This window comes from Echiichthys vipera (genome assembly GCF_963691815.1).
Source record: "Echiichthys vipera genome assembly, chromosome: X".
NCBI classification, from domain to species: Eukaryota; Metazoa; Chordata; class Actinopteri; order Perciformes; family Trachinidae; genus Echiichthys; species Echiichthys vipera.
The window spans coordinates 40,190,329-40,334,507 of NC_139825.1; the positions used below are offsets into that span (position 1 = coordinate 40,190,329).

The 144,179-nt window shown below is 41.0% G+C and overlaps 1 protein-coding gene across 5 annotated transcripts; it reads right to left on the reverse strand.

Annotated features, from left to right (window-relative positions):
- Positions 1–12,353: 12,353 nt before the first annotated feature.
- On the reverse strand, positions 12,354–79,588 carry LOC310965578 (semaphorin-3F-like). 5 transcript variants are annotated; one of them, XR_014593785.1, is made up of 20 exons: positions 79,193–79,588; positions 77,169–77,328; positions 37,208–37,368; positions 36,786–36,848; positions 36,165–36,284; positions 34,119–34,208; positions 32,357–32,450; positions 29,584–29,703; positions 29,188–29,327; positions 27,956–28,070; positions 22,177–22,246; positions 21,890–22,034; positions 21,427–21,649; positions 20,230–20,318; positions 19,993–20,034; positions 18,570–18,729; positions 18,097–18,177; positions 17,167–17,300; positions 14,767–15,388; positions 12,354–13,649 (listed from the first exon to the last, which is right to left on the reverse strand). XR_014593785.1 is itself a non-coding variant. In XM_083939261.1 (19 exons), the coding sequence occupies exons 2-19, from the start codon at positions 77,284–77,286 to the stop codon at positions 14,936–14,938; spliced, it is 2,403 nt and encodes an 800-aa protein (XP_083795387.1). In that variant the 5' UTR covers positions 77,287–77,328; positions 79,193–79,588; the 3' UTR covers positions 12,354–14,935. The 5 variants fall into 5 exon arrangements, 4 of the variants coding, with proteins under 4 accessions (XP_083795387.1, XP_083795386.1, XP_083795389.1 ...); XM_083939261.1 differs by having other exon boundaries at positions 12,354–15,388; positions 18,097–18,164; positions 18,572–18,729; XM_083939260.1 differs by having other exon boundaries at positions 12,354–15,388.
- Positions 79,589–144,179: the final 64,591 nt, after the last annotated feature.

Below are 144,179 nucleotides of genomic sequence, written 5' to 3' on the forward strand. Positions count from 1 at the left end.
ATTGGTCCCCTCGAGCATTAATAATGAGCTACAGAAGAAATTCTCTGTAATCACTCTAGAGCAATATTCGAATGGCTGCAGAAACTGTGATTCCTGGTGTCCTTTCAATATAGTCCATGTACCTGTAAGTAGAAGTCTATAGTCCAGCTGTCAGGCCCTTTAGGACCATTTAACTTGAACTAAGTTCCCTCTACCAAACTTTCAAAGTCGTCAGTTTGCTGTGCTATTCTCACTACGTAACTTGCTGTCTTGTTACCTTGTTTTCACACTATCTGACTGACCGGTGACAGGGGGTTACACACTACTAACTGCAACCCATTCTCATCCCAACTCGTCACATAGGCCTGTAGCTGTTTTGTGAGGACCCTTTGGTGTCACTTGTCACACTGGGTAGCTCAACGGTGACGCTCCACTATGGTGGCTGTTATAAACAGGGGAAACACATGGCTAATGGGAATTCAAACCAAACTGGAGCACTTGCTCTGATATCCAATAGTGTATGTAATATGATGGGTTGACCTTTGAAACTGACGCTGGAGGGTGCCTTGCGCATCGGTATAAAACACAGAGGGCTGTGAAAACACAGCTGGAGGCAGCAGCTCCACCTCTGGCCAGGAGCTAAGTCTTGTCTTGCTGCTCTACCGGTCCCCGGGGTGTTGGGCTGCGGCGAAAAGTTGAAACAGATTCAACTTTTGGAGAAACTCAACCTCACAGCCAGACTTTGTCAATCTGTTTCGAGTCAGTTAACATACCTGCCTGTTTGGCTACAAGGGTCAAAAACAACGTTAGTAAAGGAAAGTTTAAAAAAAGGATGAGGGTAAAAAAACTAACCGAACGACTGTTTCCTGCAACAAGCTCTAACACAAAGAACAGTCCGTCCATCCTTTCTTTCTTTCTCTCTCTGTCTAGCTGATGTGAAATGAAGCTGCCTTGCATACGTCGATGAAAAATGCTGTGAGAGAAAACAGAAATATAGAGTCTACCTGTGCTACATTGGAGGATTAAAATTCACAATAGGGCGTTGCAAAAATAGCCATTTAAGTGACGAACTGCTGCACAATTTTGGGGTCCCCCGCTAAAGCTGCTGCCCCCGCGACCCGACCCCGAATAAGCGGTTGAAGATGGGATGAGATGAGACTGCTGCACAATTCTGCGTAAATTGCCGCAACACCTGTCAAAGTCATAGTCACAGTGTCAAAATCTGAATACAATTATTAATGTTGATTTCTTAATTAAAGTATAATATTAGTGTAGTATAAATATTAGGGCTTGGGCACAGCCACTTTGTCTGACTCCATCAAATCTGTTGTCAAAATGTGAACACCTATGAATTTATATGAAAATGTGAATTCCAGATAAAAAAGGGGTTTTGGAGAAAATCACATTTTGAATCTGTAGAATCTTGATTTTCTGATTTTCTTGTTGCAGAGTCTTATATTCATACATGTATCTCCTTTTTAAATTGGTAAACACACTCATCACTCAGATTATACCACTATATAATTTCTTACATTGTTTAAGATAATATTTAGATTTTAAGAGAGAGGCTTGAACAGAAGGATGTCAGAGATTTTAATGTGAAAAGATTATTTCATGTAGTCTGTTCTCTTTGTTTAGATGGCAAATAATTACTGTTTGAACACTGTTACACAGTTTAAAGCAATGCTTTTTTCCAATACATTTCTCACCGTAGTTAGTAGTCCGTGTCTGTTCATTTTGCCATGCACTTACAGGTGTATTTGTAGATGTGATGTTAGCCAGGACCAGTGGTCAAATGTAGGTCCTGTCTTGCATTTGTGAGCTCTGTACCGTACTCCTTGACTGAGTTGATGACTTTGATGGTAATAAAATTCTAACTCATCTGTTTATTGATCTGCAATCCTCATCATTTCTCTTCTTAGACAGTCAGTGGACAGAGGCTACAAAGCATCTTTCGAATATGATGGCTCAATTGAGGATCTGCAGAATTATTTAGAGGAAATGTGGGAAACAGTATGCGTCATAACCCTCTGCTTTCCCCCTAACCCGGTGGAGAGCATCTGTGTTACGCACTCTCAATTAGCACAAGCTTTGCAGCCATCCTGGTGGGGGTGTGAACTTGTGTTCAAAAAATCCCAGCAGTGCCATTTGGTGACACTTTCCAAGATACTTGAATTGCATCTTGTTGGAATAATGATGCAGAGAGCTCACTCTCTAGGCCCTGTGGGGTTTCAACAGGCTTCCTCTTGGGAGACTTTCTCTTTTCCATGCCCATTGTACAATAGTATGCAGCCATCCACACACTCATCACGGCTCGGGGGGATTCTAACTCTGTCTCTGTGTCGTTGGATGACTTCATTAAGAATGGAAGTGTCAGTTTCCTGTTTCTCTCAACCAGCACTCTAGAGATGAAAGGCTACTGATCAGTCTGTCCTTGCCTGGAGTAAAAGAGAATTTTACAGAACATCACATCCTCCTGGCAAAACTAAACTAAACTAGTAGCTAAGATAGTTACTGCACATTGTGGATTGACGTATTCAGTATAATCGATACAGAGACAACTAATTGGTTGTGACATAAACATAATAAGTCAACATGTGCTCATACCTAAATGACAGATCAGGCTGATTGCCAATTACTCCCAAAGCGCCACATATGACTGTTTTATTTAACGTTGTAAAACAGTCACACAGTGACAGTTCAAGTGACCCCAACACAGAGAAAGAAGGCGTATAGGATAAGGCGACACAACTTCTTGGTTAGGGTTAGGATAAGATCATGGATTGACTTAAAATTCGTCATAGACTGAACTACCTCACTGATGTAAGTACATCAAGGACAAAAGTTGGTTTACTTAAAAACACAACTGACTTTTGGTGACATACAGGACGTGAATGTCAGTCTCCTGGGTGAAAGTCCTGTGCTTGTTTGACCAAAACATCACAACTTCCTCCAAATGCAGCATTTGGAGCTCTTATACTACGTAACCGTACTTCCTCCTTTGCTCCTGTGATAATTGCTATTGATTAATCTTTACAGACTTTTTTGGGGGATGGTCTTAATAAATGTATCCATACACTTCTGTTGATGTTGATGACAATATTCCAAGAGAAGAATGATGACAGTGATGAATGGATGTGATGTCTCACATTGATTCATGTATGTAGAGGTTAAAAACGATCAATCACAACACCACCCCTCATTAGTTTACTGCCTCAGCTTTCTGCATGCCACTGAAGTCCTGCAGAAAACACATAACTATAATGTTGCAGCTTCTTCAGTAATTACCTGTAATCAATACAGATGTCAGCGGCTGTGTAGAACAGAGCTTCACCAAAAAACCCAAAAGCATCAATAGCAAAATCAACCTACATTAATTAGGTTAGGTCAGGTTGGTTAAATTAGTTCTGTGGCAAAAGACAGTGTAGAAGACACAATATGCATTAGGGTGCTGGAAAACAGGTTTAAATACAGTGTCATTATAGTAAATTGTGTTAATGAACCTTTTCCCAAACCAATGACCTGCTTAACAATTTCTGAGCCCATCGCCTCTCAGTCTGACAACAATTTAGTGTCTGGGGTCAACTGGCAATATTTCCGAGGTTCTGGTTTAGTGAATATCTGGATATCCAGTCCCAGACCTCTTCTGTGGGCTGGGTCTGATTGACAACTTAACAGAATGGAGATGAGAGATGACGTCTCTATAAACACATATCTGCATATGAACACGGATAAATAAAAACATTAGGAAGCTAATAAAAAAGCTAAACATTTGAGATGGTTTCCAAAATAGTATTTCAGCCAATGCCTTTCGCCTCTTTTGCGCTCCACATTGATTTTTTACCTGCGTGTAACCTGCTCAAGTGTGATTGGTCCATACATTGGTCAATACTACTCGGACTATAAACGCTCTAGAAAGCAAAGTCATGTCCCATTGCCTACAGTTTCTACATTAATAACTGCTCAATATAAAAGCAAAAAACAACAGAACCTATTATTACTGTTTGATAGCGGAAATGATGCAGTTAATAACCAATTTTACTTGATCATATCGGTTTTATGCAATTTTATCTTCCATTACACTATTATTCAAAGCTAAATACTCATTATTAAATACTAATATATATATATATATATATAGTATAATGCTATTAACGCATTGTTGCATCAGCATAAATCTAATAATTTACTAATTGATTTATTTACTTATTTTGAACATCTAAAAAACTAAACCTATCTATCTATCTATCTATCTATCTATCTATCTATCTATCTATCTATCTATCTATCTATCTATCTATCTATCTATCTATCTATCTATCTATCTATCTATCTATCTATCTATCTATCTATCTATCTATCTATATAAAAAGATAAAGATAAAGCTCTTATACTACATAACCGTACTTCCTCCTTTGCTCCTGTGACAATTGCTATTGATTGATGCTTGCAGACTTTTTTTGGGATGGTCTTAATACATGTATCCATACACTTCTGTTGATCTTTCCATCTTTTAGGTAACTCTATCGGACATCAAATGCAAACTGATTACAATGTTACAAGAGAAGAATGATGACAGTGATACATGGATGTGATATATATATATATATATATATATATATATATATATATATATATATCATACATCTCTACATAATCCAATCACAGGAGTACTTCTACTTTAAAAACGTTTGTACATTTTGCTAATACTACTTAGAAGATTAACAATACAATGTTTTTACAATGTTGTATTTGTAGTTCTACTTCTGTAAAATATCTAAATACTCAGCACTAACTTTTTCCACAATTTATTCAGCAAAAATGTTGCAACCAATATAACATCATACAAACACAATATCATACTTATATGGGCCTGTGTTTTGTGCACATTTGTAAATGGAGATGTTGTATGCTTCGGGTTTATTCTCACAGACAAAGGCTGACTTTTCCATATGAACAGTGTAGTAGACACTGTTACATCCTGCCATCTGCTGTTTGACAATATGTAATGCAGCTGTAAGCAGCACTCATGTTGTGAGTTCATAGAGGCAACAGAGAGCAGTGTTGCTCCGTCTTCCCTCTGCTTTACTTTAGGATGCATCGGTGGTCAACAATGGCTGGACACTTTCTCCAGAGTCTCATCTGCATTTGGTTACTGCATGAGAAAATCTCATAATATGACAACTGGGAGTACATTAAGGCCAGAATATGATGTGATGCAGCTAATAAAACAACCAGACATTTTAAGAACTCAACTCTGTAACCCAGTTTGTGACAAATCCCAGGTTGAGGCATTATATCAATGTCAGCTCATCATGAGTTTAGTATTTAACAGTCGCCAAGTCTGTCATTCTTCAGAAGGATGCCTGGAACCAGTTTCAAGGCATACCAAACTCCTGCCTCTCACTATTCAACTTCTGAGTCTCTCTGCTCCAACAATGCAGTAAGTGTCCGGCAGCTCTCGCTGTGAGAGAGACGAAGCAGATAACCACAGAATGTCACGACTGCCTCTAAGCCACAGAGCACCAGATCGGACTCAACGATAAGACGGAGCCAGATTTCACATCTAAAAAGTCAATTGAATGATGTCAGTGATGTTGTCGCTTAGCTTTTTGTCATGTGATAGGCCATTGTGGAGATAATGTTGTGAAGAATGGTGCAAGGAGATGTCCGATCAGATTCTGTCGGGTCAACCTTTGTTGTGGGTTGTTTTGAATTTCCAAAATGTGGCTCAGCCTCTTGGTTTTAAGCCAGTTTCTGACTCAGAGGCGGAGGTGGCTGGACTTAAAGTGATGCGGTGATGATGCAGATATCATTTTAACGGCCGCTGTGGGGGTTGACTGACCCTGAGTATTTGTGTCTATTCAGAACTGACTCTTCTCATCTGCTCTGCTGCTCCTTGGGAGGAATCAGATAAGCAAAGGGAACAGAGCTCCGTCTATGGGGAGAAATGAAAAGGGGACAACAGAGTTCTCTAAAGCCCAGATGTCATCTGATGCCTGGAATGCCCTGTGATGGTTTTCCAAACTCCATCTCCTCTTTGCCTTGTCCTGACACAAAGCCATGCGAGGGTGAGAAGGTGTCTCCAGACGTGTTCTCATCTCCGCTTTTTACAAAAAATCATCGGGAGTAAATTGAGCTGTTGTCTTTTTGAGATAAACTTTGTGACAGACACATTACATGAAGAGCATTCAGATCTCCAAACAGGGATCTACATGTTTCTATGTAGTGAACATATTTGTGAAGTCATAGTCAAACACAAGAAAAGAACAAATCCAAACAGGAGACTAATGTCATCTACACTCTGATCTGTTTTTATTCATCAATTAATGTAAGCAGAACAACAATGCAAAATGTTTTGCATCATTGCTCCTTCAGGTTTTCTCATTATTTTATAACTTGCAAAAATAAACAAATAGTCTTTCTATTGAATTAAGAGAGAGCACCAATCCCCTAACTGTTAAACATAAACTTAAAGTGAAATTCTGGCATAAAATCATCCAAGGGTCTTTTTCGGCAAATACACTCATCAAATAAGCGTCAAGACATTTTTTTTGTGTAACAACTATTAACAGAGAAATCCGGTACAGTCCCTGACAGCCGAATATGGCTAACACAGATTAGCTCGGGGCAGCACGGTGTACGCATTAAAATGGCTTTTTTAACCACTAATACTGCTCAAGACAACAGCAAACCTCTGCAGTAGCATGAGAAGAGTCTCTACACATTAACCGAAGCACCAATGGGCTCCTTCCTTTTTGATTGCATTTGGTAATTGACTTGAATGGACTTTACTATGAGAGAAGCTGCTACCGGAGCCAGTAGGTCAAAACAGTCTTTTAATAAACTCCAGGTTCACTAACTACGTTGTTGGTGCTTCCGTTAATGTGTAGGGACTCTTATCATGCTACTGCGGAGGTTTGGTGTTATTTTTAGCAGTATTAGTGGTTAAAAAAGCCGTTTTAATGTGTTCACCGTGCTGCCCCGAGCTAATCTATGTTAACCGCTTTACATTACATTAATTACTGTTAGCGACTGTTAGGGTTGGGCACCGAAAAGCGGCTCTAAATAGGAACCGGTTCCTGAACCGTTAAGAAGCGGTTTGAATTTTGATCCTTTTTTTCATTTCTTAAACGTCCGCACTACACTGCACTCAAACGATGAACGTCACTCACTCAACATGGATGGCAGAAAACGCCTCTCGAAAGTCTGGCTTGAAAAAAGATGGAGTAGCACAGTGCAACATATGTGGAAAACTATTAACTGCCAAAAAAGGGTGCACGGCAAACATGGCAAAACACCTTCGCCTGCATGGTATCATAATGAAGGAGGAGTGTACTGTGTTTGAGTTGTTGCGTCGATCTCCTGCTCCAGCCATTTCCTCTACTTCGGACAAGGGGTAAGCTGTCTGAAGAACAAATCCAGGAATACCACAGAAAAGTGACAGCCTATGTGAAGAAAAGACTTCCTCCTCTCTCAGAGATGGAGACGGCTTGCCAAGAAGTATCAGTTTTTAGTTGCAGTTAGGGACCCTCCCTTTTAATTGAATGCCATAGTTGGCTAAATCTATTTTTGGAGGTCTTACGTACATACACAGAAAGACATCAAACGTACAGCTTGTAACATATGTAAAAATGGCTTGTGTGAAGAGTTGTGAAATAAAAAAATTATCTTGTGAAATAAGTTGTGACCTGTTGACCTGCACCTCAAAGAATCGGAATCGAGAATTGTTTAGAACAGGAATCGGAAACGAGAATCGGAATCGGAACTGGAATAGTTAAAATCCAAACGATGCCCAACTCTAGCGACTGTTAGCAACAGTCCGGGTTAATAGTTACACTAAAAAATTGTCTCGATGGCTTATTTGATGAGTTGATTTTACGCCAGGATTTCACTTTAAAAGAACACAAACTTGCAATCATGATTATTAGTATTACCTCATCTCTGGCACTGCCTTTATATACTTCCATTATTTGTATATACCTATATATACATATATATATATATATATATATATATATATATATATATATATATATATATATATGCTACTTTTGTAATGTATTTGTGTATTGTGTTTTATTATTTCATACTGCAGTGCTTGAGGAATCATGTATTGATAACATTAGGCCACTAACTCCCAATAACCTACCCAAGGACAACAGATGAAAATTAGCCAAACCAAAGACTGGCTTTAAAGAGGGCCTCTCGCACTTTTACGTTACCTGACAGCTATTACCATCTGTAACCTCAATGCTAGATCCCCCTAAACCCTACACATTTTAAGGTATCAGCACACGTCAAACAAAGTGCTTGTCAGATAAACTAAAAGCATCTGAACCCCCTCCCAACACAACCTGTCCAACATCAGAAGTTGGGGGAATGCGTCAAACTATTTTTGTATTTTTACAGACAATTCTACAAGCATACCCACAACTGTCTGCATGATGTGAGCCTACAGCTCTCTCTTTTTCATTATTTACATAATTACCTCTCAACTACTACCATGTGTATACAGTTATGTAATCACCTGGATTACTTTTGTTATTAGTAAAATTTCATTAAAATTAATTTGAATCTGAAGCCAGGTTTTAATATATGAGTTCTAAATCAATGTATTGATTTATTTATTAAGGCTGGGCCACACAGTCCGCATGAGCAGCAGCAGCAGCACGGCTCGGCTAAGGAACACCGAGCGATTTGTGGTTTTGCCTGTTTTTTTATGTATGACACGCAAGGTAGCAAAATGCGACATTAAAATGTTCTTTGGACAGTCATATTAATATTATACAAGCGCTTTCACTACAGAGTCAATGGGTATATATGTAAATTAAAAATCCCTCTGGTGTTTTCGTGAACAAAATCTTAACCTTTTCTGTCTAAAATGAAATTAAACATTCTATTATTTATGGCTATTATCATTGGCAAACTCAATGTAGAAAGGCCGGCAGGCAGGCAGGGTAGCCGTCACAAACTGCTAATGCAGGCTATTTTGTCGGATGTTAGGAGAGAGCAAGGAGTGTATTGTGTCGATTGGATTTGGATGCTGGGTGATCAGAGCACATTGTCTGCACATACACTTGTGTAACAACATCCCTTAATGCAGTATCACAAACGCCTTCAAAAACACACTGACCAAAAATGTGTGCCATATCCCCACTGGTGTGATTCATTGCATTTCACCTCTCTTTGTGATGGCAGGACATTAACATAAACTCCATGGCCTTTACATTCTCCTGATGACCCCTAGTTGGGGTCCAAACCTCAAGTTGGAAACCACTCCTATAAAGGATAACAGTGTCTTACATATTCTAGCGTTTCTCTGATATGTTAATTCCATCAAGGTATTACAGTGAATGCTGCATATAAATACCTTTAGTTCGGTATCTACATTGTATGTAGCAACATAAAGATGTCTTATGTCTTAAACCCTTTAGTGATAGATACCGTGCTGACATGAGGTTATCTTCTCACATACTTGTAGTCTATGTACCCTCCTGTGCTCTTCCCCTGTGGCTTTTTCCCCTTCTCTTCATCTCTTTCTAACTGCTATACTTGACCTAGATTGTTGTGGGAGAATGAGTCACTTTCTGATCAGGGGTCAGCTCTATCAAGGCTTTTATGAGATGCAGAAACCCTGATGGGATTGATTGAAGCACACTACTCTGGCCAGTCTGTTCCCTTGGGTGCTGTAAACCAGACTTGCCTTCACATGCTCCTAACACACATCATTTGTGGTTCATTATGGGTTGGAAACAACACTGCTGACTAAGGAATCTTGAAGTCGGATAAAGGGCGATTAATGAAATATTGGTCAATAGATGAACAAAAAATAACAATGCTAGGCCATAATGCCCTCATTAAGGCACACAATGACTGTAATAGACTGGTTTTGGAGTTTAAAGGGGCAAAACAGAATTCCTAACAATGAATAAAAAGTCTAACAATGAATAAACATTAAAAGGTCCCATATTATCAGGTTCATTATTTTATTTTGCTTTTCTACTAGAACATGTGCAGTTGCTTACATGTTCAAAAACGTATATTTCTCAGACTGTCTGTCTGTGTTCACCCTCTGTGCTCATTGCAGCTGGGAAATGGCTGTAACAGCACTGTAGTGGCATTTAGTACACTTTCCATATATAGTACAGTTGCGACACCACAACTGTACAGAAGTCCTGATGGCTCGTTTGAAGGCACAGTTACTGAATACAGGCTGTGTGCTTTATAATAATAAAAAAAGGCATGGAGATTTCTCTTTTTACAATATGGGACAAAGTGAAATTAGTTAACCTGAGATACTTATAGCAGAAAGGCAGACAACACAGAGATGTATAAACAATATCAACTCCAGTGCACAAACACCCCACCACCCCAAACACACACACACACAGGTGTTGCCTAGCAACATTGATGTTCTCCTCTGTAGAGAGTTACAACTATGACAACTTTACAACTATAATAAATATTGTACTCACCTGTCTGAATGCAAGTCTTGTGCACCATCAAGTCTTTCTCAATCTGCTCCAGGTTCAGCTTCTCTGCTCTTTCATTATCAACACATAATGTGCCCACTGTGTCAGGCCTCTCTGCCTGGGTAAAGCCAGTCTCTCTGTCACACTGTTCTCCTCAAAGTTTTCAAACATTTTGACCTGCATGGCTCTGCAGTCACTGTGACCACAAACAACAGAACGACCATCATGATGCACAGTGGATGCAAAAGTCACAGGCGGGAGGCTTCACCATGATGAAGATCCACATTTTAGCATTTAGCATGTTAGCCAGACCAGATTCCACCTGTTTGGTGTGTTTGATTTGGATCACTTAGCTTGCTGGCTGGTTCCCTGTTCTTCAAATGTGGACGAACTAAGAAGCTAACTAAGAAGCAGATATCAGCAAAAACTAATCCTGTTTATTCTCATTTAGTTAATTAGGCTCTCTTAAACAAGTTTGAGGATTGATTTGTAAATCCTTGGTGAAGTTATCTTGGTTAACAGTGTGCTCTTATTTTGAAATGAAGGCAAAATTAGTGGAGGATTGAACCATGATCAGCATTGATATGATTGACTGAGTTCTTGTCATGTGATTATGGTTACATGAGGTAAGTATGTTGAGAACCCTCCCAGCATGCACTGGTGCAGTAGATACATTCATTATTTCATTGTGTGTCTGTGTGTTGCTGCATTGTTTCAGGTGTCATTTTGTTCTACATTGTATTCCACATGTTTTTACTCTTCAGCCAGTGTTAAACAGTCTATTTATTGCACTATGTGACAAGCCACTTCTTAAGTGATTATCACAAACCTGTTATGAAAATGAAACCTCATTACTATATCTCGCTTTTATTGCATAAACAATTTTGTAAATGAGTTCTGCAATTAATCATTTAATCAATGTAATGATTTGGGCCCACTGTTATTACAGTTAGAATATTTCTATTTCATCTTCTGTATAACTGTTGAAGGCAGTGTGAGTTTAGGCACATGCAATTCACTAAAGTCAAACAGTGACACGGAAAACAAAAGAGAGATAAATGATAAATAGATATAAACATAAATGTGAGCTTCTGTAACTGCACAGTTACCAGTTGTCAACTAAGTAGAATTTGGTTATATAAGTTAGGATAGTATTTCTTGATTTCATGAACACCTGACACACAACAAGAACGAATATCAAGCTGTTTGCTACCTGACAAACCGTGTTTATGGTACTTACATTCCTGAGCAGAGAAACAATAGAAATATAATTAGAATAGAATGGACATTGAACACTACGATGGTCAGAGCGGAGGCCACTTTTACATGTAGTACATTGCAAAGAACTGTGACTGTTGTAGCGGGCTAAGTGATGCTATTACTATGGTTAATGCAGTGCGGAGTGATTGTAAAGGACACATTTAAATAAGCTTTTCAAAAAAGTATGAAAAGTAGTATTTTTAAAAAACATTATTAAGGTGAAAATGCGAGATGGTGTGTTTTAAGTGACTGCAGATTGTGTAGCTATGCTCATCTTGTTGAGAAATTAGTATTGATTTACAACCATATCAATCTCCCAAAGGTATATTCTGATTATCTAGCACTTTTAAACACTTAGTATGTGAGTTAATGAACCTTTAAGTACTGATCAACCTTCATCTGAACATATTAACTGATGGGGATTAGGAACTTGCAAAATCAATACTTATTAGGCCCAGAGGTAGAGACGCTGATAGAAACAGAGAGAAAATCCCAAGCGTCCTTCGATTGGAGGTGTTTTAGCTTCCAATAGTTTCATTACGAACACAAATGTAATGTGTATATACTTTTTTTTACAAATGTGCATACATATCTCTTTTAACAGGTACAACTTTATTCCAAGTATCCAGATGGTTCTGGGCAGAACATGGAAAACATCCAGTATCAAGCCAATCACAATGAAGGGGGGGAGCATTCCATTCTTATAAAATATAGAGCTTTAATTTATTAGTCAGCAACAACAATGGAAAGGGAAGATAGAGTAATTTACACAAGTCATTACAAGAACATCACCTTTGTGCATTTAGTTTTTTTTTCCTTTTTTCCATAAAGTCTGATGATGCAAGAATACAGTACAAAACAAACAAAAAACACTGAAAAACTACAGACACGTTTTTAAAAATACCAACAAATTGTACAACCTTTCTTTGCTTTTTTTTTTTTTTTTTTTTTTTCCTTTCTTGCTGTATAACTCCTGGTCTCATTTGGAGGAGACAATCAGGAGCTGTGATTGATTCTGGGAATGCAGACAGACATCCCAAATAGAGGAGCAGATACAGATACCTCTGTATGAATTATGGATGCATCTTCCCAGAGGCATTCAAGACAGCCTGCATACAAGCTAGAAAAGGTGTATTAAAAGCCTTGAATGCCAGAACAATATCAAAATACATATACACCTTGTTAGATGTTTTTTTCCCCTGCCATATATTCTTATATATAAAAATGCCATTAATTTTACCTGCTGGAGAACTGCTGTACTGTTTTCAATTGAGCAGAAAAATTCTTATCAATAGAACTATCACTCATGCCTTTTTTAAATAGCATTCTCATCATATTCAAATCAGCCTTTGTCTTCATAATTACTGTGCCATTGTATGATACTACCCTCATTATGTGCTACCCAAATACATACACAAGATAATATCCCTGAAAACTAAATCTACATTTATTAGGGCTGTGTATTTGTAGAGAAGAATCTGGCAATACGATACGTATCATGATGCAGGGGTTTTGATTCTATGACGATATATATTGCGATACTGTAATCAAGGAGATATATTGTGATTTTTTACGGAAAACTATGAAAGAAGTTTTCGATACACCACCATACAATGTTGCATTGGAGTGAAAGAGATACAACATTGCTATCTAGCGGTTAAGGGTTTAAACAACACCGAATGAACCACTGTATTCCACAAATCTTTTCACGTAAACTATTAATTAAAAATGTATACTGTGTTTTTGAGAATCTATACAGTATCATGAAACATAATATCCCCATACTCAAGTGTATTGATATTTTCTTATAATATTAAGGTCAATGAAAAGATGCATCATGCTTTATACAGGGTATATTTGAGGGCATCATTAAAGCATTTCTTTATCCCCATTTTCCTCTACTGAGACGTCCCTCAGAGACCATACTGTACACCCCTAGAGATGAAAAACAGAAAAAAAACGATCACACAGTATCTTATCAGAATTACAGTACAAATACAGGTTCATGCACACAATGAAAGCCAGCTTCCCAATATTTTGGTTAGTGTCACAACATTGTTACAATGCTCTGTTGTGTATATGGGCAATTCTTTTTTTTCACATATGAATGTCAAAGGAAGAAAGAACAAAAGATTTCTTGAGTACTCAAAGCTAACAAATGCTGCCTCATCTGGGCCCCTATTTTATCTTCAATTGGATTTGTTTTTCTACAGAAGTAAACGATAACTTTCCCGTGTGTGCTTGTTGCATTTGGCCCCAGCCAATGTCCCTCGAAAGTAAAAGAATAATGCCCTTTGTGCAAAACCTTGACCCTTTATTGCACCTCAATCACAGTTCAAAGGATGTTTGTAGTTGAAAAGAACCCAACCATTATATTTCCTAATAAAACTGTTCCGATGCTTGCCTCTTTTATGTATCTTTTTTAAAACTTCAGTTCAAGGCCAGAAGAAGCTGCAGGTTACTCAAAGTAGAGTACATTTGAGATTCAGATAATCCAAATTAGTATGTGCACCAGTTTCCTATTAAAAGGCCCAATTACACAAGTGATAATATTTAAACAGTCATATGTATGTCTGGGTTCCCATGGAAAAGGATTGTTTCCCCACAATAACTGGGACCATGTGTCGATGGTCCCCTTGCAATATTAAGTCTCTGTCCACATGCAGCCACGAGGGGGTTGCATCGCAGGCGTTCCTGGAGTGTCCAGAAATAAAAGAGTCCTGGCATCGAGTCAAAGCAAGCAAGAAACCACAGAGATCCCATCACCTCTTATCAACAACTCATTTCCCTGTTAGAGCTTCTCATAGCTCGCTCCCAACAGCTTACATGTCTGATAACACATTCCAAACAGTCGTCAAGGTCATATGATGCTGACAGATGAGTTTTGTAATGACAGTAACAGCAACAATAAAATTAACAACATCAATAATAACAATAGTATTTGCCCAAAGGTACCTATACACAAAGAGCATGTTTTTTTCTAAGTACAAAGAAATCCACAGAATGATACTATATACAACCTACAATAAATACTGTGTATCATATATCTTACTGTTTGAGAGGATGTATGTGGGATTTTGTTTGTAAGCCTCTTTTTTCTCAGTTTTTTTTTCTCCGGTTTGTGGATTTTTTCATGTTGCTACTCTCAAAGAGTCTCTCCCAGTTTTCACAGGGTGGGGGGAAGGGTGGTTAAAGGTGTTTCAGACACAAAGCTGGGCTCCTCATGTCTCTACCTCCTCCTGCTCCTCTATCTCCTCCCCCTCCCCGTGATGCCGGCGGTTGCGGGGCTTCTTCTGCTCCTTGAGCTCCTTCAGGTCTTTGGCCTTGAGGGCGCCCAGCAGCGGGTCTCCAAACTGCCAGTAGTCCTGGCAGTACTGATTGATCAGGCTCATCTCTGGCTGGCTCAGGATGGTCAGCAGGTCCTTATATTGGCCTGCACTAGGGGTCCACTGGGTGCTGCTGGAGTGGAGAGAGGACGGCACCAGCCCTCCTCCGCCCTCAACCAGCACATTGTTGACAGCCCGGCTTGACAGCACCACCAACTGCAGCTTGACCAGCATGTGTTTGAAGTTCTTCTCTGTGGCTGTACATTGGTACATGCCAGAGTCAGAGGGCTGCAGAGACCGCAGAAGTAGACCCTGCTCTGTCTTCATAATCCGACCATCAGAACGCATCTGCAGAGAAAAAACAGCTCATGAACGACTATGATATGACATCCTGAACATTATGGGTAAAAATATAAAGCTACTACCTGTATCTTTTTAATTCACAAAATATCTGTATTTATATATTTGCATCTGTATCACTGACATGTGGATGTGCATTGGAAAAAAAATTGTGTGTGCCACATCTAATTATCTCTAAATGTATCTAAATATTTTGGCAGAAGACTAGGCTACTGTAAGCTGAACAACTAAGCAAGTGGGTGTTAAAATGGTTAAATGAGTATGGCTAAATTAGGGGGTGCATGTGTAGAAGTAGCGCTGTCCATCTTACTGAAACAGACAGAACGACATAACACGTGTTTTCTTAGCCAGTAATATCTAATACTTTCAATACTTTCTTTCATTACATTTTGTTCCCAGACAGAAGGGATGCGATAGGGAAGTGAAGGGACATTCAATGAGAAAGAGAGAGAGAGAGAGAGAGAGAGAGAGAGAGAGAGAGAGAGAGAGAGAGAGAGAGAGAGAGAGAGAGAGAGAGAGAGAGAGAGAGAGAGAGAGAGAGAGAGAGAGAGAGAGAGAGAGAGAGAGAGAGAGAGAGAGAGAGAGAGAGAGAGAGAGAGACCTCTACCTTTAACATCGATCATGAGGTAAAAATAATAGCTGTGCAACATCAGGTGAAAACCACTGAAACGTTATTGTTGATGGTAGTGGCTAAATGAATATCTAACTCAGCACCGATTCTATGTTAACATTTTGGCAAACATGTATATTGGAAAGTTCTGCTGCTTTAACTGGATAACTCTGATACTGAAGACAAAGTTTCCCCTCTGACTTGTAAACAGGAAACATCTGAGATCTTCAAACCACTGTACAGAGTGAGTAAGCAGTTTGTGTATGTCTCTGGGTTTAAATTTGACAAACTTATGAGTCTGAGTAGTCTGACTGTTCATATCAAATTGTGTCTATTAAGTGAGAGGGGAGTGGGGGGAGGAGGAGGGAAAAGAATATTCCTACACAAATCTGGAACTGTTCATATTTAATAATCTATTGTTTACATCCCTGCTGTATCGGCATATATGGTGGAAGAATACATAATACAAAAAAATGAATTGATTAAAATGTAATCAAATTGTAACTCTAAGTGTAACTCTATCATCTCTATCTGTACATCCACGCCCAGGAATCTGATTTGGTGATGGCAGCTTTTTTTTTTTAGCTCACAATCAGAAATATGAGGAAGTAGCCAAGCTGCATTTGGGAACAAAGACCTTCCAATAGAATATTCAATACAAGAGAGGCAGCACTACAGGCACTACATAGCTCCACAATAAAACTTTAACTAGTGTCTCATAGCACAGGTTTTTTTTCACTGCTCTCCTTTATATGTCCTTCCCGTAGCACAGTCGGATCTGAGTGAGAAGTCAGGTTCCTTTAATTAGAGCCTGAATCACTTAATGGTGTTAACAGAGAATTGTAAAAGGGTTACACTGGAGTCATTTTTCACATGTGTTATAGTGCATATATATCCCCATCTCTCCATAACAACATAGTAACAAACTGAAATAAAAATACTGGCCGTCGCAACCACATGGATATGTCCAAAATACATTTTTAGTGTTCATCTGTGGAAATGCTCATCCGCTACTAATCTATGTCAGTAAAGTTCAAGTCCTTTCAGTACTTCAGGGAAAGTCATATTGTGCTTTATTTTGGATAAACATGACAAACAACACAATATGCATAAATAACCAGAATCTCTGAGAAATACACACTGTGTGTTGGTTCACCTCTTTCCTGCGGTCGCTGTTATCTCTCTGCAGATGCCATTTGATGACAGCATGTGGAGAGCGGGCCTGACACTCTAGGAAGGTACTGCTTCCCTCCACCCCATACTGCACCATCTCCAGAGTGTTCTTATTGGCTGCGGGGCAAAGAGAGAGGGGGGTTTCCATGACAACCAAACACTCATTACCATGAACTTCTCAAGACCAAAATCTCAGTTGTGGCAAATCAAAGTCCTTATAGCAATACGGCTGTCAGAGATTACCATAAAGCTGTCATTAGTAGGAGCCCTAATAATGGCATGTTTCATTATTTTCAACCTCCTGAGTTAATTTAAGGGATAGTTAGATAATTAAATTTTCGAAGTGGGACTGTATGAGGTACTTATCCATAGTCAGTGTATTACTTACAGTAGATGGAGGTCGGCCTGCCCCTAGTTCGAAAAGCAGGCATGAGGAAAGGCATGGAAAAAACTGCTGTGGATGGGGGTAAAAGGCACTCCTAAAGTGCATGCTATATTAAGAATAATTTCACAGCTTTACACTGCCATCATATAATGTTGTTTAAGTTTATGCAGGGGGGAACTGAAGCCATTATCTCTGCTCTCATCAAAGCCACCAGACTGACAAAAAGAACACAGAACACAGGAATTGAGGCTGATGGTTTTGACAAGAGCGTATAATGGCTTCAATTCCCCCAGAGCAAACTTAAACTGTCTGACGGCAAGGTAAAGCTGTAGAAACATTATATATATATATATATAGCGTACACTAGACAGACTTTTTTTAGGTGGTAAAATGTTTAGCTGCTGCCTCCATCCAAATACATTACCTCATACAACCCCACTTTAAACACATAAAATCTGAACTTTCCTTTTAATAAACAAATAGAAGCAATAGAAAGAAACTCAGGAGCTTTAAGACCAGGCGTCTTACCGTTAGAGTTGAAGCCTCGGCATTGGCGGATGGGGTTCCCGTACTTAACATCCTGCCTTCGGCTACGTCTAAAGGGGTCAGACCAGTATTGCCGAATAAGGAGAGAAAAAAATCATAAAGCAACTGCAAGCCATTCAAAGCCATTCATCAACACATAAAGCCATTAAAGTATCAAATTTAAATGGCTCTAACCACAAACCACCACCCCATTGTGTTATTACAAGTATGTGAATTTAAATCAATTACTGGTTATACTTATAAAATCACAAGTATTTGATTTATTAGTGGAGCGCTAACCACAATTTACCCAATGACCTGATATACTTTATATCATTAAAACATATTACGATGCTATTAAAACAGCCAATCAGCCATCTAGGCAGTCTACTTTGAGCATCATTCAACACACCAATTAAGTCAGTCAATTAGTTATGAAGTTATTGTAGCTCATGTTAACACTGCTTTTGGTGCTCACCTCTTCTGCGAGGCGGAGTAACGGGAGCAGGACTTGCCATCCCAGGCACAGTAAGGGTCTCTAGCCAGACAGCAGTCAGCACAGGCTTCACCATACACGTCACACCGGTGAAGAGCCAACTGGGTGAGCCCTATCGCAGATGATACATACAGCTGTTGCTGTTGAGAGAAAAGAGGAGGTAAAATGGTGTTATACGTCATTCTAGAGAACACTTATATATTGAAATTGAAATAAGGAAGGGAAAACATCCTGGGATTCTTTAGGATGGCTGCACTGAGCAGAGTGGATGGATATGGATATTGAGCATGTCTAAAAGCTTTATCTCAAGTATACGTATATATTTGAGTACTAACAAATTCAAGTGCCCAATATAATGTAAATGTGAATGTTATCTAAGAAATCTAATATAAACTAAGAAGCTCAATTTGGATCACAATATGCAAGTAAGGTAAAAAAAAAAAGGGTTGCTCAAACTGAGTTATTAAAATACAGACACTCAAGCCACGCGGCCACTGTATGGTTGGTTCTGCTCGATTCAGTTCACTTTTTTGGTACCAGGACTTTTCTTTTCTAATTTTTCCATGGCGAATAGGACCCTCTCCTGTCCCTTGTCGTACTGACGATTCTTTCTGACAAATCAGTGGTCTGTAGTGTTTTAACTCCACCTTCTCATATTGGCTCAACTCACTTGGAACCTTGACTGAGGTGTTACTAAATAAGTACTTTATCAAATGAAAAACCGAAAAAGAACCAGTCGACTTGAGTCATGTCATGTCAAGTCAAGTCATGTTATACTATGCAGTGGAAAAACTGCATAATATTCAAGATACGAGGTGCAGACCTGAACATCTGGGATACCAGGGATGGGCAATTAAGCCTGGGTAGTCTGAATTTGTGAACCCTATAGCTTATTAGATTCAAAGATTTTTTGCAAATATTTGCTTCCATACAAAGACTTTCTAAACACAGATGGATGTAATGAGATTTAAAAAGAAAAAATCAAATCCTGCACTGTGCAGAAGCAGCAGCAGGCTCTGGGTCATGTGGGAGAATACTGACCTCATATCTATAAGGCTGCCATCATAATTTTATGATCAGCTGTTTGAGATGTGTCAGTCTGGCAGGCTTTGTGTAAAACAAACTCTCTGTCTGTGAAATGATGTCATAGCATGTTGAAGAGGCCAAGTATTGTAATCACAGACTGAAAGACAACACTACACCTTAAGTGTCTTTTCCATATTTCTCTCTCCCTCAGACTTTTCTATGAATTATGAAAGGAAGCAACAGTGAAGCACAGCTGTATGTATGTGGTTTGTGACCTTTCCGAATTGCATTTATTTCATTCCCTTTCTTTGAACGATGGTTTCATTTTTCTCTATCTGAGCAAAGGTTAAGAAAATCTGTTGAGCAGGCCTGCTTACTCTTTTGGATGAGATCTTCATTGTTGTAATTGGAGTAGGGACCTAAATAGAGAAAATAATACATTGTTAATACAGTGTGTTAGCAGGTGGAAATGTATGTACAGAGGAATGCCGAGAATGGAAAAAGAAGTTCAGAAAGGACAAGGAACTGTGGACAAAGGAGCAAGGTGTGGGTGTGAGAACAAAGATGGAAATGCAAAAGTAAGGTATGGTAAGATAAAAAGAGTAAAAGCTCACCTTGAAAACCTCTACCTCTTCAAGGACCAGCTCCTCAGTCTGCAGGTCATCTCTGGGCAGAACGATGACTTTCTGAACTGTTCCCTTGTCTGTGGACCACAACACACACCTGTCAGCTACATACCTGCAACCTCACACCCCTCTGCCTGTCAACAGTCCCTTGGGTTCCCATTTTATTCTCTCAGCAGCCTCCAACAAGGGATAATCCTCCTATCAACAGGCTCCACTGTACCCTTCACCTCTGTTACGTGGTTCCCGTCGCTTTAACCTTTCCTCAATGACGTAAAGCTCCGTTCCACTTAGTGTACTTTCTGCCGCCACCATGAAAAACCCCTTCTGTCATCCTCAGCTCCCTTCTTGCCTTGACCTATTCATCAGGATTCCATAAGACCCTGGCATGTTTGATTTCTGCACAGAGTTAGGCATTCCTATGAGCAGGATACCTGAGATTTATTATGACTTTTGCATTGAGCTCCAGTGCGAGGCTTAATGGCTGCCTCTGACAGCAGCTGAAAGGACACACATTCCTCCACAGTGGCCCACTATTGCACACAAACCCATTAGTCCCCTCCCCGTAATGCACAGATGAACAAAAAAGCAAGTTAAAAGGCATCATACACAATATGTGAGGGCTGCATCCTGTGTGGTGGCTGTTGCTGTCATACTGGGGCTTATTAAAGGTTCAAGGCATGCAGACAGACAGATAATCTCTCTTACACCAGTGGCCGAGATTAAGGTGATGGATGTCCTAACTGAACCCCCCCCCATTCCTTCTCTTCTTCTTACCCCCTGTTTCTTTTCTATCCCTCCCGCTGTCAATCCACCCCTGCCCTCCAGGTACAAATCACTTGTTGTTTACTTCATGTGAATAGAGCGTAGTACAAACCCTTTGATTGGTTAAATTTCCACTCGAGCACAAAAGGCAAGAATGCTTTTCTCTTAATGATAAATGATTGCAGTGGAGACAAGCCCTCCACTTACATGGGATTTATTTCCATGGGGGATTTTTTTTTAACCATTATTCAGCTTCTCACTAACACTGTCATTCACCATTCTGACTCTGATCAAAGGGTTCATGGGTTCAGACTGACTTCATGTAAAAAACCTAAACAAAGCTGTGATGATTTTATAAACAGACAAAAAGGCAGCTACCCTCATTTCTATCAAACCAAATCAAATGTGTTACAAAACACTCACCAGTTCCCAAGAAGAGCACTTCATAGTTGCCATCTGCAGCTGTCACCTGGTCCACAGTGATGGTGGTGAACTCATAGTCCACATTGGTCCGAACCACTAGGGGGCGCTTGTGTATCGGGTACACGGCATTGTACATGGCAGGGTGATTCCTCATGAAGTTAATCACTTCATCTGGATAGTCTTTAGTGGACTTCATATTGGGGGTGAATGTACCTCCAGGGCACTGAAAGAAAAACAGAAGCAATAACATTCTTGAGCTTGGGTCAAACCTCATGAAAAATAATTGGCAAAATCACATTAAAAAAAGTATATTTGACAGCCTGTCTTACAGTAACATTCTTGGTTATGCTGATGCCTGCATCTTGTTCAGATGGTTTCTATTTGAGGTCTGAGTTAGAGAGAAGCTGTTATGCCGGCTTGCTGTTGGATTCATGTGTGGGGTCATTGTGGATTTGAAACTCACCGTGCCGGGCCGAGGGTAGGGGATCTTCCCAGTGTAGGCCACCCACTGGTAATTGGGACCCTCCTTGTGGGCGAAGGGTCCATTAAAGACCATGCGGATGTCAGCCATGGAGTAGACACAAACTGCTGAGCCTTTGAAGACAGAGCTGTGAACAGAAAGTGAAAGAAGAGAAAGGTCAGCAACGTGTATCTGGAATAATTATCAGAAACGTAAAAAATCTATCTTAAAACATAGAATATTACAGGTGTTGTCCATATACAGTATACTGTATGTTATAGCACACTCACCCAGAGACAGAGAAGACGCCATATATGACAGGATTTTTTGTGTCCTGTGTTGGCTGTATGTAAACATCTCCTGAAAGAGAATAGAGAGAAATCATGTCAGTGCAAACAGACGAGTGAAGCAAACATCACGCTCCAAAGCACAAGCACTCTTCTTTACTAATATTTACACAACTTTCAGCAAATCCAACCTCTCTCAGCCAGACAGACCTTAAGGTTACACTTCCCCAAAATAGATGATGCACAACAAAGAAGCTGAAACTTCATCTTTGTTGAAAAGTGTGATCTTGTGTTGTGTCTTTATGATTCAGTGAGAATCACTAAAACCCATAATTGCATCAGAAGAGTAAAGGTCAAGGGCAAATAGTAATAGAGTATTTTTATACATCTTGTTAAATGTGAATGTGGATGACTAATTTCCCTTCAGCTTGGCCACAATAGTTTCTAACAAGACTAAGGGTGTCCATACGATCGAAAAACAACCTTTTTTTCCCCTCTGTCATTCTTAGAAAGTTTTCCCTCCACACGGACTTAGCTCAAGAAATATCTGTGTCCACACGAAACCAGTGAAACCGGCTAAAACGCTGTAATACACATGCCAGGCCTGGATGTGGCGCTGTAACTGCCACAGAAATACACCAATAAAGGAGAAGAAGAGACGGAGAACCGCCATTGTGTATAATCATAATACGAACACCGGAGAGTTTCTCGCCAAATCTGGTGACTTCCCAAATCTGTCGACTTCTTCCGGTTGAAGACTTTTGTGGTGTTTCTGATGCACGAATCACTCTGTAGTCACTCCTCAGCGAGCAGCGGGTGCTGCTGTGAGCCCTTCCCCGACCCAAAGCACCCTCAGGCGGACACTGTCTTGCTACTTGTTGCGACTTTCTTTGCAACTTTATTTATAAAAAGCTACTGGCGACCAATTTAGCGAATTATTCAGAGCATCAGGGAAAGGGAGAAATATGTGGTCAGCCTAATTCATTCCCATGCATGTCACTCAGAGTACAGTTCAGTCTATGTGTCCGTGTCTCTCTCCACGCAGCAGCACTGTTGTTGTTCTGTGACGCATTAGAGGTTAGAGGTCCGAGGTGGGGCGATGACAACATCATTAACAAAGTATGCGGTTTTACCGTCCAGACAAAAACGCCACAGGCGTTCTCAAATCTTCCCATTCTGGGACCTGGTTACAAAAAATACACTTTTCAGGCTCCGGTAACGCCAGCTGCGTGTGGATGGTCGGCCAAAGGATACTAAAGTTGTGTGGTTACAGGAATACGCGTCTTTGTGTGGATGGACCCTAAGAGTCAGTTTAGAGTTTTAGCCATGCTAATGACTCTGTAAGGCTGTGCTTTGAGATACATGCTAACGTCAGCATGCTACCATGCTCTTACAGCAATGCTAATATGCTGTTTAGAAAGTATAATTTTTACCATGTTAAAGATCTTAATTTAGCGTGTTAGCAGTGTTGCTAAGAATCATAAACCCAAGCTGGGCTATAGGAATCTTATTCATTTTGCATGTATTTGGTCACAACATACGAAACATTTGACCCATTGATGGCACAACATATTTACAATACATCCTGAGGGGGGGCCTGGATTTGTGTGCAACGTTTCATTCAATAGGTATCAACACATTTCACAAAAAATAAATGGAACAACCCACAGACCAACATTGACATACCCATAGTCAAATAAGCTAAAATGACTTGAAACATTAGCTTGCAACCTAATAAAAATAAGATGAGAAAAAATAAAAGTGAGTCTCTTCCATCCAGACAGCACTCCCGACATTCTTATATCCTGCCGCCGGAAACAGTAGGTGTGAAAGCACAGCAATCAACTTTGTGCAACAGGAGACTGAACAATGACCTCAGGAAGGACACATAAAGGGAAGTTTTTTTGACACGATAACACATGAAAAACTGAATCCTGAGAGGCTTTATCCCCTTACCTAAACTTAGCAGTCCAATCCAAGCATCAGACCCAGAGCAATGCTATTTAACAGCAGAATGGTGAAATCAGTCAGGACTGAAACAACATGATTGCTGAACCATCTGAGATTGCTCGTGAGGAGAAAATTTAAACACAATGTGTCTCAACTTCCTGCATCCATGTCTTCGATGGAAAGGAAATATCCCTTCTCTCCCCAAAGAGAACTGCCTAATATACTCCTAAGCCAATTCTGGAGGTCTCTAAATCATGTACGCTCACATACTCTGTCCTACAGAGCTCTGATATTGGACACTCCCTGATTTAGATTATCCCTTTGTTGATACTGAGGAAAGGTTCACAGCAACAAATAGAGGAGCTAAACATGTGATAGGTGATAAGTCTTTCTCCTGTTCGGTACCTGACCTAAATACAAGTCTCAGGAGGCACGCTCATTGCCAACAATAGGACAATTGCTCCCAACCTAGTTCTGCAGGGAAAATGACCGTGGATGAAAGACGTGATTGGTGAGAGAGTGAACAAGCGAGAGATTGAGGAATTAAGCTAAGAAATATGACTATTGAGCTTGCGTGAAGAGTGGAAGCAGAAGGAGAACTTATTCACGCAAACAGAAAAAAAGTATACTCATACAGATTTATGCACTTGCAGTCCCATATAGACCAGCATGAGAAATTAGCTGTCAGGCTGCTATGCAGATAGAATGATAGATAGAGGGGTGAGCATTGTCTTTGAATCTGAAGTACTGGGTTCTGGTCCTGTCCACATAAGTGAGTCTGTACAGTCAAGCCTCCTTCTGGGGATTGTCTACAGCCTTCAGCTCATTCCTGGAGAAAAGGATAAAGCTCAGCGATATCCGGCACATTGTCCTTATTTCTCAGTAGCTACCAAATTCCCCAAAGTCCCACCCATACACACATACACACACACCACACCACACGCCATCTTCCACAGCTGTCACAGCCAGAGCAGTGGAACGGTCATGGGTTAGCATGGACGAAGCACGACGGGCCATGGGTGTCACACAACATATGATCCTTGTCATGACATACAGCTGTTGTTCTGCAGAAATGAGCAATTTGCACGCAAGAAGAAGTGTGCGTATCTACAGACAAGAAACTGCTAAGGTAAAGATAGAGACACTATCATGGAGGGTATACAGTCGCTAAAAACGGATCAAGCCTTCAGGATCACATGTGCCATGTTAATTGCAATAAAATATATACTGACAGGGCAGTGATGCCATAGCTCAAGGGTATCTCGTGTGTTGAATACATTCATCCCATTTCCCTGAAAAATATCTAATTTACTACTTTGCACTCTCTTCTTTATCCATTTGTCTCTTTTCTCTCTGATTATAGACTTTTCCACATCTAAAACAAAGAAGCGCCTTTCTATTTTTATGTTATTGAGTAAAACATTTTTTTATAATTTTAACACTGTTTTAAATCACTGTGGATCATTTAGGTACAAGTTGTCAGGTAGAGCTCGTAAGTGCTATGAATTCCAACTGTAAAAACTCCCCAGGTCCCAGGTGTGCTTTGCTAATGCCACAGCAGGAATACAGCTGGTCTGGATATTTCAACAAATGTCTCAGTAATTACCTTTAGTCATTTTATTAAAACTCTTAAAGAAAGGGGGAAGTTTTTTTTTATCTCACTCAAGCATTGCAAACTTTTTCTCTTCCTGAACTTGTCCTGGCTTGAAACAATCTTCAGCTGTGCAGTGTAATTCATCTACACTGTCTACTTTCTATGTGGCATATATGCAGACTCTTAAAGAACGAGTTCAACATTTAGGCAATAGAAATGTCCAACTATTCCTTTAATGATATAAATTCACGTAATAGTATGTAATAGTTTAAGACAAATTTGCCCTTGAAATGTTAGAATCTCCACTTTCTCCTATAAACACAAACTCTCCATTGAGACATGTAGGTCATTAGCATTAAACTCAATCATATCAAATTTACTGTCCCCTCTAGGAGCCCTTGGCAGGATAGCTGCTCTGCAAACTGACATGTGCAGTCTTCTCTATGGGCGTGTCCTCCCTGTCAGGCTGGTCCTTGGTCATTCTCCACCCTGCTCCACTACACAGCCTTATTCAAGCAATATCCATAAAACCATCACCAGAGCAAAACACTGACGACTCTCCAACTCTCTCACAGAACCCCTCTGCGCGGCACGCCCATGTCAACACTGACCTAACCAGCAAAGACAGTACCCTCATTTGTAAAAGCAAAGTGAGCCCATTCACACTCAGAACCACTCTCACATCAATTAACTGAAGTGGCTGCACGCACGAAAAAGGCCACATAGTGTGCAAGTGTGTCACTTTTTCAGTTGTTCAAACTGGGATAAAATAAATGTCACCTGTAAAAACAAAGCAGTGCTTTTAGAACTACAGGCAGGTTGGTTGAATGCAAGGAATGTATCAGCAAGATACAGAGACAAAAAACTATCATCAGATTCAACAGGCATGGCACTTCCATTCTTGAGATTAGTTCAAGAGCAACTGTTGGCTCACGCATCAGTCCCTTATCACAATTTGACTCTATTTTAAAGCAGTGAGACAGAAAGGGAAAGCGCTTCCCCTGGAGAGGCTAATAGTCTCACTCTCAGACATTCCTCCTTGATGATCTGGTGTGTCCGCCATCAGGCTACCCCCTTTACACACAAAAAACAGACACTTTTGTTTAAGACATCTTGAAAGACAACTACAGTGGTGGGATCATGTGTGTAATTTTCATTACAGTACACTGTACGCCATGTGAAGGGAGTGGGCTGCCATATGGGCCAAGGACGGAGCTCTGGTGAGTGTGTGTTTGCACAAGCACGCTCTTGGCAGGTGCTGCAGTAGAAACAGACCCTGAGGTAGACTTTTCTCTACTTAATATTTCAGATGTGATCATACATGACAGGAACCTGAAAATGAATATGTCTGAAACAAATCCAGTCACGTCATTTTTGCCTTTTTTCTTTGCCTTTCGATACTGTCAAAATGATTAACTGCACAAAGAAGAGATTGAGTTTCTTTCAAAAAAATAGGGTGTAACAACTGTTCTTGACTTTGCCAAAAAGTGGTATTTCTATGTTTTGCTATTCCATGTCACAGATTGAAACAATGATTTTGTATCTCAAATATATTATAAGCTGTTACATTTGTGGTTCTTAACACCTGATCATTCTCAGAAAACATACACTAGATCTTCCTCAGCTGCACGGGATATGATATGTTTAGATCTGACAATTGACGAGTATCAAAAAATGCAAACTTCTCTGGATTTAGCTTAACTCTAAGCGTCAGAGGACTAATTGAGAAGTCATCATTGGAAAACTTTTTCAGAAAAGAGGCAGGCACTCCTCAAAAAATACCTCGCAACACCTTCAACAAGAAAAGCCTTCAGTGGTGTTTTTTGCTTTTGTTCTGAGAAATACAAGAAATACTTGCACCATCTACGCTAACCTCTTAAAATAGGTCCATAGTTGACATGCCTTCTGAAATACCTTTGGTTTTTGGACTGTTGAAGAAGTGAGCTACAGTATTTAACATTTTACATAACTTATGATTGCTCAATTACCCAAAAGAGGAAATAATATGTCAGTAATAACCACAATTAGCTTTAGGGCTTGATGTGTAGGATGTAATCTGGCAAAAGAGCAGTGAAGCTGGAGGGAAAGCATCACAGGAAATTCAGCATGTTTGATTGACAACAGAGAGTAAACACCCCCACCCACGCCAAGTAACCTACAGATCACCACTTCAACTGAAAAAAGTGAAAGGACCACAGCATAACCTCAATTTGCAGGTGTGAAGGTCTTTGTACTCACGCAGTTCGTCAAAGTGCGTCTCCATGCCATCGGCCCCTGGCACTGAGCAGATGAGCCTGGCCTTCAGGAAGGTGCTCCACTTGTTTACCAGACAGCAGTGGCCCCCATCATCATTCTGCATTTGAAAGGGTGGAGGAGACACAGAACAGTTTTTCCATCACTCATTCAAACTCACATCTTTATCTGTCTTCCTACTGAAAACAAACCCAGGTGGAGCCTCCCACACACACACTATACAGTACAGTTGGTTTGCAAAGCCAGGAAGCTAAAAGGGGGGTGGGGGGGAGAGATGGTAAACACTGTCTCCTCCTATTTAGACTCTTCCATCTGTGGTGGAGCAGGGCCAGCATTTATCCCAGTAAGAAAGAGTTGAGTACTCCTCCATAATCAGTATCTTCAGAGAAAGCATTCATATTGTAATATTTCATTTTAAAGGGTGGCTATAGGCTTCACATTCTTCATGCACTGCTGATAAATCCCATTTTGGAAGTTTAAATGTTTTCATAATTTCCAGTGTAATTACAGTACACGGCAGAGTGTATTTCTGGTGGTGTGCAGTGTGCAGAGAGTGGCAGTAAGAGTATCCAGATGTGTGGCGAGGTAAGAATGACAGGACTGGGTCTCCAGTGGCCGGGGCAGAGCACGCTGAGAGGGGGATGAGTGTTTGTGTGCCGGGTCAGCACCTGACCCCGTTACAACGTGAACAGCTGAGGCGACGAACACACGTACGCCACATTTTCTCACTTAAACCCGTGCTCATACAACCACCTTAACACTCACAAATGCACGCAAGTCCATAAGGGAACACATGCGCTCACACTTAAACCGTATAAACAGTACATGAGTTTTCCAGAGAGTTTTGTTGTTGTGTTGCTCAGCTTACTGTATTTGTAGGGCGCACATGCTGAAAGTGAAAGTTAGCTGAAAATGACTCTAAAAGAGAGATTTTCTTAAAGGCAGTGGGTTATTCGCTGCCATGTACACTAAGAGCTTCAAGTGTTTTGGACTACCAGCGAGAAGAGGTCAAAAGAACACAGGGTCAGAGGTCAGAGGCCACCCTCCCAGACAGAGGGATGCATTGTAGACAGGAAGGTTAAAGACACATGTGGATTCCAGCACGTCAGCGTTGTCCAAATACTAGTTTGCCTCTAGCCTGTTTTTCATATCAATGCAGGTTTTCTTTCCATTATGTTTACACCCCAAAACAAACACGCTTCTCACTGTGTACACACCAGGCAGATGCGTCCTATCCGGGACTGGGTCACAGGACTTTGGCCCATCTCAGAGGACTTCTCCCGGAAGAAGAAATACAGCTTGTCGTCATTTCTCTCTGCGCTGTCGGGGATGAGATGTACGTGGATGAAAGTGGGGTCTGTGGGGAGAAAAGGTGGTGAGCTGTTGAGGAGTAAGATAAATTTGGTAAAACATCTGGCTGAAATTTTATGGACCGTCAACATTTCCTGTTTATCACTTCTTAAGGATTTCTAAACATTTGCAAACACCACATTTCTTTTTCATCTTAGCATTATATTTGCATCCGTGTTTGGATATTGAAAAATCATGCAGGAAAGCTTCACTAGCTGGATGAAAGCCTGAACTATAATTTATGGGCTAAATAGAACAGTTACCATTTAACCATCTGGAGTTATACTGATCTGTTCGCATGGCAGTCTTTGTTCCCAAAGTACGGAAAATAGCAGAGTCTGTTCCCATAAAGTCAACATAGACCCCAGCATACAGTTCACCATCTGAGAAAGAGAGGAAACAGTTCTGTTTAGTGCAATTCCTTGACCCTGACTCTGATTCCAGCACCACCCTTGGCACAAAACACCAAGGCTTTTATTCAAAAATATATATTTAGAACCCAACATGTCAGGAATCTTACAGAAGCCACAGTCATCATCTACACATCTTCATTTAAACACAAAGCAGTTGATAGCCTAATGTAACTCAAGATACAAGTGATCAATCCTTCAAATAGTTTCATAACATTCCCAAGAAAGGAACTGATAATGCAAAGAACAGTTTCTGGAAAGGACTTTGTCATTTCTTTTTAATTACAGGGAAAAGGGAAACAGCCTTCAACTGACTATTCACCAAGCTTCCCTTTAGTTACCACCGCCTGTCAGGCTTACATTCTAGCATGGCTTATGACACAGCAAAATGCGTACATTTACCACTAGTTAATTGTAGTACTTTTGAAAACAATTTCTCTTTGATTTCGCACAAAAGTTAACAAAGCAGTGCTATACTGCAGTACTATGGGTTTCGTCAGTTAAATGATGACTGTCACCACCAGATTTTACTTTTTGTAGCTGGCTATTGTAAGCTGTAATGCTTAGCCAAGTTGGCTGAAATGTCTTCTCCAGACAGTTTCCATCTAATTCATTTTAAAACAAGATGCCAATAAAAGAAAGACCTAAATTTGTGCAAGATAGCAGCCTATATATAGTATAGAGCTAACGCTTAAAGACTAAAGACATGCAAGTTCTCTCGGCTCGCACAAGGTGGATGTTCCAGTGTCTAGCTGTGACCCCCTTATATGATGTAGTTACCTGATGACATGGCTCTTGCCTTTGGAAATAATGCTACTGTCAGTTAAGCTAGTTGCCCAGACATGCTAAGTTTTTTCATCTTACGTTACAGCAAATAAACACACTGTTTAATCGATTCCCATTCCTAGTTGCCCACCACTTGTAAACTCCTCCAAACTGTTGAAGCACAATAACATTTTTGGGTTCTTTAAAAGCTAATGTAAATGTATCTGTATTTTCTTATATTGGTAGCCTATTGTTCTTTCCAGGAGACTTCCGAGAACACCTCTAAGGGATATGTAAACATCCTGAAACAGCTTTCACACGCACTCTGTAAAATATGAGCACATCCATGTGTGCAGACTGACAAATGTATACAACAGCCTTGTTAAGCCACAAGAAATCAAGGTGTTGGTCCTCCAGCTGCTGTAAGGGCCCCACTGGTGAGCAGGTGGGACTGTGAGAGCTCTCATAGATGGAGTAAGCAGACAGCAGAAGGTAGAGCAGAGGAAACAAAAACACTGTCCTACCACCATTATATTCAATGTCATGATCCTCATCAGCAATATATGAAGATTGATGATATATCATTAAATCTTCTTCAGATGAAGGGATATCTAATGTAGTGGAGAGCTGAGCAGTCAATGGTCAATGCTAAATCTATTGTTGTGGTACAGGGTTCTTAATCCTTATCATCACTAACTATAGTGCATGATGCTAACTGGTGGAAGTGGGAGATAAATCAATCTTGGATGACAGTGCCGGTTCCATACTGGTCAGCTGTCACTGCGCTAATGTGGGAAAACAGTGCCAGTGATTTACACCCGCTGTCTCACCCCTACAGAGAGAAGATCAACTTTCACTGGTGGTGGCAACTGTGTGGTTGTGTGACTATTACTACTATGTGGATATGACTATGCGACCTTGGGTCAAGGGACAGAGGACACTGCCATCATGAATGCTACAACAGAGGATAAGCTAAGTCGTGTTACATGTACATTTACAATAACGGATAGATAGTTAATAAAAGGGGAAATGCACTTCCTCACTAAAATAAAGCACATGACCAAGAGATGTGGTTTATTTTCTATATGTTGGTCCAATGACTTTACACCCACATTATGACACTGAGTGTGTTTGTAAGTTTTTGGGCCACCGTAAGCCTCCAGAACAGGCTTCGATGCTCCTTGGCATTGGTCCTCCACCTGGAGGTATGAACACTGTTCTTCCAAATAAATATTTCCTCAGTGAAAGAGTTTTCCATATTATTTTAATATCCAAACCATTCAGTAAGTCTGCATTCATTATGTTTCTCCACTCATTTATTCTGTTTTATCCTGTCAATCGTCGCCTCTCATGTAAATATAATGGTATGTAAGTATATGCTTTTTTTGACTGTATGAGCTCTTAATAAAGATCATATTACTTTTCAAATGGTAATAAAAAGCACTAAAAAGCTTTCCCATCATGTCCTAAGTATTTTGATTTGAAGCTACTAAATCCCCAGTGAGGGGTTCACATACATTAATAGGCTGTGCCTATACACCCTAACAAGGAAATATTTCTTAGGAATAACGATTATGCTTGATTAGACTAAGCAGCTCACTGTGGGGGACATATGCACAGACTGAAAAGGACAGTTGACCTGACCTTCTTGACTTCTTCTTCAATTGCAGACAATAAATATCTTCTGTTTATAAAGTCGACCTAAAATACAACGTGTAAGAAGAGAATTGGCCATATAAAGACACAGGGGATAAAAGATGAACAATTCATATGGGGGTGACACTGCAGTAGCTATAAAGACTGCTGGGCCCCACTGTACCCGAGCTACATCCTTATGTGACCAAACCCAGATGATACTCACTGATCAAAGCTGACACGCTGTTAAGATTCGGGTCGTAGGAGCACTTTCCCTTCCCAGATTCCACTTTGCCCGGCTCCAAATGGAATATTTCTTCCTGAAATGGGAAAATCATATGGAGACGGCCATAAATTCAGTACTCTTCATCTTGTCACTGTGATCCCCTTGTGCAGGGAAAATAAGGCAGCGGATGTGCTCCCTCTGACTCCTGTGGGACCTACATGGTCTGAGGGGAGATGAAGTATTAGAATAATGAGCGTGTGTTCATACAGAAAAATATATGCAGGGAAAGCATGGAAATTCTAATCCATCTCTATGCCACTCCACTGTGGAAAACAATATGTCATGGGCTGCTTCTCTTGGCGTAACAAGCTGCATGCCAAATTTCTCTCAGCTTCTTGCCTATGGCTGTGCAGGCCCACTGCTGACACCTGTAATCCAGCACAGTGAAAACAAACCTTGGATGGAGGCTGGATGATTGATGCTCACTGCTTGTGGCATCCCAGCATGCACACACTGAGAGGTGATTGGCATGAATTTGCATATGAAAGTGGGGGAATATGAATCAGTGGCATGTGATGACATGTCCTGTAGCCCCACCTTACAGACCAGAGTAAGTCCAGTCCCCATTTTACACTCCCAACGGGTACAGACATGGAGACATCTCTGTCATTGTCCATCAGCACTAAAGCAGGGGAGAGAATATGGCCCTGTGCTAAACACTTCAGTGGATCATACACGCACCCTTGTGTAATTCCCTTCTCATCTTTGATTAAAATCACCACTTGCGCAAATAAGGTTTGGGCAGCTGACTCCTAGCCATGCCAGATGTTGACGTGTAAAAAAAGGTCACAAACATTTAGGAAACTGTGCCCTCTGAACATGTTTTTGCAACCCTGCTGTAAAATATGACTCTTCACAAAAGTGTCAACATATTTAAAATAAAATTGTACTAGAAAACAACTTACAGCATTTTCAAAGTGTCCCACTTCACTTTAAGCCTTTATGTCCTAGAAGAGTCCCTCTCTATATTTCAAAGTGCTTGGTGAGCTCAAACAGTGGAGACATGTTCAAGTATGTGGCTCTTTTATTTCCTTTGCTGCACTGCTAGTTGGCTACAGATGGCTGGTGTTTGCTCTGGGCTAATAGAGTCTGCTGTGGGAGTGGGTCAGATGCTGACTAGTCCTACTGCACCACATTCCTACAAAAGGTGGAGGGCTCAGTGCAGTGAAGGACTGATGGGTGGGACATCCTGCATTATCTCAGATAAGCAGGATGAATGCTTTGGTTATCTGTGTTCTGTTCAATGAATGCTGCTAAATATATGCAAAAATGAATATGCCATGCATTGAACAGCAGTGAAAGCCTGTTTAATTAAATTTGAGATTTTTTTTTCAGCTTGAGAAGCCATTTTCACTTTCTAAACCAGCTCTCATGCAAAATATGGCATTTAGCACAAAGGCAGAGCACAAATGGACAATGATGGATATGAAAGGGTGCTCAGACAATGAGGCTTGCACAAAGAAAATTTGAGTGAAACAAAATGAGATGACATTGAAAGCAATTCCACATTACACAAAACTTTAAGATTGTGCACGGACTGGAAAAGATGCATGCCAAATGTTATGGAGACAAACAAGTGATGGCCAAGTTAAAGATGGTGATGACAAAATGGGCTCAGACACAAATAGAGGGAGCATGCTGGTGGTGACCATGAGCCCAGGTGGTATGTAGGGCTATGGTGCAGACAGGTCCCACATCGCACCTTTAGTCCAAGTGTCTCGTGCACCGCGCTGGGTTCAGCTGCGCGGCTGGCCCTTCCTCTGGCCTGGGCCATCTGCAGATACATGGACGTCTAAAACAGGAGACAGCAACACAGTCTGGATGTTACGCCACTGATGAGGAAGGATCAAGGGCCTCCCTGACCTCCACTTGCATCTCTTGAATCTGTCCTTACTTAAAGACACGGTGAGAAACTCCCCAAACCAATACTACTGAAATGAATATAATGCAAGTGCATGAGGAAAATATATATGTGTGTGCAAGACTGTGCAGGGAATGTGTATAGCTTTATTTGACCAGATGGTTTCCTATCCGGTGGTTGAGTCAATAAAGGCTCTCACTGTATGCTACATAAATTCCCCTCAAAGCTGCTCCCAAAGCAAAACATTTGACTATTACCTTTTTCAAAAGCTACAAGGCTTAATAAAACTGGTAGCTCGAATAAAGCAATCTGATTGGTTCATAGCTGTGGAATAATAACAACATACAATGGCTATGACCTTTAATGCCTTTGCATAATTCAGTATGACTAACGTCTGCGAAAAAAGAAGTCAGACTGACATACTGATAGCCTAACAAAGTTAGTTAGCTTAAACTTTTGTTAACTTCAACCTCCTGGGTGGCCATGCAGTGCCCATCTCCTAAAAAAGTCATCAGTTTAAGTGTACAATATAGCTGGAATATTTTCACGGCTTTAACGTTATCTTGCTGTAAGACAGCCCTTTGCAATCCTTTCCAGCGAGGAACTCAAAACGTTGTCTATGCCCTGCTTAAAGCCACCCGACTCCTTTGACAAAGATAGTTTCTTTACCTAGCAGAACAAGGGAGTTGTAAGTCAATCAGTTAGTTTTTTGTTCGTGTTATTGTTTGACTTTGGTGATTTCGAATTACCATTAACCCTATGAGTAAAAGAAGCATATGCTAGCTGCTAGTGTAGGCTATGTTCCTTGGCAAGAATCCTTGATAACGTTATGTGCAGGTAGCCAGCCCAGGAGAGCCTATTTTATTTTGAATATTATTATTTATTCATAAAAAAAATAAGAAAAAACATATCTATATATTTTACATTGTCAAACGTAATGACCATTGTATAGCTCACTTCAGGCACAAGTGTGATTTTATCACAGCTAAGGGGCTGTGATGATTGTTGAGCTTGACGCTAAGTGGGGCTATTGCTTGAGCTATTGCTTGAGCTGTTGCTTGAGCTTTGCTTAAATATATTCTCCAGCAGAGTTATCAGGGGGGGGGTGGACGACTCGGACCTGTCTGTTCAATGTGATGGAGAAAAAAACAGCCCCCTCATTAATGGACTAGAACTGGAACATTCCACTAGCACCCCATAATGGGAGCTCCCACTTCCAATTACCCAACGTCACACATGGTAGTCGCTGGAGGGTGGCCTGGATGCATGAGGGGGTGGATGGATGGGTGAGGGATTGTATGGAAGTCCTTCGTTAGTAAAGGGTCATGTAGGAACCATATGCAACAAGTGACTCATGCAAGCAAGCTGCTCTTGCCTTTGCAACTTCTCTGCACCGTACTGCATACCTCCAGGGGGAGTCCAATGTTAAATTTACCTTTTATTTATCATCTCTAAAAAAGTCCCCTGGTCACAATTAGGCAACAAGTGTGATATTTAAGGAAGAGTGAGGTGTTAAAAGGGAGTAATGCAAGGTAGCAATGCCTGGCCTGGTTTAGGAAATTCAAGAGGTCCCATTAAAGGCTGAGACTAAACAGAGTAGCTTTAACAGCTCACTGGGGATGACAGCTGTGTGCGGGTAAAGCTGTGCTGGCTGCTTTGCCAGACGCGGAGACATGGTACTTCGAGCAGGCCCTAATGATGGAGGAAAATCGTAAAGGGAACCTAACGTAAGGTGGATGGAGAGTAAGAACTGGGGTAAGAGAAAAAAGCAGAGGCCAAGCTATGCCATTCATGATGCAGATGGAGAAAGCTGTTCATGTTTGCAGGGTTGATGTACCGAGAGATGACCTTCTTGGTTTGTACATTCCACACATCTTAAAGCCTAACCTGGGGTTTGCGTCCACGGTTGACAAAAGTACAGACTGGATTGTAAGCTCCTGTCCCACAGACGTAGAGCTGAGTTCGGTTCCATGGCTCGACCAGACGGATGAAGTTTGCACACTCCTCCTGGAGACAGAAAGACCAGAGTCAATTAAACTGCAATAAACATCTAAATGAAGAGCCATTCATAGCCATATTTTACCTGTGCACCTCCTGCACATGCACCAAAGACGCTAAGTGGCTAAGTGGCTAGCAATACTGTGTTTTTCTATATATGTGGACAATATATCAAACTAACTGCCAGTGGTGCTGTGCTTCACACACTGGCCTGGCAGTGAGGAGGATGGTGAGATTGACTGGGCTTCTATGCTCCAGTCTATTCCTGTCTCCTTGGCGAGACAGAAGGGAACCAGTGCTTTTACTGGGCCAATTCAGAACCTCACAGGTGATTTTTTTACAGATTCCTCGGATTAAAACCAATTTGGACAATAGAGAGAGCTGTCTCCTTTCAGGCTATGCATTTGAAAAAAATACATATTTTCTTTTTTTAGACTTTAACGTTGATGGAAATCACCTTAGCTGAACAACCCTGCTGAGCTTATGAGCGCTGTCAACAGCCATACTTACATTGGCATCCTTCCCACTCACAAGGCACTCCATCCTTCTTCGTTCGGACACTGGCCAGTGGATCTGTGACAGGGGAACAAAAGACATTTTATAGTTACAATCCAACCCGTTATACATCACTGGCATTTATAAGATTTCTGGGCTAAAACTGCAAAAGGGATATCCACCCAGGCTAATAGTCCTGTTGGGATTGGCATAACCAAATTAAAATGTTTTAATGACCCAGTACCAGAAAAAGTGCACTCCAACAAAAACTAGATATGAGCTAACCAACATGGCCGCTGCTGAGGATACAAAGGACGACATTTTGCTCTGGCCGCAGCTGTTTTAGCGCTGAGGTAAAGTTGTTTTCGTCATCCTAATGTAACAGCTCATTTGGGGGGCCAGAGTTTAGGGGTGGCAGAGCATGGGAATGGTCTTACGATATGTGGGTCCTTGTTGATGTCATGGAGGTCCAGGGACAGGATGTGGTCCTTGCTGCCAACATACATGCGGTCATGGTCCTCATCCATACGCAGGATCCGGTAATCGGACGTGTTGAGGAGGTAGGCAAAGTGATGAGCAGTACCGGTGGATCTCAGCTCTGTATGGAGACAGAAATATACCCATTGATGACAGCTGTGGTGCAGATATTCACACACACACACACACACACACACACACACACACACACACACACACATACACACACACACACACACACACACACACACACACACACACACACACACACACAGACACACACAAACACACACACACATATGAACAACTGACACATTCCTCATGCCACTCCTGCATACCCGTGTGGAGTTATCTGATGGTTCTCCACCAACACTGTTGTAACTTAACACTGCACATTAGAGACAAGTGCTACTGAGTGTCTGTCACACTGTGTTGATGGCTTAATACCGCCTGAGTGGATCAGAGGATCTAGAAAGTAATTAATGTATGTCTGTGATGGAAGTCAGAAAAGACAGACACGGTAGTTTGACAGATATATATGATCTTTACTACAAATGATCCCATAGTGGAGGGTAAGGTGGATGTCCTAGGTTTAGGTTGCTCCATCTCTGATTGGACACCGCTCTCTGAAGGTCAGAGGAGTGTGCGCTGTTAGTAACACAATGCAGTTGACTAGTCCTCTCATGTCGAGAGTAACCCAATCTTCCTATGGCTCTGTGTTGAAGTGTTTGTTTGATATGTTCTTCTTGGTTCAGCAACCACGTACAGGCAGGGCAGAGAGGCCACTGCTAAGACAGCAAAGGCCCCATGCCACACCATAGACAAACACCCTCCTCCACAATCTATAGGGGAGAGGCATTAGAGGGTGGCCCTCACATATTATTGGACAAACACAGAAGTTTCAACTTAAACAGCAGGAAAGTCCCGTTTTACTGTTAAGCTTTATTCTACAACCAACAGACCACAGACAGCTGAAACAGGGAACCACACTTTGAGGTTAACCCAAGTTCTTTTTTGTTGATTTACCAGCCAAAAATGTGGTGAAGGGAAACTAGAGGATAAACTGCCAAATACAGTTCGCTTTGTTTTACTGTTTACAAATGATATATCAGAACAGAGGTGTGTCAGTGTAAAATAAAAGAAAGGAAATGTGAAATGTAGTCAATGTGGGGTATCAGACCTTAAAAGCAACACCCAAGACTTTCAAAAATAGGAATAATTTCGAGATTTGAAAAGGTTTCGGGCAGTTGATGAAAAACCATGTATTTTTTTGCAAGCTCTTTATGTGCAGTCATATGTTTGAAGTTACTGAGGAACATTCCTGTGAGGTTGTTAGGTGGTTCTGCGGAAGAGGTCTGGACACCGAAGCATGCAAAGCCATCAACATGTCCACCATTGGGCCTTAAAATAAACACCATCTAGAGACCTTTTCAAACAGACTCCCTATGGAATCTGATATTACCAGTCTTTCCTGCCAGATCTAAATTTAACACCGGGTTACGTCAATAAGCAAAGATTAATAGCATTAGATTTGCTATATTTGTACAGTTTGATTTAATAACTGTGCTCACCAAAGGAATGTTTACAGGTCAGCAGAGTGATTGACAGCTGTCAGAGCCCACAGCAGAGGAGATGCAACATGTGGTCTGGCCCTTTGATTATTTGTGTTGGGAGACTTAAGTTGAATGATGAGTCCCTATACACTCTTGCTGTGTTTATGTGTGTGTGTTTATGTGTGTGTGCAGAGTGAAAAACGAAGTGTATGCATTGTATGCACACATACAGACGCACGCAGATGTACACACACACACATACACACACACACACACACACACACACACACACACACACACACACACACACACACACACACACACACACACACACACACACACACACACACACACACACACACACACACACACACACACACACACACACACACACACACACACACACACACACACACACACACACATTCCAAGAGCCAGTTGAAGCCCTTCCTGAAGCTGGTTGTCAGCAACTCCTCAGTGTGTGTTTGTTGTCAGAGAGTAGCTGGATGGGACCATCTGTCAGCTGAAGAGGGATGTGAACACTGCATAGTAACAATGCACCCCATAGAGAGCCACACATTAAGAAACAGAGACATGTGTAATCTAATCTCATAATCATACGATTACGTACAGATATCTGCCTGATCTGAGTGTATTCCCCAGCATGTTCAAATTCTACGTCCAAGAACTCAACACTGTACTGAACTATGAGGAAATATATTTCCTCACACCTAATCCTTCATATCTAATTGTAATGTTAACTACATCATAGAGCGCTAAGCCTGTTAGATGATAGTGTTGTTGGAGAAATCAAACCCTGAAGGAAATCTTTTCTTTTACTTTATTATGAAAGAATGAAACAGAGCTTCAGTATCTTCAGCTAAAGCCCACACACAGGCACTGCAAACCTGAAATTATCTTATTACCCCGCGGAGCTGTATGTAAGAACGCAAAAGTCTGAATCCTATATCAAAAGGACAGTGCCCCGCTCCATACTTCTAAGTATGTTTAACGTCTGATTGAGCCCATGTGTGAGAATGCACAGCAAGTGAGAGGGCATGCTGTTGACAATGTTGTCACGGAAAAACAGAAGAAAACATACATCGAGTCTGAAGAAGAAGGGTGATTTACTGTACATGTATATGCAAACGAAGATGTCTAACTGTAGAGGCGACAAAATTCAGGAACTTCTGCTGGTATGGGCTGACAGCAAAGTGGTCACACAAATTCAAGGAACTGCAAGAGACTCGCTTGTTTATGACCGAATTATGAACGGCTATGTGGCTGCGTTGTAATCTGCATCATGTCCTGCCTCCTCTACACTCTACCCTGGGGCCATGCCACGCCAATACCAGAGTATTTATAGTAACCGAGAATGCATCTAAGAATGGACAATCTCCTGTTGTGCACTACATGTAAGAAAGGGCAACTTCTAAAAATGCAAAGACATGATTGGTCAGACATTGTCTAAAGTTCATTATGAGAAAAGGACTTCAGACTTTAAAGCTGCACAGGTTGTGTAGTATATGGAACTCATGCTAAAGCCTAAATGTTATTAGGCCTTTTGATACCCTAAGAATGAAACTGTTGAAACCTCTCATAATGAGTTTTAAAAAGTAAGAAAAGAGCAAAGACAAAAAGTCATTCTAGCTATTAGACATCATTCCTATTCTCACCTTCGTCCCAAAGTCAACCTTTGCCTCAGGCATGGGCACATGCCATTGTGCTCCTAAAAAATGTTGATCGAAGAAGTATAATGGCAGCGGACTGAGTTTGGCTGGGACGCTGACCTGGGGGTCATACCGCCTGTGAAAACAAGACTAGCAATCCTTGGACTGAGAGTGGTGACATGCAAACACCCAGTCACATCCAGCTTGGAAAGACATGCAGGGAGACTCTGCTGCTATGTGCCAGCTGAAGAATGATGCAGAGTGGTGCTAGTTCCCAAACAGAAGCATGTTTTTGCTACATCAATGACAAATTATCTTCGATGGCACCAAGTTTCAAATGACCAAATGCGCAAAAAAATCCCTGATCTATTCAACCAATCACAGACACATCGGACAGCATAATCAATCCCGTTCTCCCTGCAACATGCAACTACATACTCTCACTAGCTGATTACAGTTTTAAACTGGGAAGGCTCAGACTGGCTGAACTGCTGTGCTCTTTGTCATCCACATTAGACCATGAAAGCATTTTCCGTACACACAGACTTATCCTGGAGATTTAGAGGCTGGGAGCAGTGTACAAGTGTGTCTATTAGAGCCAGATAAACCTAAAGTAGCCCATTACTGCGTGTATGGTTTAGGATCACTCTGGGGGGTCTGCACACACACAGCAAGGGCTTTGTTTCGGGAACGCACTGCTTCCCCCCGTGGAATGGCAATGGCTCTATTAGAGGTGAAAGTAAGCCGGTAAGAGAACCTGATCCCAGCACTCAATGTCTTTCCCTTTACTCATTCACTTCGATTAAAAGCTAGTATGAATATATTTGCAGACAAATAAGAAGTCAGTTAATGAGACCTGTATGTTTTTTTTTCATTTTCAATGTTTCATGTAAAAAAGCAGTGCATGTGTGGTAGTACACAAAAAGATAAGAAATGTGAGTGAGCTCTCACTTCACACGTGATGCGATCCACTTTCTTCAGTCTGCTGAACACAGACAATCCTTACCTCTTTCCCAGCATTTAAAGGTGCTGCTGGCTGACACAGCCCACTGCTGGTTCCCACAACTCAGCGCTCTTCTCTGGCAGTGAGAAAGGTTTGTGCAAGTGTTTGAGAACAGGGAGCTGAGGAAGATGATTCCTGAATGCATTCTATTTTAATGTCAGCATCAGAACCAGCTGATGTACAGAGCTACAGATCATACACGATGTCAGACAGAGACAGATCGAGACACTACCTTGATTCAAAGCTCTTCTCATGTACTTGATACAACAGGTGTGGAAAGTCACTTAGCACATTTACCGAAATAATGTACTTGAGTACAACAAAGTAAAGTTCTGAGTAACTTGTACTTTACTTGAGTTTCACGTACATTTCAGAGAAAGATATTGTTCTTTACACTTTATTTGACACCTGGAATATGCAGCATGACCTTCCCTGTAGAAAATAAAATCTGCTGATAATGAGCTGAGCAATGGAGTCCAACTGAAATTTAGCCAAAAACAACCATATGGGGGTTATGGGTACCAACCTTCGATACTTTTAGGCACCGACCAAACTGTGTCCACAGCACTGAGTATTGGAAAATGCCTTTTCATTCAATACCAAATTTCAACACTCACTTAAGGAGTAAATTGAATTAGAGTCAGCGAGCCATTAAGCATGCAGCATACTTGTATCAAGATCTAATAATGCTGGTTATTGGCTGTCTAAGGATTTGTACCTTAATGTTAAGTTGTAATTTATTTTTGTTAAAATTGGAATTTGTACATTTGGCATTGAAAATAAAGTACCATTCGGGAATCAGTATTTTGGAAAAATACCCGGCCTATTAATGATAAACTGTATTCCTCCTTCGCAGGGTCACAGAGGCTGGAGCCAATCCCTGCTCATTCAATGTCAAAGTCAAACTGGCCAATACATTTCTTAGACGTATTTGAGATTGAAAACAGGTTGCTGTGAGTACCCTGATTCTTCATTGATTGTAAATCCTGGTTTGGTAAATGCAACATTGTCTTCCTGCATGCATGTTTGCAGACTTGTGTGAGCGCGTTACTTGCTAAACCCTCAGCTGCAGCCGTGGAGCAGCTCAGCGGACTGTAGAGTAGTACAATACAACAGTTGTACTAGGAAGTACTGAAAGTCCAACCATATGAAGAAGAAGAAGAATTCCTTTATTTATCCCGCAAGGGGAAATTCAATTTTTTCACTCTGTTCTTATATTATTCGTGTTACACACATGCACAAACAGGACCTATATACATGCAATTAATGGAAAGATGTCAGAGCGAGGGGGCTGCCAATGGCTCAGCGTCCCGAGCAGTTGGGGGTTTGGTGCCTTGCTCAACAGCACCTCAGCAGTGCCCAGGAGATGAACTGGCACCTCTCCAGGGACCAGTCCATGCTCCATTCATGGTCGAACCGGCGACTCTATGGTTCCCAGCCGAGTCACCTATGGACTGAGCTACTGCATATGACAGCAGCCTCTTCCTCAGACCATTATAAATAAGACTAGTATTTTTGTCAGTTTGCCTGGTTGAATGAGGTATAGAAACACAGAGAGAAATGCCTCACTGTCAGAATGAGCCAGCCCTCCTCCTCCAGAGCGAATACTGCTGACGGTGATCTCTGGGGCTCCAGGCCTGCATGTTATAGCATATCTCTCCATTTTAAATTAATAGCCGACAGGCCGAGTTTACTTTGGAAATATGTTTGGACAGGAAAAGTTCACTGGCATGCGGTGCATTCTCAAGATCACATCTCCAGAAATAAGACAGCACACTGGTTAATGCGACATGATTTCCCACCATGCTGTCACACGAGGGAAAGGGGAGACTGGATTTGATGTATCATATTCAGCTGTTAATGCATCCTACTCCATCGGTAACATCAGAACTTCCTCTCATTAAGGAACGATTACTGCATTCAGCGTGACTTAACAGTACACAGACCACCCCACTCATAACTTTCCTGGCAAATTCATAAGAAGCATCGGGCATAGTGACTGGATCATGGAAAACTCTGGACTGTGTGTTTAAACAAAACATAGAAGAGAGAAAGAGAGGATTCAGAGGGAGTAAATACACATCTTGGCACTTGACAGTGCAGCACACACTCACTACATGACACAGATATGGGTGTTCCAGCCCACTGCATATTTCTCTGGTTTCAAATTGGGTAAATTAAAAGTTCAGACCGCTGCCAATGACAGTGCAGAGCATGTTGCGGCTTGAAGCCTGCACTTCTCCCTGTAGAGAACTACCAAAGGTAAAGAGGATGGGGGATGGTGATGCGAAGAGACAAAAGTTTGCAGTCAGTTGCTTTGACACTGAACAGGAAGGGAGCAATGAGCGATGTGGAGCAAAGTGTGTATCAATCACCTGCTCAATTCCCGGGTCTCTGGTTTCGATTGCGGAGCGTGTGGTCGATAATTAGAAACTGCAGCCGCTGCACCAGTGTCCTTCTGTCCAAAGATCCCAGCAAGATCACAGTAAAGCACTACTTCTGTGAGATAATAAACTGAAATAACAATAAATTGAAAACTCCTGTCTTTAATAGGTTGTGATTCAGTCTTCTAAGTTTGTGTAACAAAGAAGAACAGAAATACCCTGTTAGCCCTGGGTGCATCACAAACAAGCTGCACTACCTGAGCAGCGTCCTGAGGCAGTTTCCAACCGGCCTGAAAGAGGTGCGTTCGTTCACACGCACTGGAGTGACAGGAGTGATAATTAGGGTGTTTAAGAGGGGGCGGGAGAGGTAGCATGCTCTCACACATCAAAGGCAGCACTTGTCAGGAATCCCAGCCAAATATTTTGAATGCTGTCAATGCAGAGGAAGAAAGCTCCAGTTAAGAATTATTATTACTCTTCAGAAGGCAAGCTTCAATATGACAATGATGATGAAGCTCTGCACAAAAGACACATTGGTGTTTTTGGAAAATCGCAATGTTGCCTAGTTGGCAGCTGGGTCAACTTTTAACAAGGCACAGTAATGAGTTGAGATGCAAGAGGTGACAGGACCACAGGTTTAAGAGACTTGCTGGACATGATATTATTACCTTACGGATGGCTCAGACTTCCTCATTCATTTGTATGAGTCTGAGTGAAATATTTAGGAAGTTTCTGCGGCCATGCACCTGTATAATGGTGCATGTGTTCACTCGAGCACAGTTTAGGATGATTGAAAGACTAAACTAGAGAATGTGAGAATCAGGGTGAGATTAGTGAGCTGCTATCTGCTGTGTGATCAGGGAGCACTGGGTCAGTCTGTCTTTATCCTACTGTAACATTGTCTTCTAATGTCTCTTCAGTGGATTCCTGTTTTCTTATAAACCGAAAACATGCCAGTTGTTCAGTCTGAGAATATTGTGTGGGGGATGCTTGGTCTGATTTGAATAAGTTGGGGACATTACTACTTAGTTAACATTGTAATTTGTAACATTACCAAATTAAAATGTTGATAAAATGTTGTATCCAGTTTTGAGTCACATTGTTATGATATACTTAGATCTTGGCCTTTTGTGCCTTTATTGTGATAGTACAGCTTGTAGGTTAATGGAAAACAGCCAACAACTTTTAGCCTCTGTATACGGGGCGCCTGTTCTAACCACTGAGCCACCAGACACCCCAGATCTTGGTCACTTTTAACAACAAGCTGAGCAAAGGTTAGCGGCAGCATTGGAATAACACTATATTTTACATGATTATTTAGTATTTTTACTAGTTTTAATCACCTGGTCCATTTGTTTTGGAGAGGTGGAGACCCCTGCAGATAATTTGGTTGCTAGTAAAAAACCTCCTGAACGATGAACGATGAAGGAATCCCAACCTGGAGAACGGCAATGACAGCAATGGTGGTAAAGATGACATCTCTACTTCACATTACCACCAGACATACATATTGTATGCTTAAATCAGTTCTTGAAGTTGCAACTTAACTGTTTTAACTGTTGACTCCTGTGTGGTATGTTACTTGTGTCAAAAATTAAAAGAACATAAAATTAAAAACCTCTTCCGTTTTTGTGTCTTTTTCTTACACAAAATGTGATTGCTTTTTCCGATGAGTTCTTGAAGTGGTGTGTTCTGCGATGTCTACAAAGTAAGAGTGGTGTTGGCTTACATCCAAATGCCTGTATCTGAGAGCGGCTGTGGTTCTCTCTCTTATCTTAATCTTGCACAACTTTCTCACAGTGATTTCCTGTATCTGCACTCTAAAAAAAAATACACTGGCTCAACTTAAAAAAATTGTTGTAACAATTTGCATTCATCTTTTTAAGTAATTCCAACTAAGCCATAATTGAGTATTTTCCATGAGACTTTTATAGCTGGATTAACTCAATTAGTTTAGTACAACCAACACAATTCGTTTTGTCCTCTACAAGCTTAATTATGTTGAACCAACTCAATTTTTATATCAAAGATTTAGTGTTAATAAGTAGTCAAATTACTCTATTTAAGTTGCTATAATGCCTTTATTTTAATTTCCTTCAACTCAGAAAAGTCAATGCAAATTGTTACCTCAATTTTATTGAGTATAAGTAACTTATTTCACTTAAGTCAGAATAAATTAGACATGGCAATTGCAGTTTTACTGTCAAAATGTATTTATTGTAAACTTCTAATCAATAACAATTTTATTGCAATGAACCAGCAATATCAGGTGAATGACATTGTTGCAGATTTGGTAAACACTAAAGACCTGCCAAAATATCCTGTTTCTGTGCAATATCAGCACTTGAAGAACAGAAACCATCAACATTCACTCAATTCACAAAAATATACTCACAGTATAATGTACTTAAATATAAACAGTGTGATGAACTTGCACATTTTAGAAACCGTTTTCATCTTTGAGTGATTATATGATACATCTGTGACAGAATAAAATGTATATAGCAAAACTTTCCAAATGTACAGATGTGATGTATAAAACGCATGCAACATTTACTGCAGAATTAGTGGACACCCTAATTCTTCACATTTTTATTACAGCATTTTACTTTAGATCTTAGCTGAGACATTAACTTTTACTGAACTTCAAGTGTACTTCAGGTGTAAATGTGTACTTCAAGTACTTTAAACAAGCACACAAAAACTTTTAAAAAGTACAAACACAATGTATAAACATAAATGCAACATTTCCTGCTCAATAAGTGGACAGTCTTCACATTTTTTAGTACAGCAGTTTACTTTTCAGAGACATTACCTTCGGACTTGCTTTCAGACCATCCAGCTCAAGGAACACCTTTTGAAACACTTCAAAAGTGTTTCTCAGTTCCTTCGGGTAGCTGAGATTGAGTGAGTAGATCAGCCCCATTAGTAGGGCACAGGCTTTGGGTACGTCTACGTCTTCCAGGACTTCTGTTCCCTCAATCACAATCTGTGCGCTGGCTGGATCAGATGTGACACCTCTGGTTACAATTATCTTCAACACTTCAGAAGTGAGATCTCCATCAACCTAGCATAAATAGGTCAGAATCAATGTCAGAATTAAACACGAGTAACAATTAAAAACAAGACTAACACAAAGTATAGTTTTTCTGTGCCAGATTTACCTACCAACTGCTCTTTAAAGAGATTCTCCTCCTTTTCTCCGAGGTACACCATCACTCCACGGATCGCAACCTCTCTCCTCATTTCTACAGAATCATCCTGTGAATAAGACGACAACAAATATGTATAAAAATACTCCTCAATGAGGAAGGATGTCTAATCAGGGTTCATACACATTTTTACCGATGATTTTTCAAAACTAAAACAAAACAAAAAGGAGAAGAGGACAAGGACATGTGAAAGTGGGAGAGGATGAGAGAAGCACAAGGAGAAGAAGAGGGGAGGAAATGTAGGGGGCCATGAGCAGACAAGGAGGAGGAAGTGAGGATGAGGAGAAGGGGGGGGGGGGGGCAGAGTTTTTTTTTACTTATTTCAAGTGAAAAATTAGCATTAATGGGTGAAATTCAACTTGAAAATAAGTCAAAAACAGCTTACTTTGAGGTAATGTCTTAATTTTAAGAGTAATGACACATTTTGAGAAGAAATATGACAAATATTCTTTGTAAGATTTTGAGTTTTTGCTGTGAAGCATGAAGAGAAAAGGGGGAGGAAGAGAAGAGGAGGAAAAGGAGGAGAGGATGAGGAAAGCAGCATAAGAGGAGGGGGAAGAGAGGAGGAGCAGAACAAAGAGGAACAAGAGGAGGATGGAGGAGAGGATGAGGAGAGGAGTGGAAGGAGCAGAAGAGGAGTAAAAGGAAAAGACAACAAGCAGGAGCAGTGGTGGAGAGAAAGAGAAGAACGGGTAGAGGAGGGGAGGAAGAGGGGGGGAAAGGTGTTCTATTTGATATGAACCACGTTATATACATTCATACCTCTTGCAGCATCTTCATTATGCGCTGAATAGCCACTCTTGCAGCCCCTTGACAACACAAAGGACATGATCTTTGGGGTGTACTCGTCCAATTTCGCCATAAATGTTGTCTCCAAGTTAACTGTAGTGACTCTTCTGAATTCTTCATTTATCTGTATAAAAATAAAAAGGCACAAATAAAAAAGCACAATTTGTTAATGTAGTGAAATTGATTTCAATATAGCAAATAATGCAAACCATATCATGAAAAAATATTTACCTGAGCTGCATTGAAAAGAGCAGGCCATCGGTCCTTTAAGTCACTGACTGGTGGTGCTACATTGACAACTTCCTGTCTGCGAATTGAAAATGTTTTTGCCATTTTTTTACTGATGATCTGGCGATTGTTCCTCTTCTTTACTTCACTAAGGAGATCCAATCTCTCATGTTCCAAACTTTTTTCTGTTTCTCCTTGTGGGTGAGGAGGTAAAAAGTTCACCTCAGCCTTTCTTGGCTTTTTGATATTCTTTGCCGGTGCTTTCTCATGTCCTCGCTTCTTTGACAGAGTGTTGACCTCAAGCTCAAGACATCCAACCTTTTTCAATTTAGATGTATAGTTGCCCATTTTATATTTTAGTCTTTGTTGCCATCCATAGCTTCCATTATACGATCCTGGCTCTTTTAGGCAAGGATGCTTGCGAATCAGTGCTTCAGCAACATCAGCCCTATGTGCGTTTGTTGGGTAGGCAACATACTGAAACATGCTTTCTGCCAGTTTCTCAAGGATGTCTGGAAGAATTGTGGTAAAGTTGACATGAATTCCATCTTTCTTGAAAGCTTCATTTCCTGCGGCAAGCACAAGCTCTGTGTCGTAGGCAAAGCGAGGTATTTGGAATTCAGTTGGCCAACGCTGTGAACGCTCATGTTCAGAGGATGAAAGTATCACTGTATCCTGTGATCCAGAAGAGCAAGTGCTGGTAGAAGAATAGTTGGAAGTCTCTGTATAATTGACCGAGGCTGCATCTGCACTTGTGATGGAGGTCTCAGCTGAGAAAGGGAGAAATATTCCTCTCCAAAATCAGCATCCTTATAATGAAAAGTGAAGTTCCCATCAAGCTTAAATGTCTCTTTCACAATGGACTCAAGTTCTTCCACAGTTTCAGGAATTCCATGAGGCAAGTCCAGTTTGCGTATGTCATGGTCCTGAAGAATAACCCGAAGTTTGGCTTGAGACATTGGAGCATCTGTATGTGAAAACACATCACTTAAAGAGTTGTTCCATTTCAATGAAAAATCTGTCATATACTCACCCTTATGCTGGTGGCAGGTTGAGCAACGTTTTTGGAGCCATAAAATCTTTCTGGAGATTCAGAGGAAAACAGCTTGCAGCATTTTTCCACAAAAAAAGATTTAAATTTTGACTACAAAAAAATGTTAAATTTCACAAAATAAAAATGCATTCAAACTGCTCATGTGCTTTAATCTACATCTCCTGAATTCTCCACATGCAGAGTTGACTTGAAAAAGACGTAATTTACACCGTGATTTTATACTAAAGCCTCACTGTACATCTTAGCATACAGCCACGGTCATGTGTGCGTGCACACACCATCTTGACTGGTGTGTGGGGACTGTGCACACACGCGCAGCTCTGAGGTGTGCAGCAACAGTGTAGATATTGGCAAATAAAATGTAAATGATGTCTTTTCAACTCTGCATGGACACTTCAGGGTACTTTGATTAAGGCAAACAAGCAGTTTGAGGGCATTTTTATGTTTTTGTTTTGAGTAATTTAACATTTTTTGGTACACAATATCCTTCTTAAGGTTGTCACAATTGGGTGAATGCTGTAATCTGTTTTTCCCTGAATCCCTGGGAGTATTTCATGGACTCAAAAAATTCACCCGAACTTCCATCAGCATGAGGGCGAGGAAATAATGAACTATTCTCTTAAGTTTAAGTTATAGAATACATGCAGTCACATCTCCTAAACATTCAGTATCAGAGGAGAATATTAACACTGCAATTTATTTGAGATACAAGCACTGGATTTGGTCTTTATCAAATTTGCAATATTAACCAGCATACAGGAAAGTTCTATGCTGCTCATTACTTCAAGAAGTTAGCTTTTCCATTAGACTGACATTTTCTTACTTATTTTTGAAAGAAAAAATAAACTTCTACAAATCCTACTGCAAATTGAAAAGACCATTATATACATCTGTTTACAGACATTTTTTCTATGGCAAATGACAATAGTAGGAGGACAGCATTTTAAAGTTAATGAATTTCACTGAAGCACAATGTAATGAAAGTAAAATGGCAGAGATTAGGAAATTCCGGTGGATAAAAATGATGTGATAAATTCACAAAAAAGCCACAACTATTTCACATTCTAAATAAACAAAAAAGCCTGGTGTAGTTGGCGCGTTAGCGGCTAACGACTAGCGCTTCCCTGTTCATTTATCATTATTAGCATTAGCGGTTGACGGCTAGCGCTTCCCTGTTCATTTATCATTATTAGCATTAGCGGTTGACGGCTAGCGCCTTTCCACAACATATTACTCACCAATGCCAGCTCATTTATGTGTCTGCAAACGCGAGGGCTGAAAATTCATGCCCGCAGCTGTTCTGGGACCGCAAGTTTAGGCACCTTGTAGCCTACTCTAACACACTTCTAACGTTAAAAGTTAAGTTACTTTGAAGACATTAGCTAGCTAGCTAAAAGCCGAGGACAAAGCATGCTGCGACAGTGTTGTGACTGAGCGCTGATAGTTACTTGCTGTTGCAAATAGAATTAATAACATAAAAAAAACATTTACTCACCAAGTAAAGTTAGTCTGAGCTGACCTTCACTCCTTGTGGGCTCGGATGGCTCCCTCTTGCCGTTGCTGGGGGAGTCTGGCAGCATAAAATGGCTGCTGGTCACCACATGCACACATGAAAGGAAGCTGCACTAACTTAATATTATAATACAATATTAAGTTTCATTAACTTAATACCGTTCCTTGTTAAGTGAAAGCAGAAATGCTTGTCCAAAATCAATATATTTCTGAGTTAAGACATCTTTCTTCATTTTTAATTTTGATCAACTACTTGAAATAAGTTATCAACTTAATAAAACAATGGACATGTAACAAATTGTATTTTTTATGCTGAAAAAGCTCATGTTTTTTAAGTCATACTAACTAACCTCCTGAATCATTTCTTAGAGTGTGGAAGTGGATAAGGAAGCTCTTAATATAGGGGCACTCACTGAGCTGACAAACATGAAGATGGAGATTAAAGGGCAGTCTTCTGCATATGGACAAGTGTGTGGCCGCTGAAATGCCACCTGCGCTGCTGTCTTGTTAGCAGAGTCCCTTCTAATCAGCAACTCTCTGGGACCACAGTGCCTTCCTTCACTCTCCTTCAACAGCTCCTTTCAGCACGACTTGTCTTTGTGTCAAACATTTACATGAGTTATTTGGGTTTGTGTAAGCTGCACGCTTCAAAGCCAGTAGAGAAGTGACACAGTTGTTAAAGAATGCCTGTGTGATTACTGGAGAGTGGGTATGAGGTTAGCTGTGCTGCTAAATGAAAAGGAACGATAACAGCATGTGAACGCAGCAGCTGCTCGCCTCGGCTTAGTCACTCTGTGGGACTGAGGATAATAAAAGCGGTCAGGAGGCTCGGCCACTGTCACATCAGATAGGACGCGTCATTCAGCAGATAACAAATATGCAAGGGCACAGGATCCGGAGATATGATCTGACCCACTAATAGTAATGCCAAAGATCCTGGAACACAAAGGAATGGTAATGTTTTGTGATGTGCTCTCAGGGATGAGGTCAAGCTTCACTGAATCCTCTGTGTGTGTCTGCATCTTGGTGGAGAGACAGGCTCTGCAGCTTTCTGCTCAGAGAGAAAGCACAGACATAACAGTGTGCCTTTGCAAACACCTGCCCCATACATAAAGCATCAACACAAGCACCTATGCTAGCTGTCATCTTGCTACTTGGTAATATTAATAAGACATGACAACAAGAACTATATTACAACACTACTCCATACAGTATATCGCACTAAGATTAGCTTTAACAGTGCTGGTTATCTCTCTGTTTGGAGAGTAATTTAGCACTGAATCCACTTTTTTAAAGGTAAAAATGTATCTTCACACTTTTATTTCTTATCATTTTAATAGTGAAATCTTCTTTTCCCATAAAAATCCAGTAATTCTGTACTCTTGACCCTTGTGTGGGGTGAGTGTTTTTGAATGTGTAAGGGGGTGTGTTCAAGCAGGGTACTAAAGGACCAGTAGATTTAGGAGGATCTATTGGCAGAGTTGGAATATAATTTTAATATGTTTTCCTTGGTCTATAATCCCCAGTAAATACGAATCACTGGGTTTTTGTTGCCTTAGAGCCGGTCCTCTTTCAACCCTTCCTTGGAGTCCACCATGTTGCACCACCTTGTCTTCTGCTGTAGCCCCGAATGGACAAACCAAACACTGTAGACTCTGACACTGTAGGCTCTTGATAGGGCCATTTGTGTCAGCCACCATAGTTCTGAATGGAGGCCTCGGGGAAGACCCAGGACTAGGAAGAGAGATTATATCTCCACACTGGCCTGGGAACCCAGTTAGAGCTGGTTAATTTGGCTCGGAAAAGGGAAGTTTGGGGTTCCAATGCTAGAGCTGCTGCCCCCACAACCCTATCCCGGATAAGCGGTTGAAGATTAGTGAGATGAGTGACCATACTTTCCTACACACTGGTTGCAATTTCCATCCTCACTGCTGTACATGTTGGACTTCTACGCTGCTCTTTAAGGAATAACAAATGTACTTATTATTACTTTCTCAACTCCGCACACCTGTTCAATCATTGGCATGGGGCTATGTCTGAATTTCAGTTTTGGAGAGTCTAAAATTTCAGATGTAGACCCAAATCCCATGTCGATAAGGAGTCAGGAAAGGGGGTTTCCAAGCCGCACATACTTGGACAGCATGACATGAATTCGGAAAACACAAATATGATAAAACGATCAGTCATTTAACTCTCTGCTGGGCTTCACCAACTGTTAAACCACAATAAAGTGAAGCTTCTTGGCTATTCATGGCATGTTGTTTGTATTCTGTTGCTGTGAGCACCCTCACCAGGGAAAAGGTGTGACCCTCTCTTGTCTCAACACATGTTGAATGTGATCTGTCATAATGTGTATGCACTAAAAGCGCTCCCATATCACACATCATTAACCAACACTCCTGACCTCCCTACACATTATCCAGAAGTTGCACCATGATGCTCTGTGAGATGTGACACCTTACTGTTTACCGCCATCGCCACCTCGTTACCACTGAATCCATGTGCCCTGCCACTCCCCTGCCGACCTGGGGGGCTCACCAACTCTATAATTAGGAGCCACTGTAGTGCTCCACCCCTCCTCCATCCAGCTCCCCAACACGCACACCAACAGTCACTAATGGCACCAATTTGTATTCACTGTCAGCTCTGATGAGCTCTCATGCGGAGAAATGGCCTTATCACAGGGCCTCTGGCTCCCATCACCTAAGCCCCTCTCCTTCTGCCTGCCAAGCCCAGTGTGCTGATGGACAGGCAGAGAGGATGAGGGGGCAGAGGTGGGTGTGAGGAGGAGGTACACATTTGTCTCCATTCTCATGTAAACTCTTGTAACAGCAGACAGATGTACTCTGGTACACAAACAAGAATAAGAGGTGATGAGGAATCTATGACCAAAACTTAAATCATACAAACCATCACTGCCTCTTCTTTTAAATCTTATGAAACCAATAATGTGCGCTTTTAGACCTCTCTCCAAGCAAATGCACACCTTTCTCCCTCAATAAAGCAAAAAAGAATAAATGTGGAGATCTAGCTGAGGAGGATGTGAAATGTGGAGATCTAGAAGGGAAGGAGATCCTCCCATGAGAGTCTAGATCTAATCGCACACATCTGCACAAACATGGCCCTGTTTTAACTGACGTGTTTTATCAACAGTTTCCAGTTCAGCAGTGACACTTCTTGCCCTGTTCCCATTGCACATCGCATGTCAGTTCCTGCACCTCTACATACTGAATGTCGTTGTGAATCAATTGCTTTTTTCAGTCACAGGAGACTACTGAAATGTGTCTGGTTGCCACCTCCATCTAAGGAATTCTGAGCTCTTTAGATTTTGTATTAGTAGAAATGCCCTGACCTTTTCTTGGATAAAACCTTCTTTTGCAAGCATTGGTCAACGGAGCTTCTGCAGCCTGGGCCAGGAGACATGAGAAGGTCAGAGGTCTCTGGGCAGCAGCGCTTTATGTTCTGGTTTAATCTGGTATTAGCTCAGGGTCAGGGTTATCTCTCCTCAGCCTTAGCGGCACCAGGAAACAGGGATTGAAGTAAAGTGGCATTACTGGGATGGCTTGTCCAGAATTGCAATGAGCCTGTGTTCGACAGGGGTAATGGGAAGAAAAAAGGAGAGAGAAAGTGCATGTTGAGCATGACTCACTGGGTTCAGGGTTGTTACCTCTCTGGCATTACTCCATTACTCCCAGCACTGAGTTCCAGCTCAGTGGAGATCCACATGTGAATTACTACACCCCATAAACCAATGAATCACTGGTATATATGGTATTTGTACAGCCACTGTTACAGTATGTGCATACCTTATGGTTTCCTGAATACATTTAGCATGGTAAATCCATTTTAATGCTGATTTAGAATAGCCAGAGAAGGTAGCAGGCAAGCACACACTCAAATTTCTGTATCAGAAGAATTAAGGAAAAGCGCTGCAGAATTAGCAGAAGAACTTTGAGTGAGCAGCCAGACTAAAGCTCTGACTAAAAGAGCCATGTTACCTTTAGCCTCCCTTATCTTTACCTGGCATGTCTCAGCTTCATGTCAGACTATAATCCCCACATAGTGGACACACTCAGGGTCGGAGACACACTCTACTATTTCTTGTTGTGCTGTCTGGTTCCAGAGGATGTGTGCAGCTGGGAGAAACAGTCAGCCATGACTCCAGCACAACCTTGTTGTAATGAAGATGGATATCGCTCAGTCTCCCTCTCACTGTAAAATGTTAAAGCTAGTGGAAATGGAGAAGTCTTAGACTCCAGGGGAATGTTGGAAGAAAAAGTACAGTACCATAAGAAAGGCCATACGACTTGCATGAATCCACTTCCTCACAGTTCTTAATATAAAGAAATGAAGGCTCTAAGACTGATTCTACAGTTGATCTGTCATTTTTGTAAGAATCTGCTCAGGAGTTCCCATGGATTTTTTTAATGTTGTTATGATATATAATAGCTTTTGATCTTTGATATTTCTGGTACTGCTAGATACAACAAATTGCATCAAAAGGCACTAAACTGGCAGATTTAAGTTGCAATAAACAAGCTTGATTTTCTTATTCTTTATGAACTTCATGTCGACAATTTCCCACGCTTTACTCTGGTAAAGTAAGTCTGCAGACCAAGTAGTTTCACTCCAAATACGATTTTATTTGTAACAATGGAGCAACATCTTTTCCTTGAAAAAAGCAGATTTAAATAAAAAAGCTTTCTTGGCCGGATAAATCCTCCAGTGAGTAAAACTGTCAGGAAGCGCTGAAAACTGTCTCAATGCAACAATACATTTCTGTGTCTCTCAGGTGCATCCTGACAGGCCAGTGGGAGATTTATAATACAGACACAGGATATAACAACCTAATGTATGTGACACCAGTGGCCCACTATCATGCCCAGTGGTTATGAATGCCTTATTTGTTGAAGCAGTGTGGGGTCACAGTGTGGGAGGCCAGTTGTTCTAGCCCCTTCCTGGGAATGACAGGAAGGCAGGACAGAATGTGACAGCAGCCATTGTGGCTCTGCTCCAGGTCTCTTCCTCCCACCAGGATCCCGCTGCTCCTCCAGTCTGTTGTAAGTGCAGCTCAGCGCTTATCTTCTTGTTTAATGGGGATGGGGGGTGGGGGCATTAACCATCTTATTTGCCATGTAAAGTTTCTCTGGCCTATTATCAGTCATACTTGACAATGATATTGACAGACGCAGGAGGCTAATAGGGCATCCCTCTCATTCATCCCTTCTTTGAACAGATGATCAGTTGAGTTCCGATGTGCCCCCTGATTCCCAGGCCTTGGGGACAGGAAGGAGGATTAGAAGACAAATCCCACATTTTGCCTCATCAATTACTTTCTCTATTTAAAGGGCGCTCAACTGAAATTAAGGTGATTAGCCTTTTATAAACAGCTTTGTGTTTTCGGCTGCCTCGCCAGTTCTATCAGCCAGGGGAAGCCCGGGATGGTCTGCGCCTCTAAAGCTCCGTTCCCACTGGACACAGAAAACACTAACATCTGGCTTTTGTCTTTAGTTAGAATGTTTAAAATTGGAATTCATTCCCTGGACAAATTGTTCTACAGTAGTCGCACGACATTATCGGCTCCAGCTCCGATAGGCAGTGATGTACACATGACCCCCTGGTGGACTCGCTACTTTCTGTCCCTTTTCCGGCATAGAAGCTATGACACACTTTTGTAACTTCTGCAACTCTTAGTCATCTCAGCTACAAATTCTGTCCATCTCCATGCAAATAGCACTCAAACATCATTACAAATTAGTCAGGACCGTGTTAGAAAGAGACCTGAATAAGTAACAGAAAAAAAGAAGTAACCAATGTAACATTTTCACTAGCTTCCATTTTGCCTTATGCCTCATGAAACTCTGTTTTCTAGTGCAGTCAAGACGTTGAATGAGAGACAACTGGGAAAAAAGCAACAGGAATACTCATCTGCTGGCAATGGGAAAGGAGTCTATCACCTATTTCTAGTGGGTTTTCCCACACTAAAAAAAAATGCCTTTACGTGCCAATTTTGGTAGATACAGCACTACCTCCAGAAGAAACTGTCTCTCTTCCTCTATGACTCATTCCCCCAGAAGAGCTGTGTGGAACAGATCTGATTTCAGACACGTTGTAAGAACTAGTTCTGTTCAGGCATAATCAACAGTTCAATCAATTCTGCAGCCGCTAAAGGAGACCTGTTCACAGTGAAGAGAAAAAGTCACTGATTCCATCACGCTGTCTATGCTGTAAGCCTGCTGTTCATAAACCACGGTCGTTTTAAAGGGCCTTCTAAGGCTCTGTAGTCTTATCCTCTTTCGGAGTCAGAACGAGATAATAGGTTTCCTTAAGACGCTAGGAATCAATCTGCTGGAAGAGGTTGTCCCCAACTGACCAATTTATGTTTCTGGGTCTTTTTAAGTGCTTCTATTATGGTTGATGAATAAAAACATTAAAAGTATAAGCTAGAGTTTTGATACATTTCATATTAATACATGCATGTTGTTGATAACTCTACCCCTAGATCATGACAATTGTTATCAACAAAGAGAAATACATTTTCTCTATGCAACACATAATTTGCATGATATGAGCTGATTACATTTGCCTGATTTTAAGGGAATTCATCATTTTATTTCTGTCTTCACCTAGAATGTTCCTCTGAGTGTTACCTTTGTTAAGACTGTTTGGCAGACCACACTCTATGCCCATGTAAGGGGGTGTTAAGGAGAGGGGGGGGGGGGGGGGGGTTGCAGGGTCAGTGAGTTTACCAATCCGATTTAGCGTTCCCAGTTTGTCACTGGTAATCTCTCTGCAGCTAACAGGTTGATACAATCAGCCTGATAATTGCAGGAGATGGATATAGAGAAGCAGACATAGTGGGTGAGAGAGAGATGTGTGTGTGTGTGTGTGTGTGTGTGTGTGTGTGTGTGTGTGTGTGTGTGTGTGTGTGTGTGTGTGTGTGTGTGTGTGTGTGTGTGTGTGTGTGTGTTTGTGTGGACCTCATCCCTATCTCTCTCACACACACATACAGATAATATGCATAGCATGCACATATACACACGCAATTAAACCACCTTGCACATAACAAGTGTGATTCGTGATGGTTTAGACATGCGGCAGCTGGGGACACAATGATGAGACGCAACAATGATACAAATTGAAAGTGACCAGATCCTCTACACACACTAAAACCAGCAAGCAAACAAAGTATAAAATTAGGGAAATTCAAATTGAAGGTCCAGAAAGCAAGAAGCGTGTGAAAGGTTCATATTGGTTCCTCTGAGGTGGAATACGGAGGTGTTTGCTTTGGCAATGTTGGCCAAATCAGCCCTCATAAAAAGACAGACGTCCAAAGCATCCCCATTCTCTTCCTTCAACCCCCCTCAGTACAGCCTCTTTAAACTGCACCATAAACACTTAATTTATTTCCTGACTCTGGCAATATGCTTTCTAAATCAAGACAGGGTTCTCCTGTTTTCTCACATTTTCAGCCAAACAGAATTAATCCAGAGAGGTGGGACCTTTATGAGCAGAACTCTGCTGCCTGTCTGCACCAGAACAACACACACGTAATCTTAAATAGGGAGCTCATAGGTGGTGAACTTGATGGGTCTAACTTTCCTCTGACAGACCAGCAGGACCTCATTTAGTCACTAGCCAAGTCACTTTGTGACCTCAGGTACAACCTGGTTAAACACTAATTTGTTGTAACTTTTTGGGGTGAAATGCCAGTCCTCAAGTTGTCTTGGCTGAGCTCCAACTACTGGTTTATACATCTTCTTTTCAACAATGTGTATACATTACAGGAATCAAATAGCTAAGAATAACACTCCAAAATGTGATTTACTCATTCTGAAGTGCACAAAAACAGCATTGTGTCCCAGTATGAGTAGATGTAGTTGTAGCTGTAATGGCGGAGTGCAACAGCTTTTTTTCAGCTGCATTTTGTCTAGCTGGGTGGCTGAAAGATCAATTTTCCCCATTTCTCCTTTCACCCGTGCTCTGTCCTACTGCTGGAGCTGGAGAACTACTGTGATTGAAAGTTGTTCTCTCAGTTCGACCTCCCTCTGGTACAGCAAAATCTGAAGAAACAAATCAAACCCTCCTTCTCACTCATCACTTGATTACCCTGCAGCTCTTCTACGTGCTGAAATTGGCAAAGTGACCTTGATGAGCGAAATACCAACTGTCAATCATTGATTACCAGGACTTTTTGCACATTCACTTAAGGGCTCCCCTTTCAATCAATATCATCAATATCAGCCAAAATGTAGTAGAGAGTAACACAGAGGAGGGGCTATTAAGGGAGCACTGAGCCTCGGGGCAGATTTGAAATGGGTAGCGTATGCAGGAGGATGGGGGTCTCTGTACCATAACTCATGAAACTGCACCAAAATATTTCTAAAATAAAGACACACACTTCATCTAAGGGTTTCCTGCATCCAACTTGCTGCAAGTGTGTATAGACAATTTTGGTCACACATTATAACAAACAAGTAGCTATTGTCTACTTATTTGTTGATGTCACTGCTAGGCGCGCATCCTATTTTTTTTAATTCATTAGAGCACTAAACAAATTGTCAGAGTCATTATGTTATGAAAAGCTTGTCACAAGCACATATTTTGCAGGAGGCAGAGCCCGATAATGATTACAGTAGGTAACATATTAAAGGACTAACTTCTGTAGTTTTGGCCTTTGGTTATGATACGATAATGGTGCTAAAAAGAAGTTTAAACATCTGTTAAATATCTTTTTTTTTTAATCAGCCATTTTTTTTTTGTAATAGAAGCTTTTCACACGAAAGAAGACCTGAGACTATGGGACAAGGAAATGCGTTCTACATTCCACAGAAAAGCAGAATCCATAAATGGGAATTAAAGTAAACCACATCAAGGTGAGAAACCTAATGGCTGCTCTGGCAATTTGAAATGTGTCAGGTGAAAAGGTTGATGCCCTATCTCATCATTCCTGGATAGTATATTTGACATGGAATCAACTGTTAATCCAAAGAAAATCCTGCTTGGTTTTCCTTTCAGGATGGCCTCACTGCAGGTTGGTGGGAAGCAGCTGAGGGATTGCTGTGCTGCGTTGCCGCTAAGCCACGACTATAAGCATCCCGCTCGGGCAGCGTTTGCGGCCAGAGCTCTGCACTCCCCATAATGACTCATTGATCTGAGCTTCTCAATCCCTGCCTGCCTTATCTCAGCTAATGGGGTGGCATCATGGTCTGTCACAGGCTGCAATCTCTCCGGGAGACTGAGTGCACTTAGAGGTCAGCGCTGTTGCTTTCCAGTAGTGTTACACTACAGCCAGGTGGGAAAAGAAACCTTTATGTATCTTTATGAACACTTGCCCTCCTTATTTGACAGATCCACACTCCCTCTAACGGACATTGTGTTGTTGTTTTTTTGGAGTGGCGTGATATATTATCCCTCATGGACTTCCTTTTATCATTTCAATAACAAACTCGCACTTCACACATCCATAATTCTTCTGGGTGTATGATAGCCTTGCTTTGACCCCAAACATTTGAAGCTCACAAAAGGACTCCCCTACACAAACCCATGAAAGGCTTCCAAATCCACAGTCATTTATAACTTCTGAGGCGGGCATGAGAGCAGAATGCAGCAAGTGGGAGGGGAGGAAAGGGCATACAGTGAAAAAGAGTAAATAAAAAGTCTAAATGGAGCAAAAAAAGTTCACTGTACTACAAAAAAACCCTTCTTGCTTTCCCTGTTGGCCAGTTCTTCTAAGATAAAATATATTTTTGATACATTAGTTATGATGGGTTTGTTTTCAACTTGTTCAATGGACTCAAATCACTGTCCATTTACTTCAGTCCACAAGTTTCTATGCCATATTATGTCAGAGTCAATGGACTGAGAGCGAGAGTGGTGTCGCCCCAGCATGAAGTTGATCAAAAATACTCTAAATCCTGTGGTGCATCTACTGTGTGTGCAGAAACTCTTTATTTAATCAGATTACTCTGCAGCCTTCCACTGGCCACAATATTAATCCCACATGTTACGGGGTCAGCACAGGGGCTACAAAAAGAAAACACTTTTAGAAAAGAAGATCTCTCCACATATCGCCCCAATAACCCCCCCCCCCCAAGCTTTACCCCTCTTCCTCATTAACCCAGAGGAAACTCAGTCGTGCCTGAGGTGACATCTTGACAGCTGTAGAACTATACTGAGATTTGGCAAAAATCAAAACTCGGCCTCCCTAAGAGAGATTTTAATCACTCGTCCATCTTCCCCCATCTTGGGTTTAAATCCGCAACAGCGAGATACACCTGACAGCCCTGACATTTGATTGACAGGCAGGATATCCTTCTCTGTGACCCTGCAGCCCCCGTTTTGAGCAGTTCTGGCAGCGTAATGAGCTATGGGAGAGGTCGGAAGTATAGATTGCTAAGTGGCTAATATGCAGCTTTTGTTGAGAGTGAATTCCTAGATGGTAAAGACAAGAAACCAGCAAGGAGGAACACATTTTTTAAAATTGTGAGCAGGGCTGTAATCTAACGGTTGCAACTGGCCAAATGCAACGAAAATATTCCCCTGGTGACTTAATTTTGGAGGGCTACATGCCACGAGGCAGGTAAATGTTTGTGCTCAGTACCAAAGACATACTCCACTGTGAAGAGAACTTTCTCATTCTCACACTGTTTCATGGCCCTGCAGCACTTATTTTGTCAGTTTGGTATGAATCCCATCATGGGTCCAGTCCTTCGTGTCCCAAAAGACAACATTGACCGATTTTTTACACTTTGCCAAACAGAACAAACCTCAGCTCCAATGTGTAAGCAGTTAATATGGCATGTTATCGTTGGCATAGGTGCACAGTGGATACACAGAAAGCCATACCGATAATTTTCACATAATTTCCCATTATTTTCAGTAAGCAGGCTTAAAGATAGACTGTAAAGTTAACTGTGTTCAAGTGATTCATTTATTTCATTATCAATTGATTAAAACTCTTACATTTACAAAAAAGTAAATCTTAGCTGACAGTAGATCTACACTCTCTAAGTCAACAGCACTTCCAGCTAAGCTCTATCTCACTGTGCACTGACATCTTGATAAAGGTTTACTGCTATCTCAGAATAATATGTTAATCTGATTTGGACAAGGAAACACACCTAAAGCGTGTGTTTGGCTGCTCACCCTGGCAACCCAACCTCACTTTCTCTCACTATGTCTCTCTGCATCAACACTGCAGGCAACCCACAGCTGCGAACAAGACAGAGCCTCTTGCGATCCTCCCGGCTCCCGCCCTGCCCACATGATGTTTCTGAAAAACATTTTAATTGACGCAGCAATTAAGCGAGACAAGTCAAAACAGAGCTCTTGTGGAACCTCCGCTTCCCCAGGCAAGTTTATCTCGAGAATGTTGACTATTCATTAGAGATGTATGACTTGTATGTCAGCCAGAGAGAGCTCACTGTAAAGAAAATATTTGGGAATGATGTGTGATTAAGTAGAATATCACCACTGGGAACAGTGGGAGATTAATTGGTGTGCATCACCATTAAAGTGCCATGCCTCTCACTACTTGACTTTATCGTTTACTACCAACCGTGTATGTGTTAGATAACTACTAATTTTTCTATTTTTCCAGCACACAACACAACTTTGTCTACTTCCAAGCAGTTTTTCTTTCATTTTTGTATTAAAATGAAATTGCACAGGAATTTGCTGAAACAATAACATTAAAGATAAGGCTTAATTCTATGTTTATAAATCCTACAACCTTTGGACCAAATTCAACACTTGAGATATGATTCTGGCAGCTTCCAGTTGTAAAAAGGTTACTATTCATAAGTTAATGCATAACTTTCAACTATTTTTACATGCAAGAATACAAGAATCATCATTTTTAAAGAAACGACATGAAGAATCCAAACATATTAACAGGAAATTTGTGTGATAACCTTTCCAGCACCACTAGTGATTTCCACTATTCATGCATGCACTTCATTCAGAAACATTTCAGTGTTGCACATTTTCACACAGGCCATGGCAATAGATGGGACAAAGGACAGTCCAGCAGAAGGAGGTAATGCTACACTTTTGGATGGCAATATACTCAGTACTTTTCATTTGTCAAGTATTTACATGAGAGTACAAGAGTGTACAAAAATAGGCTTGGCCATGTGGTTATTTCATATAGATCATTCAATGAATGACCAGAAAACATACTGAGATATAAAATGAGCTAAAGAGGTAATACATTTGACCAAATATAGAAGATTTTGGCCATATCGCCCAGCCCTACCTCCATTATCATGAATCATAATGCAATTACATGTATTTTCCAAAATATGACTCCCTGTGGGCTACAGTTTGGACTATGGTCGGTAGTAAAGTGCATGAAATGTGTAGTTAAGTGAGTAAAATTTGCAATATTGGAATGATCCTCAAAAGTATATTTTCCATTTCACGGTTTGTATAAACCACACCTGGTTTGGCAGCAATATATTGTGGTCGAGCTGCTAAGCATCACAGAGAGAAAAGATCTGGGAACAGTCATGATGCAGACCATTTCTACCTGTGCACATTATTTCATATTCACTTTACTTCCTATCATAAGATAATACAATACAGTAAATTTTATAGCAGCAGTTTTTCCAAGTAGTTTTCCTTACATGAAGGAGAGATAACTCAATCCACAGCCCAGTTAGTTTAACAATGAAAAATTGCAGGCAAGGACTTTATTTTTCAGATATTTATCACTATCAACCTCAAGGCCTTTTTATTTCCTAACAAGCATGTGAAGGATAAAGTATCAACAAACGTTCCACTGAAATGGAGTGTTTAACAGCAGCACCTATCTTCAAAGCGTTCATCTCCTGTCAATCCTAATGTCTGATTAAATCAATTGTGAGCCATATTAGAGAGAATAAAGACATCTGTTGCATCTATCATCTCCTGTGGAAATAGCATTTAATCAAATGGGATTCACAGTAGACCTTACGTGAGAACATTGAATGATAGTGTCCACAGGCTTATCAACACATACTTAATACCACAAGAAAGCGTCCATCACAATAAATCAGAAAGAAGAATTAAAAAGGAGAGGAAACTCTTTGACAGGTAAACTATCAGGTGTGTCAGTGATTGTCCCGGGTCATGACAGCTCTTTTTAGCGCTTCCCTTCTGGTTAATGCACAAAAGGGAATTTTCTTCACAACACCACCATTGCCAAGCAGCGGAAGCATGTTGCTAAGAGAGAGAGAGAGCTGGGGACGTGTTAAAATAAGAAAGATGAGCGGGCAGAGGTCGGCCCCAGCTGTGAGAAGAGTCATTGCTGCATCAGTCAGCGATTCTGCTGTCTGTTATTTTGACACAAATTGGATCTTGGATTCTTAGGTTGTTCTTCCTGCAATGTTTTTAACAAGCTGAAAATAACAAGCTGATATTATGCAACTGAAACAGCACATCATAAAAAAAAAGAAAACATGGTTTATGCACACTTGTTGATTTAATTTCAGTTGGCTTTCTTCTACTGTTGCTCCAGCCAAGAGAAACTCTTGTTTTCCCTTCCGACCATGCAAATCATAATAAATGGAGTCATCATAAAATTATGTCTGAGTTATGGAAGCTTCTTGATGCAGTGTTCGTCTCGTCTCATCTTGAAACAAAAAGGAATTTCTGGTGAGAGGACACGTATAGGCAAACATTTTTTCTGTGTCAAAACTGACATCCAGCAGGATCATACACTGTCACATGCAACAAGTGTCCGGATTTAAAACAAATGCACCTGCCATGTCCCTACAAGCAAAACAGACACCCTAACAGTAATTCTTATTTCCAATGCAATATTTTCTTTCGGAAACTAATTGTAGCTCAAAGACAACTCAAGAGTTGTGTTGGAAAATTCACCTGATTTATGTTCCACCCACTCTAGCATAAAGGTGCTTTGGAGATTAACTCACAAACACATGACTGAGATTTACTGTGGACTCGCAACCTCAACATTGAAGAGTTAACTTCACAATGTATTCTATCCCCACCTTGTGTCATTAAAAGCGCCTCATCTCACCTTACCATCATTTATCTCTCCACCACTAATTAGTTCCAATCAATTACCTTTACTCAGTGGTGCTTAAACATTTAAGAAAACAGGAAGAGCTGCTTATTCATTACTGCTCTTATGCCAGTTTTTTAAATATTCCCTCGGGTTGGTGTCTTTAGCCTTCTTTTCTGCAGGGAGGCCTCCATTAAAAAGCCATCGCTCACCACGGGGTCCAACATGTGACAGAGGTGGGTGCTGGGACCCCCTGGAACCCCCTCTCTGGTCTTGAACTATGACGGGAAAAGGGCAGCTTAACTGGCTAAATTACAGGCTTTAAAATAGTAAACACTCGACACAGTTGAGCTGCATTAGTGAGGCCTGTCTGACAGAGTTACGAGCAGAAGAGGGGAAACACTGTAAAAGTGGGTGATGATATCAGTCATTACCTGAGGTGGAGTTGGGATGTTTTTTCTAGCATTGAAGGCGGCAGAAATACAACCACAATGGTGACAAATTTGTGGATGGCTGCCTGATTACACATCAGTAAAGCTGAACTCCAGTTAAGCAACAGAATATGGACGTGTCCAACAGTGTACAATTACTGACAGAACTTTCTAACTGTGGAAACAAACTTCTTCTACACTTTCTGCAACTGCATTCCTCAGTGTGCACCTTTACTTCCTATCTTCTATTTCCACCCTGGAAGATAAAACATAAGCATGTCAAAACTGGGAAGGTGGGAGAAGACAAGTTGGGGTAAAACCTGATCCATACTGCTGCGGCCCAGGAGAGAGACATTGGACTGATTCAGAGCTTGGAGAGAAAGAAGTAAGAGTGAAATCCAAGCTTGCACTCTGCCTGCTTCTCTTCCTCTCTCTGTCCCCTTTTCTATATCTCACCCTCCCTCTGTCAGAGCAGTTCATCTTGGACTCTAGGCCCGTTTGTCTTCTCACAGAAAGGAAATGCAAAGTAGGCTGCTCCGAAACTCTGGGAAACGCCACAGGACGCCCATGGGGGGAAATTAAATACCTCCACAAAGATCCACACAGTAAAGTGGCAATAAAGTGTTCAATAACCCTCCATTGAAGGCCTAAGCAGGAAAACAAGCAACTGAGTTAATAAGTCAAACAGGGACTTAGCGCACACAGTAAAACCACCCCCTTCTCATCTTAAGGTTTACACAACAACAAGAGGATTCACATCCCACTCAGACAAGTAGGGAGATCAGAGAAACAAAGATGGGGGGTGAGTGACTGAACAAAGTGAGCAACATTAGGGCATTACCAAATCGTTTTACAAACAGTACCCTTAATACTAATAATCCTACTGCTTTCATATTGTGACACATCTCCCACTACTGGTTTGGCAGCATGCCAGTCTGGAGTGGAGGATGTAAACAGTCACCTCTGCTCCTCTTGACTTTCCCTCCATCCAAGGACCTCATTTTTCACCTCCATTCTAAACCGCTGTCCTCCCTTTGCAGCTCCACAGTGGTGATCCTTGGACGTGGATTGAGAAATCTATAGGCAGAGCAGAGAAAGGCCTGCGGGATGCTGTGCGCCGCATTCATTGACAAAAAAAAAACCTGATGCCAGTTTGACACCCACCCCCAGGTCTCCCAGAATGTGAATGAACTTCTGTGAATAAGAGGCAAACCTACACAAACACCCCTGCAGCTATAGGACCTTCACAAGGGGGAAGAGTGTGTGGGCGACACCAAACAACAACAACAACAAGGGGAACTGCATGCCAGGGTTTCTCTTTTTCACTCCTTCACAAATCAAGAGGAGGCACCGTCGCAGGAGGGGGCCTGAAAGGATGGGTCATTGACAAAAAACGCCTATTGGGGGGTCACTGCTGGCACTGGCCCGGCCTTAATGGATGTAAATGAGAGTCCATCCACACACATTGCAATTAACACCTACTCCACCAACAGCAATAGGGAAATCTCCAAATCAGCATTTCAAAACGATGCCACTACAAAGGCATCAAAGTGCATGCATTGTAATATGTCTGAGTGCTCTTATGGGCCAAACTCTTCAGTGTGTCTTCCAAACAGCCTCATTTCCCCTTACAAAAGTGTAATAGTATATGACCTCATCACTGACCAGATGAAGAGGTGGGAAGCAGGGACAAACATGGTGAAAGGATTGGTTTTGAGGGTGAAATGCTGCCTGCAATTTTACTCCTAACATGCTTCAATGAACTCTAAAACAATCAGTATAGCATCCAGTTGCTGTGTTCTAAACTTAAACAGAAAATGTATTTTCCTCTGGCTTTCTAAAGTGGTTTTCTCAACTGCACCCTGATTGTTTGTGTCAGATGCTTTCTCACTTACTGGAAATACACTGTTTGGTTTAGGCAGGGAGTGGCGCCAGGTAGTGTGGCAGGAGGCAGGATATGATGAGGATTACACCGCGCTCGCATAGCCGATTCGTCATTTGGTCTTAAACAACCGGGTCCCTTGCTGTTCAAGGAATTTGTTTGAATTCAGCCCTCACTGACAGAATGGTCTCTCCAGTTAGACATTTCCGTTAGCATCTTCATATAAATCACCCTTCTTCTTAACCCTCAGATGTTTGTTTTCTTCTATTCCTGTGAATTCTCACACTTTGGACTCTGAGATTAAACAGTCTTTGTACTAGGGAGTTGGCAAGGTAAAGTCCTGCTAATGTCCAATCTTGGACATTTGCATTGTCACATACAGCTTCACCACGTAATGTTTAGATAATTTCAGGTTTACAGTGCATGTGTGAAAGGGGGCTTAAGAAAAGCGAGTATGGCTTAGTTTTTAGTACATGTTGGTCTTATAAACTGAGTAGCAAAGATGTGTATTTTATCCTTCAAGTTTACATTTTCTGGATTTGTAAATCAAAGCTTAATAACTACACCAGGTCTGGCCCCGATCAGTCTCTGTTTCCCCTTTTGATCTGATACTTAACCCAACCTAATCAATGCAACACATTGCACGGATTAACTACTGAATAACCAGACACATCACACAGCAGGACATGTTGCAGATGCATGGCTTCTATTCTTGCATACTACACATTTACATCTGTGTTTTTGGATATACTCAGCTGTTTTAATACTGAACAAACTTTAAACAACTTATTAGCTACCTTTGGTTCCCTAAAAATCTGCAGCTGATACAAACACATTGTGACTACTCCATTTTTGCAGGGGAAAATGCACAGCCTAAAATATATATCCACTATTTCTGCCTGAATAGCAGAATGAACTGATTTTCTTGCACAAAATTTAGTTGTACTTGCAAAATTCAATGCCTATCATTTATGCGTGATTTGCAAATGGCAAACAATTATTTTCTGCCTCATTCTGAGGTTCCGGTACAGTGCACCGTCTCAGTCATGGTGTATTTACTGTTGACCTCAAAGAAGAGAGGTCACATTAGTGGGGCCAAGTCTCTGAGGCAGCGAGACGCATCTGAAACTCAATCCCCCACTGACAGACAGTGAGAAATTATGTTGAGGTTGTAGATCAGAGGGGGGCAGTGGCCTTGACCTCTTCTGCCCCCCCCCCTCCACCACTTGACCTTTCTGAAAACTCCCATGTACTTAACGTCTTTAGGGATCTACACATGCATGGCAAGGCTATTAGGAAACATTCACTTGCACTCCTATTGGCCGGGAAGTAAACCACCCATGTAACAGGACTATGCACACAGCCACACACTTCCAAATACAATCCAAGCTGCAATAGATCAACATCAGTCTTTAGATGATCTTTATTTACATGAAAGGCCAACATGTTTATTCAAAGGGACTAACAATATGTGCAACAGTGCAATAAGAAGAGATAAGAAGAATACAATCAGACCCAAGGATACAGTAAGAAAGTATTTTCAGAGAAACGAGTGCCCAAATGATTCAGAGATAAGGGTGACATGAGGTAATTCTTGAGGAGATGACTTGCAACTGCATAAATGGAGTGACTCTGTTTTTTCAGATCAGAGCGCTGTTACTGTTTGGGAGCCAGAAGGAAGGAACAAGAGTGAACAAGTGATGACTTGGCTTTTTTGTAGCAAAGAGCGAGCCAAGCGTCTTTTTGTACCTTAACGCAGGGAGGGGGCGGTGTGTTAAGTACAGCTGGAGCCACAGGCTTGGAAGTACGGGGGTGCAGGTATGCTAGCAAAAGGCTTTGAATATCTTATGAGCAAGCTACGGACAGCCAGTGGAGTGGGTAGAGGGAGGCAGGTGATACCGGGAGAATTTACAGAGGTGGAAGACAAGGTAGTTTGCCCTGTTCTTGATGAGTTGTACAGAGGCTGAAGGGAATACTTTGATGGGGAGGCTATGAGGGAACCGCTGAAGCACAGACGGAAGATGACTTAAACTTAAATAACATTCACATTTTCATGCACAAAAAAGAGCATTTTCTGGTCTGCAATTTGTCTGTGAGCAGCATATGATGATGGGGGTCAAGACAAGACGTCATAGTCAGGGTTCAGTTTGGAGTTGTTCACTTGTGTGGCCACTGAATTCCTTTTTCCCCTTGTATACTCTTCTTTCTACTGACTGCAAATTCACAGAGTTTTTCTTATGTGACACTTCTAGAACAGATATCATAGCAGATCACATTCTAAACCCTTTATGAAACTTGGGCACAGGTTTGAGCTGGATTCACAAAGGCGTCTAATCCACCTGGACCATTATTCTACCTGACACCTTAATCTGCCACAAGAGAAACACTACCACTAAGAATATACAGTGTTCAGTCCCAGCAGTGGTACAGAGACAAAGCCAGTCTGAGTCCTCAACCTGTTTATCCAGTCTCCACTAATGCCCTGTTTTCACAGGTGAAAGACATGAGATCCCACAGGAAGTCTTAATTATGCTACCTAGAAAAAGGACTAACCTTGAAGGTGTGCTAGATACCAAGTCGCAGACTCAGATTGAGAAAAAAAAAAACAGTAAAAAGAGAAACAGTTTCCTGAACAAAGGGCTAGTATAATAAGAAAAAGATGGTGACAATTTTCTCCACTTCACTGAAAATATTCATAAAGTTTAATCTCACCTGACAGAGCTCCTATGATGTGACTGGCATGGTCTAAAGCTACCATAGTGGGAGTAAAACCTTGCCCTGGCAGTTTTGTGATTACAGGAAATAACCTAGTACTGTCATATTTCTTTGTTTGGCCATATGGAATCATTTACAGCTCCAACATGTTTGCCTATATTCTGCATAAAAGACATAATTGCATCAGCTCCGCTCTGTTTGTAATCGTTGCTCTAATTCTGTAGTTTTGGCCATTTCATGTTAAGTTGAAAAAAAAAAAGTTCAACTGTAGTTCCATAAATAAAAACACATGGGAGGATATGCTGCACCGGTGGGGAAAAGTGATTCACAGTATCTGGACAATTTGGCTGGTATTTTCCAGTCTGTGAGGAGAGATTCGGGGAGGAGGGGAGGCAACAGATGCAACAACATGCCTGTGAAAGACAAGACGGACAGACAACACTGGGTCCTCAGTCTTTTCAAGAGACCATCTTGGTTTCACTGGAGGCGAGGCACTGACAGAGCCCGTAACCCGACTCAGAAGGCTGCACCACAGGTGAAACCCTGACCATAGAGGGCACACCACACTCTCAACACAACATATCCCTCTTTCTGCAGATGCTAAAAGAGAAGAGCACTTCCATGCCAGGAATTCCAAACACCCCGGGCCCCGTGCATTTACTGCCTTTCCCATGCCAGGGGAAGAGAAATGAGTAGGAGAGGGAAGACAGACAGAACTGCAGCAGGAAACAGAGCATTCAAAGATGAGTTAGACTATATTTAGACGGCACTCTGTCACCTTCAGTTTCCCCTGCCCACAATAATCCCCTGGAGATGTATAAGAGCCTTGTTACCTGCTAAGTCTTCTGCACCTGAACACATACAATATATCCAGCACCTATTAGCCAGATGTTGGAGAATCCAGAGACCAGCACTGATAGTATTTCCTCTTTCATCAAACATTAGGACCACCCAAACTGCCAGCGATACACTTTACAACTTTGTGGCCATATGGCAAGAGAATCATGTAGCACAAGGTGCCAATATTCTATAACACTCAAGAACAATGACTCGATTCATCAGCCATCATAAAGAAAGGGTTGTGTGCGTTCAACAAGTATGAGAAAGAGAAAATAAAACAGATATTCCATCAGCTCTGGGAAGTAGGCGCAGACAGCGCTAATGGTTGGCTGACAGCGCTATGAGATGACACTATGACCGCAATTTTGTTTTCAGAAGGGAGCTGGCACCATCAGAGTACTACACAAGAATACTGCTGGATTCAGGGGCAATGTGCTGAAGGGTGCCAACATACTCATCTTTTTTGAGGAATATAACACTACTGTTCAACACATCCGCCTGACAAGGAGATAGGTGAGAATAGGAGCCGTGCTGCCTTCTATAATACTGATGCACACGGCTGACAGATTTAACTGCTGAGGTCAACTGCAAAGCATTACAGAGTAATGTAATTTAATTATTGTTTTGTGCAAAAATAAATGATTCCTCTCCATACCAACTATTAAAGAGCAAAGGTTTGCTTCAGAAGCAATAATTGCTGAACTAGTGTCAGAACTGTAACTCTCATGGAAATTAGGGCTGGGCAGTATGACTTTATCTGTTTCAAAAAAAATATATATAAAAATGTCTATCTTAGATATTTTTCTACGTCACTTCTATCGCAACATTGAAAACTCAGCGTACAAACTGCGTTACAGCAATATTTCCGTCATTTGAACACTTGTCCTGATTCTTGCTGTTAAGTTCATTTTGCACTGGAGTTCCTAATAAAATTAGAAAATACTCAGTATGTTTCATTTGTCAAGTATTTAATTCACACAGGAGCAAACTAAATGTATTGTGTTACCAGAAACATGCTATATTCAATGCCCTATAACAGGATCTAATTTTGGCCATATCGCCCAGCCCTAATTTAAATAACATCCACATACAGTTATTGAATTCCACTGGTTTTGTGCTTGAAATGTGGCCCAACGCCAAAGTGCACTGTTGCCTTTTTGTTCCTCCAGCTGTCACTATCATCTTCATAGCATTCCACTGAAGACAATGTACCAACTCGTCTGGAAATAAAATGCAATCATGGTTCTATCAGTCATCCACCAAACAGGGGACATAGTTTATGTAACAGGGGCTCACAGGCAGGTAGATAATCAATCCCTGTCAACCTGAGATGATTGAAAATTTAGACGTCTAACAATTATCTTTGACTAGATAATCATCCACGCCTCGAGTTTGGACGAAGACTGTGCCGGGTCAGCAATCACATGTCATTTTAGCATGATTGTTGCATGCTTTTGATTGAAATTCAACGCCAACTTTCGATACACAGTTTTGGGCTCATAATTACAGGGGTTTTTTTGGGAGATGTATTTTATTGTAGATGTAAAGGTATTTCAAGGTGAGCTACATTCATTTCTGACATGAATTCAGTATCTCATTCTTTGAGAAAAAAATCCATGCAACATGATTTTCTGGACTAATAAACTACTAAACAAGTGAAGGCATGTGTGTGATATAGTGATAGTGACAGTGATATATACATTAAATGTGACACAAATTCAACTCTATAAAGTTTGGGGAGCTCTTGTTGAGTTGTTGTTGTTGTTGTTTTTGTTGTTGTTGACACTCTCGACAGCTGGATCACAGCAGAGTGTAAGTTGTGCCGGACCAAGCTGTGTTTGCACTTAAACCACCGTCACCACCCTGCCAACTGTGTTCAATGGTTAACCATGGCACTACAAATGACTGCTGTGTGGCTGCTGAGGGAGAAGAGAGTTTTACACTAAATATAACCTGGCTTAGCTGCTTTGGAGAGATGCTGAGGTCTGGGACATGGCCAAAGTAATAGTGGTTTTCAATGCTTTGTCAGTCATTACTTTGCTGCTGTGGGGTTACATGGACTCAGCCCTGACAAACAGTAATTAGAGATCACAGCAGCGGTGCCAGACTACTGGGGCAGTGGTTTCGCGACTTCTGCATGTGGTTCGTCAATACAGAAATATTACAGTTAGGGCGAAGGTGTGCCAATGCTTGAGGTAGGTACCCTGCAATATAGATGGCAGCTAAACAAGAAGAAGAATGAGATTTCACATTGCAACACAGTCCATTTACTTCATAGAGCAGCAAAAGCCTGGATGTAAACTTAATAAGGAAACCACATTATAGTTGTTCGTTCAAACAGTCAATATTGAGCAAACACACGGCTCCAGTGTCAAAAGTGAATGCTGTCATAACCAATAGGGTCAGCGTCCGATAATTCAGACCACTAATGTGTACCTCTGGAGCACAAAGAAGAAAGTGACCACTGGAATGTATTGTGTGAACAACAGTAATAATAGTTTAAACATTTACTAGTAGAAGTGACAAGGAGGCAGAGATGAACCGATAGCAAACTGTTGACTTATCAAAACAACTACCTCACTGTCAGGATACACTTCTCAGCTGCTTTTTTAAACACATTTTCAAATGTAATCCTCATCTGTTGTTATTCCTGCGCATTAAAAATCATAGCTACTACATAACAAGGGCCGACACAGAATGCCTAGCATTTAACACCAAAGGGGAGTTTCTAACCCTCTACGCTGCCACCCACCCACACAAACACACTCTCACTCGATATAGACTAAAGACTTTGCTGAGGAGTAAAAATAGGAACCTGCGTTAGCCCTTCGAAGGAGGGCGTGCAGATGAGAAATATCTGGAATAATGACGAGCCAGAGTTGCTTCCTATTACTGCCACCTGCTCTGGCATCGGTGAGCTTTATTGTGGCAAAAGTTGACCCATATTCTTATGTCGCCTGTGTGGATTTGGCCTTGTATGTACTCACTGGGAGGAGGGGGGAGTGTATTGTAATCCTTATGATGTTGTTGTATTTAAAGGACTTTTCCTTTGTATTGACAGACCATAATTCCATTGCTGTAGTTGTCAAAGCAGCATTAACGCCAAGTGAGAAAAGGTGAGCGGTGCACCGTGTTTATTCTCACAAGACGCAAGACTTGGCTCCACCCTCAGCTGTAAATTACGTCTGCATGGCCTTTCAAAGTGAAAATTTACAATCGTGGGGATTCTTGACCCTGTGCCTCTGTTTATTCTTAACTTATGTTTACCTGCTGTCTGTTTATCTAAGCAGACTGAGAAACCCCATTGTTTTAAGATGTCTAAAAAGGCGTTAAGTTGCCAGTTACCCCTTCCACGTAAACAACTGAATATAAAGCATGGACAGTAGAATGATGTTTTGTAAGTTGTGGCAGCCCAGATGAAGTAGAGGTGCATTTGTGATATCAGCAGGGATTTAGATTTGGATCTTCTTAAAGCATAACTCAAATGTGTCATTGAGGAAATGTGGGCCAAAAGCAGTAATGTTCACTTTGCAAACATCACATAGCAAAACTTCCCTCAGGAGTGCTTTGTCCATTCAGAGGCTGGGGTTGTTTTATGCAGATCACAGTGTGATACAAACAAAAGACTCTAAAAAACTGCACATATAAATCAGTCAACCTCTTAATGGATTTACACTACAGAGGCACTTGCATGACTTTGGAGTCTCACGGAAAGGCAATACTCTCACAAAATCCTTTCACATGTTATTTCAGTATTTCACTTCAGGGATGGGCAGCTTTAAAATGAGCTGATTTGATGGCACTACATTGGGACAGAATTAGGAAGGATGAAGGATGGCTTTACTATACTTCGACCCCACTGTACAGAAAGAAAAATCAAGGTCACTCATTTATTATCCATTAGAATTATTTCACTGACCAATTAATTGGTGTCTTACATTAGGTTGCCACTTATCAAGCAAAGTTGCCAAGCACATGCTGGCTCCAGAAGCGGATGAAGATGAGATGAGATGCTTTGTTTGTTGTACATGATAATAAACTAAAAGTATTCGGGTTTTGGACAAATGGTTGGACTATATGGAGCCCTACATGAAATACAGCTAAGAAAAACATTATGACTGAGTTCCAAATTAGTATATCAAAATATAGCAGGTTTTATGGCAATTCAAGTAGTTCAAGTAGTTTTTGCACACTCCAGTGTGAATTAAATACTCGACCAATGAAAAGTTCTGAGCATTTTCTCATTTTAATAAGAACTTATAATGCAAAATGAACATAAAGTGCAAGGATCAGAACGGGTGATTGACATTTTTATTTAATTTTGACTATATTTTTCTTCATATCGCCCTACGATCAAATGTCTTGACTTCACTCCTTACCTTACTACTAGCCCACCCTATTCTTACATTTCATGCCAGGAGTCCCTTTGGGTGTGTGTTAACTCAAACTAGCAGATTCTCAGCAGTTCCAGGTTGACTGGTTGAAATGATTCCTCTCTTGGGGGTTGCTGGCGACAGCAGTCTTGTCTCAACTAATCTTAGAATGTCTTGCGATTATCTACGGCGGATTTGCTTGGCTCCATCTTCTCATTCAACAAAACACTCATCTGACACTGATTACGTGTATTTGCTGTCTGAACTGAAGCAAGCTACTTTCTTATTGCTAACTCAGCTTACTGGGGTAGAAAACGTGATAAGCCTGAACAAAGTCTACTTCCAAGGTTTACCCCACAGACTCAACAAACTCTAATCTTATTGAAATGTGTACTAGTAGATGCATTATTTACCCTTATAGCTTCTAAATATTTTCAGAGTCTATACCACAGAAGGTGTTTTCTCTGTCATAAAAGCAGTGCACACGACATGAAGCCAAAGCAAAGCAATTAGGTCCCATGATTTACTCTACCTGCTTTAATGGGGAAGTGAGAGCCTTCCAGATGGAGGTCATGGTTCTGAACCTCGCTCCTCTGCTACTGAGTTAATCAGTTTGGGACATGTGTTTAGTTCAACGCTGAGAGAAAAATTCAGCTTTAATAGCTGCAATTTAAGTTTTCCTTCACAGTGAGACACGCTGCCATAATGATCAATAATAATAAACGGGACTTATAATTAGCACATTCTTTTCCTCGTAATCATAAAATAACCTTCATATCGTCCACACTTGTCGTCATACTGTGTTCCCTTAAAGCTGTTGCTCGGAGGCAAACTGCAATCCCAAACAGCTCAAGCAAAAACTTAACACATCATGATGCATCAGGGGAAGCGGAGCCAGCTCACCTAGGTAAGGACTACAAGGGCCTCTCAAAAAGCAATTAAGGGAGAGAGAGTCATAATATTGAATGGATGGAGAGGGGGGTGGGGGGGTGGGGGGGGTTGAATTCCTCTGAGAAAGGCAGCAGCAGTAGACTGTGAAATTCATATTGACCGGAGAGGCAAACACACGCAGGTAAGCAGGAGAGCCGTGCTTTTTCCACTTTGCTTGTCAACCAAAGAACAGAGCCTCTAGTCCCCTGCTTACAAATATATTTCTTATGAGCAGCCATCCAATGATGCACCTATACAAAAGCAACCAATGTGTCTGCTCCCAGAAAATCATATAGAGTCATTTACAGCTCTCGAAAAAACAACATAGCATTTTCTCGACGAACTGACTAAAATTATATTTGGAAAATGAAAAAAACTGCTGAGCTCTGGATGTGCGTTCACTGATGTGGTAAATCCTACTTGATTAAAGCAGGAAAACGCCTTCAACAATGAACTGTGCCAGTCCACTTAATTAAGTCAACTTGTACTCGGGAGCGCTGGGAAATGGAAAGCAAAGCAAACAGGGGCGCTGCTACTCACTGCCTCGGCTTTTCTCTGGATGCTAATCAAAGGCTTGATCTCCGAGCAGGACAGGCCTAGGGGACGTCGCTCTGCTTGGCTGATCCTGGCAATTTGCTCTTGATAATACTCTCTCTCACTGTGCACCCCTCAGAACCCGGCAACCCATCTCACCTAATCTGCACGGCCACTGGAACGCACAGCCCCCTAAAGTACACATCTCTGCCTCACCAGGGAATAATCACATAATGGCCGTAGAGTTATTACATGCTCCTTATTATCCCGTCTCCCTTTATGGCTCCAATTTAGGGATTCCATAATAAAGATGATTGAAGATAAAGATGCTGCATTTGATTAACTAAAACAATAATTATGTACTGTATATTGTTTCAAAAGGAGTATGAACAAGACCCCCACAATATTGTCGATATGTGCATCTGCTCAGCCGTTGTTTGCATTTTTTTATTATTTTGTACAACATAAGCCATGGAAGCCTCTGGTGGTTATTACAATGCCTGGAGGTCTGAAGACGGGCCAGCAAATCAGGTAGACGTTTTGTTTGCAGTCTACTCTGCGATGTAACACTAGAGTCTGGTAAGGCTGTAAGTTCTTCATCTGCAAAAACCCCTCAGCACTTATCAAAGCCACAATCGCCCCAATTACACAGCTGTCAAGTCATCAGTCAAGGAAGGAGCAAACACATGGCTGAGGTTAACAAACCGGCACAGAATTAGAAGAGTCCGAACACCAGTTGCAGACCAGGCATGAGAGGCAGGTGGGAATAAAAGAGTGGAGGATGAGCTTCAGGTTCCTACCTTTGAAGGAGACGAAGACGCGGGGTGCGGCCAATGGGTCATTGATCACTGGGTTCCCGAGAGCGAAGCCGGACAGTGCCAGGAGGGCGTGGACCGTCCACAGACCGTCCAGCTGCATGGTCAACCAACCTCCACACGAAGAGTGTTTGAAATGAAATCTCTGCAGGGACAGAGAAACAAACACGTGAGAAGAGAGGACGTTTCCTCAATGACACAATGCTGCCACAATAAGACTGTTTTTAATTTATGTGACACATCAAATCAATGGCTCCCAAAGGCCTCATCCTTGCTAGATTTGGTGATGCAGCGCTGAGGTGTAATGTGGAGATTACAGGCAGATCTCTGGGAGCTTGGAGCCAAGCTTTTAGAGATGTGTACACGCTTCCATTTGGGAAGAATTATGTTTGTTTTTTCAGAGTGTGTGACAAACTGATGCAAACACCATACTGCCAAAACACATTCCTGCGTCATGACACCATAAGTGTGTGTGCTGCTCTGCTCTGTAATAAAAGCTTTGCCTAATGGCAGGTTGTACCATGCCTCACGCTTACAAGAGAAAGAAGCCTAAAAAAGTTGCAATTTGTGCAATCTTAAATAACATATTAACTTTTTGCTAAAGGGGTTACAAATGATGACAAACGCTAGCTGGAACAGTTTAACAAGCCTTCAACGCAATGCAGTGGTGGTCATCAATAAAGTCTCAAGTTAATGAATAATAGACACCAGGGAGCAACCACAATGATCCACACATCTGTCACAAATCATGAGAAAGACTTGTCTAACAGGCCACCTCTGGCCTTTGGCCATTATCCATCAAATCCACACTTTGTCCATTTAATCATCTCTACCATGTTGCCACTTGTGTTTTTTTTGTTGTATTTTCCACATATATCACATATGATCACATATCATCCTTATGTTCCGACTGCAAACACTGAACATTTGGAACGGGTCGTCTCCATCTCAAACACACCTTTCGAGACATCACTTAGCAGAGCCAAAGAGACCTCAGACCGGTTGGCTCAAGTGGATTTATGAGCATAACCCAGCTGTTTAAACCTCGGCTATTTACTGACAATTTGTAAACCATCCAGCTGTTTATTCTGAGACAGCAGCCAAGTCCTTCACACAAGCAGATTAAATCAAATAAGGCACTTCTCAAGGAGGCTGACAGACATAGTCCACTCACATAAAATGAATAAGATCGAGTTTGCAGAAAAACTGTTTATGGAAACTGCATAATTTAAATCCAGCACACTAGTCCAAACTGCTCTATTACCTACAGAAGATATCACATCCATTGATGATTTCAGCTTCTTCATTGTTTGTGTCTGCAAGTTATTATATATATATAAAAGTCACATGTTGGACAAATGCAATGTAACCATTAAACTTGGTCAAAAAAAAAAAAACACAAGTCAGGTCAGTGGCAACATAACTGTCCTCCTGACTATGGTTGGTTTATTCAGTGGACAATAAATATTACAGAAACACTTTGATTTTTCATATTTCACAACAAAAAGACACATAAAAAAGCCTCCTTGCCCGATATGCATATACATGCTGGACATATGACAATAAAAACAACACACTTCACACTTTTCATCACTATGTTCTTCAGCAATGAAGAATATAAAATGAAGCCTATGCAAAAAAGCTTCGATGTAGCTGAATGGCATAGACTGAAATCTGTGTGACAGACTGGCAGCCTTGGCACATGGATGACAGAACTGTAAACAGTCTGGTGTGGTATTAGTGCCTAAACCGAAAAGCAATTCAATAAATAGTAAGGATGATGCATATAAGAATTAAGGTTGTGACCTATCGGAATTAAAAATTGTAATATTTATTTTTATAAGCTAAAGCAAAGCAGTTAGCCTACTGGTACATGATGTAAATATTATTACAAATTAAAAAAAAACAACGGGTAGTTTCTGCTGTTTTTGTATAATACAATCAATAATAGAGAGGTAAGGTTAAACTGAAAATAACAAGCAAAAAGCAACAGCACAAAAAAGGCTTACCTTATTGTTACAGCTTTCCGAATATAACTTCAGATACAACCTTGCAAATCATTGAATAAATCAATTCCAACAGATCGGTCACTTTCGTCTCCAAGTTGGAATCAATAATAATAGAAAATCCCGGTGCTGCTGCTGGACAGTCCCTACTGAGAAAGGCAGTCTGCAGTCTACCTGTGTACACTGCGCGGTTATTGGCCCCGGAGTTGTCAGTGCACGGGAAGAAAATGACAGTTTAAAAAAGGAGAAAATGTTTCTCTAGTTCAGTCTTAAGCGAGAACGCGAGGCGAGGAGATACTGTCGTCGCACGACCACAAACAACATCTCGTGGGAAAAAATCAGTTGGAAACAAAGTCCCTGTGGTGTAGAGAGGTCCAGGCACGCAGCGTGTGCTCCTCAGGAAAGTTGGGCGCTCCTGACTGTAGGGAGGCAGGGCGCTAGCAGGTGGATGCAGAGGCCCATTTGCCTTAAACACACCCACAGGGCGGGCAGCGCTGCGCTGAGCCGCCCATCAGCCAGCCGGGGAGAGACGTGATTTACTACCGTATTATAACACTGTGCTGTCACACAGAGAAAGAGAGGAAGAAAGAATACACGCCCCTCATCCACATTCATTAAATTGAAGTTATATTGGTATCTTAATTTTTCATTTACTAAATGAGCTTTATTTTTTATTAAATTTGTAAAAAAAAGTTGCAAAATTCTGTGCCCATTTTCACCCTTCATAGGTTTATCAAGTGGAACTAATTATTATTATTTTTGCTTTATATATTATAATATACATTAAAGGGGACCTACACTAATTTTCAAAAATCCTCCATGTGAGTAAACATGAGCAACTTTTCCATCAAATCCTAAAACTGGAGTGCAAAAACTTGAATTTGTGATGTGAACAGACCTGAAGTGTGGAGCTGCTCCTTGACCAATGAATTATGAAAGATGTCATAGTAGATGACACTGAGAGCACCCAAGTAAATGTTCAGAGTATATGGGGAAACTTCCTGTTTCACAACTGACAATATTACAATAGAATAAGGCAGAAATGTTATAAAAAAGAAAACAAAATCAGTCTCCCATGTGTTGTCTATGGAACAGCTTAATGACATAAATGAGACTTTTCTGGTTTCTAGCTTTGAGAGAGAGAAGCTCATGTTCACTAATATTGAAATAATGGAAATAATGAATTGGAATTTTTAATTTAGTTGGTGTTCCTAGTTAATAATAGCAAAGTTTATGTTTTTCCTTTTTAGGTGACAATAATGCAGTAATGAATGTTGGTATACTATCAAATACATGGGTTTATCATTCATTTGGAATAAACTCTCAAATGATCTAACCAATCAAAGGGAGTTTTTACAACATGGCAGGTCAAAACTTGTTCTAATTAGTGGCTTATAACGGATTTATAGATCATTAGTAAATTCATTAATTATTAGAAAGTGTTATACCTAAAAATAATATGTACGCCAAATTTGCCCAAATATTGAGCACATTTTGAAATGTGATCAGACACATTGTCGTTTCATCAATTCTTATTTAAATAATTATTGATTATAGCAGCTTTAATGATTGAATAGTGTTAAGCTACAGAAACAATGAATACTGAAGCATTGAGAACATGAATATATTATCACAATAACACATAACCTGCCATAAACTGTTTAGAGAGAAGAGGAAGAGAGACTTAACTGTTATAAATCTTGGATCTGTTGGAAATATAGTCTATCCGGCTGTTGAGACGTGACCTAACACCCTTTCAAAATATGATTTCCGGGTCCAAGCCGGTCCAAGCCGGTCCAAGCCTCCTATATCTACAATGCAGCAGTGCCGCGTTCCCTGTTGTTTGAACAGATCTGAGTTTTTAAAAAACAATGTAACTATCATTTTTACCTCTCTCTTATTGATGAAAAAGATGTCTAACTGACAAAAGAGGTGATCGTAATTGTTCACATGTCCGGCCAATGTTGTCTGTTTTGTTTCAACAGAGTGTTTGGATCCGGAAATCGTATTTTGAAAGGGTGTTACGTCAGACTTACCGGCCGGATATAGACTGTTACCATGGAATACAAAGTTTTATGCCACTGATGTTGTTATTAATGTTTTTATTAGTTATCTGGACATTAATAACTCTTTATTTCAAAGTGATAAGAGAGAAAAATGTCTCCTGTGTGAATATATAGTATGTATGTTTACCATCCCATCTGCAGCTGCTATATTAAAGCAGTCTTTCAAAAAGGGGCTGTTTGCTTGCTTTGAATTAGTCACCTGTATTTCTATTTTCTATCACTGTGACAACCAGCAAGCTACCATCTGCCACCCACACATGAGGTGTGGAGGGAAAATGTGCAACAGCATTTGGCTTAAAGGAGGCCTACATATGTTCTTTTTCTCCCAATCAACAATTGAGTGACTTTAAAACAATTCTGCTTTACATGAGTTCACCTTTACCTGCCGTAATTTTACTTTTAAAAGTGTGAATTATAAAGACAAAACAACTCATATTAACTTCACCATTCCCTGGGTAAAAGTTTTATCATACAAGTTTATTACAGCGCTACACTCATTGTATGCCATTGAATATCTGACCTCCCAAGTCCATTTCAGCCACTTGGAGCACAGACAATGTAATGATTGCTGGGTCCAACTTATCAGAAATTAAAAGTCTTATCTTGGTTATGTACCCATTGATTTAAAAAAAATGGTGAGCAATGTAATTCATTTGATGGTACATGGAAAAGTCGATTAAAATGCTTAATTTGCTGCTCTATTCAAACACTGATTGGACGCTTCAAAGCCACTGTGTTACCGCCTGCGAAGATTTTCTAAAGCTCTTTGAGAAAATTAAACATTTTCCCATTTTTAATCATATTCCATTCAGTGTCCTTTCACACCTGCATTATCTGCCCCTCATTCAATCTGGAGCTTTAAATTGCATGTACTCGATTCACCATGAAGCCCTTCTGGGAGTTTGAGAGAAAGTTTGTGAGGTGTTCGGCTTAATGGGGTCAAAAGAAGCTGCCCTGCTCAACTTTTCTTCCATATGAAGCCATGATGTTGGCTCTAGCTTTCACTCTGCCGTCTGGTCCAACATGAAGGTTCTTTTTTAAAGTGACTTGGCACAGGTCAAATACAAAAAGGATCAGATTGATGAGACTTTTCCTCTATTCAGTAAGGACAACCGATTTTGTGTTAAGGAGGCGCTTCAGCTTCCCCAAAGCAACACATTCCTTATCTGGACCAGTTTTCTGAAAGAAAAAAAAGTCAGCTGTCAGCCCTGATTACGTAAAGTCGATCTTTTCTGCTTGATGGGAATCCAAGGTGAGTTGTGTACATTACCCAGAAGGATTTCTTGCTGCTCAGTGGATCTTAACTGTAATATTTGTGATAAGAAATCTTGCTAGTGCATGATTCCAAGCTGCTGTTGACATATATCTAAGTGGTGTATGAAGTTGTTTTAATGTTCTGCAGAAGAGCCTGCATTCCAGCTGAGGTGTGAACAGTGCTTTCTGTGGGTCTGTGCCTGCAGGGTATGAACAGATGCCAGGTGTTATATCAGCATTTGTGATTTTTACACAGTTCAAAAGAGCATCCGTATCACAATCCCAGTTTCAATGTGTGTGGAGAGATGTGACACTCTGTTGCATGCTCTGTAGAGGCTGCCTTGTGTTGTTGTAATTTGTTGAACCCTGTAGCCTAAGGTTTTAGCTTCTATCTTGGGCTGGTGAAGTGAAAATGTGGTGACAAGATTTTTCTGATGCTATTACTCTGTTTTGTCTTTTGCACAACTTTTTGAACATCCGTCTTTCTTACTTCTGTCTGTTATATGTCACATCCAGTTACTCATTATATATTACTCAATAAAAAGTAAATATATATACTATTTGGGTCTATTCTATCTATTTACTTTTCAATGAGTAATATATAATAAGTAACTGAATTCTTTTTTTCAATGTATTTTGGTACAGAGGCTAGAAGTCCTCAATGCAGCGACCCAGGTTCAATTCTCCACTGTCTCTCTCTACTGTTTCCTGTCATTCTTCAATCTATCAAAGGCATGAAAAGACCAAAACAATAATCTTAAAAAAATAGATACATTATTTGTTACTCACCCTAACTCTGTCAAAGGGGCGTTTTTCAAATGTGAAAGCTTGCAGGGGGGCTACTTTACTGTGTTGTTGTAACATATCAAGAAAGAGGACTAACTCACTAGCATACATTTGACACTGTATGTAATTAACCAAGTACTCCAATGGGAAATGTGAGTGCTCTTGTTAGAAAACAAGAATGCAAATGTGCCTATTTGGGGATTTTTTCATTTTAAACTAAGCAAATAAAGGAGAGCCATAGAACATGAATGAAGTGATTTGTTAGCTGTGCAATAAACAAGATAAAGTTGGGACAAAAGATGGAAAAAATAGTTCTTACGGCCACAGTCCTGCCATTACTGTAGTAGTTGGAAATTGCAAACTGGTCCTATATCAGCGGATTAGCTGTCATCATTGATTGATCAGCATTTGTCCCAGCTATGTGTTGATGAACTTGACTACCTATCTGATCTTGGGTGAACCACTTAGGTGGACAAAGAGATTTCAGAGGTGGCCGTGGTCTTGCCATTGCTATCATCGGGGCTTTCGCAAAGGCAACAAACTACTGTATAAACGTAACAGTCAACAATGGCAAGACTGTAAGAGGGCAGTTAGGTACCCTACATAAGAAAAAAAAGTTGATTGATCTAATTTATTGATGTCAGTATGGCCTTGAGTAAAAAATAGTGCTAACTGCCTATCCATTATGGCCCCTTATTGTGTGTCTCCAGTCCATAAATATTTACATCTATGTGCATCTTTCTCTCTTTGGCTTTTTTTTGGATGATAATTTCTTATATTGTTGTTTTTCTTATAGCAATATCGTCATAAGGTAATTTCAATATCCCCTAACCCTCATATGAATCCCCCATTAAACTCTTGGTAAGACCAAGCCCCCACCACAGCGACTTCCTGGTTGATCCAATACGGAAATGCCAAAAGTGTCAGTTCTCAGAATGTCCACTAGGGGCAGGTATCATAATAGAGCAATTTCTCATTGACCCCCATGTTAAACAGGCCATTCTTCACAGCATAATTAAACCTATTTAAGGCCTGGGACAAAGAACATTCTAGTCTGTATGTTTAGGTCATATCTCCATGACAACACTAAGGTCTGTGAATTATTTTGTACACTAGTTTAATTTTATTGGAGTTTAAAGTGTATGAATAATTAGGGGCGTGGCCTCTTGAGTGACAGCTAGCCGTTGGTCCTCACTTCTCCTCCGAGGTAAACGTCAGCCAGATGGACGTATCCCCCTTCCCCCAACGTCACATCAATGCCCTTTTTGGTCAGAGGAAATGAGGCGGTGTCAAAGTCTGACAAGACAGCGACTCCCATAGGCGAATACGATTGGATCAAGTTGGGAGAACTGACCTCGACTGGTATGCTACATCCATATTTTATACAGTCTATGGGTAAGAGCAAATGAATCAAGCTCAGCATTGTCAAAGTAATGGATTGTTGGATTTAGTAAGGGTTAAATGTAATTAATGTAATTTGGAATTGTTTTCAAAGGCTATCACATTTTGTCACATTACTAAGCTGGCTTATGCTTTTCTAATCACAGCCTGAGGGGCTGTTTCAAGCACAGACCTTGGACCTCTTTTTAAAAAAAAAAAGTGAATTTAAACCACAATCTGCTCTTTGTTTTACACTGGCTACGACTACCTCATTGCCAGGCATCTGAACATAATTCTGATTCCTGAAAGTATTATGTCTGCAGCTAACACACACTTTCTCATGCACAAACACACACATATTTCTACAGACCCTTTAAACAAATCTAAAACTTCCTTGTTGCACCATCAACAAGACTTAGTAATATTTCAAATTCAGCAGGCAGGTGCTCACCTTGTGCTGTGACCAGATAGGAGAAAAGCTTTGCTCCAAGCACTTTCTGTGATGATGTCCTCAAAGTTATTAGCATTTAAATGAGAAAAGAAAATCATCAAATCAAGATATCACAGGGAAACTCTCAACAATATAAAACTTGTTCAACAATTCAAAAGTGTTTAGAACAAACTTTTTCATTTGCTGAGCTGAGTGACTGAATGTGAGTGAGTTAGTGATTCAGTTAAACAAGCATATGAACAAATTAGGGAGGAGGGTAGGGAAGAAGGGGATTTTTAGACTCTCTGATCACACTGAACGAAAGTGTGCAAGTCCTTAAAGCCAAGATTACAATTCGGTGCTTGAACTACCTTCCTTTCCCCTACCTGCGGTTGGTGCTTTTGAGCAACAGTTTCCTCTGTTGTTTTTGGCAACATGTGGAGCTCCATACACTTCCCAGACTCTGCAGGCTCAACAATACTTTACTGCCAGTCTCGCCCCTTCTGCCCCAGGGAACCACAACCCACAGCGGCCAGAATGAAGGAAATGGCTTTGATTTCCTTCCACTTTTCACACATCAAATGAGGAAGGAGACGGGAACCGTACGCTGGTCTTGACCGAGCTGGATAAACAAACGTATGCCAAAGTGTGTGTGTGTGTGTGTGTGTGTGTGTGTGAGTGTTAGTGCATATGTACTTCTGTGTCGTTTAAATTCTGTGCGTGTTGAACACAATATAAGTGTGTGTTGAGGAACAGGTGAGTTAATTTCTACCCTCCGCTGTGCTACATCAGTGTTGACATTATGCGAAAGGTAAATACTGTGTAATTGAATAAAATCACAAACCGAGACATCAGCCTGGGGAAAAATAGCCAGTCCACTTTGAGATTCTCAATACACCTCTGTTCTCCGAGACTGGCTGTCTGGGGTCTTTTTAAGGCTGTCACTGTAAAGTTGAGTGGCAGAATTTGAACAAATAATCCATCTACCCAAGTTTGAATGGTGATTTCATTCAGCAGACAACTGGGTCTGATTATTGAAAAAAAAACACAACCGAGTCCTAGGTGGGTCATTTATGAATCATACTTTGTATGCGTCATATTTCCTCTTCACACCAACCTTCTGGGAGGTACTGAACTAGGACAGAGTTTATGTTGTGCTGCTAGGACTCCTGGGAGAGGTTAAAACTGGATTACATCACGGAGCCACTGAAGTGTTCAGATATGCGTGGAGGAGAAATCGTTTTTACACGTTCAATGATAATGTATCAAAATCTGTAAAAGTCGTTATCTGGGAGGTCCTGCTGCCATCCCAGGACAATATAAACCATAACAGTCACAGAAAAATGGAGCGCTCACCGGGGGTATTTTCCAAAACAGATTAGTTGCTATATACTGCCTGATGCTGCTTGCCTCCACACATTGACTGGACAAATTCAACATATGTTTCTGCTCACAGAATTTATCTATTCTTTACATCTTCTTCTTTACACAAGTCTCATGTTGAGAATTTCTCTTTTGAAATCTGTCAGTTGATTATTTGTTTAATCTGTAACTAGATCAATTATTCAACAATAGCTGGTATATAAATAAAGTAATGGTTGAGACAATTAATTCTGTATTGTTTTCTATATTGTACAAGTGCATCTTTGTTGGGTTGGCATCACCACATAGATTTAAATCACAGCATGTCACTCCTGCTAGTTTGATCACTTGAATTGAAATATTTCAACTTACACACATGTTTTTTTCGGTCACTATCCAAAGCACATGATCACACTTGAGCGACAGAATGTGTTTAGATGGACTGTTAAAGTGAGAGCTTTACCTTCAGGCTCCCTCGTCATGCACCAAATCCCCTGTCCATTTCACGCTCAATTTTACCTTCACTCCTGAACAAGACCCTGAGATAATCAAACTCCTTCACTTGGGGCAGTAACTCACTCACAACCCAAAGGGAGCAACCCACTGTTTATACCGCAGAAAACAACAGTCTCAGACTTTGAGATATTGACTCTTATCCAGTGGTTTTAAAGGGAGTTTTTTTTTTTTAAAGTGGAGTGTGAATGCAGACTCACAGACCGGTGGAATGAAGAACAATTTGTGCACTCTCTCCCATTGACTTGTTATCTATTGTGCTGTTGACTTGGCACTGTTTGGCTCCATGGATGCTTCCTGAGGATGTCATGTACCTCCCAGTGGGTGAGTGCAATACTTCCTCTTGGTTCTCATTCACTTCCTGCCTTTCGATAGGATGCTGAGGTCACGACCCCATCAAGTGAACACATATTCCGTTTCTACTAATCTGACTGAGCTCCTATTGTGGCTGCATTGGGGGGAAATACTGTGATAACTGTTTAAACCTGGTTGGTCAGTTGCACTCTGGGTGTGTGACTGGGCAAGGTTGGGTCAAAAAATGCCTTCTAGGTTGAGGCCTAGGACCTCTTAAAATTACCAAGATTAAAATTGTCCCCCATACTCTGCCATTACACAGTATAGCAGCCCACCTTGCCCAAAAAGCACGGATACATTTTAAACGAGAATAACTTGAAAACCTCTAGATCGTTTTAAGATTCTCTGCTTTAGTTCATCTGTCTACTGACATTCTCCGACAGAAAGGTAAGCAGAGGTGAAACAGTGGAATGAAGCCACTCAGAAAAAAACAGAAATGTGGTGCCACTTTTGTTTTCTGTGTCTCTATTTCCATGCCAACCATGTAAAGCCTGGTTGAAGTTTTGGGAGTTGCCACCGTCTGAGCTGAAAGGTTATCTTAAACTCTCTATGGGAACTAATCCTGCAAACTCTCAATACTGGCCTGTATAACTATTGTCTCTGCAGAAACAGGATACTCCCTTCCTCTCCCACACCCTTATCCATCCCACCATAAAGTCACAAACACCCCATGAATCTCAACCTATAATTACAATGACTTGATTTGAGCTCACTCACATCAATTCAATTTACAACATATATTATGATTGGCTATCTTTTTTATTGCCACAAACGTTATAAAAAAAATCATAGGAAGTACTCAGAGTTACCCCCTTCTTCACTTCTTCAACCTCAATAGACCAGAATGCAATTCCTCAAATAAAGGGCTTGATTTTTCTTACCAGGTAAATCTCTTTCACTCTTGTTCTTCATATTGTTTTCTCCACCTAAATGAAGAACCAGCATCAAGCTGGAAAAAAGGACAGGTATGTCCCATAGACTGAATGAAATAGAAATAATGTCGTCTCCATCCCCCTTCACAAAAAGATTTTGCAATAGTGCCACAACCCACTTTTTGAACTTCCTGTGGGTCGACTTGCGTATCGCTACGGGGCAGGGCAAAATAAAGGCGCAACAGTGTTTTGTTGTACCAGGCTCAGTTGTTTAGCATGTCTATTTCTGCTGTAAAGTTGGCGTTACTTTTGGCGCCAGTGGCAATCTTTATATTGATTTTTAAACAAAATTTCATTTTCATTTTAGTTCAGCTTTTCTATGATGTACGTTTTCCCTTTAACATAACTTATGCTGTCAGGTCACATATTAGGGTTAGACTGCATCTGCTTGAAGACTGAATCTCACACCAATGGCATTAGATTTTACTCTTTCAGAAATGTATTGAATAGAAGTGTATAATTAATGATTAATTATCATATCACTCAGTGAACCCATAAAGAAAGGATGCTTAAACTCCTCCTTTACCCTTTACTGCTTGCGTTGGCCTTTTTCCTCTTTACCAGCGCACAGGACACCAGTGCCATGGTTATAGTTCTAATATTCAAGAGTGTGCCTTACACACATGAGTGGGTGATACTTGCATGTGCACCACCCAATAGTGTTGGCAACTCACTTCTTATTACAGAACGAAATCTGTTACAACATGGCATCCGGAAACCAATTGTTCTCTCCTGTGCTAAATCCAAGTATGCTGACTCATGTTAGCTCTCTGTTGCTGTGCTACTGTGACTGGGATACAGTACATGTGAGCCTGAGAAAATTACAAAAACAGGCACCTTGGTATCACCCACAAATCACTCAATAAATTTCAAATAAAGATTGGCAGCAGGAAGGATTTCTATATTCATCCTTACAGTTACCTTAAAATGCCTGTGACTGTAGTGTTTGCATGGTGTATGTACATTTCAGCTTGAGTACAATTACCCCACCTTGCCTAAAGTGTTTAGGACATCATGGATACATGCCTGCATGACATTTCTGAGGATGACAGGAGAATTAGTAACATTGTGTTTTAAGTATGGTGAAAACTCTCTATGTGAGGTACTTGTGTTGTCTACTATAGTGCTGGAGGGGCTGTGGGCCCTGCATGTCTGGGCCGCTCTGCTTCTCATTTTGTAGACTACACAGCGCCAGCAGCACTAAAGGCCAAAGCCTGGATTGAATTAGTTTCTTTGGGAACTGAGTAACACTGTCAACATCACTAAACGACACACATACTTTATCAGTTTCAAGTTTGGATTTATCCTTAATCACAACAATATACTTAAACGGACTTTACACAAACATGATCAATCCTTTTTAATACATTAATCTTTAATTGTTTGGGTGTGAACTAAACCCACTTGGATTATTGAATGATGTCATGGGAGTGACTCCTGGGTTGAACATTGTGTGCCCCTGGATGTTTTCGATAACCCTTTCTCCCTTTTCTAAAAACACATAGTAATGTGACAGGTGCCAAGAAAGTATCAGGCATACAGACCAAAACAGCACTGTGTGAGTGTATTGGTGTGGGTTGCTTCAGGTAGCGGCAAGACACTGACATATTAGTATGTGTAGTATAATATGAATAGTAGAGACAGAAATGTTTAATTAATGCTATTCCAACATGTGCATATGTGTGTCCTTCCTGCCACACTTGGGCCACCCCAAACAAAAACGGCAAGACACTGACATATTAGTATGGGTAGTATAATATGTATAGTAGAGACAGAAATGTTTAATCAATGCTATTCCAACATGTGCATATATGTGTGTCCTTCCTGCCACACTTGGGCCACCCCAAACAAAAACGTTTGGACACACCACTGTGCTCAAGAGGTTTTTATTTCAACTACTTTCTACCAAAACCAGTCCTCAACTGACCCAATGTTCTGGTATGTTTTAAATGTCATTTTTTCATGTCTGCCCCACAAACAACATTCGATTCACCTCTATTGAGCTGTTTCCTTATATGAACTCCAGACGATGTCCAAACTTTCCCTTTTACACATGTAGCACAAGACAGGATATTGTATGTACCAGACATGTTCTCACTTAATGTAAATGCCGGTACTCTGTTTGGTTTAGGCGAGGGGTGGCTCCTGGGTAGAGAGTGCAGGAGGCAGGACATGACATTACCCCACGGGGACACCCCCAGTTGGTAATTTGGTCATAAACTATTGAGTGTCTTGCCATTCCTTGTATTTGTCTGACGATGTTGCCTTTGGCCCATACAGACAGAAGTTCCTGTTTCTTTGACATTTTCATTGGCGTCTTTGGTTAAATCACCCTCATTCCCCACCCAAGGATGTTTTTTTTTTCCGATTTCACACAAGCTGCACAAAAGAAACATCATCACCCACTTCCTCACTGTAAATTCTCCGGGCAATGAGATGATCTATTCACACATGGGCTCAATTGGACATTACATGGGATTTCTACTACTAGAGAACCGGCAGGGTAAAGTGTGTTTGATGTCAGATACAACTGATTGGGACATTTGCATTCTCACATACAGCGCCGCAGGGAAATTTAAGGTTTTCATGTTTTCCATGTGTGAAAGGGGCTTTGTATTAGTGTGTAAACAGAAATCTCAAAACCTGTTGAAATAACACAATCTGCACATATGGATACCACTACAGTTGGAAAATATTTTTAATTTTTTTATTTTTGTTATTCACTGTCGCCTCACAGCGAGAAGGTTCCAGGTTCGCATCCCGGCCTAGGCCTTTCTGTGTGGAGTTTGCATGTTCTCCCCGTGTCTGTGTAGGTTTTCTCCGGGTTCTCCGGTTTCCTCCCACAATCCAAAGACATGCACGTGTTAGGTTAAATGATGACTCTAAATTGCCCGTAGGTGTGAGTGGTTGTCTGTCTCTGTTCGTCTCTATGTGCCCTGTGATAGACTGGCGTCCTATCCAGGGTGTACCCCGCCTCACGCCCAATGTCAGCTGGGATCGGCTCCAGCCCCCCGCGACCCCGACCCCTGGATAAGCGGTTGAAGATGAATGAATGAATGAATGATTAATTTGGGTAAATTTCTATTATTTTTCATTAATAATGATAAGTAAGAGTCACTGAAGTTTAGAAGTGAGTGGACAACCCGGTGGACAGCTGGGAAAGACATCATGATCAGATGTCATCCCATGCTCATATGTTACAGATGTTTTACCCAGTGCTCCAGGTGGCAAAGTCATAAGATTTTATGCACTTCTAATTATTATTGATAGTGTTAAGCGCCACAGTGTATCATCCTCTGCAAAGATTATTTATGAGCAAGTTATGTGAAGTGCTAAAAAGCCCCCCCCCCCCCCCCCCCAATACTCTCTTAAACACCATCTGTCATGTCCTTTAATAGTTTTCAATTAAGCAATAACACAGCAATCCTGTCAGTTACGCGCAGTTTGAAATGACACTGGCCTTCTTTCAAAACGAGAGCAGGAGACTTCATCAAACAGTACTCTGCATGAACCTTTTGAACCACAAACTGTTTTGGTTTCTAGGCTTGGCTGGATTCCTGTCCTTCCCTAAAATCCTTTGTGCTCTACTTATATGACCTATTGGCAGTGTCACCTCAAGAGGCTTTTCCAGCAGGGATCTGCTCCCTGGCATCAAACATTAGCCTGATGCACAAAAGACACAAAGACTTTTAGTACAGTATGACTCACACTCGAAAAACACCCTTTCAACCGCAGTGAGAAAATACTTTACTTCGAGCGACCTCTTTGGTTTTGCATAAGGAAAACATATTTGCACAACTGCCTCAGGAGTTTATATCTAATTATGGTATGCAGTGTGAGGGGAGTTTGAGGACAATGTAAGCATGTCACCCAGTCGGCCTGGTGCCAGGTCATTAAACCAGGCCGCAGATGGAACTCACTCAAAAACACAACTTATTTCCAAGGGTGGATCTGTGGCTGTTAGTTCTCTGCAGTCGATATTAATGACAGGCAAAGCACTCTTAATAGATGCTTCATAAAACTTTAAACGAAAAGGAAAAAATAAATCCGCTGTGCAGAAAGGCCGTCCTCATCCCACATTTAAGTTGTTACTGGACTGATGAGCAGTTCACAACAGTACATACTGGAGCTAATGGCTCATGTTGGCCTGGTTGTCATTGTAGGGGCGATCACTGTGGTTATGTCTTGGGGTGCAAGTATAAGTTCAATCCCAGCTTAAACGGCAGTGTATAGAATAGAAATAGAAATAGGCAGTGCTATTGTTATTGCTCTAGTGTAATAGTTTGCCACCTGGCTTAAACGTTAATACAACTGGTTTGTCTTTATTGGAAGTACTCGAGTGGGAAATGACCCACGACAGGAACATGTTAGCAAATGTCTCCAGGGCACACAGGCTATTTCCCTCTTGAATAAGAAAGGATGAAAGGATCTTTTGTGGGGCTCTGAGGTAACAATTCTAGCCATGGAAGGACTCCTTACCTAGGTATCAGAAGTTGTCTTGTGAGAAATACCTGCAGGGATGCGTGCAAATGTATTGCGTGAATACCAACCCTAAATGGTGAGTAATTGGAGCACTCTCAATAGGTGAGAAAAGGTAATGAGGGAATTTATAATGGAGGGAAGGCTGAAGAGGAAAACACCACCTGCAAGTAAAACCTGCAGCTCTTCCAGATAGAGAGTAAGGGAATGCAGCATGGAACAGGTGATCAGATAATCCCCCTATCCCAGCATGCAGCCCGGCAGCACACTCAAGTATTAGCAAGCTCCTCTCAGATGGAGGTCTGGATAGTGACACACAGCGATGAGAGAGGAGAGATAGACGACAAGGAGATTAAGCATAATGTCTCACAACAAAAGAGGTGGAAGAGATCAACATAATTTCAGCAGTCAGCATGTAATCTCAATCTTGTTGGTTTTAAATAAAAAAAAAAAAACAGATTCAAAATTCCAAATGTATTTGGTATACGGAAATGGTTTTATGATAATAAAATATTTTTTTAAAGAACAGTGACAATAATTCATTACCTTGAGTGATAAGAATGTATAACGCAAAACTAACTAACATCTAGCAGTGCTACGAATATGCACTGTATTGCAATGTTAGCATGTTAACACACAATGACAATGCTAGCTTGATGAAGTTTCAAGATTCAAGATTCAAGATTCAAGAAGCTTTATTTATCCCGAGGGAAATTATTTTGCAACAGTTTCAATACAAAGGTGGGAAAGGGTCAGAGTAACAATAAGCATAAACATAAATCAAATCAAAATAAAGCTAACGTAAAATAAAGCGTAGGTATATACAATATACAACAATACGCACTGTGCAGTTTAGCAGCAGATTGAAAATGAAATAAGTACAAACTAAATAAGTGAGAAGGAGCGATAAGTTATAAGTGTTAAAAATGTTAAAAAAGTAGCAGCATTTCCTACAGAGCTTAGTGAGAGTATGGCACAGTGGAGTGTAGCAGCATTTCGTACTGGTATTTACCATCTTAGGTTAGCATTTTAGCATGCTATCATTTGCTTTTAAGTACTAAACACAAAATACAGATGGCTGATGGGAATTTTGTTGTTTTTTTCAAGTATCTGTTTATAAACCAAATTTAATATTCGATCTGATGATGGCACTTGATAGAAAGTCAGGGGGCCAAAGTAATTGAAATTTCCACATGAGGGGCATGAATATCTGTAAGCTGTAAAACATTTAAAGCTGGTTCAACTTGAAAACATTTTCCTGCAGCCCTGAAAATGTGAATCAACTAAGCAAACCTTGATTATTTAGCTTAGCATTGGCTCATGAGGAGAAAATGTGAAACCAGTTGAGTTTATTGAACTTGAGAGAACAAGATTACTTGAATAATGTTTTACAGTTTACCAAATTTCGTTGAAGATTGTCCAATAGATATTTTGTTATGCTTAATGATGCTGCTATAGGCTTATTCTGCCAGGGGATAATACTTTCCCTGATACTCTGAGCTTTTATCCTCTCTGTCTCTATTTTTCCACCTTAAGATAGAAAGCATCCACAACCAGCTCGCCACCTCCTCTGCTACGACCCATGACTAGGAACCTCCACTTTCCGCGGATCACTGATTATCCCTTTTCTCACCCATAACCACAGCAGACCTCTCCAAAATACTCTCCACCATAAAATCATCCACCTCCCCACTGGACCCCCTGCCCTCTGACCTCGTCAAAGCCTGCTTCACCTCTCTCGCCCCACTCATCAAGGACAAGGACATGGCATCGTCCCTTCACCTCTTAAGCTTGCTGCCACCCCCTTCTCAAAAAGCCTGGCCTTGATTCTGACGACCCCAACAACTTCAGACCCATCTCCAATCTCTCATTCCTCTCATAACTACTGGAAAGAGCCGTCTCAACACAACTCAAACAATACCTCCTCTCCAATAACCTGTACGAAACATTCAAATCCGGCTTCCACAGCACTGAAACAGCTCTACTCAAAGTCAACAACGACCTCTTACTCTCCTCTGACTCCGGCCTCCTTACCATTCTCCTCCTCCTCGACCTCAGTGCTGCCTTTGACACCGTCAATCACTCTATCCTCCTACGCTGTCTCCAATCCATTGGCATCATTGACTCCGCCCTCTCCTGGTTCACCTCCTACCTGAAAGATTCCGTTACATCTCCATCAACGACAACACATACCACATCCTCCCTCTCTCACATGGAGTCCCTCAAGGCTCAGTGCTTGGTCCAGTCCTCTTCATTCTGTACATGCTCCCACTAGGTCACATCATCCGCCGCCATGGTACTGCAATATGTACAACACTTGATTGCCCGACTGCATCATTCACTCCCCCTCCAGAGCACACATCACTCCCATCCTCCGTGAACTTCACTGGCTTCCCATACAACAACGTATCACCTTCAAGATCCTCCTCCTTACCTACAAAGCCCTCAACAGCCTTGCACCCTCATACCTGACTATAGGGACAAATATCACACCCTGGGGAGCCCAACCTTTGCCACCCGGAACTCAGAAACACTCCCATCATTCAAGAGTCAGCTTAAATCTCATTTCTTCAGGATCGACTAAAATCCACCATTTTCCACCCTCTGTTTTTTTTTATTAATGTGATGTTCTTTTGTTCTACTGTTGTTTAACGTGCTTCCTGTTTGATTTACTTTTTTATGTGTAAAGCGCCTTTGAGTACTGTAAAAAGCGCTATATAAAATTGATCTATTATTATTATTATAATAATAATTATTATTATTATTATTATTATTAATTGTTATCGTCATGTCACCCTGGCTGTGCCTGTTTCTTGCTGTTCAGCTCTATTAACTGCCATAACCTGTAAATCATATTCACATTGCTTTAGCTATCACTATAGTTACTGTTACTTTTGTAGTTGCTTGCATCTCTGGAAGAGTATCTCTGTCTGTCTGTCTTTGTGTCTGTCTTTTCTCTCTCTCTTTCTTCTTTTCTTCCTCCCCAAACGTTCAAGACAGATGGCCGTCCTCCGTAGAGCTGGGTCTGTCCGACGTTCCTGCCTGTTATAGGGAAGGTTTTCGTTGCCACCGTACTCAATGAGGGAATAGTTGGGTCTATGTAAATCATAAATAAGTAATAAAGTGGGGTCTTTACCTACTCTGTAAAGTTTCATTAGATAACTTTTGTTATGATTTGTCACTGTTAATAAAATTGAATTGAATTGAATTCAGTAGTTATCAAGACTTCCCACAAAGCCAAAAATGGCACGGGAGGAAAAGACAGGGGTCATCAAAAATAGGATTCATCCTCTGGGAACCATGAATGTATACAACATTTTGTGGCAACTCATCTAATACATAAGTTATGTAAGGGATGAAATAGAGTGAGTAAATCATTATTGTACTGTAGAACCACTCATGCAGGACCTAAAACAAATGATTATTGCAAATTGATTCTCGATAATGACCTGCTTGCTCTACATTATCTAGCTTTTCATATTATACAGCTACTTACTAAAGAAATCAATCATTAATTCAATCATCATAATTTTTTTTGATCTAAGCATACCCCACGTTGATCATTTAAGGTACTTGAGAATCAGAATCAACTTTACTGACAAGAATGTAAGCAGATTACATAAAAAGCATTTGACCTGACGATTTTGTGCGGATACAAATATACTAGTGGTGGGATGCGATTAAAAGAATGAATCTAACTAATAAAACGCTTTGTAATTAATTAATCGTGGTTAATCGCACATCAATATTCAACACAAGTAGCAACCTTTTTCAATTTAAATGGATTTTGCTATATGACTCAATATATTATAAAAATAAATAAAACAGTGCTTAGTACGGTATATTCAAGAAAAGTGGAAACCTAACATTGCAAAAAATATTTAGAATAATATCCTTGGCATAAAATAAACAGTTAGAGTGCCTTTTCTCAAAAACACAGAAACAAAAATAATCCATCAACTAATGACAGTCCCTCCTAGGAGCGTTGTCTGTGCTAACGTTAGCTGCAACATGTTTGGCATCGGGGTGGACAGGAGGCTGAAGAGCTCCAGTGGGAGGTGAATTTTTACACAGCCGTGCTCTTTTCCATGTTTCCACTTGGTCTTTTTTTAAGCCCAGTTCAGACCAAAGATTTGCAAAGCAACTGTTTTCGAACGTCGCAGGTGAAAGTTGCAGCGGTGTGAACTGACCAGTCTTGTTGCGAATCTAACTGGCTGATGTCATCACCAGCAATACAACTTGTCTCTCTTCTCTGTTTCATCCCTACATAAATACAGCTGTAGCGAGTATCTCACTATCTCTGTCCTCATATATATTTTATGATGCAACAAATTATATCCAGCTAAAAGCCTGAAAAGTCAGAGGTTAGAACCGAAGTATAGAAAGGCGTTGCTATGGAGATGATACACCGTCTCGTCTCGTTGCATTGGTCTGAACAGGCAGGTTTCAGAACGTTGCAGGTCTGCACGTTGCAGGTAGTTGCAAGTTTCAACTCATTGCGTTGCGAATCTTTGGGCTGAACTGAACTTTAGAACTCTAATGTCACCCACTGAACCCAGTAACAACTAATTTCTCTTCTCATCAGTTTTATTTCTCTCGTTTTACGTCCTTTGCATCAGTATTATGGGTCGGGCGGGAACTCGTGCAATGACCAACGTTCTGCAGTGCAAAAATAAATTTTGATTAAAAACGTTATTTTTTTGGGCGTGTTATTTTTTCTGTAATTAATTAATCGTAATTAAAACGTTAAAGTCCCAGCCCTAAAATATACGCATAAAGCACACAAAGAATACACATAATTTAGCAAGAACAACTAAATAAAAAGAAGACATTAAAATAGTATAGATATAGAATATAACATATTAAGTAATATAACATATAACATTTGCTCCGTCAGTCACTGAAGAATTACCCTAAGGTTACAGAAACAAAGCCATCCATTGTTTTTCAGCCTGAGCAAACAAACACTTCAAAACATCATCAGATGTTGTAGTGAGCATACTGCTCAGTGAACTTTGACCTGGCCTAATGTGATTTACACAGATCATACTTGACAGAAGTCCTGCTCTGTCTCTTAAATCTATCTTCTATTCCTCTTTGTTTCTTTCTCTCTCATTCTAATGCACATTCATTCAACACACACCGTCACAACCCCACACAGACCCCCTCCCATTGCATACACACACAAACATGCAAACACATTCATTCCGCCACTACCTGTACCTCACCCCAAGGCTTTCCTGCTGTGGGTATTTACATCACAAGCAGCTGCAGGACACTGGTGGTCCATTGATGGGGAAATGTGCCTGTCACAAGGAAGCAGTGTATTATTAACAACTACACACAAATCAGTTAAAGTGTGTGTCCAGGAACAACACATTTTACTTTCACAGTTGTGGCACTCTGCTCTCCTGCCTCTAGGTGTTTGGCCTGCTTGCTGGCTTTTACATATGAAACATGTCTTTTGTTACCTCTACCAAGGAGGTCATGTTTTCAATTCAGTGTCTTTGTCTGTTTTTTTAGGCCCTAAAAACACATGCACTGCAAACCTGAAATGATCGGGAAATTGCTGCACCAGCTGCATGGTGGCGAAACGTGACAGTTAAGCAAAAGACTTTGATAAGTAAAGACACTGGTTGAGGAACATACGTCGGGACAAACGGACAGTGAGTGTCAGAGGGACAGTTCAGCCAATGCAGCATATGTGTTTGAGTATAGAGGAGGACTTTTCTGGAAAAGAGTGTCTGGCGAGAAGCGTACTTAAAAGCCAATGTAGCTCATGTTAGCTTACCTGACGGCCTTCACTACGGAGCAGCTCCCTCAGCCACTAGCATTGGTGAAGCCTGTTAGCTTGCTGTGTAACCAACCTGCCTGAGGGGACCCGCGGTGAGTGTCTAACACGGACACTACCTGGATGATGGGAGGAATCGACTATGGCCTACGCCTCAGCAACCCGCTGTACGGCTGAAAGGACAAGGATGATGCCATTACGCCGTGAGCTTGTTATTGTTTCTTTTGCGCTGTGGCGCTAAACAGCCATTGTGGTTTTCGGCTTCCACGCACACAAGCATCGACTCAGGCCTGCATCGCTTCACTGACACATTGGGTACCCATTTTATTTTCATTTGGTAAATAAGTGCCGGCTTTAGGGGTTATATGCATTTCTGTGCTTTTGAAACCTATCTTACAGAGTGCATATTGAAAAAAGACACTTGAGTATTGAACTGACTGCCTCTATTTTGCACTGGGATATTGTTTTTTTGTGTGTTTCTATGATGCAGATATGTGTGTTTAATTTTTACCTAAGTCAATAGTTAAAACGTACCTATGGTTATTCATTTTTTCACCTGGTGTCTCACAAATACTCATTTGTAGACATTTTAGAGAGTGTTGGTGTGTGAATTAAAGAGGGCTTCAGGTGAGTTTAAAAACGACCTATAGGTAGGAAATATAATTTCATTGATGCTTCATTTATGTACAAGGGTGATTAAAAAAACCTTAAAAACAGTATTAAAAATTACACAGTTGGGTAAATAAAAGTACAATTAATAAAATAGTTCATACATTACAGTTAATAAATCGCCTATTACAGTTTACAAACCTACTAGCATTAGTTACCTAATTAATAATAGGTTCAAGGAACTTGGGGAGCGCACCTCAGTAATAGACCAGTCGTCTAGAGGGCGCTACACGCAGTATGGAGCAGCGCCCCTCAGACCAGGGGGTTAGTAGCCTAAAGAGGCCTGGAAAGGTGACATACCTGTGGTGGAACAGGTGAGGGAGTTGTGGTAGTATTCCACCCAGGACAGCTGAGAAAACCATGACGAGGGAGTGCAGGCACAGCAAAGGAGAGTCTCCAGATCCTGATTGGCCCTCTCCATCTGCCCATTGGACTGTGGGTTATAGCCCGAAGTCAAACTCACACTGGCTCCCAGTCCTTAGCAGAAGGCTTTCCAAACACGGGAAGTGAACTGAGGACCCCAGACAAGAATGATGTCCAGCGGAATTCCAGGAAGACGGAAAACATGGTCCCCTAGGAGAGTTGCAGTCTCCTTTGCTGAAGGCAGCTTAGGCAGGGGGACGAAGTGCACCATCTTAGAGAAACGGTCAACAAAGTTCAAATCGGTGTCAGTCCTGTAACAAAGTCCAATGCTATGTGAGACCAGGGACAGCCGGGCACGGGGAGAGGATGGAGAAGACCAGCCGGAGGACGATGAGAGGCCTTGCCTTTAGCGCAGACGGTGCAGGCCTGGACAAACTCCCGGGTATCCTTGATCATGGATGGCCACCAGAAATGACGACAAAGGAGGGACAGGGTCCTGATGAACCTGGGATGGCAGGAGAGTCGAGAGGAATAGCCCCACTGGAGCACCTGGGAGCGAACACTGGCAGGGACAAACAGACGCCGAAGGGTCAGGGTTAGTGCGTTGGGCTTGTCTTACCGTAGTCTCTATCTCCCAGGTGAGGGAGGCCATTAAGCAAGAAGAAGGCAAGATGTGGTCTGAAACGGCATCCTCTGGGCTGGACCAAAACAGGGGCGGATGAGAAACGTTTCTTCAGGGCCTGGAAAGCACTTTCAGCTGAAGAAGACCACACAAAGGGAGTTGTGGGAGAGGTTAGCTTGGTCATAGGAGACACTACCTGACTGTAGTTACGGATGAAATGACTGTAGAAGTTAGCGTACCCCAGAAAATGTTGCAATTGTTTTCTCGAAGAGGGTGTCGGCCATTCCGTCACAGCCTGAGCATTAGCTGGGTCTGCCTTCACCTGCCTGCCCTCCCCGATGTATCCCAAAAAGGTCACCGATGGGACGTGGAATTCACACTTCTCCGCTTTGACATACAGCCAGTTCTCCTGACGAACATGGTTGACGTGTTCAGAAACATCTTTGGAGAAAATAAGGATATCATCCAAATAAACAAAAACAGAACAGTTTAACAGGTCACAAAGAAGATCATTCACCAATGCCTGGAACACAGCAGGGGCATTAGTGAGACCAAAGGACATAACCAGGTTTTCAAAGTGACCTAGTGATGTATTGAAAGCAGTCTTCCACTCATGTCCCTCCTTAATCCTCACCAGATGGTACGCATCGCAGAGGTCGTGTTTGGAGAAGATGGTGGCGCCATGCAAAGGTTCAAAGGCGAAATTGATCAGAAGCAAAGGGTACTTGTTTGTACGGTTATGTTGTTGAGACCACGGTAATCGATACAGGGCCGTAAAGATTTGTCCTTCTTTGACATGAAGAAGAAGCCCACTCCCAGGGGGGAGGAGAAAGGACGGATGATTCCAGACTTGATGGAATCACTGATGTATGACTCCATGGCCTCTCGTTCAGGTATCGACAGATTATAGAGGCAACTAGTAGGGAAGGTCGACCCGGTTAGCAAATCTATCGGACAATCATAAGGGCGGTGAGGTGGCAAGGATAGGGCCTTGGTCTTGCTAAACACCTCGGCGAGGTCATGGTAGACAGGTGGCACGGAGGACAGATCTGGGGGCTCAGGTAACGAAGGGCTGGGGACACTGAGGCACTTAGAAGGGGCCAAACAAAGACACGAGGAGTGACATCCGCTGCTCCGGCTCACAACTCTTCCTGCTACCCAATTAATGACAGGATTGTGTTTGATTAGCCAGGGGAGACCAAGAACTACGGGGTCATTGGCAGATGGTATGATGTGAAATGATATGGTCTCAATAATAATAATTATTGGCTCCACCTGGAACAGCTTTCCTGGAAAACCACGCCTCTAGCCTCCAACAAACAAACACAGAGAGGGGAGACACATACAGGGAAACAGATAGAGAGAGACAAAACACAGGAACAAAAGGTAGGAGAAGGGCTGCCAGGATGGCATCCTGACAGGTATTATCAGTAACATTCTTCCCTCCTGCATGCTCTACCCAGGTGTCACCTCTCACCTAAACCAAACAACGTATTTCCAAGTGAGAATGCCTCTAACACAGACAATCTACTTGTGAAAAAGCAAAACCCTGGTCCTATTTCCATGAACCTTGAGGTCGGGTGTAACATGGGCCAAGGAAGAACCAATTTGATTTTTTGAGACATCTTGTTTTTACTGCTGCCGCAAGGTGAATTTCATTTGAAGGGACAATAGATGAACAGAGGTGAAGTGATACAACTTTGGACGGACATTCATAGTTCTTGAATGATAAGGCATACTGTCTTTGGTGAATGTTATGGGTGCATTTGTAAATCCAATCTGTTGCTCTACACTAAAATGAGAGCACCGTTCGAAGAAAAAGAGAGCCTTCTCATTCTATATGAACTAACGACAGTTAAGTTAAAAAGGATGAAAAAAAAATTACCTCTTTGATTTGTATCACCAATGCATGTCCCTGTGATTATTTTATTTATTAGTTGTTCTTCAATAGGGTGGTTCCTGCATTTTCTGTCGTTTGTCACACATTCACAGTTCTCAGTGCTCCGGCTTTTAAACCCTCTGTCACCAAAATCATCTCCAATCATCTTGCTTGTTTCCTAAATAGGGATGGATATTGGTCCGATTTTATGATATCAGTACCAGGACTGATTCTGCCTATAGGTTGGATTCTTTATCGATTCCCTTATGTATTCCTGATCAGTTTTCGGTGAAGAAAAAGTAAAAAGATGTTTCAGTATATTGCTGGTGTTTCCACCCTTAATTGAAATCATTTTACAGATATTTCAAGCTGCACTGTCATCTTTCTTCAATTAATGAAGCCACAGTTCAGAAAAAAAAAATATGTGAGGAAAGATAAAGCCAATTGATAAGCTTTGGGGCTTACAATTCCTGTTCAGATTATAATTGTTACCAGTTCTCAACTGGAACTGGTTATTGAATCCCATCCCTACAAATTACTGATGAACCATTGGAACCATTCAGATAAATAATCTGAGATGAACTACAGGTCAAGACCTTATTGGTCGCATGGCAACTTCTGAGCTCCAAAGTCCTGTCTCATGTCGCACATTTTATCCCCATTGCATTCCAGTGCTCTCGCAGACTTGACATGATGATTGTGAAAATATACCACATGCCAAACTATGTCTGACCAAAGAAACGCCCTTTGTGCAAGTTTGGAAGGTGGGCAATTGGACACAGCCATGCTGATTATGCTTTCTAAGACTACCAAGTCAGCTCTTTCAAAAAACGACTTGGGCCATGGCAGGTTAGGTGAGCTGATGAAATGCCACTGTTTGATTCAGACTGACATAGAGATGGAATGGGGGAAAATTAATAAACCAGACTGGAATCCTCTAGTCTTGCACTCTTGCTCCCAGGAGAGCAACCAAGCAAAAGGAATATCTGATAAAAACAGAGAGGAGAAACAGGCAAAGAAACTTTGGGCTGTGAATTATTGAGACATTTTGAGGTTGTGGTGTGTTCTTAGGATTGTTTTTATGCATAGTTTCATATGAAAGACCTCTTGAATAAAAGCATATATGCTGGACTGTAGTAACACATGGACTCTAATACTGAAAGTGTGCCATGGAGTTAGAAACACACTGGAGATGAAAATTAGAGAACAAATTATTAATTAATATATATTATATATATATTAATATACTGATAATATTATTAATATTTATTTATTCTGACATATTGTTATTTTTTATTGTTCAGAATTTGAAAGAATATCCACTGGGGCTATATCACTGCTGTATGAGCATGTTTTTTTTTAAATAACCAAGGCACTTCAACAAAAACCTTTATTTTGTGAAAAAAACGGTGAGCAAAATTAGAGAACAGTAACTACTGTGTCAGAAGAGAATATTTAAACAATGTTTTCTTAGGGCTATAGGATCCAAAATTTAATAGAAAGTGTAGAGGCCCTTGCTTTGAATGACTTCAGCACATCTGCGCCCACAGGACATCACTAGTTTCTCACACTGCTTTGGTTTGATCTTGGTCCATTCTTCTTGCAGTCTCTTCAGTTCAGTAACTGTAGTGGGTTTCTTAGCTATTACTTTGTTGCCAATGGTTTTCCTGAGATTATCTATGGTGTTTAGATCTGGACTCTGACACTTCCTCCTCCAAATTTAACTGACTTCTTCAGACACTTTGGGTTCAGTCGTCCCCAGTCCAACAGCAAACATAATGTTTCCCATCAGACCCAAAGACTACTTTGTTGAATGTCTTGATTTTTTTTTTAAACCTGCTAGTACAGCAGTGGTATAGCCACAGAGGCTATTCTATCAAGTTCTGAACAGTAAAAAAAAAACAATATTTCAGAATAAATCAAGTATTAAAAATCTGTTCTCTAATTTTGACCTCCAGCGTGTATCTGAGTCAAATTCAAATCCTTCATAATCCAGTTATACCTCCATTTTTTTTATCATATTCAAAGCCATGCTCGTGGCTCATGCATGACAAGTGGAGTTAATAACAGTCAGTTTGATCCTGATATCCATCCTCTGATAGATCACCAGGCATGAAGAGTCAAAGCTTTCATTTCTGATGCTTTGAGTTGGATTTCTGAGGTAGTGTGGCCTTCACATAGCGCCATGTGGAGAGTAATAGAAATTGGTGATGAGTATGTGGTATCCATGGTGACCACCCCATAGTTAAAGGGAGGGATTCTCTGCCAGCATTGTGTGTCTAGACCATGTGAGTGTCTCCAGTTGGGTGAAGCAAGTCTGGCGTGTCTCACTTTCATGTGCTAGATCAGAGCTATGCTAATGTTACTTTCAACATTAGCAGCACTCAGCTCATCTTAATTGTCAGAAAACCCATAGCAACCAGTGATTGGGAATAACACTGTTGGTCTATGTGTATGTGTTTATTGTGATTTTTAGAAAGTAAGACGTGAACAATTTAAACAGTTTTAATCTCACTGGTTATTTGCTGACTTACACTGTTAACCTTGTAAGAAAACCTGCTGTATTTTCAAACGTTTAAAATATACTAATGTTTGTGTGTGAGAAGTATCAGTGTGTGTGTGTGTGTGTGTGTGTGTGTGTGTGTGTGTGTGTGTGTGTGTGTGTGTGTGTGTGTGTGTGTGTGTGTGTGTGTGTGTGTGTGTGTGTAAATAGTGTATTCAGTTTTGAGCATCTCCTCCACCCACTGCCTGCACTCACTGTTGCAAATGTAAGCCTACAGCAATTTAAAACATTTCAACTTATGTTGACTGCTGCCAGTGCTGCTTCTAAGACTGCACTAAATAAATAAATGCATTATTAATGAAATATTGAAAACTATGTTTACCCAGTGAAAACAGGGTAACAACTTTAAAAGAGAAATCATTAGAAAATTGCCCACAAGAATTAACAGCTCTCATAAATAGCTGGTGCCTCTCTCTAAACAAAAGAGGCTATCAGAGAGGGTTTATGGGTTTTTATAAATGTCCTCTTGAACACACCTGATTTGACACACAACAACAGACCTGCTCTGTAAATTACACTGCAGAATGAATCTAATTGACGCAGAATCAGTTCAAGAGTAATCCATATAATCTGTCATGTTACAGCCCTCCAAATGATAACAAAATATATTTACAGCTTAATTATATGGCTGATTTTCCTCTCACATAAACTGCTATTATTCACAACCCTGTCATCTTAGGAACCTGCCAAACGTTCAGCATGAGCAGACATGTCCAAGAGCAGCATTGACGTCTATGATCAGGATGTCACAATGTGTGTGTGTGTGTGTGTGTGTGTGTGTGTGTGTTTGTGTGTGTTTGTGTGCATGTGTGTGTTTGTGTGTGTGTGTGTATGTGTGTGTGTGTGTGTGTGTGTGTGTGTTCAAGCGAGGGAGAAGGCAATAGATGTTGCCAGAATACAAGCTACTTGGATATGATATATATTAGTTATTGAATATAACAACACTAAAACACAATGAATACATAACGATGTAAACAGAAGATGATTTCTCTATTGATTTTACTAAAGGAGTCTTAATGTATCTTTCTCTGAGTCTGAAGTAATACAACGCAATTTCTAACACATCTACATTAAGGCAGACAGCATATCATATGGTTATATACAGATTATATTCATACTTTCCTCTGCCAGGGAGGTTCATCGAGCTTGTCAGTGTAGCTGAATGACTCAAGTAATAAAACATAGTCTGTTTTGGTTACAGTTGCTTAATGTTGTAGTTTTAGTCCAAATATATTTAACTGTTTTATCACTCACTCACTCACTCACTCATCTTCAACCGCCAGCTCTAGCAGGGGACTCCAAACTTCCCTTTCCCGGGCCACATTAACCAGCTCTAACTGGGGGAACCCGAGGCGTTCCCAGGCCAGTGTGGAAAATCTCTCCACCTAGTCCTGGGTCTTCCCCGAGGCCTCCTCCCAGCTGGACGTGCCTGGAACACATCCCTAGGGAGGCGCCCGAACCACCTCAACTGGCTCCTTTCAGCGGTTCTACTCTGAGTTCCTCACGGATGGCTGAACTTCTCATCCTATCTCTCAGCCACCCTCCTGAGAAAACCCATTTAGGCCGCTTGTATCCGCAAGCTTGTTCTTTTGGTCATGACCCAGCTTTCATGACCATAGGCGAGGGTAGGAACGAAGATTGACCGGTAGATCGAGAGCTTTGCCGTCCGGCTCAGCTCTCTTTTCGTCACAACAGTGCAGTAGAGCGACTGCAATACCGCCCCCGCTGCTCTGATTCTCTGGCCAAACTCACGCTCCATCGTCCCCTCACTCGTGAACAAGATCCCGAGGTACTTGAACTCCTTCACTTTGGGTAAGGACTCATTCCCTACCTGGAGAAAGCAATCCACCGGTTTCCTGCTAAGATTCATGGCCTCAGTTTAGAAGTACTGATCCTCATCCCATCCGTTTCCCACGAACCGCACCAGTGAGTGCTGAAGGTCACTGACCGACGATGCCATCAGGACCACATAATCTGCAAAAAGCAGAGACGAGATCCTCAGCCCACCGAACTGCAACCCCTCCCCACCATGACTACGCCTCGATATCCTATCCATGAAAATCACAAACAGGTGACAAAGCGCACCCCTGGTGGAGGCCAACCCCCATCGGGAACGAATCCGACTTACTGCCTTACTGCTTTGGGTGTACAGAGATTGGATGTCCCACAGAAGTGACCCCCTCACCCCATACTCCGCAGCACCTCCCACAGTATCTCCCGGGGGACCCGGTCATATGCCTTCTCCAGATCCACAAAGCACATGTAGACTGGATGGGCATAATCCCAGGCCACCTCCAGGATCCTTGCAAGAGTGAAGAGCTGGTCCGTTGTTCCACATCCAGGATGGAATCCACATTGTTCCTCTTCAATCTGACGTTCGACTATAGGACGAACCCTCCTTTCCAGCACCTTGGAGTAGACTTTACCAGGGAGCAGGGAGTAGTGTGATACCCCTGTAATTGGCACACACCCTCTGGTCCAACTTTTTGAACAGTGGTACCACCACCCCGGTCTGCCACTCCCTTGGCAATGTCCCAGACTTCCACACAAAGTTGAAGAGACATGTCAACCAAGACAGCCCCTCCAAACCCAAAGCTTTGAGCATTTCAGGACGAATCTCGTCAATCCCTGGGACTTTGCCACTGTGGAGTTGTTTGACTACCTCAGTTACTTCCGCCAGAGTTATTTACTGTTTTATTTCCAAGAAGATTTGCAAGAGCACTACTGCTCCTTTACCACATGAAAAAAGCTGTAAGTAATGAATTCTTGAGGGTTTAAGGGAACACAGCAGAGGTCCATAGCCAGCTGGAGAAAATAGTACAAGTAATCTGTAGCCCTGATGCAAAATGAACACAATTAGATAAGAGAAAGAAGAGAGAGTATTTATTTTCTTATTTTTATTTGTTTTTATTGGCAAAGTTTAAAATCTCCCATTGCATTTGAATGCACCCCTCAGTTCACATGATCCCACATGGGGTAGCCCCAACAGCCAATCAGGGGTAACGCAGGCCACGTAAAAATACAAGAGAGGCTACTCATCAGTTAGCCTGCCTCATTATTGCTGCTCAACACATTGGCTCCTGACGAATTTGGTGTCTTCTGATTCTGGCCGGGGTCTAGTTATTAGTCCAAGTTGTTATTTTACAGTAATTCACTTTTATATAACTAAGATTGGTTACAACTCGGTTACTGTACTTTACTTAAGTAGATGTAGCTCTTTGTAATTTTGACTGTTACTTGGCTACATCTTAGACCAAATATCTATCCTTGCTACTCCACTGCATTTCTACAATGGGTTGCGTCCAAGTCCCCACCACAGCGACTTCGTGGTTGATCCAATACAGAAGTGCCAAAAACTGCAGTTCTCCGAGTGGCCACTAGAGTAGTTTGCACAATAGAGCAGTTTCTCATTGACCCCCATGTAAAACAGGCTGTTATACACAGCATAATACAACATATTTTTGTAGTCTGTATGTTTAGGTCGTATCTCCATGACACTTAGGGGGTGAATTTTTTTGTAACATGCTAGTTTTTATTTTATTGGAGGTTAAAGTTTATGAATAATTAAGGGCCCAGCCTCTTGAGTGACAGTTAGCCTCTGGCCCTCATTTTACCTTGGAGGCTAGTTGTCAGGATTAGCATGCTAACTCCGTCATCTCGACCTCAACTGCGGTTATTCGTGTGGTGTTACTATAAGTGACAAGATGGTTTGCTCTTTGATCCACTGTACCAACATTAGGAACACATCGTGTTAACATTAGCATTGTTATGCTATTAATTAGCTGTACTTGCACCCTGACATGCAATACAGCTTACTTTCTATGGCACATACACTAGATGCTAATCTGGAGCACTGGAAGGATTCGGGCCGTGAGGGTCGTTGTTTTACAGTCTATGAGCATGGTACTGTGTTGAATATCAGTTTAAATGATAGATCATAAATACTGGTTGCCTGCACTTTACTCCCGTTCCTGGTGTAATCTCCACTAGAGACATGAGAGTGCCTGCACTCGAATCGACGAGCCGGTGTAATCTCCGCTAGAGACCTGCTAGAGACACAGGAGTGCCTGCACTCAACTTGATGAGCCGGTGTTTTATTTTTTTTTCAAAACGTTATTTCATATCATAGCCTGAGGAATCTACGCTAGAGACACTTGCTGAGCCAGTGTAGTCTCTACTAGACACACAGGACTCCCACTCCTGTTTATCTAGTAACGTGTTCTGTTATCCTAGCTACTGGGCAGTGGAGCTAATGTGAGCTAATGTGAGCTAATGTGTAATTCTGTAAATGTCACCCAGACAGCCATATCTCCCTCCCCCCAACGTCACATCAATGCCCTTTTTTGGTAAGAGGACATGAGGAGGATCAGAACCAATCAGTACAGGCAGTCGCAGGTGGACGTCCCTTCTTCAACAAGCGGAGCACACCTACAATCACTGATGAAGAGGCTACCACCGCGACTGACCCTGAAATTCCACCAGATGCCAGAGCGCCTTGTTCTGGCTTTTCTGCAGTTCGGTTCCACACTCTGCCCGGCAGCAACACCCACCAGGAGCTTCAGAAGTGGAGCGCTTCTTTGTGTCCCTCAAAAACACGACGTACAGGCTTTCAATAATTCTAAAGGTATACTCGGAAAATAACCTTAAAAATAATTGATATGAGATCAGTATTATCATCTGCAGCGTTCTTATTTAAAATTGTACAACCTGTACTATTTTTGTATTTACAAAATAAACATACAGTGGTCACACTCAATATTATAGACCAGGGGCGGAGTGGGACACAAAAATCCACTGGGTCTGTAAAACTTGCCGTGATATGAAGACACCGCCCCACTGAGGAGGAACTATAAAGAACTCAGCTCAAATGTTTTGCTAATTCTCAACAATGTCAAAGCTTGAGCGAACCGTTTTCCTGTCGACTCACCTGCATCACTAGTTGACGCCTGGTTGTTTCGGAATAACTCTGTGATTTTTTTACCATTTTGATGCACTCTCCTCCAGCATCTGCTTCTTCTTTATTCTGGCCTTTTCAGCCCCTCCTTTCTCCTTTCTCTTCTTGCCCTCCATCAGGTGTAACTGAGCAAATCAAACACACAAATCCGATTCCTTTTCCACTGTTAAAAAATCCACTCCTTCAACCTTGCAGCTTTCTCTCTGTCTGACAGCCGCTCATTCATCCCCATTCGTTCACTGGAAAAATGTGGAGAAATCTTTGGAGCGATACGCAGGTCCCATTTCCCATGAGGCTTTGCTCCGACCATTCTACATTAATTTATGAACAAAAAAACAGATTCAATCGTTGGCCATGTAATATTTGTGGTCATGAAAGTTATGTTACGTCTGGATAAAAATAAATAGATTAAGATAGGAGGCTAAACAAAAATCAGTAGGCTGGATTAATGAGAGTGAGTGTGACACTGTAGCAACCATGAGTGAGATGTAGAGATACAACAACTGTTATATATAGTGGTTGGACTCTTTGTGTCTATGGTTTATAGACATTTCTGAGATTTTCACAGGAACCTGCTTGATTCAGAAGAGTTTTAAAACAATTGGCCGTTCATGAACATCACACGGCTGCGCAGGGCAGTCTGCTGGCCGGTTTACTTGAGCTTATTGGCCACCTATTGTCCCGTTTGTCTCTGCATTGTCCCGATGGCCACTCCGCCCCCGTTTTAATATTTAAAGTATATATATTTAATGCAAGTACTTTCATACTTTTACTTAAGTAGAAAAGTTTATATGTTACTACATTTTGTCTGTTTATTTGTACTTATACTTAAGTATAGTTTTTGAGTACTCCCTCCACGACTGTCCATAGCCCAAGGCTGAGCTGGATGTATGCTGGAGCACTAAGCTGCTCATCTCTTGCAAAGTAATGCCATCACAGGCTTCATCCACACGGATATGTTTTAACTAAAATACTCTGCCTCGCGTCCATCCTCCTATGGTGATTCAGAGCCCCTAAAACAGAAACATTTGGAAATGCTGCTTAGCTTGTTTTAGTTTGAAAACTCTGGGGTTGCAGTTCAGCCTGGACAAGGTGCATGCCCGGTGTACATGAATGTTCCGTGACATGCATTTTCAGGTATGTTTGTAATAACAGAGAACTGAGAAGACCCTGTAGACCTGTCTTTCCATACAGTGGCGATTTTAGGGGAGGAGTCTGATAGGTAGTTGGTCGAGTGCATCAATACATGGCGCAACGCTGATCAATCAGTGATGACAGCTGATATAGGACCAATTTGCAATTTCCAGCTCGTACAGTAAGGGTAGGACTGTGGCAGTAAGAACTGATCTCTGGTCAGCAAGGGCCTCGAAAATGACTTACATGCTTGTTCTGTCGCCGGCATCATTAAACCTGTTGCCAACATCCTCAGGACACAGGACTCCAGTCATACCAGCGACAAAAATATAACATTTATCCATTGCTAAGTATGACCATTTATTGTTTCAGTGATGTTGACTTCCCTGTTGAGTGTGAGGAAACTTTATTTAGCACTTAGAAGCAATTTAATGTAGACGAACAACACATTACTAATTTCCTAGCCCTATCGGAAACCAACCACCAGTTAGCATTTGCTTCGCTGTCGTCATGCAAACAAACAATCTAACTTCAGTAAAATTTCAAACAAATTGTATCAAACAAAATAATAAATTATGAGTGCTGTTTGTATCAACCGGATCTTGAATTCAAACATTACAATGGATGCTAATATGATTACTGGAATTTAATTATGAATAATCTCTGCATTGTTAAATAATGTTAAAATCACATGCCATTCATTCAGGTTCACTTGGCAAAGGCCACCCCCCCCCCCCCCCCCCCCCCATAGCTTTGTGTCCCACCCCAGTCAAAATGTCCAGGGAACGCCACTGTTCCCATAACCACATTATAGCCTATAGCAAGATTACTTTGTTCATGTAAACACAGCCAGTGAAGCAACAGTCCACAAAATAATAAAACAGAGTAGTTACATATTATATTAGATAAGCATCAGCCGACGAAGGGTGGGGTGGGTGGGTTGGTCGTGAGGGGTCTTTTGAGGCTCTGATAAGCATTTACCACCTGTTCCCAGAGCCAAAGATCCTGGCATTTGATAGCAGCTCAAATAACATGACAGTGCTGGTATTTGGCAGTGTTAGCGAGTGATAGATAATCACCTCATTGTCCTGCATCCACGTCCTGCCACCACTCAGTACCAGAGCTAGACTGAAATCAGCAAATCAGCAGTGACCCTTAATGAAATACTTTATCCTGCATCCCTCTGCTAATCCAGTCAGGTATCTCATTAGCTATCTGGTTGTGTGGTATTTAGAGCAGGTGGGCTGCCTTGTTGCGGATGCTGACTGACATCCCCTTTCATTTCAGGCCCAGACCTGCTCTTTCTTTTATGAGTCTCAGCCTCACATAATGAGAGCTGCACAAAAATAGATGGGGACTACATAATATCTTAGTTGCAATGGCGACACATGCCATCTAACTGACCGGTGAGATCACCATCAAGAAGTAGATTTTTATACATGTATTGTTTGGTTAAGCCCATGAGGTATGGACAAAGTGTTTTCATATTTTCACTTTGGCTGAGACAGATAAACATACATGCTACATGCCTCTGAAAACACTAAATGATGTTGGAACCAGGACAAACTGTATTGTTTTGATCTAACAATGATTTATGAATGTGCTAAAACGCAGTTTGTCTTAAGACTATTCATGGTATTTGGGGGAGTGCAGGGTTATGACCTATCACACACAGAAAAATGCTTTCCTACACACTGACCTCATGGTTAGCACACATGTTACAGTGTTTTGTCAGTGTCTTTAAGCCAGGAGACAGCTGTGGACCAGCAGTGGCTCTGTCACACAGCAGGACAGCAACATGGGCGACCGGCAAGAAACTCCACACAAAACATAAACTAGACATAAATTACAGGTTCCCTCTTTTATTATGTGTTATTCCAAAACAGAACCAATGGCACAACTGTTTCAGAGTCTGTATAATAAAAAAACAAGTATCCACATGATACGACTACACAAATCCACTTTAATTAATGAAATGATCTAGTGAATAAATTAATAAAACAATTATTAATTATTTAATATTTTAAAAATAATGACATGGGGCATCATACATTATCGGACATTTTTTGTTAATGCCTGTTAATGTGTACATTAGAACAAAATAGTATTCAAATTTTCAATTACAATTTCTTACATACAACCAGTTTTTATTCCCAGCTCATGAAATAGAGGAGCTCGGTCAGTGGCCCTCAGTGTCTCATACTGAGGCACAAGGCACCCTTTTGCCTCTGTACACCGGTCTTTCACTATGACATGGCATTAAGAGCGCCAAAGTATATGTAGGGATGATGCTGGGGTGGTGGATGATTAAAACATATATAGGACTTCCACCCAGGAGACCACTCTTTGTGTCCTGTATGAAACCAAAAGTCAGTGTCACTTATTTTAACTTACATTTGTAGGTTTATTTACTTACATAATGTACTTGATTATCATCAAACAAACCTACAACCCAAACCCTGCTATTTTCCTAAACCTAGCCAAGTAGTTTTGTTGCCTTATCTAACCTTCTTATCTTAATACTTTTTTGATAAATGACTTAACTGATTAACAAAATTGTCATCAATTAATTAGCTGAAATTAATCAGTGGCTATGCCATGTATGACGTATTATGCTTTGATTGTATTTTTAATGTAATTTGTGGTATAGTGTAATTTGTGTATCATGTATACATCAAGGTCCATAACAAAAGTATTTTTTTTAAATATAGAGATGGCTACATGAATAAAGAAAAAAAGTATACAGAATAAAGAACCAATAAAACATCTGTCTTGTATTTCTGATCATTATTTCTGCTGCCAGACGTTTTTTTAACATTGGCGAGTATTAGGGCTCTGTCCAAACTAATCATCATACAAAATTCTGCAGATGCACTCTGGGATAGTTTTTGCTGGTGTGGAACGATCGTTATTCTAATCAGATACATAAGGTAAGCAGATCACATCCTTAGGGAATCAAGATCTTAGTTTAGTGTAGGGGCTGCTGTTTCTGTAGGTTATAATGTTACACTCTTTTTACACCTTTCCAGTCCCAGCCATCTATAGCCCTCAATGGGTAGATAAAGAAAAATATTTCCTTCTACATGATGTCAAACTAAGATCATGGTTTTTACCAACATATAAAGATGTTTACAGTATTAACAGTAACCTCTGGAGCGCAGTCAGGTTGTAGAAAGTAATCTGAGGCCAGAACAGGCACTTCTCTCTGACCTCTCTGGCCTCTCTCTTCAAGCCGCTCTGTAATTACTTTGACCTGCAAAGACTGACTGGCTCTCCCCTTCACACTTCAAAAGAGAGCATCCCTCACAAATTCACTCTGAAGATGAATACAGCTGGTACGATATCATCTGAGGTGAACACCTCCACAAGGTCAAATTCCTACTTGTCACTGGACTCTGTGTGCGTTTTTGGCTCTCCAGCCAACACACAAAATGTTTGTCATTTTTCATACTTTTAAGAGGTTAAAGAGACTGTGCAGAGGAGGTCAGCTACGACTTGTAACGGATGCTTTACTGTATGACGAAAATGCACACAAACCTTTTGGAGATTCGAGCACTCCATTCCGCCAACACTAAAATTTAAAAATTATAATGTTGTTTACGCATATTAAACTATAGCCCGTTCATGAAGGCTTTTGTTAAACCACAGTAAAGACAGTGTCACTCATTTTTCCCACCAGTCACAGAAGCAGCATGGCATTATCAGGCTAGAAGGCAGGCAAGCAACATGCACTTAGTAGGCTTGCCTCTTTTATGCACAGATACAGTAAATGGATTTTTACAAAAGCAATAATGTGTAAAGTGGTTTAAAACACAAGAGTTCAATTCTTTTAATTTATTTCACATTTATAATCTCATTGGCAATGCAAATACTTTGCACATCTGTCCTATTGCACAACATAACCGAGAAAGGCCCTGCAATTAAACCCATTACACCCTTGTGCAAGCTCTGAAAATAATTTACATACAATCTGAATAAGAATTAGCCACTCAACAGTACCCCTGCGGCTCTACAACAAACTGTCTCAATGTGCTCGCACGCAACAACAGATGCACAAGACTGGGGTTTGGTCAAAACATTGACTAATACACTTATTGATATGGCTTTTATTTATCTGGCTATGGCAATAAAATGTATTTACACTCATTAGTTATTGCTCTATATAGTAGTTTGCATTTTCAATGAAGGAGTCTTCCAATTCAGATGGTGAACACATGAGGAAGAAATTCACATTTCCTGGTTAACACATGAGGAAAAAACCTGGAAAATTGCATGTATTTTGTGTGCAGGCTGTGCATATTCTTTGTTCTTAATTTAGGGAAGCATTTATCCAGAAGTATGCTCAGTAATTCTAAACACATGCATTTTCACTAAAACTGTATTATTTACAACACGTCTCTTGCTTGCACAGGCGAGCTACACCAGTACAAAGCAAGTAGTGCATGAAAACATGTGTTTGGGAAGTACTCAGCATAAAATTGGATTTTACTGCACAAATTGTTTGAGAGTCTGTAAACAGAAGTTTTGTTATTGTTTTGCTCCCCCCTATTACATTATAAACATTATTCGTCATAATTTCAAGGCAACATCAGGGGAGTAAATGACGGGGTTAAATGACATCAGTCACCAAGGTAATGCAATTGAGTGTAATGTTGTAATGTTGTAATGTAAAGAGAAACACAAGTTGCAATTTTTTACTGTATTTTTGAGTACTTGTTCAAAGTGAAACTTCTCAAGGATTGTTACTAAATTGTAAGATAAATTAAACTTGTGCTAGAACTCAAATCTTGCAGTATCTCTCTTCAATCTTCAATAAGTGGCTCAAAACAAAGCTGCAAGACTGGTTCTTAGTTGTTCCACAAGAACTAGTGTTACTGCTGTGATGCATAAACGTCTTGGTTGGCTGACGGTCGAGCATAGACTATCTGCAAACATTTTAATATACTATCACAGAATTATTAATACCAAAACTCCTGGATCTTTTTATGATAAAATAACATATTGCTCAGATTCACATTCACACTACACTAGAGGGGAGGACAAATAGCATTACCACTACCCAAATCAAACTCAATGAAAAGGACTGTATTTTATAGGGCAACTGTTCTTTGGAACAATCTACCTGTTATGATTCGCGATACAAAGGGAAAATTTGCTTTTAAAAAGAGACTAAGAAGGTTTTATTCATTTTAATTGTTTGACTCAGCAATGATTGTCCTGTTTATTAATGTATGAACGGAATTTTATCCTTCAACTTTTTTTTTAATTGTTTTTATTTATTTTTATTATTGTTCTTAATTTTAAGCTCTTTATTTATTTTTGTGTTTTTATTTTTTTTATTTTTGGCTAAGGTTGTGACCTTGCCAAATTAAGTGTGTAAAACTGTTTTATGACCTAGGTGGACCCCAGGAAGACTAGCTGTCGTCTAGGCGTCGCTAATGGGGATCCTTTTCAATAAATTCAAATTCAAATTCAAATCAAATAAAAATAAAAGTACCATTAAAGAAGAACTATCACTTGTTTCTCATCCAACTCAGTTTGTTTCAAAATTGATCATCCTGCTCTTAAATGTAGCAGAGATCTCCCTTGCCCTGCATTTGTTAAAACACTTGAATAGATTCAATGCCTTTGCTACCCTCACAAACTGCGAAAAACAAACTTAGTCTGACTGAATCTGCAGGCCTTATGGGAGTTGACTGCCAGCTTCCTATTCACAGATTTTCCATTCTTCATCAGCTGGTTGATTATCCGAACAAGCCTAAACCTTCTCTACTCTCGCTTATGACAGCCCATTACCACCAGGCTTAGCATGAGCCTTGTTCAAAGTAGAAAGGATTAGAGAGTAATTAAAATAAACAAGCTGATGTCATCTAAACTTACTTGTTGGGCGGATGGCACCAACTAACACTGCTCTATTGAATCCCCTCATTCATCCATATTCCTGGGTGCAATTAGAAGCAACACTTGTTCCACAAGGGAAGTCACACAGGATGCCGTGGTGACTGGATAAAATCCCTGTACTTCAATAATTCTTCTGCTGAAATAATATAGGCAGAGCAGTGAATGACTGAAATTAGTGTCAGTTCTCAGAGTTAAATATCTAATGGTCAATAAAAGATAATATCGAGTAAAGGAATGCCTCTCTCCTCTATGGGAGGAATGGCTGTAATTCACTGTCTTCAGTAAAAATACCAGTTGTCATTCTGTAATAAAATGAAGTGACCTTTCTTGTAATTTGTAGTGACCTCACTTTGAAAACATCATCAAATACAGATGTGCATGTGGTGGCGGGGAAACAACTGTTGAGCAAAATTAAGAGCAATGTTAGCAGGGTGATGCAGTAGCAAGCTGATAATAGTGTTGCAGTGAATTCACACAATGGAACATGTGAAGGTTAGAGGGTAGTTCGGTGGAAACCACCCAAGTTTGTAAATCACCAGTGTACGTTCTGACTAACAAATTGAATCACCTCCAACCCAAACATAAATAAATAAATAAATAGAAATAAGGTCATGGTTGCTCACAGCTAAGAGTCAAGTTAAGGGTCAGTGACTGGAGATCAAACAACAGTGGTGAGTGGATGTGCCTTGTTTTCAGTACTGTATGTAACAACATTTCACCATCACTTTAGCTGATGCACAACAGGACATGCAACAGAAAGAACTCATTTTATTCCCAGTTTGCCTCATGTTGATTTTTGTAGCACCTCTGACCTCTATCATTCTAAGTTAGTAAGTCATTTAAAAAGAGAAGTTAAAGGAGAAGAAAAATAAATATATTTGGAAAAATATTTACCACAATAAAACAAACAAATAACTCTCAATATTTTGTGGAAAGAAGCTTAGATAATAATTTTGTTGTTCTAAATGCGTTGTGTAAAAGCTGCACTAGTAAACAATAAAGGATTAAATGACGTGTAATAGTTGCTAGTGAGAAAAAACACAACTCAGAATTTCAGCATCTTTTAGCCAGTAGTTTGGGTCACTCTCACAGCTCTCATCAAGTTCCAGCAGCAGAAGGTAGCTGTTATTAGCAAAAAGAGCACACTAATAAACCCATTGAATGCTATGCTACAGGCCCAGCACCAAAAGTCAGCAAACAGACAAAGTTTATGAATATAGCTAGCAAACATAGTTGACAGTCACTAACAGCCGCTAACAGCTGAATGCGGCTAACACTGATTAGCTTGGAGCAGTATGATGAAGGCATTAAAACAGCTTTTTTTAACCACTAATACTGCTCAAAACGGCTTTTTTAACTACTAATAAAGCTCATGATAACACCAAACCTCTGCAGTAGTATGCTAAGAGTCCTTACACCAAAAAACAAAGCACCAATGGGCTCCTTCCATTTTGATTGCATTTAGTAATCGACTTGAATGGACTTTGCTATGACAGGAGCTGCTACAGGGGCCAGATGGTAAGTCTTTCAAAACACTCTTTTAATAAACTCCAGGTTCACTAACTACGTTTTTGGTGCTTGGGTTAATGTGTAGGGAATATCATGCTACTGCGGAGGTTTGGTGTTATCATGAGCTTTATCAGTAGTTAAAAAAGCCGTTTTAATGCCTTTAATGCCTCCCTCGAGCTAATCGATGTTAGCCACTGTCCGGTATTTCTCTGTTATTAGTTGTTAAACAAAAAAACTGTCTCAGTGGGTTTTTTGATGAGTGTATTTGCAGAAAAAGATGCCAGAACTTTACTTTAAGAGCCAAATATTTCCCTCAGGAATTTCTGGAGACTAAAACAGAGCTAAAAGGTGGGTGAGCAATGGTGGCTATGCTAATGTTGCTCAGTATCTGCTGAATGGACGGATGCTATTGTTTTTTTTGACATGTTTGCTGTATGAACTTTAAATGGCGACATTACATCAATGTTGGATTTATAACTTGTTCTGCTGCCCCCAAGTGGACACGATACTAATAATTTGACTTTAAATGCACAGTGTGTAATTTCTGCCTCAAGGGACTTTCAATTTAAAGTGGCAGGGGGACAGAAGGACAACGGGATACACTAACTACCTATTTTTTTTCTCATTTGTGGTCCAATGGACAGAGAGAGAGAGATGGGACTTAGTCAGTCATTGTTCTCCATGCAGCTACTCAATGAAGACGATTTTACCCATTTACAAAAAAATAGAAAAGCAATAAGTGGAGGTAAATTAATACGTTGTGGTGGGCTGCAAAAAATAAATCCACGTATGTGAAACACTGGTACACATTAGCTTGATGGCTGGACATGAGCCAGTTGTCAGCATGTTCTAGCAAGCTGGATCGATTTTAAATATATTGATGAATTCAGTCTTCACTAGATTACTGTGTTGCAAAATGACATGCAATTAATGAAAAAATGCAATGTAGCAGCAATAACGCTGTATTACAGTTAATGAGTATGATTCTGTTTACATTATTACTGACATATCATCTGGTGTTTTCAAATGTAACAAACCATTACAAACTAAGAATTATAGATTTCTCTGGGTTTGAACATTGTTGAAAACATTTGGTAAGTACACAATATTTTCAGACAATTTAATGCGGAAATGTTATACATACCTTTAGAATAATAAACCACCTTGCTTTAAAGCCAGCGAGAGGAATAACAAGGTTTAGCTGTGATGCTTGAGATTGTAAAGTGTGACAAAAAAAGTGAAACAAAATTATTTACAATATAACATATATACTGTGGAAGAAAATGAATTTAAGCAAGCCATTGCCCTTTCTTGAAATAAAAGCTTTTACAGGAGTAATATGATCCCAAAATCCCCATATCTCAATTACCCTTTCCCCTCTAAATCTTTATTGATAGAGATGCATTTATTTCCCTGCTTCCTCTAGAGGAATCAGAAACAGATGTAGGGAAACACTAGCGCTGGAAAAACAACACAGCGCTATTAGGAAAAGAGAATGAATGACAACATATGGGGCCCCAAAACCTATAAATGGACACTTTTCAGGACAGGCAACATTGTGTTTGGAGCTTCAGGGCAGAAGAGGCTCAATGGAGCGTTTTAAGAAGTGAACTCTGAGAAAGTGCCAGCTCACGATGAGGGGAGGAAAAACAGCTCTGATGGAGGAGGCCTGACCTAGCATTTAGATGAGTTAGCCTTCACATCCTACTTCCATCATGAAATAAGCATGAATTACACACTGTGTGACTGGAAAGACGAGCCAGAGCACATTTCTGTGGCTGCATTGTTTTTGGTTCATCATATTACAAGTATATTACAGCGTAACGGATATCTGCCTTTTAGACATTGACGTTTGGTTGCAGTCTGCAGTGTTAAACTCAGTCTATGTGGAGCAGAACTTGCCTGATTTTAGTGTAAGCTGGTGGCAGCTGAATGCGCCATGACAGGCCTTGGTCCCTGTTGTCCCACCCCTCTGATTCTGCAGACAGCCTCCAAAGGAAACTTGTCAAACCCAAGAGTCTGGTTAATGCACCCTCATCCACTCAAACATACACACACACACACACACACACACACACACACACACACACACACACACACACACACACACACACACACACACACACACAAGACCTTTTGACTTTCTCTCAGAGGAAACTAAATCATTCACCATCTTCATCAAGCTAAACAAATCACCTCCTATACCACCTTGGAAATATTTGCACAGGCTTATAAGGTGTTCTACTAAATAAAACATATTTCAATCATGGATGAGTTAATGAACAAACTCAAATGGAGGTGCCAAAGTTTGTCTAAGTTTAGAATATAGGATGCCCCGTGGGCTCCCGGTACTTTCTCAAACTCCAACAATATTTTAAAGAGGACCTATTATGCTTTTCTGTCTTTTCTGACCTATGAATGTGGTAATAAAAGAAATGTTATATAGTCATGTTAAATAATACCAAAGCATCAAATAATGAAGTACTTGCATTTAGACATGAGCCCTGCCGACTGTCTTGGTTGGCTGTGCTCAGCTCTGAACGCTAGGGTCTCAGTCGCTATAAGGGAGATTTCTCAGAATTATTTGTCTACTTGGAAGAATCCTGACTTCCCTATTGGTCATGCTGTCACACACAGGCTCAGACTGTAAGCTGTAAGTTCAGCCACTTTTATGCTTTTTTGTGTTTATTTTGGAGGTTAACCTGTTAAAGCTAACGTTAGCCTGTTGCGCAGCCAACATGGCTAGCTTCCATATGGACGGTGTTTTCACCTGCTGAGGTAACTTATTCTGTATAGGGCATTTCAGAATGTTTGTTAACAACAGGCGTCAGGACACTTCCACTGACCTGAAGCTGACCAGCCGGCTACTTAAAACAGTGTTACACAGTTAAAAACAAAAACCTGTTGTTATTGTGTTGGGTTGAGCTGCCTGTGGGCAGAAGCTCAGACAGAGCCTGCCACAACGATGTGCTGCATGGGTGCTCCAGCAATGGGCAATATGAGAAATATAATGTGTTTTTTAAAGGTCGAAGCATGTAAACCTATTGTAGTTGACCCGAAAAATACAAACAGACCCGAAAACTAGCATAATAGTGCCTCTTTAAAGATCAATTTAACTACAGTAAGTGCTTAGGAAAGAATGAGCCGTCTTCACAGAGAAAGTCCGACAGGGAAAATAATGCATGTGGGCAGACAATATCACAGGTTTGAAACAAACTCCTATGATAGCGAAACTTATTTGGAAGAGCTGTCTAATGAAGATGAATGGACATATTGTCAAACCTTCCTCTAGGTAACCTATTGGTTTCTTGAAGCATGTAATTTGGCATCACATTGTGAACTGCAGCCAGAATAAACTGATCTCATTAATATTAGAAAGTAATGTGATAGTCTAGGATTTATCAAGAGATTTAGATATTATAGGTACTTTAAGGGGAAAATACATTTGTTACCTATGGTTGTAAACATCTATCACATTTATACAGGTGCAAGACACACTTTTTGGATCTTTAGCTATTGAACTTGCTAGTGGGAGCACAGTTCCCCTGATCAATGAAGGATTATTACATGTGGTGGGACATGATTAAAACTATCGTATAAATTAGAGGCTTTGTAATTAATTAATCGTGATTAATCACATATCAATATTTGACTTTAGAAGCAACATTTTTCAATGTAAATTGATTTTGGTATATGACTTAATTAATGAATACATACCAACAATGAGTTTAAACAACAAAATGTGTGTTATTTTTATCAGTCAGCACTAACTTTTTGTAAACTTTTACGTCTTTGTTACGGCTGTCGTTATTTCTCACTCATGTGTTGAAGTGTTTGTGTGTGTATGCAAAGTAGATTGTGTGACCTCCTGTCAGGGATTGGTTCGTTCTGGCCCATCCCACTTCCTGGTTCCTGTGGATCCCGATTGGTGCGGCGGCCTGCAGTAGTTTCCAACAATCAAGCAGCAGCTCCAGCTACTTTAGCATCACCGGCTCACCGTATAAATTGCTTCCCTTTGTAATGATCGGCGCTATGTGATTCTGTGACTCAGCCGCCTCGAGCGTTGTTATGTGCTTTGTTGTCGATTGTATCGTTCATTGTTTGGGTTACTACTCCAGAGATGGGATCAGGGTAGGTTAACACATTAATCTTGCTGTGACCGTAGCTGCCAGAGACGAGGCACGACTGAAAGGCTGCCTTGCCCGTCTTCAAATGGAATCCCAGGAAAAGACAAGCACAAGACAAGCATAGTTACAGTTCCAACTGGAAGTAAAAAAGCTGGAGATTGAAGCTGACAAAGCTAACAAAGCTGTGAAACTGCGTCAGCTGGAACTTGAATCGCAGAAAGGGGCTCAAGTATATCAACCGATGCACCGATGTCTCACCCTTCCATCACCTCACCTCAAATTCCTTTTGATATTAGTAAGCACATTGCATTAGTACCTGTATTTTGAGAGACTGAAGTGGATTTGTACTTTGGTGTTTTTGAACGTCTTGCCTCGGCTTTGCGGTGGCCCACTAAAGTAAAGCCTCTCCTACTCCTATTTCAGTGCAAAATTCATGGGGAAGCCCAAGACACTGTAGCTGCACTCCTGCTGGAGAACAGTTTACAGTATGATTCTGTTAAAGTCGTGATTTTGCGCGCGTACAAGTTGGTCCCCGAAGCTTATAGATAAAAATTTCGACATAAGAAAACCCCAAATCAGACTTATGCTGAGTTCACCAGGGAAAAGGGAACCCTATGTGATAAGTGGAGCAAGACATGTCAGGCAAATTACTTTAATTCGTTACGTGAGTTAATTTTTAGAAGATTTAAATAAGTGTTTGCCTGACCGTATTGTTGTATATTTGAATGAGAAAAAGATGGACAGACAGGTGCTGCTGCTATACTAGCAGATGAGTATGTGCTAACTCACAAGACTGCCTTCTCATCAGTCTCTGTTCTACACTGGCTGCACTAGCTGGTTTGTCTAAACTGCCAAGTTCAAAGAAAGAAGAACGAGAGTTTTTCTACTGCCATAGACCTGGGCATGTTATCACCAACTGTTTAACCCTTAAACGGAAAGAACAATCTTCCTATGTTCCACCGCCTAAGGTCATTGGATTAGTCAGGGCGGGGTCATGTACCAATACTGATATGGAGAATGGTGAATGGAGTCTTGACGCTTGATTTGAACCTTTTGTTTTTGACGGGTTAGTCGGTAGTTGGTACAGTCGGTGCGCGTGTTGAGAGACACAGCCTGCTTTCAATCAGAAATTCAGGCTTCAGCGTTGCCTTTAACGGCACGATTCGCCTGTGTTTATGGGTCTGTATATCCGACATTGAAATGGGATAAGTCCCCAGGGCAGTGAATCGCATACACATTGGCCCTCATTTATCAATCTTGCATGGAAACGGGCGCAGATTTGAGCGCAGAATTGGTCGTACAACAGGACACATGTGATTTATGAAACCTTCGTATCTGACCAATCTCAGCGTATGAATGAGCGGGCCTTGATAAATGCGGCGGCTGAATTCGATCGATCGTCGCCCTATGAGGTCAAACATGGAGAGGAGAAACACTGGTAAGAAAAGAAACTTTTCCGACACACAGATCGGCATCCTGACATCCGAGACGGAGCAAAACAAAGATGTGCTTTTTGGCAGTCTAAAGAGTGGAATAAAAGGGGCCCATAAAAACGCTGTATGGAAAAGAATAACGGAGGCAGTCAACTCGAAGCAGCGCTCCACTGTGACCCGCGTGCGTGTGTGCGCACTGTTGAACCTGTGCTCCTGCTCTGTAGCGGGGTTTGCCAGAGGGGTTATTAGGTATTCCGTTAGAGGATCACCTTTGTCAGCTAGAAGAACCATACCAAGATGTTAATCATCTGATACCTTGTTTGATTTAATGCAAATTTATCAGGGTAGCCACTTACCGAGGAGATGACTTTGGCTCTGCAGTGCGCCTTCCTGCAGCCGCACGCCAAACATTTATTCATCATTCATCTTCAACCGCTTGTCCCTGTCGGGGTCGCGGGGTGCTGGAGCTGAGCTGTTCTGAAATATAAAAGAATCGTGTGTTCCCCTCGGCCACCTGGCCACCAGGTTTAAAAGCGATAGCTTGGCATCACAAATCACCTGTACATTTATCGAGTGGTAGTTTTTGCGATTGATGAATGCGTAATCATTCATGGATGGTGCCTTCTGACGCACATGAGTGCAATCAATTGCTCCAACCACAATTTTTTTTTTTTTTAATTTGTTTTAAAAATCGGTTTTGATCTGTTCTTAATATGTGACTGCTTATGCTTAATGACAGCCAGATTTTGCTGTGCTGCACCGCAAATCCACAGGCTCAAATTTGTGTACACGATCTCAGACCTGACGTGAGGTGTGATCGTAGCTACCGCTCACGTCACGCATCGATTAATGCCGAAGTTTGCCTGGAAATGGTCGTACGCACGGTTTCCTGCCGTACGTTCGATAAATGAGGGCCATTGAGTCTAAGTTAGTTACTGGCTTTTTCCCAGTAGCCGTCTGCCCGACATTGCCAATTCAAGGTATTGTATTGTTAATGGGGAATGACATAGCTGGTGGTAAAGTGACACCTGCTCTGGAAGTGTTGGATTTCCCTCAGTGCACTCCCTGCACTATCTCAGGTAATACCAGCACCTCCAGAGTTGTTCCCTATGTGTGTAGTTACGCGCGCAGGCATGCAAAAATGAAGGTGTCATTTCTTTATCTGATAGCATTCTCATGTCAGCCTTCTCAGAGGAAGCGGGAGTGGAGAAGACGGAGGCTGCTGTCATAACACCTCGGTACAGTGCCGCGGAGTTAGTTCGACCGGCCAGCCCGAAACAGACCTCACACAGTGGCATGGCACTCCCGATTACCCAAGAGCGTCTGTGCGAGGCGCAAAGAGTGGATCCAACATTAAAGAGATGCTTTTCTAGCATGGTGAAAAGGTAGCCTATCTTTATATTAACGATGTTTTGGTGCGTAAATGGTCCCCTTCGGAAGCATCTGACTCAGACTGAGATATAATCTATCAGGTGGTGGTGCCTTCTGCTTGCATGTTTTGTATGAGGAACATGAGAGTCAATGGTCAGGACATCTGGGCATAGCAAAATCGTATCCACTTTTTCTCAAGCATTTCTTTTGGCCTGGGTTGAAAACCGATTTTACTAAGTACTGTTGCTGTTGCCATGTGTGCTAGGTTGCAGGCAAACCTAACAAAATAATTTGCCCCACTCCATTACACCCAATACCTGCAAAGGTGAGCCATTTGAAAGAGTGATACTTGACTGCGTGGGGCCTCTGCCCCAAACCAAAAGCTGAAATCAGTATTTACTCACCATTATGTGCGCTGTCACTTGTTTTCCAGAAGCTGTTCCAATACGCACCATCACAGCTAACGCTGTAGTAAAAGCCTTGACAAAGCTCTTTTCCACCTTCAGTCTCCCTTGTGTGAATCAGACTGACCAAGGTTCCAATTTCCAGTCCAGGCTTTCAACCAGGTTCTGAAAACTCTGAATGTCTGTCATGCTGTTTCTAGTGCGTACCAACCTGAATCACAGGGTGCGCTAGAACGGTGGCACCAGACGCTGAAGTCCATGCTTTGTAAGTATTGCCTGGAAACTGAGAAAGGATGGGATGACGGAATTCCGTTTGTGTTGTCTGCCCCACGTAAGACTGTTCATGATTCCTTAGGATTCAGTTCTGCGGAGCTCGTCTTTGGTCACACGCCCCGCAGTCCACTTAAATCCTTACATGATAAATTCCTTTGACCCAGTACCTCACCAGAGAAAAACGTATTGGATTATGTTAGCCAGTTCCATGAACGTTTGCCGATGCTCTCACCAAAGAGTCTCTCTCCAGTTCACAAACAGTGATGAAGCGCCGTTATGATCATTCCACTGTCCTGCGACATTTCCAAATCGGTGGCAAGGTATTGGCTGTCGCCTGTTCCTGGATCTATTGGCCAAAATTTTCAGTCCTTATGACGTTCGCGATTGTCTCAGTGCCACAGATATGTTATTTCCACTCCGGAGAGCAGGAGGAAAACCAGAGTTTGCCATATTAATGTTAAAACTGTATCATTCGAGGATGTAACACAGGTAGAGGCTTAGAGCACTCAGCTGTCTGGTAACTTGAGCGTTTCAGCGCTGATTGTGGCTGAAGATTCCAATCTGCCTGATGTTGATAACCTGGTGACGCGTAAAATCTCCTACCAAGGGGCTCGGCTCGGCATGGAAAGTGCTGCCTTTGCAGCTGCATCACCCAACAACAGAGCAGCAGGGTGACCTAACAGGTGTTATAGGCCATTATGCTTGTATCTTCAATTATGTGCCGACTAGAACTACTATTCTCCAGCATGACATTGAGGTGAAAAACAGATGACCCATTAAACAGCATCCCTACTGCGCCAACCAGGTGAAACGCGAGTTGATGAGAAAAGTGTATCTTTTGCATATTTAGACGATCTTATTATATACACCAAAACCTGGGAGAAGCACATACAGACACTGGAGCAAGTGTTTGGGCGACTTGCTCGAGTGTCTCTTACGCTGAATTTGGCGAAATGTGATTTTGGAGAGGCCACAGTCACTTATCTGGGAAAGCAGGTGGGAAAGGGACAGCTGTGTCCAGTGGAGGCCATAGTCTCTGCTATTAAGGATTACCCCATCTCTGCCACTAGGAGAGCTCTGCGACAGTTTCTTGGCATGGCAGGCTATTACAGGAGTTTCTGTCGTAATTTTTCCACGGTTGTCCACCCGTTGACCAGTCTCCTCAGTCCTAAGGTGGACTTTGTGTGGACTCCCGACTGTCTTCATGCTTTTGAAAGTGTGAAGTCTCTCTTGAGTCATGCTCCAGTTCTTGCAACTCCTGATCTTTTGTTTGCCCTTTGTTTCAGCTCTATTTTTAAAGAGTCCTTTTTCAGTTATATCTGTTTTAATGCTTTAGCAGCACCCGTAGGCCCTCTCCTTCTGTTGTAGTCCTATAGATTTTCCTTTTATAATTTAAAACTCTATTGTTAATAAATAACTTACATTACCAAGAACAGCTGGTTTTATGATGCTTCCCTTCCCCCTCACGAGCTGGGTTGTAACAGTCTTAAACACATTTGTTTCGGTTTATAAAAAATAAAACAGTTCTTAGTACGGTATAATCAAGAAAAGTGGAAACCTATCATTGCAAACATATTTAGAATATCCTTGGCATAAAATAAACAGTTAAACAGAGACTGCTTTTTCTCCCATGTTTTCAAAAACAGAGAAACAAAAATTATCCATCAACTAATGACAGTCCCTCCTAGGAGTGTTGTCTGTGCTAACGTTAGCTGCAACATGTTTGGCATTGGGGTGGACAGGAGGCTGAAGAGCTTCGATGGGAGGCAATTCTTTATTGTACAATTTTGACACAGCCGTGCTCTTTTCCATGTTTTCACTTTCGTCGTTTCTTAGAACTCAAATGTCCGCCCACTGAACTAAGCAACAACTCATAATCTTGCTTCACATCGGTTTAATTTGTCTCGTGTTGTGTCCTGACGTAAGTATTATGGGCTGAATTTGTGCAATGAGCAACACTCCTGAGTGCAAAAATAAATGACAGGCTCTATGTGCACTCAGAGGCGCTTTAATTTTTTCCAACACCAGATGATTTATGTTGTTCTATCAGAGCGTAATGTTGGTTTCATTGAATATGATCAAAAAACTGAATATCTTTAGGTTTTGGACTGACGAAAAATATAAAGACATACCGGTAATTTTGGACTTTGAGAACCTAGGATGAACTTTTTTTGTTTGTCTGTTTAAATTTTTGTTTTACTATTTTAACACGTATTTCATTACCGCAGATTAATCGATAATAAAAAAAGAGATTGTTTGAGCCTTGAAATAAAAAGCACCTATGATAATCTTACTAAACTTCTGCCTTGTTTACAACCTCATTTCTTGCATCGTCACACTTCTATGTAGTGTTCCCAAACCTCAGCAATTTCTTGCGAAAGTTCAATGTTATCATAACCTGTGGAAATGATGGGAACACTTTGAAATATCCTTTAGATATATAATGAAACAGTGTGTCACAAATACCTAAACCTACACCCCATTCTCAGTATGTTTCTCCCTCCCATCACATTAGTGAGTCTTACTTACAGAAATAATGGCTGATAGTGATGAGTCAATAAATGCTTCTAGTCTCCCCAGATCAGTCTCTATAGCTCAGTTGCTGTTGTTGAACTCTAAATTGGTAGAACATGACTTGTTATCACACCTATCATCTCTCCCTTCTTATCAGCCATGCATGCTTTGAAGGTAAAACAACTCTTGGCTGAATCCAAGGCACGCTAGTATTTTTATGATGCTCTGCATGCAAAGTTCACTTACCTTCACTGCTTCACATTTATACTGTACATGGCAGTTCATGCTTATGGCATGCATTTTTTTAAATTTAGCTTGTTTCATTACAGAAATAAAAGATCACTCTGACAAATAGGATAACCGTGATATAAACTTGATTACCAGAAGTGCAAGTTCTTCAAGTTTGGCATGCAGGGCCCCCTGAGATTGTCATTCCATCATGTGTTCAAGGCTCAAGCCTAGCATTGATTTTATTTAATGTACATCTTTATTGCTTGTGATTTCTTTATGACTGAATGTTCAGAGTTTTCCAAGTGTGTGTGGCCACTCTCACCCAGTCACCTAAACGAAACAGTAAAGGGTGGAAGGCCGATTGGCTGGATTAAAGAAATGTGTCAGTGTTTTAGTATGCGTCATTGTAATAATAATTATACTTTATTAATCCCTCTTGTGGGAAATTCAATTCATTATCACTGTGAAAGCAGGAAAAAAATCAAATACCTACAACCTATTGCAGCACAGTACATCTGTTTTTAAAAAGCAAGGCACATATATAGCTGTGTTTTATTGTCTTCTTTGGAATATCCATATTTCCATCAGAAAATAGATATTGTGTACAATGAATAAATGCACCTGGATTGTTTCCCAAAGCTTGACTATAGAAATATCAATCATAGGGAGTCGGAAATATTAGGGGTTCTTGAACTTTTTCTGGCCACACTGAAAGAATTTAGCCTCATCCTGAACTTGATCAAAACCAGTTGGTGCTCTTGTGATGTGGGGGTTCCTAATCAGCCCATGACCTAGAATATTGATTTCTGCTCTCAATACTGTTTTAAAAGAGACCAACAGACCCTAAGGGTTTCATTACTGGAGGTGCTGGAAACAAAACAGAATCAGTGTGTAAAGTGTAGTTTAACTTTAGTTTAGGTGAACATATATATCCATATCCATCTCAGCTATCAGCTCCAGTAAGAAATTCACTGTGAGGTAGGATCATCCTACCACCTACATGTACATGTGCATATACATGTGTGACACTATTACCAAACAAGAACATCGACAATTGATGATTAAAGAAAGATCGTGGCAAAAATGAGGATAGGGAAAGAAGAAACCTTTTAGGTACCGATCAGACAGTACATTTAGCAGGTTGCAAATAGGATGTGCACTGCATTGCCCTTTTTGTTAAAAAAGACTGTGTTTCTATCATTCATCAAATTGCTCTGAAAGCACAGGTTTCAAATGTTATCACTCCATTGAATGGCCATAATCAGTGGTCATCTAACTCATAGATGGAGTTAGAGTTAGAAGTATGTTCAGAAGGTAATCATTTATTCACATGCTAACGGTTACTGTTACATTGGTCCGGACCACTTGAAGTCACTTTTTTAACATTCAGGAATGCAGGTGCAGATGGCCCTTCACTCTCTACCTTGCTACACGAAGGGCACACTACTCTCCGCTTTGGTTGAAATTCCTGCGGGTACTGGGCTTGTATTAGCTACACTAGCTATGCTGTTTCTTCTGCACAGACCGCCACACAGACTTTCCTGGCTAGGTTTTCTTCTGACACCTATACTACTGCAACTGCTCTGTCTACAATACACTGAAAGCAGGCTTTACCAAGAACAATCTTTCCTGGTTGAACATTCCCACTGTCACCAAATGTTTGTACAACATCTGGTTAAAGCAAATCAGCAATTTACTGTACAGTATGTCTGTACTATGTCAAAGCACTGTGATCTCAGCTTGTATAAGTAAGTGAACAAAGCACAGCTCCGTCTGAGGGGGTCTCCCCTGTGACCGCTTGGCATTTACACCCATCATGCCCTGTTAATTACCCACATGTCTCCAGAGCCTTCAGTTATATCCCCTGCAATGACTGGCGTAAAACAACCACATTTCATAATTTGATCTTATCTTTTAATCGCCTTAATTGCCTGTGTTGCTTTGAGGATTACGAGCCTTGTTCCTGGTGTGTGTTAATCTCTGGACTTCAAAACAAAAGACAGACATATGTAAAACAATGCCTGATATAAAAGAGTGGAGGCTTCACCCCGCTGTGGGTCGAGGCATCTTCACGCAAGTTCTCCGCACGGAATACCAAGTGGCTGCTGGGAAAACCTTTGTTGTTCCATGATGGGCAATAGGGGTATTTGACTTAGATCTCCATGATTGCTTGTGGGCTGTGACTACACACCATTTGCTGCAGGAGAATGCATGAACCACCATTGCTTTAAGCATTAGCGCTAATAATTTATCTTCCCTAGAACTCCAGACTGGTGGTATTTATTCTCTGAATAGTAACATTGCATAAATCTTTATTATACATAAAATTAGCTAAGCAAACACTGTATTTTCAGAATGGTTAGAGCTTGTGGTTCACTTGTGTACTCTGCTGACTGACTGCGGTTATGTAGTGGAGCTGACCGCAGTCTGTCAGACACTGATGCAGGAACACATGGGACCTGCCCTTATCATTATTGTGAGAATGTCACAGATAGAGATTTCATCTCATATTCCTTTTGTTTGGATGGTTTTACAATTTTATCACTCGCACATGGAGCCTGTCTGACCAAAGTGCTCACGCACAGGCTTCAGGCCTCCCATATCCTCACAGCCTCTCAGTTATCTGCCTCACAAGCTATGACTGTATGTCAGCCACATGGTTCGTATGACCACAAGGGCTTTGCCACATAGTATATCATCTTTACAGCTTACTTTTTGTTTTGTTTCTGTACATCTGCTTTTCATCAGACAACTGTTTGCCCGTGATTTTTCACAGACGTTCGTAGTATCAGGTCTCCATTCAGAATCCGCAAACGGCTTGTCGCTTAACAGATTATAAGGTGAAAATAGAATTCATATGGGGTTGGTGATTGAAAATGTGTGGTTCATAAGAAACTGCTGATGAGGTGTCACTTTCAAGCAAAAAACAAAAACAAAACAAATTAAATGAAACTCTTGAAATGTGGTTCTGGAAGTTGGAAGGATGTAAGAGGTCTGTTTCCTATTTGCTATTAATATATACACATACATACGCATGTGCATAGGCTTATTGCTATGCAGCCATCACTGCAGGCTTTAGAAATGTTAAGACTGGAGAACCACCATGTGCATTAACTACAATATATATGTTCTGTATAACCAACATTTGAACCAGACTATAAAAAATGTAAAACTTATTACAAAAAAGTGTTGGTTTCTGGTGTTGCAAATTATTTCAAGGGCTAAAAGCTTTTTCAAAATATTTCTTTTGACTTTTAATAAATAAATAAATTATTGATAAATAATATTGAAAGTTTATCCACGACAAAATGTGCAAACAGACTGTGCAACAATAAACCATTTCATTTATGGCATCTCATAGCCTGGCTATTACCAGACCAAGTTCAATTGTAGCTTGCAAGTTGGTCTGGGAAGGCTGCTGTCATTGTCTTCAGCACAAGAGGCGGGCGTAGTTTAAATGGCTGCACACAATTGGACAGTCCTTCAACCAATCAGAACAATAATCTTGATGACGGGCTCCATTTGTATGGCCACCAGCACGGCTAACAGGTAGATTAAACTTAAACCAGTCAGCACTAAAGCAAAAATGAATTTGTTTGGAGGAAATTTCTGATCAGTTTTCAAAGAAAACGTGCCACTGAAATCATTTACAACTGCAGCGACAGCTGCATCATCAAAGGGTAGCGGTTGCTGCGCTTCTGTGGCCGCCATGTTGAATGTAAATTGTAAACACAAAGCTGCTTGCGATGCTTCTCTGTCATCATCATGTTAAACCAGCCAATAGCGTGCCCGGTGAAAAAAGACAGCTTTATGATTGGATCAAAAAAAAATGGGATTGGAAACAGGCTCTTTCTAGACCCAGGTGCAGGGAAATTCAAATCACCGACAGATGGGCGTGGTGATACCCAGTCTAGGCATCTAACACATTGTGCAACATTGGTCTGATAAAATCTTGGTTGTGCTATTATTTTTAAAATGTAAAGTGTAAAGTGGCTTTAAAGGATGTAACTTTTTTTTTTTTTTCAAGGGTTAGTTTGGTTTCACAAAATACACACATTAACACACAAAAAACTAACTGATAGAGGCAGCTGTAGACCAGCAATGTGTTCTGCGAGGTAGGATTACCGTTTTTGTCGAAAGAGTCTGGTTGCTTCGAAAATAATATAGATAGATAACAGCTTTGGTTCCCCGCCGAACAAGGCTCTCTGACAGCAAGGTAATTTGGAAAATATTTTAAAGGTCAAAATGTCTAAATTCTGTATTTGTACATTGATGTTTATTGTTGCTTACATTTTGATGTTCTTTATACAGCCCCTTAGTGCTTTTTTGTACAGCACATTGGTCAGCTTAAGCTGTGTTTGACTGTGCTCTAAAAATAATTTTTTTTTTTTTTTTTACATTTGCCTTTTTTAGCAGGCTTTAGCTGGCTTGTTCAAATATTAGGAGTTGGTTCATTGAGATGGTGGCACCAATTTTTCAGTCAAAAAAACATTATACCATTGCCGAATTTCAGGCGCAACAAGGTGACTTAATTAAAGAGGGACAAATAAAACATTTGTGTCTGTTCCCTGTCCCTCGTCCTGCTATAATTCTCTCTCTGTTGATTAGACCACAAATGAGACAAGAATTAGCTAGCTGGTGCACCCAACCACTACAGAGAGGGAAAGGTGGGAGGCAGTTATTTTTTATATAGTTTCAAAGTTAGATTATAGCTCTCAAGTCATTTTTTGTCCAACAGTGTGTTTTTAACTCATGACACTTTGTAATACATCACAAATTATCTAGACCTGATAGTCTAAAAATAAGGTTACCTAAATTACATTCTGTTCATCAGATTTTCATCAGAGCCATTTAGGGGTACCTCTTACTGCTAAATGTTATTGTGCCTGAGACTTTCAACATGCAGCCATGATAACACAGTCCTGATAAAGCCACCACTGATTGAAAACAGTGAACCCTACACCTCTGGTTGTTGTCTGGAAATGGAGAGCCAGGGAGTTTGTTTGGCTGACCTTTCCCATCATTAATCAGCCAGGCTAGGCCCGGCTCTGCATGTGTCTGACATGCCGCCCCAAACATCACCATGCAACAGTTAAGCCTTCAAATACTGCACAGATAATTTCTAATCAATGTAAGCATGCTAATGAGATATGAGTAAGCCAAAAGGTCATCCCTGTCCAAGTTCTGGGGGACAGCTAGCCTCTGTTTCCACTTATGATCCATTGTGGGTTGGGAACCAGTATTTAGAGGTACAACTCTCTCACTCTGACAACATCAGTTGTTGTTGGTGGTTGTGTCTTTGATCAATTATGTCATCCTAGATCAATGTTGGCTATGTGTGCAGTTTTGATATTGAATATACAGTTAAGAGGTCAACTAGCTCTAAAATAGGACACAGATCATTTGAAAACTATACCACATTTCTATGATCAGTGCATTTGGCCAGCCAAAGTGTTACTCTGATTCTGTGGTCACATGTACGATCTGGTTGCATATGCTGAAACAGGTCCAGAAAGCACATGAAGGTTCACCAGAGGCTCCCCTTTCTTTGGAGTATTTTCAAACTGCCATACTTGGAAAGTAACAGATGACCCCCCTCTCCCCATCCCTTACAACTTCACGCAGCATCTGCCCTTGGGCCATCATTGACAGAGTACCCACCATTCCATGTAACATGAGAGGTGGCGACTTGACCGCGGTAAAAAAGCTGGAGTGATAAGCTATAAGAGGCATCCTACGTCACCTAACGGGGGACTTCATGCAGGGAAAGTCAGACAAGAGAGCGGGGAGACGCCATGAAGATCTGAAGGAAGATTCTGAAGGAGAAACGTCCGGCTGCCGGCAAGGATATTGGGTTTCCCAACAACTTGTTGCCTGGTGCTAAATAAACGCTGGCATGTTGTGTAAAGACACCCGACACCCTGGCTGAAAGGGTTGTTCACCCGGAGTTGTTCACAGCACCCAATATCTGACCCTCCGTGTGCCCTCTTAACCCCTTCATTCCCGTTTCTCTTTGCGACCAATCACCCCTCTCTTGCCCATTGCTTTTCCTGTCATGTCTGACCTGTCACGTATTGCTTCCTAATTGGTGGGGCATGGTCGCCTGTCACTAACAAGGTTGTAGTTAAGTAACAGAAAGGCAGGCATTTAAATGCAATATTTTTTAGATAATTTAATGAATGCTGTGCACATGAAACTATAGACCCTCGTCCTTGTAGTGCTGCTTTTCTTCAAGACCCAAGGCAAATTCCAAACAACACACACCTCAGATTATCCTGATTCAGAACTCCAAGGATATGCCCCAATGTTTTTCTTTTGCCAAAACCATTTCAGAGAGAAAAGGTCTACCCAGTACTACATACCTCACTAACTGGCTTCCGTTGCACAAAGGGAATTTATCATTAAAGAAGCACAATCAATATCTCCCACTCCCTGCATGGCAAAAGCAGAGCAGGGCCCTCATAGCCAAGCCCAGTGCTGAGCTCTGAGATGGGAATGCGGGGTACCAGAGGAGCTAATTAGAGAGTGAATGTCGGCTATCTTGTTAGCCCACATCCAGCTGTGGGAATGGTGCTAATGAGGCGTGCTGTACCAACATAGACAGGCTGTTATTGCAACATGGAAGATCACTGCACTTCCTAATCTCGTATGCTCGTGTAATCATTCAAATAATACATAATTGATGCTTTTATTCCCTTCTGGAGCTTCATGTTGGCAAGCAAAGGAATTCTGCCAGCTACATGGACACAACATGCAAGATCATGTCTGACACCATGTAGGCACTTGAGAAATGCTCTGAACATTCCTGAGGCATACAGAATGCTCTTCTCAGAAACAATATTCATGTAAGTCTGTCTTTGCCTATAAACATAGTTTTACAGTGATAATTTACATGTGATAAAATAGATGTTTTGGTGTGCTTTACCAATAACTTTGTCTTGATAATGTGCAGATGTAAGACTTCAAGAACAATGTTCCAATGTGTTTGCAGCCAACATACAGAGTCCAGACACAGCAAGTATTTAATACTTAACCACTAAATCCATAAATTTAAAAACCTGCCTTTGACTCCTTGAGAGGTACCTCCTTCGCTGATTAATCTAGTAATTACCAATTAGCTGTGGTAATGGCTTGCATCCAGGCAAAATGCTGTGCAGCGTGCCTGTTTAATCTTCATTAAAAAGAAGGAGGCTGCGAGCAGCTAGGCACATTTTGACCCCTCTCTCCTGGGAAACATCACTTGGCAGCAGGTCAGGCTTCATATCAGACTAAAAGTAATCCTTTTTTTCCCCCTTTCCTTTCCTTGTTCTTAAAACACATGCCTCTTAGGTGCTCTCTTGGGAGAGGTTAAATAAAGGTTCTCCAAGGTTTTCCTCCCATGCCTTTTAAAAAAAAAAGCCGTAAACCAACATTGGCGATTCAAATCAGCCTAATCAGCTGTTAAGGTTAATATGATAAAGTGTATATCACTATATCTCAACCACTCAAAGCTCAGCAGGGAACTGTAATATGAAATCATTGCAGGGGGCCCTATGAAAATACTTATCTGAAGCTTATTACTACACTCTAGCCCCTCCGGCTATGGGTTTCAGTTCAGAGCATATCACTACCAGTTCTACAACTAAACCTAATGGCTATCTTTTATAGTTTGGGTTTAAATTTCCTCCAAGCCTTTTCTGTATATTGGAATGTGCTGTATTGCAGCAGTGCCTTTTCAACACAAACTCTCAGATTGAAAACATTGGGCTAATATCTGCTGCTCCGTCAGCGTCACCATTCACTGTGCACCTCCCTCAGTTTCATAGGGCCTTCACCAGGGTAAATATTTACAAATGTGCACTCAATAACATCTGCTGCGGTTTGGGCTCAGCAGCATGGTGGAGCAGGGGACATGAAGCACATCATGAACTCATGGGAACGTACATAGTCTCAGGTTCCATCCCCTCATCGGGAGGCTTCAAATGCCACAAACAAATGGTCCCAGATGTTTGCCATGATGCAACACAGATGAATTAAAAGCTTAGGGGAAATCTTTGATTGTTTAGGATAAGGAACAGATAAGTGGCCCTTGGCAGGATTATTGTAGTGTAATATAGATGGGATTCATGTAAAACATCTGGGGAAATGAAGACTCTAACAAATGGAGCATGTGTGTGGCAACTTAATAAAACATTGAGTGCAGCACATTTTAATAAAATAATGTAATTTAAAGAAAGGAATTCCAAGTTGACTTTTGACAAAACATAGAACTATTTGGCTAAAATAAATATATACAGATTAGCTGGTGAAATTAATTATCTTCCATGGTTATAAGGAATGAGGCTTGCTTGGATACAAAGATATTGAGTCTATGTATCCTGAATCTATGTATTTATCTGTTTTCTATGTTCATGCTGGATGATCTGTTTTCTACTATCCAAACAAGACCTTGTAATAGTACCAGCAGGTGCAAAAACATCCAAATCCTAAAACAAATGTGTCCGAACATCAGTCTTTAACCTGTCTTGAACCTATGCATTCAGCACACAACTACTCCAATGTACCCCGACAGGTGCATGTACACACCCTGCTAAATGCTTTTTCATGCTCTACCCTGGGAACTGAACTGTATATGTGCACTTCCATGAGCACAGGGAAGTCCAGTCAAATGTTAAGCTTTGATGGAGTGAACATATGGGACATATGGGACTTCTGGAAGAAAAGACACCTGCTAGAATACAAGCTACTCTGTGTCTTTTCTAGCCATTAAAATGTCCCTTTTCTCATATGAATTGTGTAATGTGTATGAATTTGTGGTGTTTTTTCACTTTCCCAGTTGGGCAAGTGGGTCAGAAATATACTTTCCCAAAACCAAATTTTACTTGCCGCTATACAAATAATACCAGTTTTCAAATAACAACTAAGACTAAAGTTAATTGTCAGCACTCAACAGAGATGAGAAGGAGGCGAGAAGGCTAACTTCATAGCTACTTAGATCTGGGAAAGTTTTTTTCAACACTTGCCTGCTAGATTAAAATAAATTCAGTTAAATTCAATACAATTAAAGGAACTTTATTTAGCTACGTTCACACTGCAGGTCTTAATACACAATTTGGATTTATTGCTCAAATCCAATTTTTTGTTTGGCTGTTCACTTTACATCTTTAAATCCTGTCTACAGATTGCTGTGTGAACAGCTCACACTCCTGAAGTGACCCGCATGCGCAGTTGATCACTGATGACATCAGGTGTTTATGGAAGTGAACATGGCAACGATAACTGGTACAGTAGGACTTTATGACTTAATTTAAAAAACAGTGTGTGGCGGCAGCTTCACTGTTGTCCTCCATGCTTGTTTTGATTCTGTTCCTGGCTCCCGCCTGTGGCACACTTTTTATTTCAATCAACTTTATTTGTCATTCATTTACAAAACAGTGCAGCGCAGGTCAGAATGACGTCAAAGTCGCAATCAATTCTACCTGGCTGTTCATATTGCGGTCGCATAAAAAAAAAATCCAATACTTATCTGATTCAGTACTACATTTAAACGTGACCTAATTCTGATTCGAAAATGTCAGATTCAATGTGAATTCTGCTGTTTACACTGTCATAAGCAAATCAGATATGGGTCACATATGAGAGAAACAATCAGATTCAGGTCACTTGTAACTGCAGTGTGAACGTAGCCTTTGTCCCAGAGGGGCAATTCAAGGGCACACAGAAGAGAACAAAACTAAGTCAACAACAACAGCAAGAAGTAAAACTACAAAATAAATGAAATGATGCCAGCATCAGTTCAAGATAAATATAATATCATAGAGTACGATAGTAAAACGTGTAACATGCATTGTGGGTAAAAAGTGAGTCATGAGCTGGGTGAGCTGGATGGTGGAGGGGGCAGGGGTGGTTGGGAGTTTTGGTTTGAAGAGATTCGGGGACAACTTCTGTTTGTTCTTGTATTTCAACTTTTTTTCTTGTTTAGGATTTTTTGGTTATCCAGGTTTATTGTTGGAAAGATTGGGACCTTTTTGTTCAAGATGATGTTGTCCAAACAGAAGATGTATGATGAGTAAGAAAAAAGAATTACAATCATGGGGAAAGATAAGTTTGTGTTTTTTTATTTACAAAATCGTGACAGATACGAAGTTCTTGTTCCTTTGAAACCTTGTTTTTTTTTTATAAATTTGATGTTTTAAAATAAATAACTTGTTCCAATTCCCTGATTAAGCTTTTTATTAATTCAGCGGGTGAATCTTCGTTAAGATTCTTCATTTCTAAAAAAATACTGTAACTGATCGTGCAATGGAAAATTAAATATTGAAGTTGAAGTATCACAATGTGATCCTCAGTGATGAATTATGGAACTCACTCTGAACCAGTGTTGAGAATGTGTGAAAGCCAAGAGGAAGGAGAGATTCATCTGTTAGATAGCAGACAATCCAACCTTTTGGGAAGTGAATTTTGGAAGAATGCAGCTCAAAAACATCCCAGATGTCATTGATAAACATTATGAATCTCTGAACCCCTTTGTATTACAGGTTTGTAAGTTCCTAATAACGTCAAAGCTTTCTGGAAAAACAGTAACTATGTAATTTGGCAATACAGGAAAAAAGTGACAGTGTTTCATTGATACTTCTGATTAATTATTCAGTTTGTCTACAGGCAAGCATACAATTCAGGAGAATAAAGTTTCCAAAAGAAATAATCACTTATGATGTTGTCTTTGGTTCAAAGTTTCTTCTGGAAATAACAAACTGCGTATAAACTCAAACAACTAACTAATTGGTTCATTCATCTATTTTTACTATAATCAGTGACCTTTATATACAGCATTGCCCAAATATCTACCATTCTTTTTCTCTTAATCACATGAACAGCATGCACCATCAATATGTATAGTGTGCAATAATAAACATTGAATGTGCACGAAGAACAATTTGGCAGCTGTCATACACTGTTTTGGGCATTTGCAGAACAAAAGAGGATGGCTGTAGGTCATCAATCAATGCACATAACTAATCCAAGTTTCCAAACCTTCATGCACTGCTTGAATGATTATTCTTAATGCAATTCTAATCTGTACAAACATATTTCCCTTTTTAACCCACTCTGTGTAGAAGAAAGTAAAAAAAAGGAACACAACCTGCTGCTTATGATGCTCAAAGACTCTTCAGTAATCATAATGAATATGGGGATATGAGGTTGCATGCCTCAGTTTTCGTCACTGCTGAATCATTCACGAAGAGAGGGATGATTCAGCATTCAACTGGAGCAAATCAACTAAGGCTGTAGGATGTGGATTTGTCAGGCCCACTGGTGTGTTGCTCACACCACAAACACACACTTACATCCTGGCTGTATAAATTTGATACAGGAGAGGGATGATCAACAAGAGGTTACGATCAAGTGGCCCAACAAGCACATAAATTACCATGGTTGCTTATGTTCCAATTAACGAAGGTGTAGGAAGATTTGAGCTTTTGGTTGTGAGTAATATGTGGAAGTGGCCATTTTTATGTGTGTATATGGAGGTCACAAAGGTTATGGTCCCTGGGGCTCCAACCTCCACTCTCCACATAACCTGATGGTTACCCTCCTTTCCCACGCCAATGTGAGCTGGGGCCCCTGGCACTGAAGGCTTATAAAACAGAGCCCAGGTTGAATCCCTCCAGCAGCGTGACAGACAGGGCACCAAACTGCTCTTACCACCTCCCATACACACCCCCAGCATAAATAATGCCTGTGTAAGTGAGCTGCGTCGCCCCCACAGCTGCTGTGACCATGTTTTTTTATGAGTCGTGGTATAACACTGTGCCCCATATGAGCCATAATGAGCCCTCCTACCACCGATCAGGTAAGGGTGGGGATACTTTGTTTTTATTGGGTATGCTGTTTAGTGTTAAGTTACTCCATCATTAAAGTGATAGATGGCAATTAAGGTGTGGATGGTGCAGGCTGTCTGCCACCATGCTGGTCTGCTGCTCACCAAACTTAAAAATGAAGGAATTATTCCAATGTAAAAGGCAAAATTGCAAGTGTTAATTTTTCAATGTAACCTATATTTTTTACCAAATGTGCAAGCATGCATCGTTAGATGTACAGCAAAGTAGGATGAAATACATTCCCTAAAGCAATACCTATCATATATGGCAAACATGGCAACATTTGTTTCTAACCTGATATTTTCTGCCACTTGTGAAATACACTGTCATAATAGTTTAAAATTTCCATCTTTTGACATACATTGTGGAGGTCAGAGGTCAATGTAGTTGAGCTTTCCTGGCAGAAAATCAGGTCATTATGTGTTGCTATGGCTTGTGCAGCCGCCCCAAGCGTGTGCCACTTCAAAATAATAGCATTGCTCAATGTTGCACTTGTACATGAAAGCAGATAGTGAATAGATCAGTGAAGAAAACTAAACAAAAAACTGAGGTGCGAGGATGGATTATTTCTAACCTTTGGATAAGTAGCTCTCACATGTAACAATGCTACTCCTTCATTTCAACATCCTCTAAATAGATGGATTATCAAATAATGGGGATTTTTGATGTAACTCTAATAAACAAAAATGTACATTACATAACATTTGGGTTGACTGTCTCTATCCTGTACTGATTTAGGGACATGTAGCTTTAGCATCAGCCCTTCTGCATAATCTCATGTACAGTATGTATGTATGTATGCATATTTAAGACTCTTTAAAGCTTAGACTCATTCACCTTCTAGTCTATTAGCTGATACAAAGTTTTGAATGAGCGCTCCAAGCAAGTATCAGTAAACTAGCTAGCTAGATTGAGGTAGATTAAGAATCAATTGTTTTAGAAATACTTATGAATTCCAAGTGGTAAATCCGCCATCATTGTCAGTGTAAACTACTCATGTGCTGTGTGAGAATGGAAAACTTGACAGTCATAGCAACAGTAACTAACAGGCTGAGGGCTTAGCGAAGGGTTGATTAAACTCTTTTAAGTGCACAAGCTTTAAAGCAAGAGAACTGAGGCTACACAATAAAGTAATGAACGGCCTGACAACTATGATCTATAAAAGTCATTGTTTGCAGACACCGGGGGAAATGTATGTCTTTTGTGAGGAAGGAAGGAAAATGTTTGAACAGATTTGTTTGCCAACACACTGGAGAACTGAAGGCTTGAAGGTGGAGGGTCCTCTCTCCCTTGTTTCCATTAAAGTCACACAAGCAGAGTTAATGTCCTCCAACTTGTGGTGTAGCATTACAGTGAACCCCATGAAACTATCCTGGCTGTGCATTAACCAATGTCATATGTTTACTGAGCGATGGGCCGTTGTGCCCTGCGACGTCTTAAAACCCATTCATGAGTCTAAGCCGGCAGGAGAGCTTTTTAATACTGATTCAAGGAGGCACTGAGAGGCAGGTCATGCAAGTTTGAGAAGTTATTGTATGTCTTTGTCAATCTATGGTGAGCCAACAGTAAAAGGTGGCCCATAAGGTGAAAGTCTAACCTAACGAGTGTTAACACAAGTAAGCATCTCTAGACACACTGTTCATCACATTTATTAGGGTCGAGTGACCATTGCTATGCATAAGAGACATAGGAGGAAGTGGCTAATGAGTCTTTGTTTACTCAGGGAAACACACAGCAAGATCATTTGCTAAATCCCTACCCGTTTTGCACTACCCCAACCCTATGGAATCAAACAGCAACCATTTACAGTGGAATTTTCTTAACCTGACTCACCATGTTACCCATACAGCATGCTTACAACTGCTGCTTCATCAATTCAATTCAATTCAATTTTATTTATAGTGTCAAATCATAACCAAAGTTATCTCAGGACACTTTACAGAGTAGGTAAAGACCCAACAATTCCCCCATAGAGTACGGTGGCAACGAAAACCTTCCCTATAACAGGCAGGAACGTCGGACAGACCCAGCTCTGTGGAGGACGGTCATCTGTCTTGACCGGTTGGGGAGGAAGAAAAGGAGAGAGAAAGAGAGAAACACAAAGATAGACAAAAGACAGAGAGACTGACACACTTCCAGAGATGCAAGCAGCCAGCGAGTAACAGTAACTATAACAATATCTATAGTAATGTGAACATGACCCACATGTTATGGCAGTCTGCATAGCAGAACAGCAGGAACACGCACATCCAAGGTGACAGAACATGAAAATGAAAATAATTATGACAAAATGATGAGTAGGGGCAATAGCACCTACGATACAGCAAGACATACCACTGATGGTGTTTTTATGGCTACAGATTTTATAATTTATAAAAGTAGTGACAGAATAAATGACTAATAGTTATTGAAGTAGCAGGAAGCGTCAGTAGGCACCACCACGATCAGCAGAGACCTGCACACAGGACCAGGGCAGCAGGCATCACCACCATCAGCAGGGACCAGCACACAGGACCACGGCAGCAAGCACCACCACGATCAGCAGAGACCAACAATCAGGTCCACAGCAGCAGGCACTAACACCATCGGCAGAGACCTTCATACAGGACCACAGGACCACAGCAACAGGCATCACCACCATCAGCCGAGACGTGCGCGCAGGAACAGGGCAGCAGGCAGCACCCCCATCAGCAGGAACCTGATACACAGGACCAAGGCAGCAGGCACTACCACTGTCAGCAGAGACCTACACACAGGACCAGGGCAGCAGGCACCACCAGCACCAGCAGAGACTAGCGCACAGGACCACGGCAGCAGGCACCACCCCCATCAGCAGGGGCCTGATATACAGGACCAAGGCAGCAGGCTCTACCAAAATCAGCAGTGACCCACAGGACTACGGCAGTAGGCACCACCACGATCAGCAGAGACCTCGGAGATGACAAAGCACAAACAACTCCGGGGAAGAATTGAATTAATAACATGCATTGATGAGACATGAATGACATAGAGAGGAGAGAATCTCAGAGTATTAGGAAAGGTAATATTTCCCCTTGCAGACTAGGCTTATAGCAGCATCATTAAACTGAACGGACACAGCTTTAAGAATAACAACAGCAACACAGCTGAGAGCTCGTAAGCCCTAGCTGTAAGCTTTATCAAAAAGGAAAGTTTTAAGTTTACTCTTAAATATGGGGACAGTGTCTGCCTCCCGAATAACACTTGGGAGTTGGTTCCACAAGAGAGGAGCTTGGTAGCTGAAGGCTCTGCCTCCCCTTCTATTTTTGGAGACTCTAGGAACGACGAGTAGCCCTGCATTCTTAGAGCGCAGAGATCTAGTTGGGTGATATTGTACTATGAGCTCTTTAAGATACGACGGAGCCTGACCAATAAGAGCTTTGTACGTAAGGAGAAGGATTTTAAAGTCTATTCTAGATTTTACAGGTAGCCAGTGCAGAGAAGCTAATACAGGAGAAATATGTTTTCCACGGTTTGTTTTAGTTAGTACACGAGCTGCAGCATTTTGTACCAACTGGAGACTCTTAACAGACTTATTGGAGCAGCCTGATAATAAGGAATTGCAATAGTCCAGCCTAGAAGTAACAAATGCATGGACTAGTTTTTCTGCATCTTTCTGAGACACAATGTTCCTAATTTTTGCAATATTACGCAGGTGAAAATATGCAGTCCTTGTTGTTAGTTTTATGTGAGAATCGAAGGACATATCCTGATCAAAGATAACACCCAGATTCCTTACTGTGGTGCTGGAGGACAACACAACATCATCCAGAGTAACAATGTCTGTAGCTATTGAGTTTCGGAGGCCTTTGGGGCC

Coding starts and splice junctions, on each gene's coding strand:
- LOC310965578 (XM_083939260.1), bottom strand. CDS start 77,286: ATGCAGCTGGACGGTCTGTGGACGGTCCACGCCCTCCTGGCACTGTCC. Junction 37,369..77,168: donor CGTCTTCGTCTCCTTCAAAG/GTAGGAACCTGA, acceptor GTCTCCATACAG/AGCTGAGATCCACCGGTACT. Junction 20,035..20,229: donor AAGAGGTAGAGGTTTTCAAG/GTGAGCTTTTAC, acceptor TTCTCTATTTAG/GTCCCTACTCCAATTACAAC.